At 37.5% G+C, this 142,546-nt stretch overlaps 13 protein-coding genes and 1 pseudogene across 14 annotated transcripts; 4 read left to right on the top strand and 10 right to left on the bottom strand.

Moving 5' to 3' along the window:
* Positions 1-14,513: 14,513 nt before the first annotated feature.
* On the bottom strand, positions 14,514-15,919 carry LOC145890245 (tyrosine-protein kinase SPK-1-like; annotated as a pseudogene).
* A 1,541-nt stretch (positions 15,920-17,460) lies between these two features.
* LOC145888522 (uncharacterized) lies at positions 17,461-26,326 on the bottom strand. The gene is made up of 20 exons (XM_082979286.1): positions 24,627-26,326; positions 24,336-24,489; positions 24,026-24,249; positions 23,835-23,966; positions 23,127-23,282; positions 23,015-23,074; positions 22,721-22,952; positions 22,473-22,657; positions 22,204-22,275; positions 21,946-22,143; positions 21,040-21,111; positions 20,758-20,946; positions 20,551-20,622; positions 20,045-20,230; positions 19,913-19,984; positions 19,604-19,780; positions 19,156-19,227; positions 18,909-19,100; positions 18,609-18,680; positions 17,461-18,098 (listed from the first exon to the last, which is right to left on the bottom strand). Exons 1-20 carry the CDS (start codon positions 25,161-25,163, stop codon positions 17,727-17,729), a joined length of 3,426 nt encoding a protein of 1,141 aa, XP_082835412.1. The 5' UTR covers positions 25,164-26,326; the 3' UTR covers positions 17,461-17,726.
* An 18,383-nt stretch (positions 26,327-44,709) lies between these two features.
* Positions 44,710-48,465, bottom strand: LOC145890244 (LIM/homeobox protein Lhx5-like). Its single transcript, XM_082981265.1, has 6 exons — positions 48,406-48,465; positions 48,085-48,200; positions 47,238-47,455; positions 46,517-46,782; positions 46,066-46,222; positions 44,710-44,984 (listed from the first exon to the last, which is right to left on the bottom strand). The coding sequence occupies exons 1-6, from the start codon at positions 48,463-48,465 to the stop codon at positions 44,710-44,712; spliced, it is 1,092 nt and encodes a 363-aa protein (XP_082837391.1).
* Positions 48,466-52,169: 3,704 nt separating this feature from the next.
* On the top strand, positions 52,170-62,730 carry LOC145889028 (uncharacterized). Its single transcript, XM_082979903.1, has 22 exons — positions 52,170-52,325; positions 52,560-52,648; positions 52,917-53,067; positions 53,390-53,569; positions 54,003-54,145; positions 54,625-54,769; positions 54,978-55,179; positions 55,697-55,821; positions 56,237-56,518; positions 56,736-56,842; positions 57,188-57,370; positions 57,603-57,791; positions 57,992-58,174; positions 58,397-58,483; positions 58,967-59,113; positions 59,400-59,509; positions 59,711-59,905; positions 60,119-60,264; positions 60,619-60,782; positions 61,095-61,262; positions 61,620-61,740; positions 62,178-62,730. Exons 1-22 carry the CDS (start codon positions 52,271-52,273, stop codon positions 62,288-62,290), a joined length of 3,285 nt encoding a protein of 1,094 aa, XP_082836029.1. The 5' UTR covers positions 52,170-52,270; the 3' UTR covers positions 62,291-62,730.
* LOC145889029 (polyamine-modulated factor 1-like) lies at positions 60,817-72,418 on the bottom strand. The gene is made up of 6 exons (XM_082979904.1): positions 72,066-72,418; positions 71,610-71,807; positions 71,444-71,534; positions 71,002-71,109; positions 70,405-70,481; positions 60,817-61,332 (listed from the first exon to the last, which is right to left on the bottom strand). The coding sequence occupies exons 1-5, from the start codon at positions 72,215-72,217 to the stop codon at positions 70,413-70,415; spliced, it is 618 nt and encodes a 205-aa protein (XP_082836030.1). The 5' UTR covers positions 72,218-72,418; the 3' UTR covers positions 60,817-61,332; positions 70,405-70,412.
* On the top strand, positions 63,207-70,094 carry LOC145889173 (latrophilin-like protein LAT-2). 2 transcript variants are annotated; one of them, XM_082980067.1, is made up of 5 exons: positions 63,207-63,936; positions 64,340-64,375; positions 65,099-65,173; positions 66,576-66,823; positions 68,485-70,094. In XM_082980067.1, exons 1-5 carry the CDS (start codon positions 63,825-63,827, stop codon positions 69,973-69,975), a joined length of 1,962 nt encoding a protein of 653 aa, XP_082836193.1. In that variant the 5' UTR covers positions 63,207-63,824; the 3' UTR covers positions 69,976-70,094. The 2 variants fall into 2 exon arrangements, with proteins under 2 accessions (XP_082836193.1, XP_082836191.1); XM_082980065.1 differs by having other exon boundaries at positions 68,479-70,094.
* A 1,752-nt stretch (positions 72,419-74,170) lies between the features above and the next one.
* Positions 74,171-76,103, bottom strand: LOC145889821 (uncharacterized). Its single transcript, XM_082980857.1, has 3 exons — positions 75,973-76,103; positions 75,407-75,511; positions 74,171-74,931 (listed from the first exon to the last, which is right to left on the bottom strand). Exons 1-3 carry the CDS (start codon positions 76,027-76,029, stop codon positions 74,725-74,727), a joined length of 369 nt encoding a protein of 122 aa, XP_082836983.1. The 5' UTR covers positions 76,030-76,103; the 3' UTR covers positions 74,171-74,724.
* A 7,152-nt stretch (positions 76,104-83,255) lies between these two features.
* Positions 83,256-84,412, bottom strand: LOC145890243 (uncharacterized). Its single transcript, XM_082981264.1, has 5 exons — positions 84,404-84,412; positions 84,290-84,341; positions 84,002-84,219; positions 83,761-83,946; positions 83,256-83,528 (listed from the first exon to the last, which is right to left on the bottom strand). The coding sequence occupies exons 1-5, from the start codon at positions 84,410-84,412 to the stop codon at positions 83,496-83,498; spliced, it is 498 nt and encodes a 165-aa protein (XP_082837390.1). The 3' UTR covers positions 83,256-83,495.
* A 2,591-nt stretch (positions 84,413-87,003) lies between these two features.
* On the bottom strand, positions 87,004-91,385 carry LOC145888864 (NACHT, LRR and PYD domains-containing protein 3-like). Its single transcript, XM_082979732.1, has 11 exons — positions 91,182-91,385; positions 90,904-91,122; positions 90,794-90,830; positions 90,669-90,715; positions 90,382-90,472; positions 88,553-90,312; positions 88,330-88,491; positions 88,115-88,276; positions 87,898-88,056; positions 87,478-87,639; positions 87,004-87,421 (listed from the first exon to the last, which is right to left on the bottom strand). The coding sequence occupies exons 1-11, from the start codon at positions 91,203-91,205 to the stop codon at positions 87,359-87,361; spliced, it is 2,886 nt and encodes a 961-aa protein (XP_082835858.1). The 5' UTR covers positions 91,206-91,385; the 3' UTR covers positions 87,004-87,358.
* Positions 91,386-96,930: 5,545 nt separating this feature from the next.
* Positions 96,931-102,972, top strand: LOC145890242 (cytochrome P450 2U1-like). Its single transcript, XM_082981263.1, has 11 exons — positions 96,931-97,116; positions 97,412-97,577; positions 98,015-98,124; positions 98,471-98,530; positions 99,624-99,764; positions 100,377-100,457; positions 100,823-100,955; positions 101,424-101,539; positions 101,753-101,935; positions 102,247-102,388; positions 102,788-102,972. The coding sequence occupies exons 1-11, from the start codon at positions 96,931-96,933 to the stop codon at positions 102,970-102,972; spliced, it is 1,503 nt and encodes a 500-aa protein (XP_082837389.1).
* An 89-nt stretch (positions 102,973-103,061) lies between these two features.
* Positions 103,062-107,396, bottom strand: LOC145888784 (neuferricin-like). Its single transcript, XM_082979629.1, has 5 exons — positions 107,121-107,396; positions 106,763-106,954; positions 105,705-105,845; positions 105,038-105,224; positions 103,062-104,869 (listed from the first exon to the last, which is right to left on the bottom strand). Exons 1-5 carry the CDS (start codon positions 107,287-107,289, stop codon positions 104,656-104,658), a joined length of 903 nt encoding a protein of 300 aa, XP_082835755.1. The 5' UTR covers positions 107,290-107,396; the 3' UTR covers positions 103,062-104,655.
* Positions 107,397-108,896: 1,500 nt separating this feature from the next.
* LOC145889368 (ciliogenesis and planar polarity effector 2-like) lies at positions 108,897-110,487 on the top strand. Its single transcript, XM_082980315.1, has one exon. The coding sequence runs from the start codon at positions 108,912-108,914 to the stop codon at positions 109,656-109,658; it is 747 nt and encodes a 248-aa protein (XP_082836441.1). The 5' UTR covers positions 108,897-108,911; the 3' UTR covers positions 109,659-110,487.
* An 8-nt stretch (positions 110,488-110,495) lies between these two features.
* Positions 110,496-111,475, bottom strand: LOC145889369 (melatonin receptor type 1B-like). The gene is made up of 4 exons (XM_082980316.1): positions 111,384-111,475; positions 111,172-111,270; positions 110,863-110,980; positions 110,496-110,684 (listed from the first exon to the last, which is right to left on the bottom strand). Exons 2-4 carry the CDS (start codon positions 111,176-111,178, stop codon positions 110,597-110,599), a joined length of 213 nt encoding a protein of 70 aa, XP_082836442.1. The 5' UTR covers positions 111,179-111,270; positions 111,384-111,475; the 3' UTR covers positions 110,496-110,596.
* Positions 111,476-115,405: 3,930 nt separating this feature from the next.
* Positions 115,406-133,470, bottom strand: LOC145890241 (uncharacterized). The gene is made up of 5 exons (XM_082981261.1): positions 133,307-133,470; positions 133,057-133,180; positions 123,964-124,798; positions 115,884-116,145; positions 115,406-115,799 (listed from the first exon to the last, which is right to left on the bottom strand). Exons 1-5 carry the CDS (start codon positions 133,468-133,470, stop codon positions 115,406-115,408), a joined length of 1,779 nt encoding a protein of 592 aa, XP_082837387.1.
* Between the last annotated feature and the right edge of the window lie 9,076 nt (positions 133,471-142,546).

Genomic DNA, 142,546 nt, shown 5'->3' with positions numbered 1-142,546 from the left:
AACAAATATCAAAACTATTTTCAAATCTTGACTTGCCAAGAGAAAATAACTTCAGTGCAGCAGTACCGCATTTGATAACGTTTCCATATCTAAATTAACGTTATTCATTTGTTGCTGATGCTGCCAGGCATATTACTCAATAATCAAAGCTTATCTGGCAAGAAAACTCGTTATGGTCGACGATTCGGTCGTTACACAACAGACCTTCATCAGGACATTCGAAGTAAAATAAAACGCTAAAATAAATAGTAACGCGTAAAAAAGGCGCAAAAAGCACAAAAAAGCTTGAAAAAAAACAGGGGTGGGAGGCACAAAGAATTAAAAATGCGCGCCAACAAGGAACGAGATACCGGGGTCTAAAGCACAGTGCCCCAAGGTACGCAGGACCATCAGGTTCAATCAGGGGCGTGTCGCGCAGACCGTTTATCAAATGACGATAAACGGGTGGATAAAAGGTTTACGTTTTGTCATTTAGCGCAGATTCATGTGCATTTGTATGCACAGACTCAATAAACATTCTCTTGAACCTGTCATTTTCCCTGTCCAGATTTATTGTATCTTCAATATTAACTATATGTCCTGTGTCGGCCACATGTTGCGACAGTGCCGTCCCTCTAATCTTCTTGGGCTTGACGACATTTCGTTGATGTTCCATTAATCTTGTCCGTAAGGCGCGACCCGTCTCGCCAATATATACCTTCTCACATTCTCCGCAGGGGATGCGGTATATCACACCTCTAGCATCTAGCGCACCTCCTGCGCGATCTTTGAGTTGTGAGACCAAGGAGAGTAATGTGACTGAAGGACGCTCGTACACCAGGATGGAAAAATCCTTTAGCACTCTTCAAGTTCCCTAAAAGACCTGAAAAATAAGGCTTAACAACCACACCCGCGGACTTTTGTCGCATTGAGGCAGGGATGCATGGTTTCGTCGCAGAAAGGAGCGAGGGTAACCATTCCTTAACAGCGCCTTATATCTATAAATATGAAACCTTTTGTATAAATATACGAACTATTTACTAGCTTTCTAAAATTCCTAAAGTTGATTTCGGTCTGACAATTAAAAATACAATTTTGCATTTTATTTTTACACCAAATATGCAAGGTGACATTGAAATGTTACAACACTGTGTAGTGCAAACTCACGTGCCTACGCAGTCCTTACTGACGCAATAAGGGCAATCAAAGCTCTATCTGCGCCGCATTGGCCTTTATGATTATACCACTTCACAATGCAGTACTCGTGTAGTTTACATAGGAAAACTCTATTATATGGTTTTTATTGGTTTTAGCTTTGATAATGGTTCGAAACTTGTCGTTAAAATATCTAAAAGCTCTCACCACGGATAATCCGTATGTAATGATTGTCTAGTTTCCTGAGACCTTTCACAAGAGCAAATGTAAGGACTGTCTCGTTATCATCTTGGAATTCATGCTCGAACATTTCATCTTTCTTTTGCTTGATATGTTCCTCTTTTAAAAGCGAGGGTTTGTCATAAGCTCCAGCGCACAATTGCAAGCAACAGAGCAAACATAGGCTAATGTTCATAACAATCCTTTCTTGTTTCAAACATATAATGTCCAGAACAATGTTTGGCCATTGAGTATGTTTGTCTTTTTGGCTACCGGATCATTCTGAACAAACAGTTCTTAAATTGACGGGGCTGTCAAAGGCACTACCACCTGACGCAAGTTTCTAAAATACTTGTTTGGCCCTTTTTTCTTTATGGTTAATTATTACTCAATTTCGTGGCCTAAAACTTGCCGGTAAGGTACGTTGCGTTACTGTTTTTACCCCATGCATTAACCAAAAAAATTAACCTATTTCATAATAGGCTACGCTTTAGTTGATTTGGCAAAGTTTATCAATAGTCGTCACCTACTTTTTTATCCCTGAGATATATTGCTGTCTTGTATCAGCTACAATTGGAAATACTTCTCCCAGAAAAGGTTCCTAAAGCATAAAACTTTTTTCCAGAAAATCAACCTATAATAAAATTCAATCAGTACCTTCATTTTCTTTTATAAAGTATATTTTCTTTCTCTATCAGTAAAACTGTAAACAAATTTGAATCAGTTACCATTCCTCCTCCCACGGAAGTACAGACCTCTTGTGCATCCTATGTACGACCTTACAAAGCAAAAAATGCAGTTTCTTCTGGTTCAATTTAAAGAAATGCTTGTTTCTCAGCCTATTTTGAGATTTCCTGATGAGGCGAAACAATTTGTGTTGAAGAGAAGCTTCAAACTTTGCGGTAGGCTGTGTGTTATCGCAGATTTCTGATGGGTGAGATCAGTCGATTGCTTACGGAGGACGATCAAGTCGTGCATACTTATAATGGCAGAGTTATAAAACCAAGCAAAACGTTTCAAATGATACGCCTGGCTACACCAACAAGACAAAGATAACTGTATTAACAACAAAAATCAATACGAAAATGGATTCGATAATACCATCTTCAAAATACATTCGGGTGAAGTGTTTACTTGTACGAAGAGAAGAAAGAAGCACTTTAGACACAAGTGAATTCAGCAGGAATCCAATATTTCTTATCGCGCAAACACACAAGTAGACTCGGGGCGTTTGTAGTATGTTAATCTTACGACGTTAAAATTACTTATTAAAACTTTAAAACATCCTGACAAAAATTATCGTCGATAGATGTCGCCCCAGTGTCGATAAACTGTCACATGGCGATTGTGTGTAATACAGAATCGTCAACATTAGCGTAACCGCGGACCAAAGTCAAACTTTGTCATGTATCAGTGGCCCCACAACCAATTCTATCGTTCCATTCGATATTTAAATTTTACTTCAACTCAACATTCCTCACCTGAAACAAGAAAAGTTAGATGAGGCATGCTATGTATAGAAACGAGCCGCCGAAAGTTCATTTCTAAGTACAAAATCTGTTTTTGACCACAGGGTTTAAACCTAGGCATTTCTGCGCAGAAGTCTCCTCTGCTTGTATTACTACGCTTGTCGCTTGCTGTGGTGTCGCATAGTAAAATCCGACACTAAATGGCGCAACAGCACTGGGCAGCAACTTGGCTGAAGTATCGTCGAAATAGGGCAGGTAATTGGATCATAGATCAGAATGCATACAAAAAAAAACAATCAGGATTTTTTTCCAGGATAACATGGGTTCAAGACTTAGTGCGGTAACGAATTTCCTCAATATTTTGCACTGAAAACATCATTTAACTTTGCTTTTTGTGATTTCTTTTTTGCAGCCAGAAAAATCATGCATTTATTACAAATTAATAAAAGCGAAACACAACATTTAATGCTTAAAGATAACACATAAACAAATGTCACGCAATAAATCACGGAAAACGAGCTACTATACAAAGGCAAACCTTATATAAAGCAAAGCATATTGTTTACTCACGATTAACGTGACAATAAGAGCATTCACAAAAATTACTGGAGTACAAACTACATTTCTAAATGAACTCTAAATGAAGTACGATTGTGCTTGTACACTAACTTCTTTACGCACCAGTTGAGTTACAAATAAACCAGTCAAACCAGCCGATACTTTTTCTCCCCTAAATACTTTAAGGAACCGTTTTAGTTTTTTGAATTCGATGTTTTCAGCTATGCCATAAAAATTTTCGGATATTTTCCGCAAACAAAATTGCTTGTTTCGAAAATTTTGTTCTTCAAGTCGCATGTAGTGAACATCAAGATGTTTCAGACATTTCTCACGAGCTGCTGATAAAATTCTCTCGTTGTTATCGGTAGCTTCCTCCTTAAACATGCCATTTGCTTCTTCCTTTTGTTTATTGTGTTCTTCGGATAAAAGCGAGGGCTTGACATACACTGCATCGCATAGCTGAAAACAATAGGACCAAAGGTTTTTTTCTTGTTATTGATCATGTTTTGTACTGCTTAATTTTTATACATTTGATGTATTTGTTAAACATTTACAGTCAAACCACGTAACGTGACTATAAATGTTTGCAGTGCGAAATAGATATTGTAATGTTAAGATGTCAAGCAATATTTTTCAACACATTTTGCTTCCAATTATAATAAAACATGATGTCTGGTAAGCTGTTGCACTTAAATCTTTTGTTACAGGTCAAACATATTTTACGATTTATGAGTAATTATTCCAATCTTTCGTGTCCAAATAAATAATGCAATTATGTATTAATACTTATCCTTTGTTAATTTACTAATTACCTTATGCATGAATTTCAGGTATTTGACTTGGACATAGTAGGAAAACCAGTTTGCCACATGGTTGAGTGTCTCCTGTAAGTCATATTTTTTTCTCAGATTATGAATCTGTCAACCAGTTATGTTAAGCTTTTTATCAAATTTACCTTGCGCTCTTCGTTCCTCTCGCAAGTCAACTTGTAATGTTTGCTTATTTTCTCTTCTAAGCGTTGCAAACTTTTTTGGAACTCGTTTTTTGGCTCTTTGCATTCGCATGCTTCAAAAACTATCCATTGCCTCGAGCTTTATACTGTTGTGTATTTTTTCCAAGTTTTTTGTTTCCACAAATGCCTCCGTCATCTGACGAATAACATTTAGGTTTGAAACTACATCAAGGCCTGTATATACATAGATTTGACAAACAAAAATTAAAATGCAAACCTACTTCATTGATTTTTGTTGAATACTCAGCAAACGAATCGTCGAGTTTTTGCCTCATAAGTAAGCCAAGCTGGATCAGCCCCTTTTCCCGACCGGGAGCTTGATTTTTCAGATCTCGCTCCGACTTGTCGGGAAAAGTGGCTGATCCAGCTTGGCTGCGAAGCCTGTGAACCTTATGATCGGAATATTAGAGCTGTGATCGACAAATATAAATGGCCTGCGCAGTGGGGCGATCCCGCCTTGCTATGCGTAAGCATGGCATTACTTCTGCGTTGTCTGATTACGGTGGTGGAGATCCTCTACGCATGTGAAGGTCGCCTGACAAGTTGTGCGCTTGCGCACCAGTGTACCTTGGCCACAATATACCCCGTGAAGCCACTGAGCTCCTGTAGCTCAGTTGGTAGAGCGTGGGGCCTGGTTAGCCCAGGGTCGTGAGTTCAAACCTCACCGGGACCTTGATTTTTCAGATCTCGCTCCGACTTGTCGGGAAAAGTGGCTGATCCAGCTTGGCTGCAATGCCTTGGCTGCGAAGCCTGTGAACCTTATGATTAAAGATATATTTGCATGACAACTATTATCAACCGCCTACATTGGATCTAACAAAGTATGTATTTGCATGTTTTATCATCAAACACAGGAGTCTGGTAGCATTGTCTTTAATAGCTGTGTCCTCGATCAAAATATCCTCGTTAAATTTCCGCAACGCCTCCTTTTCTGCTTCTTGATGGGCAAATGTAAACTCTTCATCATTTAAAACAGTCTCTCCGCATTTCTATCAGCAAAATATGTTTCAATATTCTTATTTCGTTTCTTATTACAACGCGGGTAAATATCTTTTAAGCTATAAATCGTGGAGTAAAAGTTACTTAATACATTGAAACAGTTGTTCATAGCCTTTTATCAAGTGCTTGTAAAACAGAACCATTTAGAACTCTTCTGATTGTTTTCCAATTCAATTGTCTGTTTTGCCAACATCAAGAACCACTTACTGCGTTCATTAGAGATGTGTAATATTCAACCGCATCCAGCGATTTTTGTCCAGCTTTGCCTTTCAGTTGGTTCTGGATAAATGTAGTTAGATCAAAATATGATATTCTGAAGAAATTTAACCAGTGCTTTTACAATTCACGTTGTTTCCACAAACCTGTTGCAGTACTGATTTAACGATCAAGATTCTGAGGTCTTTTGAAGGGGGTTTTGTTCTTATACACTACGTCCCGTGGCTGACAAAATAGCTTTGTGGCGTATTTGCTTTTGCACGAATTATGATGTCTAAATACCATATAACGACGAATACGTAGGTTATTTTGCCGATGAAAAAAAATTTTCCCTAAAACCCTTTCGATACGCAACAATGCTTGCAAAGCGCTACCATAGTAACGCACTCATCACGCAGTCACCGCGTCCAAATAATTTGGTCTGACCAAAGAACTTTGTTACAGACGTCTTTCAAAATCAATCTGCGATCCGTCATATTACGAAAAGCGCAGCAAAAAAGCTAATTAAATAGTGTACCTTACTTTCTGCGATGTGGCCGATAAACCTGAACCTACCCGTTTTTTGTTATTGCTCTTTTTCAGTAGTTTCAACCTAAGAGAAATCATCCCCTCCATTTCAGAGCGATATATTTCATTTGTTATTGGATCATCAATTAATTCATTGTATTGGGTCCTTGCTTTTTCACAGACAGAGTGTGCTTTGACCATTAGCTCGCGTTCAGTACCATAATATCCATTGGCGATCTACAAAATTACAACCAAAAGCAAAACTGTTATTTGCACCGACCATAAAAAAAACTTATGTGCCAACAATATAAGCAAATTAACTTACAGTCTGAAGGGAAGTTACGAAACGTTTTTCCACTTCTGTCAGATCCTGAGCAACCTTTTCTAGAGTTTTGATCTGTTAAGCACTTAATTGTATAAGTTGCATAGCATAACAAACTCAAAAATGCGTGTTGCATAATATTCTTCAAATTAAATAAAGGAACATAAAGTAAATAAAGGAATTTTTCAAAACGATAAAAGTTGAACCGCCAACAAAAAAAAATAATTTCGACAGAGGGAAATTCAGCATTCCGTAAGCGGAATTCCTTTTTAAAAGAATACGCAATCTTGTCTACTTTTCAACCGCAATGGAGCGTTTTTGACAAATTCTACTAACCAAGCGCGCAATTTATGTCCACACTTTCAATGAAATTTTTTGTATACCGAAGTTGTTTTGAAATCTCGAACCACAGTTTCAATCAAACAAGCATGTAATAAAGAATGCTAACTTTGTTTTACAGCGTCACACAATACCAATGGCCGCCCGCTTTGGGAGAATTCCTTTTTGACAGAAAAAAAATGTGACAAAGAACTAAACTACACAATAACACATCATCTTTCGTTGTGTGTTATCTCGCAATTTCCTTCTACTAACGGGGGTTCATGTTAAAACCTGCATGTTGAATTTTCATTTCTTACTTTATTTTTGTTGTTTTCCTCGACGAAGCGCATAAAGAAAAGCTCGATGACGTCACGCAGGTGAGTGGTATGCTGTTCAGCTAAATTCACGTTACCAAACTTTGGGTGCCTATCAAAGCATGATAAAGTCTCTTCTGTACATTCTTTGTGTAAAAGCTTTAGTTCCGCACTGCTGTAACATCTTGCGTTGCATCCCTGTAAAAAAACAGAACCACTACTTGACCAATTTTCAGTAACGTGTGAATTGTAAACCTACCATTATCATTTGTTTCTTGTATTTCTCCTTGCACTCATTAATAATGGTCAATAAGGAGGCCTTCGTGGTAGCCTAAGCAAGAATGCATAAATTTGTAGAAACTCATACGTCACAAAAAAAGCGCATTGTTGTCAGTTATGTTCATCACAAGTACCTATTGTTCTAACTATATTTATACATATTAAATATCGTGCATGAAAAGATAATTTAACGGAGGTTAAACAACAACTGTATGTTTACTTGCAAAAGTGGTTCAATTTTTGGCATACTGTCACTGCTAAAAACTTCAAAGTAAGCCAAAGTAAAGTTGATGAGATCTTTTCCTGTCACTGATTTGCAGTCGATTTTTTTCATTTTGATGTGATCAGGGACAAAAAGTTTCCGAGTTAAAATATCAACAGACTCCAGGAAAGTGTTCCTTACATCTGAAAAGCATTAGCATATCTGTTGTATATTTTGAAATAAGTAGGCATATTTCAATAATGCTTCAGCATTTTAATGGCATATCATAGGTGCCACCTGAGAGTTTTAAACTGCTTTTTCCGAGTTCATTCCATTCCACCACCTTCTCGCCAGGATTTGGTAACAAAAAACAAGAAATGTTTTCGAAGGATTCTCGTATACATTGGCGAACCGTATCTGTTTCTTCGTGCTGTTGGTCTGGGTGAAGGACCTCGTAAAGTATTTTTTCACCACCATCAAAATTTTTGGTGTTTGCAATATCCCTCCAGTCTCGAACAAGAAACAAGAGATCCTAAAGACATGCCAACATTAAAAAAATATATGTGATTTTTAATAAAACGTACAAAATCATCAGACCTGAAATGGCTTGTCTGTAGGCTTCTCCTTCTTTGCCAATTTTGCGTAGTCAACAAACAGCTGGAAAATTTCATCTTAAAACTTATGATGATAGTTGAGACAATAAACCAACCTGCAGGTTTTGCAAGTTATCCTCTTTTGATTGAGTCAATATGTTGCATATTTGAAATGAACTCATCAAAGTGCTCAGTCCAAAAATAAAGGCAGAGTTTTCAATACTCCCTCCAGGCTCGAAAGAGCCTTGGGTATCCATTACAAACAAAGCAACCTTTATAAAGCAAAAATCACTGAAACATTTGACTGAAAGTTTCGGATTCACATTGAAATTGCATTTTTTGTAGTATTTAGGACAACATGTATATTGTTTCAATTAGATTAAACATTAATTTTACCTTTCCTCTTTCCGTGTCAACAAAGAACGGTTTGTTCCAAATCCAAATACCATCCGTTTGTCTCTTACTTCCGCCTTTACAATCAAAACCTTTTTGCTTATCTAATTCGTCTCCTTTTGATTCAAGCCATTGGTCCAACTGCAACAAATATTTATGTATTTCTAAGCATTACTATGTTTATACAACAATGTACCATTTCCAACTGTTGAGCCTTCAAAAATCGCAAAAACAAGTTCAGTAAGAATGATTTTCCTGTTCGTAGATCACCCGCAATCGAATAGACAGCAACCGGTATTTCCGCAACGTCTGGGTGTGAAAATATTTTTTCCAGTTCATCTTTGTTGATAGAGTAACCCCCATCAACTTTGCAATCATGACGAAAGATTTGGACAGGTTTGGCATGTTGGTTAACTCCATGCAAATCTATGAAAACATGAAAAAAACTTTGTAATTATTGTACATTTTTTATCAATAATGGTGAAATGTCAACCTTCATTATAACTAAGTCAGTGAAGTCAATGAAACTACTGTAATTAGAATTTCTGGACCGATACGTCGCGACGCACAATTTGAAGACCACTGATGTATATAATGTAATAAGCAAACCTATGTTCAATAAATGTTGTTTCTCTTCCGTAACACTGTTTGATTTCTTTTTGTGTTGGATTTGACTTTGTTGTTCGTTCACAGACGGTATATATTCTTTGGTCTCAATCTGGAGTTCACCAATTATACTTGTGATGTCGGGAACATGCTGCATCAGCAAAGATAATTACATTTAAATACATTAGTTTGTCACCGTTTACTAAATTGGCAAAAGTGACCATATATTATTCAAGAAACATACACTTCTTACACATGTATCAAAAAATATTGTCCATCTTTATGGTTTTACAAATTGCTATTTAAACAAAAAACTGTGTCACCTGCAATCCAAACTCAATTGTTTCCTGCAAGTTTTTTTTGCCTTCATTTTTATTTTTTCTAAATCTTCTTTACTAATGTTTGATTCCAATGTTTCGAAAGTGATGGATTCGAACATACTGACATCATCGTTTACTTCTGCATTGTAGGACTTCACACTTTTGTTAACCTCTCGTAACAAGTCACCAGAATTGCATGCATTTTCCACTCGTTCGGCGTTTTCTGGAGTTTCAGCAAAGACTGTCAAAACTATGCTGCTTTGAGTGACGCCAAATAAGTATGCACAGTATCTTGAGACTAGCTTCTCCAACATATTTATAAATTTTTCTGGATTCCGAAATATTAAATACCCAGCAGAAGCTCCCAAAGCAACACTTGCCGCAAGAGCGGCTTTTCTATGAAGTTCAATCTTGAACCATTTTAAATCCAGGGAAAAACGTGCTGGCGGAGAATTTTCGGTCATTGCTTTTTCTGTTTACGTAAGCATTTACTAAACTTGCAAAAGTCTAACCCTGCAATGTATTGTCACCCATAACACATTTTGCTACAACTTATGTGATACTTGTTGCTTATCAGTGTCTGTTTTGTAGTCTTCACTTAAAATAAAAAAAATGCCAGACAAAACGTTTGATAATGCATTCATTAGGAATACCGTCATTCGAAAATTATAACTGGGAATGAACAAGCTAGTACGTACACACAATTTAAATCTTAAACGTTCACAATGGCATGTGGTGGCTTTTCGAAACGATGTGATAATAAGCATACTGCTTGTGGCATGAATTTGTGTTGAAAAAACTCAATTCAAAAACTAACAAATCGTTGCATGCGCTCTGAGGTAGGCGCCGAGTTTTATGACTCACCTCAACACAAAGGATCCAACAAAGGCTGAATCACACCGTTAAACCTGTCAAGCACAATAAAAATGCCGAAGTCTGGGAGGTAAATGTTGCCAGACATCAGTTTAAGTTTCAAAATAGCTTTTAAATGTTTGTCAACTAACATACTTTTATGTTTTAAATTAGAGGAAAACCAAAATGACTATCTGTCGATAACCTAAGCCACAAAACAGAACAAATGAAAACTGTAGATTGATTGGAAATAACTGCCCAAATTATGTGTGCACACGTAATCTAACTACTAGTGTAATCGAAATTAGTTCAGGGTGCGAGATGTTAACGGTCAAAACCAAAAGCTTACCCGAACTGCGATTTTTAGCAACCCCAATATAGTAAACGCCCAGGTTACCCTGCACTATAGCAGCCGAAAACCTGGAACCGCGCGGCCAACGTTAAACGCAATGAATTTTTTAACTTAAAGCCCTTGCAACTGTTCACGAAAACCAGAGTGTACGTTGAACGCAATGAATTTCTTAGCTTAAACCCTTTGCAACTCTACACAAAAACCAGAGTGGACGTTGAACGCAATGAATTTTTTAACTTAAAGCCCTTGCAACTGTTCACGAAAACCAGAGTGTACGTTAAACGCAAGGAATTTTTAAACTTAAAGCCCTTGCAACTGTTCACGAAAACCAGAATGGACGTTGAACGCAATGATTTTCTTAGCTTAAAGCCCTTTGCAACTCTACACAAAAACCAGAGTGGACGTTGAACGCAATGAATTTCTTAACCCTAAGCCCTTGCAACTCTACACAAAAACCAGAGTGTACGTTGAACGCAACGAATTCTTGACCCTAAGCCAGGGGTGCACAACCTTTTTACTATTGCCGGCCGCAACACACACACCACTGTGTGCTAACGGCCGCCACTGAATATACTGCTTTTCCAACGATATACTCCTGATAATTACGACAAGTTGACGTGAGCATTATTAGAAACGAATGGAAATGATTCCATACCTGAAAAATGTGCACTATTTATTATTTACATTTGCCAAATTACGTATATTACAATGTAATAAAATGTGAATTATGGGCCGAATTAAAAGCTTAACTCTTGCGACCGCTAGAAAAACAAGTTTCAGAAGCAACGGCCGCCAATGCATATATTTTGATATAAATGTGCACGGCCGCAAAAAATAGCGTCCGCGGCCGCATGCGGCCGTACGGCCGCAGGTTGTGCACCGCTGCCCTAAGCCCTTGCAACTCTACACAAAAACCAGAGTGTACGTTGAAAGCAACGAATTTCTTAACCCTATGCCCTTTGCAACTCTACACAAAAACCAGAGTGTACGTTGAACGCAACGAATTTCTTAGCTTCAAGCCCTTGCAACTGTACACAAAAACCAGAGTGGACGTTGAACGCAATGAATTTCTTAAGCTAAAGCGCTTGCAACTGCACACGAAAATCAGAGTGTACGTTGAATGCCATGAATTTCTTAAACTGACGTACAACAGGATTTACAATGTACGTACGAAGTTGTCTCCCGCTATTTTTCCTTAGATTCCCCAGTTCGCATCGAAACCAATACAAATGATACAGGGAAACTAAGGAGTGATAGTTACCTGAAAAATCCCAGTGTACGTTAGTATAATTTCCAGCGAAAAAACTGGGTAGCTGCATTTGATATTTTTGAGCGACGGTACTGTGTAGTAAACTGGACTTTTAGGGAGTTTTTTTGGTATAACCTACTTATACTGTTAGTTATTGCTTGTAAAGGGCTTGTAAGCTTTATAAAACAGCCCAGACTGATAGCAAATGATATTGACAGCACTTCTAAAAAAAGTTTTTTTTTTGTTTGTGTGTTTGTTCAACTGGTAGTGTATGTCAGCTATCTGATGAAAAAGAGGGCATAACACCAATAAATATATTGATGATTGAATAAACAAGCCCACTACTAGTGCATATAATCCTTATCCACTACATGATAGAGCTGGGAAAAAGGGCAAGGAAAAAGTGCAGCTGTATGAAATTAAAGCAACCCTATTTACTGGGTGACGCCCACAGCCACACCCACAAGTGTTTGATTCTTGAACAAATTGCATGAATATGCCTCCATATATGATGCTTTGATAGCAAATAATGCATCAGGGATGTTCCAGAGGTGACTGTGACATGACCTAATCATCATCATTAAACTTTTTGTGGATATGTTTTGGACATCGAGAACAATTGCCGATCGTTATGCAAAGAAAAGAATGTGAATTATTGAATAAACAAGCCAACTACCAGTGTATAAGCCTTAGCCACAACATGACAGAGACAATCTACAAAAAAGACAAGGAAAAAATCAGCTGTATGAAATTGAAGCGACCCTAGTTACTGAGTCACGCCTTCAATGACACCAACAACCCTGCGATTCTTGAGCAAATTGGATGAATATGCTTCCATATGTGATGCTTTGATAGCAAATTATGCACCAGGGATGTAACAGAGGTGACTGTGACATGACCAAACCATTGGTGATTGTTATGTAGAGGAAAGAATTACTCAATTGTCAGGAGATCAAAAACAGTGTTATGACCTGGAATAAAAACCTGTAACTAAAAGAAATAAAGGTATTTTTTTTGTAAATTGGTGTTTTTTTTGCTTCGGCGAAAAAAAAACATTTTTTTTTGTTTATTTATTATAATTTTTTTTTTTTATACTGCACCCTCATAATGTTTGTTTCATGTTATGTACATTTCTTCCTGCTATTTTGTTGTTTTGTACGCAAAAAAACTGCAGCAATCCTACCAGTCTAAATTTGCATGCGCACATCTCGCCATTATGATGTCATAGTGAGAAACGGAAACCGCCGATCGAAAGCTGAGACCCTCGCGCACAATTCGTCTGTAGAACGTTTCGCGCTACTCCCAACGGGTAGTTGGCTATTTGTTGTGACATACAATCAGACCACCTGCTATGCTGGTTTTTTTTTGATAAAATATCATCAAAAAGTGACTAATTAGACGGAAAATTTTAATGCGAGTGTATATATTTTTTTTTATAATAAACTTCAAGCTGACTGTTGCTGAAAACCTTAGATCGCTAGGCCAATTACAACGGGAGATATAATTTGAGGAAAATCCCCCTTTTTGGTTAAAGGGTTGCAGCAGGGATGTTGCCAATTCGAAACAATGTAGTTTATTTGCCATACAGGATTAAATGTCGCTTATATTTGAAAAAACATATTCCAAAAAAACATCTTGCGAAAACAATTTTACCTATATACCGGTAGCCTATAGTAAATATTCAGCTAGACGCATGGTAGCATCGACCATAACTCAGCAGGTATTTTGCCTGCACCCTTCCCTTTGGCGACAACAAAACGGGCTTATCTTTTTCACTAATTACTCGCTTAGTCCTAAATCACCTGAGTCGAAGCATCGGGGCTAATTGTAATTTAACCAAAGCTTTTATTAATTTGCTACAAATGCGTATTTCAGTAAATGTGGTTCATTTCACAGATAAAAACCAGCACAAAGTTAAGCGTATACTTTCGTTTTCCCCTACTTTTTATAACTTCATGGCGCAAATATTTTAGCGCAATATTTTAAATTGAAATTTGAGAAAGGAGGGTGACGTCACACACAGCCAGCTACGATACAAAGTTGGGGGTCTGGCTAAGGACGGAGGGAAAGACAAAAGGATGAAAAAAATTGTGGCGATGCGTTGACGGTTATACAAAGGAATTGTTGCACTTTTGTTGGGAAGCATCTTTGTTTGGCAGCTAAGTCTGTGACGATGGAAACTTAGCGGTGGACATGGAGACACCAGCACTGAATTGTATACATTCTAATATTTTACAATGCCATGAGTGCAGCACGCAAACCGAAAGACCCATAAAATCAGTGCGACCATGTAATTAAATGGTCAGGAATTGTATTAAATTCGCCATTACACCAATGGAAGAAAACACAAAAAAGATAAAATTTGCGCAGCGAAACAGCCAATACTATATATTACGATACATGTCCCATATTTTCTTCAGCTTATCACAGAGTTTATGATATATTTTGTGAATAAAACACAAAAGATTGTTTACTTGTAATACTTTGTTTACTTGTAATATGTCAACGTAATGATAAATTTCCGACAATCATTGATAAAATTCATTAAAAACTAAGAAAGACTACAAATGACCAGTTGTCGCCATTCATGGTACAGTTATTCGACTGGGATAAAGTTTGAGTGGTTCCGTCCTAGCAGTCCACCGAAACCGTGACGGTTGAGCCACAAATCAAACTCTCTTTTCAGAACAGCGGCTGTAGGACGGATATTCGGATCCTGATGCCAGCATTCAACCATGACTTGCCACAGAAACCGCTCGTGCTGGAATTCTTCCAGATTGGCGGATCTAAGTTTCTCATCCTCTGGTCGATTTCCATCCAAAACCCATGACATTATGTCATTGGCAGTCATTTCACCCCATGGTAATCGACGGTAAAGAAACATGTAAATGACCAATGCAAGACTCTATATATCTGAGCTACAGTGAGGCATTGGAACCTGACACTCGGACGAATTATCGCTGTCGTAAAGTGTAATAAAACTCTTCGTTTCGCATTAGGTTGAATGTAGGTTTATAGATTGGCTTTCAATACCTCAGGAGCCGCGTATGGAATGCAAAATAGATTCACTGGGCATCCATCTAAAAATCTCCCGCTATCGTCATACAACCTGCCACAGCCAAAGTCTGCAATTTTGCACCTCAGATTGGCGGTGATCAAAATATTATCAGGCTTGAGATCATTGTGAATGATGTAGCGACCGGAAGGAAGGTTGTGCAAGTGATTCAATCCCAAAACGACGTCATCGCACATTAGGGTTCGCCGAATAAAGCATAAAGGAGGAGTAACTGCTCTAGACTTGGCCCAGGAAGGTATTCCATGATCAATGTCCATTCTCCACCAACAGCATCACACCCGTAAACACTTACTGCACGTTCATGACTGGCTTCCTGTTGAACCGATGCCTCGTTTCTTAACCTATGTACAAGGAAAGATATTAAAACACAAATAGTGCTGCATTTAGCATAAATTTTCTAATTGAAACAGGAAAAACAGGTAGCAAAACAACCATAAGCTTTATTGCATCTGATTTATTAGCCGACAATTACCATTCTTCTTCCTGTTGTCGTCTCGCCGTTTTGAGTGCGACCCTTTCAATACTTTCCATCTTCGCCCATTTCACGTTTCCAAAGTATCCGGAACCTACTTTATTTTCAATCTTTTAAATATAAACCCTTGATATTTATCAATTTTTAATGACATCGTGACCATATTCAATCCACACATTTGTGTACTTTGTATTGCACAAAGTTCTTGTTAATAATTAGTGTGAACAATAGAGACCAACTTATGACACAAAGTTACCAGGACATTTTCACACAATTTTACAAACGCTATTAGCTGTAACCTGGAAGTAGTTTATGTATACTGGATGAAAAGAGGAATTACAGTCAGTGATGTGAAATATAAATAAGTATTTATAATACGCAAATATTTCAAAACCACGCACATGGATACCTTTACTTGACTCTCGTCCTTGTCTCTAGATGTTTGATTCCACATCTACCTTTTAGTGTCAGTAAAAATATACACTTAAACTGCACAAACTCTCTGTTGCCGTACACCTACAACACCATAATGCAATTTAGTTGCGACTTGCCACGTTCAGCATTGACACAACGTCGGCTAACTGTTGAAACAATCATGTCACCAAACCAGGTTGTATTCATGTATATCTAACTGTAGTAAATATTTCACAATCTTAATGCAGCTGTTGCGACAGGAATTGCAAAAACATTACTGGTTTGCGTGTCGGCGAAACAAGATTTCTAACCATAAACTGCCACCTTTTTCGCACCAGGCAAACGCAATGAAGAAACGAAGTTGTGCGCATTGTAAACAGACTATTTAATTACATGAGGAAACTGATGTTTCGTTCACACTTTGGCCAATTTCAGTTTACTCGGCGTGGTTGTATAAACAAGTGTGCAGACAGTTGCGACCTGCCACGTTCGGCATTGACATAACATACAATCGAACATGTTTTAGGGTCCTAACGATATTAACCATTTCAGTTAAATAATCCGAAAGTGTTTACAACTGTTATCAGATTTAACCATAGGCTGAAATTTAAGCAAAATTATTAAACAGTTAGGGAAAATCATAAGAAAAGAAAAACAAAGAATATCAACATAATCGACCCACATATGTAGAGCACATACGAAATATAACCGCTAACTCAATGTCAGTGAACTGCTCGCATTGTTCAGCCGTCCTCGTGGTTTGTTCAGTTACAGCTTGTACCTTGCGCAAGTCTGTATCAGGACGTTGACCCAGTGAGTCTGCCTCTTTCAGGAAGTGGTCGTTTGCGACTTTTACTAATGTGCAGTCCTTACATCTGAATGTCAGTGTGTGTGTTTTTTACTAACATTTTAAACAACTTCTGTTTTGAACTGCGCTGTTTTTTCAGTGATAATGATGGCTGCAAATAATATTCATATCCGTAAAAACAAAGATTTTGTTCATGACTTATGCTTTTCCAAGTCTTTGTTAGCTGTTTTCCGCTATTTTTGAAATTTCTTTCTGTGGTTTTGAGACCAACAGGTCTATTTGGGTTCCAATGTACCAGTGGTCTAAAAAAGAAAGAATTGTTTTTCCGTTTTCTGCTCGTAGAGCCTTCTTTTTCGTTTTACCTATAATCAAACTTGCGTCGTTCAGGCAATTACAAATAATAATATTTTGTTAAACTGGGTTGTTTCCCTAAAAACTGGTTTAAACTTTTTTTGCTGTTATTATGCAGTGATCTGCTGTATGTAACATCATCTAAAAAAGAGAAACACAATTATAGGCATGAAACACGTTTAGCAAAGTAACAACAACAATCCAGTGGGCAAACTCAGTTGGGTAACAAAAAGTCATTCGCAAATTGAGGAGTCGCTGCCTCTCTTTTGTGAGGTTATTATGTCATAAATTGTTACTGACGTTATTATGTCATCGTTAACGCATTTGTAACTTTTTGGTTTCTGTGCCCAGTTGCTACAAAACTTCATTTATGTCTGTATCGATTTCACGCTACTTTCGAACGTTTTCATTTTAGTCCAGAGTGACCATGCAAGCGATCCTTTATTTAGCACTAACCCCAGGAAGCTGCGAAGCAAAACGTTTAGTGCACAAAAGAAAGAAGACAATAAAAATTGTACATTCAAAATAAAGCGGTATATCGCTCACAATAACCGTTTGAATAGACACACAAACACAAAACTAAAAGTTTCTTTTCTTGCTGTTCTGCGTTTCTAAACAACCGTCACAATCTTCACACAATGCTAACAATAGTGAAAACTTACACTACGTTCATTCGCTGGGGCCGTAATTACGAGCAATGGATTTCACACACCAAGCGATGAAATAACAAACCATGAAACCTATCTGTTAATTTGTCAAGTTCTTGTTGTCTGCTTGACGCAAAAGTGTGAAGGAATTTCGCTAAATATGAATGCCAATCTAAATGATCTCCGTGTAGAAAGGTCTTTTGTCGAAGGAAAAATGTTTTGTTTTTGGAATTTTGTCGTTCAATCCGTTTGTAGTGATTGTCTAGCTTCCTGAGACATTTCTCAAGAGCAGATGCAAGAACTGTCTCGTTATCATCTGTAAATTCCTGCTTGAACATGTCTTCTGCATATTTCTTTTGTTTGTTATGTTCCTCTTCCAAAAGCGAGGGTTGGACATGCACTCCATCGCACAACTGTAAGCAACAGGATCAAATGTAGGTTATCTTTCGGTTAATAACAATCCTTTTTTGTTTTTAAACATACAATGGCCGGAAAATTGTGCCGCCCGACAATATGCAAAGCACAGAGAAAATGTCTTTAAAGCAACTCACGAATATATTTATACACTTAAACATTTTTTCATACAATAACCGGTAAAATTGTTATTTTGCTGGTTGTTGAGTCTGAAACCGACAAAGTAATTTTTAGGTATTATTTTTTCTTTTTTCTCCTGAAGATTTATTCTAGAAAAGTAATTGTCTTTTTAATCCATGCAATAAATGTTGGCCATTGGGTATGTTTGTCTTTTAGGCTACTGCATAATCCTCAATAGACAGGCTGTAATTTGACAAGGAGCCCCAAGGCACTGCCACCAACCGCAAGTTTCCGAATTACTTGTTTAGATTTTTTTCTATGTGGTTAAATGTTACCAAATTTCGTGGCCGAATAAGTTGCGGTACAGTACATTGCGTTACTGTTCTTACCTCATTCATGAACTCTAAGTATTTTAGTTGGACGTAGCGGGAAGACCATTGTGCCACGTGGTGAAGTATCATCTGTTGCAACAAAAAATTATTACATACTGTATTGGTATTTTAAATATAAACGTGTTAAAGTTCACAAAAAGTACATATTTCATTGAATAATTTGCTTTTGTCTTCAACGGACATTTCTACCATTTAATCGCACGTTAGTTAACACAAGCTGATACTGTTTTGACCGCGAGCATTTGTATTTCCAAATTTTGTGTTTATTGTATTTCGTTTTTTTTCTAATCAATTCACCTTGCGTTTTTCATTCCTTTCGGAAGTCAACTTGTATAGTTCGTCTATTTTGTCTTCTAATTGCTGTAAAGTTGATTGAAACTCTTTTTTTGGTTCTTTGCACACAAAAGCTTCAAACTGTTTCACCACCTTGGACTTAGCTTCGCTGTGTATTTTTTCCAGATGTTTCATTTCCACAAACAACCCTGTTTCCTAAAATAAAAAGAATAGGATATATTCTTGACAAACATAAAAACATCAAGCTCACTTTATTTGTTATTTTTGAATACTCATTAAGTGATTCATCGTGTTGTTGCTGAATTAAGAGACTTGCCATTTTCTGAAAAACAAAGAAATAACATACAAGGATTATTCAATTCAACAACTTTTCCAACGCTGCGTGCCAGTTTACAAGTGAGGTCAATGCGTTAATGGCTTCTAATGCCAACATACAGTATAATACCAAAATACCAAAATATGTTGAGCTTAACCACTACGTCGTCATTATATAAATTTTTAATTTACATCTTAAAACTCATATATTTTCCGAACATTTAGCACTTTTAACTTTCTTCCTGCCGCAAAAAAACGCTGTATTTGCAAAGTATTGGCGTGCTAAGAATATGACCACGCATGCCAAATTTAGCGTGTGTGGACGTTGCGCATAGAAGACCTTGCAATAAATAGAATTAGGTTAAAAATATTCAACAAAACACCTTTTTAAGTTCGTTTTCTCTTTTTATCTTTTCATATTCATGGTCGACAATTTTATAAAATTTCGATAAACTGTTTTCGTTTTTTCCTCCCAACGAAATACCAGCCTTAGTTTGTTCTTTTATTTTTAAATGAGCCTCATAAAGTATTGTTTCATCTGTATATCCACTGTTAAGATTCTGTGAAAAACATTAGAATTAAGACTCTGTTGTTATGCAATATGCTTAACACGTATAGAACAAGCAAAACAAAATTAAACCTATTTCATAATAATCCACGGTTTAGTGCATTTTGCAAGGTTTTTCACCTACCTCTTTCATCCCCGAGATATATTTCTGTCTTCCATCAGCTACACTTGGAGATACCTCTTCCAGAAAGATTTCCTAAAGCATAAAAAAAATTTCCAGAAAATCAACCCATAATAAAATTTAATCAGCACTAACATTTGCTTTTGAAAAGTTTTCTTTTTCTTCCTCTATCAGCAAAAGTGTTTGTCCGACAGCTTTGTCTTTCATCGCGTCTTGCGTACCAACACACTCTTTGTTAAATTGTTGTAAAGCTTTTTCTTGTGCTTCTCGATGATTTGTGACAAAATCTTCCTCTTTAAAGTCACTTCTTCCTTCGTGTATCTGAAAAGGACATCATGGTACTTTAAAACAAAGAATGACTTTTGATTCAACACATGTCATAAGCAATAAACCCAATAGAACAGCAATGGTTACACCGAAAACAAGCTACATAATCATTTTTAGGTAAAAAAAATCCTTAGCTAAGCCAGCCCTGAAAAAATAAACAACTTGAATATATTTAAAATTTCCAATATTTTCCATTTTAAGGTGTGGTATAAAAACATGTTGGCCTAACATCATGTTAATTTTAGAGTTGCAGTAGTTTAACAACATTATTGCCAACACAAATATTTTATTGCTAACGACTAGAAACAACCAACTGTGTTCATTAGGTGTTGGTAGGTTTTAACCGCATTCAGAGAGTGTTTTTCAATGTTTCGTTGCAGTTCAACCTGAAAAAAGGAGATTCGCTGTAATTTGATTGTACCAGTCTTGTGACATTAAACTGTAATTTAGAAAGGACTAATACAGAAAAGTGAAAAGTACAAAAATGACAAGGTTGTGTTTAAGAATATACTTGGACGTACTAGTTTCTGTTTATTATCGTCCATCAGTTGATTTAATCTGAGAGAAATCATTTCCTGTATTTCACAACGGTATATTTCTCTTTCGTTTTGATCCTTTATTAATTCATTGTACTTTCTCCATGCTTCATTACTGGCGCCTTGAACAATTTTCTCCAACTCATGCTCTTCAACGTAATCCCCACTGGCGATCTAAAATTTATTTATTTTAGTTGTATCAAAAATAAATACGTTATTGGCATGGCATAAATGGGCATTTGAAGAAAAGAAGGCAAGCAAACTTACAGTTTGGAGAGAAGTTACATAGCAGTTTTCCACCTCTGTCAACGAAATGGCAACTTTTTCTATAGTTTTAACCTGTACGTAGAATACTGGTTTGAAATGGTTTTCGTTGGTATACAAATTATGAACAAAAAATATAAGAGCAAAAAATTAGATACCAGCTCATGACAACGCCACAATAGAAACGGATTTCTAATTGAAAGGACAAGACAAGCGAAGACACATGTAGGGAAAAGATTCCAGCAGAATATAAATAGAAAATCATTGATGGTGGCAACGTGAATACGTACAAGTAGGCCTAATCTTGTGGATTTAGCCATCTCAAAGCAGGCCATATTGGGTTTATGAGCAATTTACATCCCCGTTGTTCGGCAGTCAAAACAATCTTGCTACGATATTGGAACGTTGTTGCTGATTCAATAATTTAAGGCTCTTCTGGCAAAAAACTTGTTTGGACGACGTTTCGGTCGTTATTCAACAACCTTCATCAGGACAAGCGAAGTAAAATAAAACGCCAACACGGCGATAAATAACAACGCGTGACAAAAAAGGCAAAAAAGAGCGAAACGTTGTTGCTGATTCCTAATTCGACAGCAAACAAAGTTGTGCCATAGCAAACTATCAGGAAAAAGAAATTTAACCACATTAAGAAATTAAACGTGATGTATGGCTAACGAAGGCAAGTTTAATCAAAGAGGAATTCGAATCCTCCTTTCCTACACTGGCAATGGCAATAGAAATGATCCAATGCACATTTGCCATTATAGCGTAATATCATACTCAAATCGTTTAAAATACAAATAACTGATTTTTAAAGTATGTAGATGTGAAATTTGTTTCCTAATCTTAATACGAAAATAATTTACATCCGATTTTAGTCGATGTTAGGTTTTCTTGTATTTCACTTACCCTGTTTTGTTTGTTTTTCTGAATGAAAAACAAGAAGGTAATGTCTATAGATCCACATAAATGGTCGCGATGCTGTTCAGTTAAATCATCCCCGTTGACAAATCTTGGTTTTTGATCAAAGTGTGTCAAGGACTCATTTTTATAGTGTGTATGTTCATGATTCAGCTCCTCTTTGCCAAAACATTTTTTTTTGCACGACTGTAAAAAATAGCAAGGCATGTTTGCATTAATCGACAAATTTCAAAATTGAAACGAGACCTTTGTCATTTGCTCTTGGTATTTCTGTTGGCATTCATGGATAATGATTAGTAAGGAGAACTTGTTGGTTGCCTGTGCAAAAAATGCAAATGTGAATCTAAAATGAGTACTGATGTTGGGGCTGTTGAAGCACGTTTTGTGCTCCCAAAAGCAAACAATGTAGTTTTTAATATAAGTACAATTACAGTTGATAATAAGGCAACTAAGTTTCTATGCTACTGTGCCTTTTAAAGATGGCCGCCATGAGTAAATAAAAACCGCACGTTAACCTGCAAAAGTGGTTGAATTTCAGGCATTTTATTGCTGCTAAATACTTCAAAGTATGCCAAGGTAATGTTTATAAAATGCTTTCCCGTCACTGGTTTACAGTGGACTTTTTTCATTTCAACGTGATCAGGTGCAAAAAGTTTGCGGGCCAAAACATCAACAGAATTCAGAAAGACGTTTCGTACATCTGAAAAACATATTTTCGTCATACTAAGCAAGCTTTTAAATAGCAGTATGCTACGAGAGTCACCTGCCAATTTCATATTGTTTTCCTGGTCATTCCATTCCGTCACTTCGCACCCAGGAGTCGGCATTAAAAAACAAGAAATCGTTTCAAAGGAATTTTCCAAATTGTTACGAACCAAGTTTGTTTCTTCGTGCTGATTGGCTGGATGAAGAAACTTTTTCAATACTTCCTCACCGCCATCAAAGTGTTTAGTATTTTTAATATCTCTCCAATCTCGAACAAGAAACAGAAGCTCCTGGTGGCGACACAGTATGAGAATAGGTAATTGCCTGTTAATGTAACCTATAAAAAGCACACCTGGAATGATTTGCAGGAAGGTGTTCCTTTATTGGCCGCTTTTGCGTAGTTAAAAAACAGCTGAAAAGTTCAGATTTATCAGATGTTATGTGAATCAGGACAAAAAACTAACCTGCAAGTTTTGCATGTTATCCTCTTTGAATTGGAGCATTATGTTGCATATTTGAAAAGAACTCATAAAAGTACTCATTCCCAAAATACAGGCAGAGTTCAGCAAACTCCTCCCTGGTTCGAAGGAGCCTTGAGTATCCATTAAAAACACTGCAACCTTATAAAAAGAAACACCAATGCGTTTGACCACAATGTTGTAGTGTGTTTGGTTTGTCTTGTTTTGTAATAAGTTTACCATATTGTTGTTCATGAATTAAAACTAAAGATCAATTATAGCACATATATTTGTCGTCGTATCTCGTTATCGCCTCTAGTGGACGGGAGATTTCTATGACAGCTTCTGTATGTGGTCATTTATTTAATATAATGTGACAAACTTTAAAAAAAACGCACACCTAAAACCATTCGCATTCGTCTGTTCTGCAAGTGGATTGAAAACGAAGCGAATCAAATACACATCCTTCGAACTGAATGAGCGCGAAAGCGATTGAGCGCTCTGTCGCTCCTCTTGCGCCAAAAAAACCGGCGAGGAGCGATTGAGCGCAGCGCATTTGAAGTTTTTTTTTGAGGCATATACCCTGCTGGTTTGAAGCAGGTCTTACTAGCCTTGAATAGTTGCGATTCAACACAAAAAGTCGATTAATTGGACCATTACCAACTAATCATGTTCGCGAATTTATTTAGGCAATATATGTTATTTAATTTTTACCTTTCCATTTGGCGTGTCAAGAAAGAACGGTGCGTTGCAAATCCATATACCTTCCGTGTGCCTTTCAGTTCCAGTTTTCCAAGCAAATCCTTTGCTTATTTTGTCTTCCTTTGATTTAAGCCATTTGTCCAACTATTATAGAGGAGTTCACGGTTATTATTAGGTATTTGTCTGTTTGTGTAAAACTGCACCGTTTCCGAATTTTGAGCCTCCAAAAATCGCAAAAACAAGTTAAGTAAAAACGATTTTCCTGTTCGTAGATCACCCGCAATTGAATAGACAGCAACCGGTATGTTTGCAACGTCTGGGTGCGAAAATATTTTTTCCAGTTCATCTTTGTCAACAGAGTAACCTCCTTTAGCACTTTGATCAGGTCGAAAAATTTGAACAGATTTGTAATCATGCTCTTGCAATTCTGTGAAATAAAGTAAAAAAGAATATACAGCATAAGTTTATAAAGGTTTAAAAAATGACAAAACATGCAGAAAATCGCACACAAACCTGAAGTTTCAAAGGTATGTTTCTCTCCAACATCCAGAGAATTGTTTGATTGTTTTTCACAATTGATTTTTGGAAATTCTCCAACGGGTGGTATGTCATAGTTAGTCTCAATCTGAAGGTCAGCCATAACACTCATAATGTCGGGAGCGTGCAACTATAGGTCAGCAAATACACATACAACCATACATAAAACTGCCTTTACATTTGTGGTCATTTACACAAAACTTACCACACCTTTTTGAGAAATTTACTCTTATTGCCTATGATAACTTAAAAATAAAAGTGTATTACCTGCAGTCCAAACTTTAGTGTTTGTTTCATGTTTTCTTGGCCCTTCAGTTTTATTTTTTTTAAATCGTTTTCATTGATGTTCAATTGTGATGTTTGTGAAAGGAGTGTGATGGATTCGAACATACTGACATCATCGTTTACTTCTGCATTGTACAACTCTACATTTTTGTTAATCTCTCGTAGCAAGTCACCAGACTTGCATGCATTTTCAACTCGCTTGGCAATTTCTGGACTTTCAGCAAAGACTGTCAGAACTATGCACTTCTGAGTGACTTTAAATAGATTTGCTTCGTAGATTAATATTGCTTTCTCAAAGATATCAATCAATCTTTCATGGTTTTTCCATAATAAAATCCCTGCACCAACACCGGTAGCTAGAGCTGCTGCCAGAGCTGCATTTCCGTATAGTTCGATATCCAGAAATACTAGTTTAACGACATAACGAGGTGGCGGTGGTTGGTCTGCCATATTTCTAAATATTTGCTTAAAACTTCTGCAAATGTACAAAAGCTTTAGTCTGTATAACATGTCGCACATAACAAATAACTTATATTAGTACATGTTAAAGAGGAATAAGGATCCAGTCAGATGAAAACCTGGATATTGCAGAAATTATATTTTACCGAAGAATTAAAATACTTGCTTTCAGCACCCTGGGCCGATACCCTATGACCACGTTTGCGTTGAGAGAAAAAAGTTAGGGTTGAGGTTAGAGCTGGGGCCTTTTACGCGCCATTGAACATTGCGTTTCGTCACGTATCACGATTCGAAAAAGAACAAATTACCAATGCTCAAGTTCCTGATACACCTAACGTGTAACAAAGAATATGAGCTGACAAACAATTCATTAGCATGATATAGCTAATCATGAATGTCTGATATGGTCACATAACAACACTGTTAGGAAATGTTAAAAAACAACCTTATTATATTGGTGTTGGTACTTCAGGAAAACAAACAAAAATGTTGTCATTTATTTGAAAACATGGCATATTTCATGAGCATTACAAAAGTAGAAACAGATCTTGTTCATCTTTTGTGAAGTTTGAATTACCGCTAATAAGACATGAACATAAGAAGAAACAACTGGTTTGTACCAACCGTTATGACAAAGCACAAGGCCTGTTTTAAACTTAACTGCGCCAACTTCATATATCACGGTTCGTTGAGCAACTCGTTTGGCGTCATACACTGTCTGATTTTTTAAACCATTTGGCGTAGCAAAATTATCTATATATAAAGTTATGAAGTAATATATGAAGCGTTTATGAAGTTGATAGTATTTGCTACTATTTTGTTTATAGCCTGTTTTATTGCTAAAATGATTTGATGCCATTGTGATTTGATGATATATTGTTTAAGATTCAAACTGTGTGGACATTATTGGGTGGTGTGTGTACCAGCAAATTCCTTCCCAGTTATAAGGTTCGAATGACTTGCGAAGTTAATCCAAGCGTATTCCTAATTATTGCATGTTTTTAATTTTTTGTAGGGTACAGCAAAAATTGTAATGTACATTTTAAACGTTCACAATGGCATGTGGTTGCTTTTGGAAAAGATGTGATAATCAGCACATTGCTTGTGCCAAGAATGGCATTGATTTGAGCCACGGTCGCCTTTATCCACGACAGAAGTTCGAGGAAACAAAACAATCGTGGCCTTTGTTGAGCTTCCAGGGTCTAACGCATCGTGAAAACATTTGAATAGGTATTGCGCCCGGCGAACACAGGCCAATGTGATGACAATTTCAATTAAATCGGGACTGGTGTAGAAGCGGGGTTCTACAGCTCGACCGTGAACGACAGTTTGAGCAACTGTAAGCCAAATCTCTCCAGGGTTTACACTGAACCTAGGCATACGACCTTAAAACCGCATATTTAAGAGTATCACATGTGTATATTGTACATATTTGTAAAATAGTGTGTCATATATTTTTGCTAATTTGAAGTTATGTTAAAACTCACTGTGACAAACTCAATTGTAAACTAACAAATCGTTGAAGCAGGCATGAGGTCTGAGGTAGACGCCGAGTTTTATGGCTCACCTCAACACAAACGATTCAACAAAGGCTGAATTACACCGCTAAACCAGTCAACCACAGCAAAAATGCAGGCGTCTGGATGGTAAATGTTGCCAGACAGCGGTTTGAGTTTCAAAATAGCTTTTAACTCTTTCCACCCCGAGAGTCTACATATAGACAATAATGCGCCTACAGTAGAATCCGAGCGTCTACACACATACCGCAAATGAAATCGTCATTGCGTTGCAATTTTGAGCCTTGGCCGCGCAAAAATACATTTAGTTCAATAAACTAGGATGGAAGAACTGTTCCTTACGTCAACAAAAGTCTACAATAATGTTTTGATGAATTTGATCAATTTTGTTGCGTTTTTCGCACTGTTTTCACATATTTCGGTTGCAATACGACCAGCAACGCGCCAGTATAATGAAAATAGAGTCGGTACTATAAGTACAGAGATCGCCTGAACCGTCGGCATAAAAATTAGGAGGGTATTGAAAGGCCTGCGAAGCAAACACAAGATTATGGTCGTTACAAAGGGGAAGCTAGTTGACAAAAATATCGCCAGTTAACAAAATTTGAACGCGGGTTACTCGGCCACCTTACGAGGTAGCGACATGATACTTGTATGTGTTACAGTCTATAGACTGACCTTTCGATACCAAAATTATAAAAAAAAAACATATTAATATTCGGTTATGAATATGATACGCATATTATGACATAAGTCGCGAAAACAAGATTCGCTGAACAAAATTTGAATGAAGAGCCTTCTATGCGCTTATTTTTTTTAACTATATCATAATAACGCATTAAGCCGCCGCTGTTCGATCCGAATACATTCAAACCCTATACCACCCATTATAAACACAGTTTAGGGGTGGTGCGGTGCATACTTATGGCAATAAATGTTGCTACAAGCCGAGTCGAGGCGCTTTTTTGCATAAACAATCCTATACAATCCTACTGTCGGATGAAATCAAACTTTAATCAATTCGGTCGAGGACGTTATGCTAAATTCAACAACAACTTACTCCAACCCGACCGTCGCCCGCCGCTTTTTTAGCCGTCAAGCCATATGCATACGCATCACACACTTCGTCAATAAATGTTGGTACAAGCCGAGTCGCAAGTCTTCTTTTGCTTCCTTTTCTAATTTATATATTTAAAAAATGGGAAATGTTGCAGAATTGTGATTTTACCGATTTAAAGACAGTTTTGCAAAAATGGTCCGAGTGGAAAGAGTAAAATGTTTGTCAACTAACATACTGTTATGTTTTAAGTTGGATGAAATACGAAAATGACGATCTGTCGATAACCTAAGCAACAACACAGAACAAATGAACACTTTAGATTCAGCCGTTGATTGGAAATAACTTCCCAAATTATGTGTACACACGTAATCTAACTACTAGTGTAACCGAAATTAGTTTTGAGTGAGAGACGTTAACGGTCAAAACCAAAAGCTTTACCCGAACTACGATTTTTAGCAGGTGGCCGAACCCAATATGGTAAACGCCCAGGTTACCCTGTACTATAGCAACCTAAAACCTGGAACCACGCTGCCAAGCCGGCTACGCTTATATTCAAAATGTGCAATAATACGTTTTAAGTTTAAATACAACAAAATCGAACGAATAAAACAACGTTCGATCTTATGATAGGCTAGCACAAAACAGCACAATGCTGATCGACACAATTTAGGTTGCACATCAAGATTCTCTCCAATTAAAAGAACCGCTTACAATCATTCAGCCCTTGACAATCCACTACCAGAGAACTGTCGGGTGTGCCTCACATAATTTCGACTGTCAGCATCCCGAGCAATCAACGTGTTACACATTTGCCACGCAAGCAAAACTACCCAGGCGTACAAAATAAAATTAGATGCGGTAAGGTGAAACAAATACAGCTACATACCATATGTTCGTGGGAAATAAACAAGAAAAAATATTTGAATTAAAGTGAATAAAGAGATGAGGTGAAAATAAAGATAGCAACAAAGTATGCAAAAAATAAAACGAGGAAGGTGGTTTTGCCTTTAGCACTATCGGTTACCAAGCAGATCCGTTTGGCCATAGTGCGCTTCACAGTGGTTCGTCTCTGTTGTTTGGTACTCAGTATAGGGTAACCAACAGATCGACGTTGACCGGTCAGGTACCACAAAGTGGAATCTAGTGTGCCTGCTAGTGTAAAAGCTAGCACAGTGCCACTGCAACAGCTGCACTGATGAGACCTCACAGGTCGAAGCAGTGCGTGTACACACCCTGTCTGCAGCTTACCAATATTCTCTTTTCCTGTTTAGGTAGGATTTTTCTTAGGATGTGGCCAGTTGGCCACTACCTAGCAACGCTGCTTTCACAAGGGATGATGCATTGTGCGTTCCGAAAAGGCTCTCTAGGTACTCGCTTAGATGTTGTGGTCGGCTCCCAAACGCAACTATTGTGACAACGTGGGCCTTGACATTTCACAGTCTCTGTCTTTCAAGTCGCAAATCCTGGTATTTGGTGATTTTCATCTGACCTTTAAAATCGATGTATCTGTCGTCAGAGACCGCGATGTCTATTATTGTGATGTCTAGGAATTATTTAATCGATTCGTATTTCCATGTCCTACAGGATCTTCATCATCTCATTCTCGATCACGGTCTCTGGTTTATGCATCCACGGCCTTTTTGCCACTGGGAGCTTGTAATGTGCGCATATGCTCCTGTGAACATACGCAGCCACGGTATTATGCTTTTCCAGGTATTCGGTATTGGCGATATTGTTGCATCCGATCAGGATATGACTGACCGTTTTTCATCATGCTCCTTTCACGGACTGCACTTAAGATCCTTGCTGATTTTAACGGTCCTTGTCTTGTGACATTTGGTGCTAAGTGCTTGGCCCTGTGTTGCGGTGTCGATAGCTTCCGACGAAGCCTTAAGACCTGCATCCTTCATCCATGTGTAGCTTTCCTCCGTCGATGATATATGTTCTGTTATCTGGCGGCGGAACTGTCTGCAAGCTCTTTGTAGTCCCGGTGTTGATGTTTTTCCATCTGATCTTTCTTCCAGGAATCGACACCTATGTCTTGCATTCGATATTCCTTTTCAAGGCGGATTGCCTGAATGCTCGGGTCGTAATCTTGCTTAGTCGATATGTAATTATCGTCGTTAGACGTCGCCCCAGTGTCGTAAAACTGTAACATGGTGATTGTGTGTAATACAGAATCGGACGGGTGATTGGCAACAATGGTCAAGCGCCAGACCAAGAAAAAAACTTGATTGGGATTCCTGGTCTGAATATTGTTGGTTGGAATCCCGGTGTGATCAAATAAAAAGGAAGTGTGTAATACAGAATTGACAACATTTTCGTAACTGCGGGCCAAAGCCGAACTCTGCCATGTACCAGTGGTCGTACAACCGTACAACCATTCTAACGTTCTTCAAATTTTTTAATTTTTACTCAACTGAACATTCCTCACTTGAAACAAGAAAAGTTAGGTGAGGCACGCGAGTTATTAAAACAAGCCATCGAGTGTTACAAAGCTGCCGTTGACGAAAGAGATGAAGACAAACAAAGGTGAGTCGAGGAAGTGGAATGTGACCCGTTTCCTTTAACCGTTTTATTCTGTTGTAGCCCATCGCATTTTTGATTTTGGACACTAAATTGCGCAATCTTGTATTTGAATAAGTACTTCGTCACTTTACCGCTGGTTTGAATGAAATCAAGTTGAAAATGACAGGTAAACCCCAAATATACATGTACTTCTTTATTTTATTTGTCTCACTATGCATCATCTTTTAGTCTTTTTGCAAATATATCAAACCAAGTAATGTGGCCCATGACATGGCGTGGATATTCTGAGAAAGTTTGCGTAAATCCTGTTGGAAAATTGCTTATTAGTCGAAATTATACAAAAAATAAATTTAAATGCATATTTCGCAGTGAATTACGTGGAAGGGCAAAGAGTTAGAAAAAAAATTATGGGAAAGGTTAATACTTAAACCTAGGCAAAAACTTTGGCAACATTTGTGGAGGAAAATTACATAAGTATATAAGCGATAATTTGGTGTTGGTTCGACAGCCCGCATTGTTCGAACGTCATCATCGTTGTCTGTTCAGTTACAGCTTGTACCAAGCACACGTATTGTATCAGGACGTTGACCCCGTGATTTTGCCTCATGCATGGAGTGTTTCTTTCGTTATCTCTGGCAACAAACGCAACAGGATGCTCGAAAAAATTGGTCATTACTTATTTTGCATAAATTTGCGCGCCACAGAAATTTCTGAATACTATCATTTGTCACCATCTCCTACGATAATGTTGCAAGACAGCGGATTTTACAGTTGTGTTAATTTTATTCTTGGTATGCATTTTTCTTCAAAAGTTCCCAGTTAGATGTGGGTTTAAGTTATGCATCTCAAGTTAAATATATATAATAATTGGGCAACAACCGTACATTTTCGACAAACACACTGGGGTATTTTTGTATCGTTAAACAAATGTTTGTTATGCGGATTAGGCTGACTTGCATTCACGTGAGAATTGCAATAAAAGTTTGTATTTCACAACCTACATACTAAATTTTCGGTTTTGCACTCTTTAAGAAGTCTGAATTTTGCATTCTAAAGTACATTAGCTTTGGACCTCTCACTTCATCAGGTGTAAATAAACACAATGCGACACAAATAAACAAGCGCAAGACGGGTAAAGAAAAAAGGCACGAAGCGATAAGCTGTCGTTGGTTGACATCGTTTTGTTGCGGCATCGTTAGTGTTTTTGTGTATCTCATTATGTTTATTTACACCTGATGAAGCGGAGCCACTCCGCATAACTACTGTTTTTAAATTTATTATAACGCTGTTGTGGGCCATAAACAAACTGCCAAGAAAAATACGAAATGTTTAAAGCAATAATAAAAATAGCAGTTACTTGATTTGTGACGCTTGGTCGCAACGAAACTGATTCGATTTGTTTAAGCATACCCGCACAGCGCGTGGATAAACGACCGATGTTCTTTTTATTTTTTACTCCCGCGTTTAGTGTTGAGTCGATTGCGACTAATGGTATTATTGGCCTTTCTTATTTTTGTGCTGAAATCTTTTGATCTGTTTGATTATGTTAATCATAAATACGATAAGAATAAAACAAGTTTATTGTACACAAGTATTTTGCGGCCACATTATTGAAATTGTTTAACGCATAATTTCACTTACCACTTTTGTATTGTTTTATGAGCAGCTTTATCATGCACCGTGTCACGGTTATGTTTTTACGGTGTCGCGTCACAGCGATGAAATACTTTTACTGCTGTGCGACTGAACATGGATTGTCTTCGAATAGTGTTTGTCTTCAAAGTGTGTAGGTTTGTAGCAATTATATTTCGAGATTTCATCAGACGAAACGTCGCAAAACTACAATCACATCACGTATATTTTATGCCAGAAGAGCAGTACATTTTAAATTGCAATATGCCTGGCAGCAACAGGAGTTTCAAAGATATTTCAGATCAAACCCTTAACATGGGTTATCATTTTGACGATGTTGCTGGTGTGTCCGCATTGTTTAATCGTCATCACTGTTGTTTGTTCAATTACAGCTTGTACCAAACATATTTTGTATCAGGATGGCATTTTCTTATCGTTAAATAAATGTTTGTTACATTTACGTAAGGCTGAATTGCATACACGAGACAATTTGTCTTACACTATCCATGGTGTTGCAATCTCATGGATGTAACGATACGTTTTTGTGTAGTTTTCTACATAATTTGCAAAATTTTTATTTTAAGGTAATTTCTGTTTTATATTGCGTGTCACAGAATGACGCAAGAAATTTTACGAATATTTGTGAAGCTTTTAAAGGCTCTCGACGTTGTACCGAACAAAAAACTTTTTAAATATTCATAATAATCGTTATGTCGGGCCACTCTTCTGTCGCATATACGAAATGTTTGTTCAGTGTTGCAACATACGCTGCAGAATACGCAAACATGCAACATTTGTTTGCTGTGCGCTTCGTTTGTTACCAGAATTAGTTCAGCGACCCTGCAATCTTCGTAATAGGCAGGAAGGCGTGATATCAGCGGGCTAAACAAACCGTTTGCGCAATCCGGAATTCGATTTGGAGTTTAACGATCGTAATTGGTGAAACATCCAGTTTACCCTGCACTAACTGGCTACCAGGACAGTGCTATTGGGTCAAGGTATCATCACAAGAGAACTGTCCGGTTTTGCCACTCATTATTTCGCCCGCCAGCGTCCGTTCAGATTAGTGGTCCATAACCCCCTGACACTCAAATACATATTATGGCTCTTCTTGCACATATATAAATTGGGTTAACCCGAGCCGGTAGCACTATCGGATACCAAGTAGTTGTTTGATCATAGTGCGCTCCACGGTGGTTCGTATCTGTTGTTTGGTACCCAGTTGGGTACCCAACGCACCGACGTTGACTGAAAGTTACCACAAAGCGGAAATCTGTGTGCCAGCTATAGTGTAAAAGCTAGCGCAGTGCAATTGTCAACAGCTGCACTGATGAGACCGAAACAGTGTGTACACTCTATCTGCTGATCACACGAAAGATTATGTGGTAAAAGGTTATCTGGCATTTTCATATCGTAAATAAATGTTTGTTGTGTGCATTTGGCAGTTCTGCATTCTCGCGTTGGACGCACGAAAATATTTGTTTTGCACAACTCATATGTTGAAATCTCACAGTATTTAAATGCATAGTCATCAATATATTGTTGAGTTAAACCGGCAAATATCTCAAAAATGAAACATACATAGATGCAGATGTATTTGGTTTGACTGAAGACCCTCTGCGCTTGAGGAATAAGGTTCTGTATGAATATTCGTAACACTTTTTCGCATTGCAGTTTTTTTTGTTTGTATGTTTCATATCGGTGTGGTTGTTGCAGGGATAGACAGAAAAAAAATTATATTGGTAACTTACAGCAAGTTTGAAATTGATGATTACTATGATGTGTTGAAGATGGCAAGAATGGAAAGAGTTCGGGTAATATTTACGCATGTGGTGCATACGTTTCATTTTACGAAGCTTATCAACTTCATGCAGTAATATTAACAATTTTTTTTCGTTTGTGGTAACAACAAGGAATGGATGGTAAAGTATATATAAAATTATACATTTCGAACTTTGTTGTAACTTATATCTTTGATTTCGTAAAACTAAATCGAAATAAAGACAATTTTATTGCATCCAGCTGCAGAAGTTTGATTCAAGAGAATTCGAATGTATTCCTGGGAAACTTGGACACCTCGGCTCAGGTGCATTTGGAGTTGTGAGACTTGCCGTTCATAAAGTCCTCGGTCCTGTTGCAATAAAGTGTTTTTCAACAACTGGAGGAACATCCATTGAGGAAATGTAAGACAAAGTAACGTTTTTTGACTTATTTGTTTTAACGGGTAGACAAAGTACACGAAAATATCTACAAAAAGTGGACATAAAGCAAATTAAAAGTTGCAAAGTTAGAGACAGAATTAAACCAATTGTAAATAAAAGAAATCGATTCTGCTTAGCTTCAAAATCTCTAATCAACGTTGAGTTCCAAACAGTCATTCAAAAATTTAGTAAAACTAAAACATTAAAAAATCAAAAAAATCATGACATTTTCTTGCATACGATTTCTGGAAAACGAAATTACTTTCAGGGTAAAGAATGAATTGTCACATCATGAAACATCAAACAACGAAAACGTTGTACGACTCTATGGGTGGACAAAGTGGAAAGGGGTGATAGCGATTGTGATGGAATACTGCAATTATGGAAGTCTTGAAGATATCCTCCTCAACAGTGGAGTGAGTTTATCGGTGTCAGTTATCTTACAAATGTGCACCGAAATCGCTGGTGGCATTGCAAATGTTCACAATGTGTCAAAGCTTAAACGAATGGTGCATTGTGACATCAAACCTGGAAATATTTTGGTTTCCAAATATTTTCACTGCAAGTTATCCGACTTCGGTGGAGCAAAGTTGTGCAACTACACGAATTGTGTGACGACTTCACTTAATCCGGCACGTGATCAACTCACACTGGCGTACACGGCTCCAGAAGTTCTTAATGATCCTAGCATGCCTTTAAGCAAAGAGCAAGACACCTACTCCTTTTCCATGGTGGTCTTTATGCTCTTAACCAGATGTCACCCATTTAATATGGCTGCCTTGTTTATTCTTTTGATCAAAACAGGGGGTCGCCCAAATATCAGCAAAATAGATGCAATGAAGAAAACCCTGAATGGCCTGGATCTGGAGAGCGTTCAACTCATGCAGGAGATAATGGAAAACTGTTGGAAGCAAAAACCCGAAGAAAGACCTAATATGCTGGATGTGAAGAAACGTTTGGAGAAACAACTTGCGAAGTATAAGCCTTCGGATGTTATCACCAGCGTATCCGAAGCAATGAAAAATCTTTCGTTCGTCGACCCTGATGCTTGCAACGAAGTAAAGATTCCTCTCAGAAAGTTTTTACTTGCTAAAAGTCACAAATCGTACACAAAAAATAGTTTCAGGATATTGGAAAATGATTTTTTTATTTTAACCCACGCATTTGTACATGTTTGGAATTCGTTAATTATATTTCAGAAAAACTATGTTGGGTAAATTAAATACATGTGGCAAGAAAAATTGTTACATTGAATCACACAGTGTAAACTTTAATAAAATGAGTATCTTTGATTTATCAATGTCATGAGTGCTTTGTGTACAGGTGTACCATCCAAACCTACCATTGCGCGAATGCCAGTAGACCCAAATTTAAAGGAAATCTTCCATGAACACGGTATGCAGAAGAGTAAATCGTTATAATCAGAGAAAATTTTTTTATCTAAAATACAAATGTGTTTGTTGGGTGTTGTGTTTGTTCTTTTTAAAACCAAATCAACTTTTTGCAGTGTCTCGGGCCAGTTCAAAAATCTATGAATATGAGGCTCACGTGTCAAAAAAGCAATTTGACAAAGTCGCCGATCTCCTACTGAATCGCCGATCTCCTACTGAAATTAATCATGGAAGACAAATTTGCTTCTGGAGACAGGGTAGAGTTCTGTGCCAGGAAGCTGCTCAAGGAGGAGAAATATACGTTGTCAACCTTATTTTTTATGTTGCTGGTTTGCTTTACCAGAACAAAATAGACAAAACAGATGCCTTGAGTGATATAAGTCGCGTCTGTGGTGGAATCGCTGCCTACAGCGATAAAATGGTCAAACTAGATCAGAAGAATAAAGATTTCTTGCTTCCACTTCACATAACAAACTCTGCAGCAGAAATGAAGCAACTTGCTACAAATGTATGGCAGTTGTGTATCACCTTGCCAACGATAGCAAGTCCAACGAAGATTCATACAGGAAGATAACTGAAATAATGGATGAAGCATTTGGTGCTGAAGCTCATACATATTCCGTGTATGCAAATGCCCTAACCCACCTAGGCATCATAAAACTGAAAGAAGAAAAGCACGAGGAGGCATGCGAATTATTAAAACGAGCCATCGAGTGTTACAAAGCGGCTGTTGACGAAAGCGATGAAGACAAACAAAGGCGAGTCGAGGAAGTGGAATCATATTTGCGAATAACACGAACCAAAATGCTCGGTGATTGACCCGATTCATTGCATCACATTTTTGATTTTGGACACTCAATTGCGCAATCTTGTGTTTGAATATCTACTGCATCACTTTTCCGCTAGATTGAAATGAAATCATATGTAAACTTACGCTTTTACTAAATGAATATGTATACTTATTTATTTGAATTGTCTTACACTTAATCATCTTGTAGTCTTGCTGTAAAAATGTCAAGCCAAGTAATGTGGCCCACGATATGGTGTGGATATTCTGAAAAAGTTTGCTTGACCTCTGTTGTAAACTTGCTTATGAATTGAAATTACTTAAAAATACAAATTTAAATGCATACTTACCATGAATTACAGAAAAGGGCAGAGAGTTAGAAACGAAATTGTGGAATCAGTTATTGCTTTAACTCCAGACTGAAAATTTTTAAAAAAATACTAGAAAAGTTATGGAAAATCATAAGAAAAGTAAAACAAAGAAAATCAACATAATGGACCCATATGTAGAACACGTACGAAATGTTGGTCGACTGCCCGCATTCCTCAGCCGTCGTCGCTGTTTGTTCAGTTACAGTTTGTGCCTAGCACAAGTCTGTATCAGGACGTTGACCCAATGATTTCGCCTCATTTAGAACCTTATTTGCATTGAGCTCCTTATTGACACATGTTCTTGCGTGAGAGCCAACATGCAGTAGAAGCGTTGGCACCAACAGTTAGACAACCTTAATTGAACACACTTGTGGTGGCACCCAACGACATCGGAATCGATGGTCACCGGGATCTCTGTATGGCCAGAGTAAAAAGGAGAATATAAATAAATATAAGAAAGTTTTTCCGCTCGAAGAGTTCTCTCCAAGAACGACTTCAATATTTACCTACACCTATTGAACTGTGTGACGTTAGAATGTTTTATGATGGAGTTTTAGCTTTTGTTTAAAAGGCCGGCTGATCCAGCTTGGCTGCAATGCGTTGATTGCGATGCCATTGAACCTTATTGAAAAGGGTGTGCCTTCCACACGAATCAAGTGCAAATAAGTCATAGGTGTTTTTTGAAAGCATTGTGGTATCTGCACTTCTGATTGTATGAATTAGCCATGAATTGATACACATAGCACACCCTATTACCTCTTATATAAAACCGAACCATTATATCAGTATTCGTTTGCACTGTAAGCGTGCATAAATTCCTTTATTGGCACGTTTAGAAATCAAGAAGTGTCAGATAGACCACGTACGTTATGAAATGACAGGAAGTTGCATTGTCATATTACAACGAAAGCAGCTACTTTTCCAGTTGCAAAACGTAAAAAGGGAACAGACAATGTTAGTTAACACATTTACGACATGTAGCCTACATTACTTTGTGTTACAACTAAGACTCAAGCACGAGTTGATCACGCGGCTGAGAGATGATCAAACAAATGGTAATGACGTCATCACCTAACGATGTTATCTGAACTTCCAAAGATGAAACGTTGCGATTTGATACAGGTCACACAATGCTGTGGCGATCATAGAAAACGTATGTAAAGTAGCGATTAAACAAATACACAATCAGTTGAAATGGTTGCATGCACCACCGGATTGTAAGATTGCGTAAGATTACAATAACAACACGGTTTGATTTAAAATCGCAGCTTCCACAAAGTTCATGTAAACAAATAGACCTGTTAGTAACATGATTGGAGGCCCCACTGGAGAGAATTAAAGACTAGGTTTTATAACAGTTTTTGTAGCTGAAGCTAGTTTCGCGTTGATGGTTCTAATTCGAATACAATATAGGATGTTGCACACTCGGTTGTAATGGACAGATAGCCGGTGTTTGATGTACAGATGGCGTATCTGACTTTGTGGTTTATGTAAAGCAGGGGTGCACAATACATACGGTTATGCGTGCCATATTTGTTGTATACTATCTATTACATGCCAAACATAGTGTGGACTTTTCCAAGGGTGATGCCGGTTTGCAAAGAAGCTTGATAACATTGTTATATGTAAAACAACACACAATAAACATGTAAAATCCTAAATTTTAAGGTCAAAATCAGCCCATGTGTCATTTTCAAACCAATGGCGTTTCGAATTTTGCATCAATGCTCTGTGTTGTGCACACCGGATGTGACGGTTTTGGTGAAGAAATAGGAAGCTATTCGAGTCAGAATGTAAAACAAAAAGTCTGAAATTGGAGCGCAAGTAAAATATACGATTTAAGAGTGCTAGAGCGTAAATTTGTTTGAGTTGTGCTACAAGATGTTTGTAAAATGATCGACGTGGCGGATATGATCATATTCCATTCTCAGTGGTGGTTTGCTCTCTTTCGGAGGTTTTTGGCAGCTTGTGTGCACACACGTTGGTGTAATGCAAGTGAAATGGTGCAATTATGACAAAATGCAAATTTTTACCTGGCCATGATCCCGCAAGCTATTACAATTTTGAAAGCCACGTTTTGTTATTACGTAGAAAACACTAGCTTTAAAGCAGTTTCGTCCGAGTAATGCGCAAATAAGACTCCACTACTTCGATTCGTTTTTGTTTGTCTTCGTCGCTTTCGTCACCTGCATTTTTGTAACTATCTATGGCTTGTTTAAAATAATCGCATGCCTCCTTGAAATTTTCTTTCTTTAATTTAGCGACGCCAAGTTGGGTCAAGCCACTTGCGTATACGGAATACTTGTGAGCTTCTGCACCAAAAGATTCATCCATTATCTCAGTTAACTTCATTAGCGAAGCTTCCATGGACTTCGCGTCATCTGCGAGAAGACACACATCCGCAGTATGTTTGTAACAAGTTGCTTCTTTTCTACTGCGGAGTTTGGAGTCCACGTTTGGAATTTCGTGAAGCGTCGTGATTAACTCTTTCATGTAAGGAATGTGAAGATGAAGCAATAAGTCTTTTCCATTAGGGTATTTTTTCTGTTGTTGGACCATATTTGCGCTGGTTGCTCTGATTCCACTACAGGCACGACTTATGTCACTCAGTGCCTCCTTTTTATCGTGTTTTTTCTTGTACAACAAACCAGCAAGGTAAAAGAATAGAGTCGACGAAGTGTATTTCTCCTGCTTCAGCAACTTCATGGCATAAGTCTCAGCCCTGTCCCCGGAAGCATATTTGTCTTCCAAAATCAAAGCTAGAAGAAGTTTGGCGATATCGGATCCTTTGTCATATTCCTTTGTGGTCGTCACATTTTCATACTCCTTGATTTTTGAACAGGCTTCACCTTCTGCAAATTTTGCTTTTGTTAAAGCATGTAAAATAATTCCATCAAAAACGCTTTAAAGATTAATCTTAGGTGCTTAGACAAAAAAAGCAATTGCGTATTTCCACCAAATTCGTATTTTCACCTACATACCGTGGTGTTGAAAAATTTCAATTAAATCTAGATTGCCTGATTTCGAAGTAGACAGGAGGTTGGAAGGTGTCACGAGTTTGGCCGGTTTGCCTGCGCACAATTGGTTTGACGGTAAAGCCAAGTGGAAACAATTAGTTATTCAACCTCTACAGTTCATTTTCAAACTGTAAAAATATCAAAAACATTGTACACTTGTTCGAGATGATCTAAGGACTACATCATGCTGTTGTTTTGCAGTTCTGTTGAACTGTTAGTTGGCATGAGCCAATTTTAAATTACATACCGCAATGTTTGAAAGTTTCCTTTGAAGGCGTTGAAGCAGGTGGTACCTTTGTAGCAGGCGCGGAGCTTGACGGCTCACCTGCGCACAAAGGTTTGAAAAATAATAAAGCCAATTAACGCTATTGACAATTACGGAGGAAATATTTTTTGGCACTATACCGACCAAGTACAACCACTATACGTAAGAGGGCAGGTAAATGTTGCCATAGAGTTTTTTTTTGTTAAGTAAGCAAGTATAACGGAAATTCCACACAAGAAATACACATGCGTTATTATTGCTAAACTGGATTAAAGATTGTTCGAACTACAGTTCATTTTAACGTTTTTGTTACAAAATGCATTCACAAACCGAGTTGATGAAAAGATTTGTTTAATTTGGGACCAGCAGACTTTAAAACAGGTAAGGAATTCTGATCCCGATGAGGAAGATTTGTAGACGATACCTGATATGACACTCCACCTTCACACAACGGTACAAATAATCATCAAAAAGTCAGATCTAAGTCCCATTAAAACTAAAATCTACCTGAAGCATTCGGAGTTAAAGTTTTTGTAGTGCGCTTTGGCTTGGGCAGAGTAGCTGGTTTTTTTGACCGACCTGTAGCAAAGGATTGGTTGGAAAGAGAAAAACTGGTGAGCGGGATCTTAACTTTCTCGTAAGTACCGGGATCAACAAACGTAAGATTTTTTATTGCTTCCGAGATGCTGCCGATAATATCCGAAGGCTTATACTTGGCAAGTTGTTTCTCCAAACGTTTCTTTACATCCAGCATGTTTGGTCTTTCTTCGGGTTTTTGCTTCCAGCAACTTTCCATTATCTCCTGCATAAGTTGAACGCTCTCCAGATCCAGGTCCTGAAGGGTTTTCTTCATTTCATCTATTATTTTGGTACTCGGTCGTTTTCCTTTTGTCACCAACACAACAATCAAATTGGGTAAGGTGAACGGTTGGCGCCTTGTTAAGAGCATGTGAACCACCATGGCAAATGAGTAGGTGTCTTGCTCTTTGCTTAAGGGCAGGCCCACATTAATCAAGACTTCAGGTGGCGTATATGCTAATGTTAGTTGATCGCGCGTAGGAAGCTGGGAAGTCGTCACACAATTCGTGTAGTTGCACAACTTTGCTCCACCGAAGTCGGATAACTTGCATTGAAATTTTTTAGAAGCCAAAATATTTCCAGGCTTGATGTCACAATGCACCATGCGTTTGAGCTTCGATACGTTGTGAACACTGGCAATGCCACCAGCGATCTCGCTGCACATTTGTAAGGTAACTGACACCGACAAACTCACGCTACTGTTGAGGAGGATATCTTCAAGACTTCCATAATTGCAGTATTCCATCACAATCGCCATCACCCCTTTCCACTTTGTCCACCCATAGAGTCGTACAACGTTTTCGTTGTTGGAGGTTTGATGATGTGACAATTCATTCCTAATCCTAGTGCAAGTAATATTTGCTGTTGGACTTAATTTTTTCCGACTTGTGATATACTGAACCACCTTTCTCAAAAGAGCCGCGTGTATTTTTGATTTGGTATATGGCGCAAGGGTTTATTTGACAAAGTCAATGAAAATATCGTTACCCTCATTTGTAATTGTCGTCCTAATTTTTGGTGTAGTTTATTATTTGCCAACATGTTGTGTGTGATTATACCTTTCCCGATGAAAACCCAATTTCTGTTGCACGGGGACTGCAGTTAGAAGGTTATGTAAAAATATGGCACGCATAAACGTAAGAGTTGGGCACCCCTGCTCGATAGGCATTACTGATAGAATAAAATCGGACTTTCTCTTACATTTCCTCAATAGAAGGTCCAGCGGTTGTTGAAAAGCACTTTAGTGCAACAGGGCCAAGGACTTTATGAATGGCAAGTCTCACAACTCCAAAAGCACCTGAGCCGAGGTGTCCAAGTTTACCAGGAATACATTCGAATTCGTCAGGATCAAATTCTTTTAACTTAAAACCCAACAAAAAAATCACAGTTATAAATGACAGACTTTTATAGAATTATATACTTCATTTAAAATGTTCTGTGCTCTCATAATTACTTTTATTGGCAAATGTTTTCTCTTAATTTTTTTCACGATTATATTAACTTTTAAGGCACATTATGTCCGAACCGCTTATAGAGTAAACACATTGCCATCATTCCCGTACAGTTATTTTTATTTGATATTCAGTCTTAAAGAATGCGCAAATATTTTTAGGTTTGTATTGACAACGAATTTAGAAAGTTAGGTGCAACTCCCGCAAGAGAACTTCTGGGGTACAGTAATTCTAATTAGGCTGTATAAGAAGAATAACATGTACGAACCATAAAACACAATAATATTACCTGAACGCTTTCCATCTTTGCCGAAGTCAACAATTATTCACCGTGAATAATTCCATATTTTCAAAATATTTATTTAAATTACTTGGTCAAGAAGTTTCAGCATAGAAGTCCCGTCTCTACAGCGCTATAGCAACTAACACAACAAATGGCGGGTTTACGTTTGCATTTGTTCCCCACTTAACTTTACCCACGTGTCGACCTTAAAAGCCAATACTCCGTACAACCCTTACAATAAATGGATACGGAAAGAAGGCAACAAAGAGACCGTCACGACGCTCTTTGTTCGAACGTGGCATTGAATTTCAGCAAACCGGAAATTCCTCCTGTATAGCTGTGCATGGCTGGAACGATAAAGTACGCTCAACACGTAAAACACCAGATAGGAAAATAAAAAATTGCTTTACTGCATTTAAACTGTCTTTCAGTCATTCAATCTGCCATCGATCTTTTGCAATATAGCTATAAGTAAAAACAACCCAAAAGTGTATGTGACAAGACATGTCATCATGTATCAGATATCATATGACAAAACACTGCCATTGCCCCTAATCCTCAGCTATCGTACTTAGAAATCAGGTTCACTGGCACCGCAGCCAAGACATTGCAGCCAAGCTGGATCAACTACTTTGTTTCGACAAGTCGAAGCGACATCTAACAACTCGCGGTTAGATTTAACAAAAATAGTCTGGCTACAATATCTTGGATGCGAGACAAAATCAGAACTTTAAACTTTGGCAGGAGGTTTGAATTTTTAAAATCGCATTTTTTTGCAAATTAGTTCCGTTTTAAACGTTGTAATAACTAGATACCCTAACCCAGTGTTTCCCAACCGGTGGTACGTGAGCACCTTGGCGTAATTTACAAATATAGTTCGAATTTAAAAAGTTGTGATTCCCTAGGTAACTTTGTAACATTCAACAAGGTGGTATGAGTCGAAATTGTTTTCCCTCCAAGTGGTACGCAACCACAAAAAGTTGGGAATCACTGTTCTATAACCGATGTGCTTATTGTGTGGGATGTCATGGAAAGAAGTTGTGATGGACAGGAAATAAAAACACGAATCATTGAAAACTCGCGGAAGCAAAGGGGCAAAAAAATATAAATGAATGGATGAATGGCGAGCAAAAAAGGCGCACAAAATGTTAATCCCAGATTAGCTAAAAGTGGTACAAACTGTCCCTTTACTGCCACCCCGCGGAAAAATTTGTGTCAGTGGCAATCGAGAAATAAAATAATGTAAGAAATGTCAATGAGTATAAATGTTAAAATAATGTACAAAACATAAAGATTTTCATAATTTAGAAACGTTGTTGAATGAGACAAAATAAATGGTTCCAGAGCAGCTCGATTTTAATTTATGTTAATGCAGAAAACGTGCTTAATAGGACCAGAGGTCACACGATAGGTATAAGAAACTGCAATCAAGCAATACAATTTTCTTCTATTTTCACTAATCGTGTAATTATAAATTAAAATGTTGTTGCACGCTTACCATGTACGAACACTTATAGCAGGGAGTAAGATGGAAAGCAATAAATATCGTCAGTGGTGAGGCAGCAGACGTCATAAAAAACCGTCGGCGCCAGTCAGAGGGGTGGTTTGGGAGTGAGCGGACAGAACAGCGCCACCAGGCAATATCGTGGTCGTATAAATGTCAAACTTTGAAGGAATTAGCGATGCAGAGGAGTTGTGACAAGAAGAAAAGTAGTAAAAATCCAACACAGAACCTGGGTTACTTCATTCGACTTTGACTGCCAGCGGGGTGGAAGTACTTTCTCATGTCGCAAACCTGCACTTGCGGACAGTAAAAATTAAACCTGGACCTGGTTTGTTAAGTTTACAAACCCGATATGACATCGAAATGGCCCAAGCATATTGGACTTCAATACATGCACGAATGTGTTGATTACGATTTTTTCCAGGAGGCATAATTAAACCGGTCGAAGCGGTCGCCAGTCAACGTCACCTTTATGATACCGTATATGGAATCTTAATAAATATTTTACAAATCGTTAAAAGCGTAACTATTTATAAAATTTGCCTTCCAACATGGAGCAAAAAACCTTTTCTAAGTAATCCTCAGGTTAAAAAGTTACACTCAAAAATCGCAGGTGCAGGGATTGCATGAAACCTGATGTATTTCTATTTGTCGAGTACCAGCAAGAAAACATAAAGTACGGTAAAGAACATTCGATAGTACTCTGCGAAATGCGGAATGTCGGGAAGTTTGGAAATAAATTTCCTTTAGAAAACAAAAGAGAATAAACATTTGCAAATAACTGTGCAAAAGTTTGTATCGTGCTTGTAACAGGACCACAAGAAGCTTCGAAGATTAAGGAGTGCACAAATTTCATGAGCGTCAAATCAACTGAAATTTAAACGATTTGAAAAGCTTCCTGTATGTCGGTGTCCATGTACGAAGCATTATTAAGTATGACAGTTTGACAAAAGTCCGCAATACTTTACAAGAGTGCGGTAATATTACTGTCGGTATTTGCTATTTGCAATCAACAACTTCTAGTCTTGGGCCCAAAACTGCATTCCTGTGACGTCATCACAGGCATGGTTGTGCCGTTTTTCATTCGGTGAATCTGTCATGACGTAATTATAGCCCCTCGGTGCTTGGTCCTTATCGAGAAAACTTTGTGGGGCAACAAAACAGTTTTCCAGAGTCACATCTTGCTCCCAATCGTGTTGTTGGCGATGGGAGGAGAAAGCAGGGTAGTTTTTTTCACCCTGGGGTGGTAATAGGGGTCCGCCAGTTCCAAAATTTCCAGGAAACATTCCGGTTTCTAAAAACAAAAAAGGATGTAATTTTTTTAATTTATCGAGGAATATCTGCTTTCACAAGGCGGAGTTACAGAAAACGTAAAATCCAAACTAGGATAAATTTAACATTTCTATTTACTTTTTACCAAAATACAGCGTACTTCCTGTAAATGAATCAATAAAAAAATAATATCAAGCTAGTAAAAATTCAAACTAAAATCAAAACTTTTTTGCAACTTCTGAAGAGAAAATACTGAACTTTAGCAACACACGCTGCGGTAGCACCGGATTGATGAGGCTTCCATCTGTTACTTAACATTAATCAAAGCTTGGCGTGTGACGTAATTGATCGCGTACGCAGCGTCTGGTGGCATTACGTCAATCAAAACGTCACACCGAATAGGTTTGTGACATCATAGTTGGTTTCATTGTTTTCACGTATGTCGGAATTTGTGATTCATAATAACAGAAGTATTGATCGAAGAGGTTGTGAATGTGATGTATATTGCGATGTGTTTGAAACAGTGTGTATTCTTTTTCATTTTATAAATGATTTTTATCATATATTTCAGTGAAATTAATCGTCATTACCAATTTTTACTACAATATATTTATATACGTAAATGTATAAATAAGTAAATGTATTTTTGCTTCGTGTGGTAAAGATTTAATAATTTTTTTTGAGACAGGATTACGGGAAAGTGTTTTTTTCTTTTTTATTAAATACATTTTACACCACCATAGAACGTTTTTTAGATAGAGGAACATACTTCAGCAAATTCAAAAGTTGATTGCTATTTGACAATTTTGCATTTGATCTTGAAGGTGATAATTAAACGTAGCAAAATACGACACGTTTATGGTGCAAGTCACGTGCCTACGCAGTCCCTAGTGACGTAATAAGGGCAATCAAAGCTCTATCTGCGCCGCATTGGCCTTCTTGATTATACCACTTCACAATGCACGCGCACTTAATTGCCATTTTCCGCTCCGTCTGTGACGTAACAAAGAGATTTCCCACAGGGACCCGTCCGAGGGGATTCACCGTCTGTAAAAACGCTTTGTCGCCATGCGGCGAATTATCGTTACGTCACAATATCCAACCTGGCTGAAAGAAGGTGTTCGTCACGTGATCTTGCTTTGCATTAGCGATTTCGCGCATGCGCAATGCCTCGCTTCGCTCAAAGAAATGGCGACGGTTGCCAAAAGCGTTTAATTGCTTCATTCGTCTTTCTTTGCTTCTGCGGTTTTGAAACCACACCTATGACCACACAAGAAATGTTCAATCACATCAGTGTGCAACAATTATCAAATTAAAAGACATTTTGAAGTAATAGCGTAAGGGTTTTCTCGAGTTAAAGTTTAACAACAACAAAATAGGTGGAAAAAATATGGTGAATATACTTGCAAACTTGTGGATGTTTTAAGAGTTTATCATCGTTTTGTATCGGCGCTGGTGTTTACTCCCAACAATAGACACCCTACCTCCCACCATAATGTTATTTTAGGCAAATATTTCTCGATCTATATCAAAATAATTAATCTGGTATCGCACCTGTATAACTCGCATACTGAGTCCTGTGTCTTGCGCTAGTTGTTCTCTGGTGTGACGTGTGGGTTTTGGTGTGGCGGAAAATGCAGCTTTCAGTGCTTCTAACTGTTTCGCTTTTATTGTTGTTCGCGGTCCGCGACGTTTGGTTGGAGGAACGCAGAGCGATAACGAGTCACATCCCGAGTTGCTGTCAACCGATTCCGATTTTGGGGTGATTATTTCGGGTTCATTCGATCCCCAATCGAGAGCTTCCCCATCAAGTGGGTCATCTTAAACAACAACAATTTCAGTATTATATTGACATTATTTTCATGTCGTGGTGCTTGCGAAATGGAAAATAATGTGTTTCGTTTGCAAAATAGAAAATATTTCGTGCTAGAAACAGTTTATTGAAATTTAAAATTTCATGTTTTAGTTTAAATTTGTCCTATTAGTAAATTGCCACATCACATAAAAATCAAACAGTTATCGTTTACATCATTTGGAAGAGTTTTATTCCGTGAAACACCTGAGTTTATCGTTAAAACATATTTTGAACTTTCAGATGGTAGTGATATAGCGGGAAAACTATTTGACAGAATCCTAATAATGTAATGTACTTTATGTATTCATGGCAGTGGAAGTAATTGACATGAAACGATGATTTATTAAAATATATTAGTACAATGTGGGGTATTTTGTTTATTTATTCAGATTTAAACAATAACAACGGCTTAACCCTTACCTTTGGGTTGTGGCGTCACGTGATCGTCGCAGCAAAACACTTTGCGTCCATCTCTGAAGAAAACCTGGGTACCGGGGAGGATTTTTCTTCCGCAAGCGAAACAGGAGAAGCATTCGATGTGGTAGACGACCATAGATTCACCTTCACACTGGAACTTTTGAACGAGGTCGGTTGCAAAGACGGGGAGAGCGCACCCGGCGCATTTGCTGCCGAAACGTCTGCACCACATGTACATTTGTTGTTCAAATAATATGTTTACTATCGTGCGTTGTTAAATTTAATTCCTGTGTTCTTTAAGTCTGAATCAAGTATAGCTTTTGTATATATATGTAAACATGAGAGTAGTATTTTTTCTTTACGAGATCCACCTATTGTAGCAACACTACTTTTGCGTAACACAAGTGGAAACTTTAATGTCAGTTTCAAAAAATTATATGATCGTGTGTCAAAACGCTTTACTGGCACCAGTAGCTTGCATGGTTTTACCATTTTACAATTTAGCTTAGTCTGTTCTGTTAATGTAGTTTAAAACTGAGGATGCTTATAAAGGCGAAACATGTTTTTAAAATATAAAGCGTTTTGACATAAGAGTCTATGATATTTTAAAACTTGTACAAATAAGAGCATGCATTACACACTCATAATACAAAGTATAGAATATATTTTTCCTTTTGGGTTCAAGAAACTAAATGTACGGATTTTGCGTGATCAAAGTTCACGCTGTAAAGTTACAAAATGATTAGAGTTGATGACGATTTATATTCAACCAACTCTGCATAAACACTGCAACTCTAGAAGTTTACGCTCAAACACTCACAAAACGTGGTAGCAAAACGTATTCACATACCTGGTGAAATCGTCGGAACAATACAATAATCCATTTCTAGCAAAGCAAGTTTCGCGTAGTTGACAATGACAATCGTTGCATTTCACACAATCCTCGTGACTCACCTTGTCGTCAACCTTTAAAACGTTTCATTTGTCAAAAATTTTTTATCATGTCATGTTTATAATAGCAGCCAGCTTTATATAATTTTAACGATATTTTTTAAGATTTGGTTTTAAATCGCTTGAAAGTGGTTTTGAACGTAACATGTTAACACTATTTTGTCAGTTAACATACCCTCGTGCACTGTAATCCAAAAAGTATTTGGTTTTCGTAATTTACCTGCAGAATGTGTTTGTCCAATATGGCGTTACCGCAGCAGAAACAGTTAGGAACCGCCATTTTGTAAAACCTTCGTGTTTGTGTTGACGAACAATTTTCAACAAATCTTTAAGTTTTTAAAGCCTGAGAAAGAAAAATTATCAACATTTTTCATCATAACCTTTTTCATATTCATATACACAATTCTCAAGTAATAAATTTCTCTTTTCCTTGGCTCAAGCTAAAGTGGACCTGGTTCATGTCAAATATACACCTCCAAGCACAAAGTGCAAAACATCAAGTCACATTTTCTTATTCGATTCATTTTTTCACTTAACTCTAACTAAACAAATTCGTCTTGTGACGCATTTGCAGCTCCTCGGAATTGCATCTCCATCTTACCACTGTCATTCTGTGAATATGCGCACATGTGCGCTATCACCACCGAGTGATGAATTGATTGTTTGTTTATTCAGCTAATGTATATTGCCGACAAGCGTTAAGCAGATTACGGTGGCGCGTGCTGTAGTTATGTAGATATGGAATAAGCGCGAACAGCCCGAGTTTACACAGCGGAATTAACCTACATCAAACGACAGCCATTGTCCGACCTTTCTTCGCTGCCAAATTTTCAACACTGAACTAGAATTAAACAAATAACCACTTTCGGCGGTTTTATTACATCTCTTTACCGCAATACTAGGAAACTCCATTTCAATATTATTGAAGTGGTTATATTGTCGCATTTTTATTATGATTACGAAAAATGAAATCACATTTTTCTATAAACCATGGGCACGCGCCCTTTGCAACACAGCGAGAAACGTCTATTAATGAATTGCGCCGACTGGGAGTCGGTTCGATCAACGAAGACATTTTAAATCGCGACGGGCCGTTATTCAACGTACCACTGCTTCGGCAGCACAAACTTAAATTATAAACTTTTTGCTACCACACAGGATGCTGTAAAAACTTTACAAAAAATAAATTGTTTGCTAACGTAAGTTCTGTACAAAATCTTTCTTGTTTTAACCTCACCATAAAAATTGTTGTAAATTTTAAGCAACGTGTCAATTTAATATTCTAAGATAGCAGTCATTCTGACATGAAAAATCTCGGTTAGCATTCGACTTGTAACATAAAGTGACTTCGAAATCGCTTCCTACATTCTACCGAAATTCCCATATCTGATATAATCCCACCGTGAGCTCGCAATAAAATAATCCCCCCCGTTCCCTCACCGCCTTCACATTCCATCGCTTCACATGAGAACTTTGACGTCTCACATCGAACGCTCTCTCTTAATATACACCCGTGTCCTTCAATGCACTCCCCTTCGTCCGACCATAAAATATCGATCCATGTAGTGTTGCTATCTAGCTGCGCGCAAAAGCGTCACCCAGTGTCCGTAAGTATTGTCCAACAATTCTCAAAAAAATATCTAACATGCGGTAAAACTTCGGCTCGCAACAACAGGGAATGATACGTTTCACAACCAACTACAGAATTTTCATGCTGTCATAGTAAAAATGTTGATGCGTAACAAAGGCTAAACATACAGAAGAATGAAGACATATTTATTTTCTCCCGAAAAAATAAATTCCATTGCATTTTTAAACGATGGACTTCCAACATAACGGTATGGTATATTGTCAGCATGTCAACGTTCAGGAACTACGAGAATTTAACCGCCTAATTTTTGTGCTTTTCTGTGGGGATGTTTACCCTGCAAGTTACAACAGCAATGTTCGTCAAATGACATTGCTTGTATCTGTTAATATCTTGTAGTTGGACTAAGGAACATGAAAAACGTAAAACAAAACGTGCGGGTAGGAGCAACGAAACTATTGCATCAATATTTCCCTGAAGTTGGTAAAATAATTCCTAAAATTTTGTTGGTAAATCTTTTAGTTCCAGATGTAGTGAGACACTATAAATATCAGACGTTTATCGTACAAACGGCGAAACCCTTGAAACACAAGTTTGAACACAGCAACCTGGCGTACAGTATTCCCCCATTGTGGGAAAATTTTATCTTGCAATATCGTCTTGGTACAAACCGCAAGGTGGAGCAAGTATGCCAAGTTATTACGTTTCTGGATTTTGCCATTGCTAAACGCGTAAAATGTGCTTGGAAATCCGTCATGAGTACCCAAGTCAAAAATTTACATTGATTTTCCCGAATTAAACAACGTGTCAGTCCACAAATCATTAACATAACCAAATCACGTTTAATTGCGACTATGCGCTAAATCGTTGATATTTTAGTTGGGCTGAAAACTTTAGGTTAAACAAAATTAAAAATATCAGATTGGCTAATGTTGCTGATATTGACATCTAAGGCAGGGCATTAAAACGAAGGCGTTGAACACCAAAACGGCGCTAAAAACGCACAAATATTCTTTCTAAAATGGGAAAGTAATACATGCTGTTTGAAACGTAATATATAACACGTTGGGTTTAAATCATTGAAACAGGCCGAATATGTTCGTCCATTGACGCAAAGTTATGCAGATTAAGCGTCCGTGATAGTAACGACCCGTCCTTATCGAATATGACGCTCAGACTCGACATTTCTTTCAGTAAATTTCAATACGCGGATGTTACGCTCTCCATTGAATGGGGGGATGTTATCAAAAACTGTCCCTGTCACAGATTTAGTTTAACACTGTTCTGGCGTCTGGCGTTGATCCTTTCGCATACGCAAGGTTACTTTGACTTAGATTTGACCTTTTCAATTGCCGAGCAGTCACGTATAAGTTGTATTTTCGCATATATAAGGCAGGTGTATATGGAATCGCTTTGTGTGTTTCAAAATTTGTAACTTGAAAGTAGAAATAAGTACGAAATAGTTTGGATTGTAATGTGTATCGAGTATGCATTTGTAATTGACGAAAACTACGCTCCACGCGGTTTAGCAAGCGTAAACATTCTAAAATATTATTTTGTATTTGTTGAAAAGAATTGCTAAGTAGAGTAGATGATTGTATCAGGTAAGACACATTGTATGCTGTGTTGTGCGAATGTGTGGCGTAGCATCTAAATATTAATAAAACCATAATACGGCAGACCCATGTATTTAGGGACATGGAACCTTGGGGCATTTCTGTATTTCACGCTTCTTGTTGTTTATGGATCGCATAGAAATTTATCTCTGATTAAAAGCCGCAGAAAAATTTTAAAAGGTCTGAGACTACATGAAAACTTCTTGTTACAAATAAAACATACGTGACGTAATGTAGTTTTTCCAATCGGGCCAACGAGGTGGGCAATTGCTTATCGCACGTGACTGATTGTTATGATACCGGCTAATAGCATTTTCTCAAGACAAGGGTCAAGTTGTCAATGCATTTCTGCTAATTGAAGTAAGATCCATAACGAAAATACATTACTTGAAACTTAATTTGTATTTGTACGATTGCAAGTGGAGAAGCAATTTCCCTCATCAAATATTTACGGGGTATTGTGGAAAAGCGTGATTCAAAACTACCTTCGCAATTAAGGAAACGATCGAACAAACTATTAGTACAATGCAAGCATTTCACTGAGACTTCAATGTGATTTGTTGAGACATGCATACGGCTTTGTAATATGTGCATGTGGATATTCAGCAACGGCAATTCACCTTACAGGCCATGGAAACTTTTTTTGGTTGCAAGATAACGCATTTTTACAATACAAGAGTGTGAAGTAACTGATAGGGACAAGCAACATTTTTAAACAATCGCAAAAATTAAATAAATCGTTTTGTGTTGATGACTTGCATTGTTTATTTCCAGGTTTCAGACTGTTAACTGTAGGTGGATGTAAATAAGTTTGGTAAAGTAAGACAAGCTCGTATTAATAGACAGTTTACTGGTTTTCTCAAGACTGAACTACCAAGAAAATGTTTGGCGCATGGCTTCTTCTTTCACTTCTGTGCGGACTGTTTCTGCGCTGTGGTAAGTCGTAAAAGTTCATTTTTCCATTCCCGTTTACATGAAAGGACGTCACTTATGACGTGCCACGAAAGAGTTGTTGACGTCAGTCTCTGCCAAATAGTTTTACATTAGTAAGTAGTCGGAAACAAGGCACATTGACGTCGCGTCTGAAGATATTTACTCGCTCCGTGAAGTGCACTTTGCTCTCTGTGATTTTGTTGCCTTTTTCTCATTGCACGGAATTTTAATGTGTAGATTGCCTTCTCTGCTACAACTGTGAATTGTCGGAAAAGAATAACACCCGATGCAATGAAAACCAGCCACAATTGTGCACCATGGAGCAGGTGAAATTGGCCTACTAACATGTTTTTATTTAGCACTTCTATAATAACTCGAATTCGCAAATTTAAGCATGAAATAGTGACGTCGGAAAAGCCTGAATATTGTGTGTTTGTGATAATAAGACTTAGAGTTAGCATATTTTCGTGTTTTTTTCGCTAATTGGAACTGTGTGCAAACTATGCATTATAGTTTCTACAACAGTTTTTCATCAATCGTTTATGTTTCCTAATATATTTTTACGTTATTTTCTTTTCTTGGTTTTTATCCTAGGGTTGCGAAACATTTCGTGATGGAAACCTTTTGAGAAAATCCTGTACACTTGGGTGTTCGAGAGGAGACGGTGCGTCGAATGAGAAGTGTGATATTTGTGATAGAGATCTCTGCAACTCATACGAATACGGACATGGAGTAATGCCACCCTGTCAGTATCATGGAATATGGGATATTATGCAAGCCAAGTTACTTTAGACTATAAATACTTTTTTCAGCGCAACTAGATCAGTGTAAAAACAAAATAATTTCTGTATTTCTATGTAAAATCAACACAGCGATCATGCAAACAGTATTCCGCAAACAGATTTAACAAAATAATTTGTTTTATTGCAAACAACACAGAATAGCTATTAATGACTAATCTCATAACCTAACGTAACTGGGTCAACTTTTGAAAGAATCTTGGAAAATCAAGACAATCAAAACAAACCCACATAAACTTTAACATTTATTTGATCACTCATACGCAGCACCTCCAAATGCAAACCAGAAGCAAAGCTTGGGAATGACAACCTTCTCTCTTTACACACAACCCACCACATTCTGGGAGGCGCAAGATTATTGCTTACGTAACGGCGAGACATTGGTCAATATTAATGACGTCAAAGTGCAAGAGTTCCTGGAAGCGACGCACGATGTTGCACTCATTGGTAAGACAAAGATGTTTCGAGATAGTCCCTGAACCCGATTAAATGAATGCAATAGCACTCGTGACGAAAATGGGACATAGAGAAAAAATAAGTCACGCTTCGCTGAACATCACGCCTCGAAATAACGCAAGCTGGCGGCTGTAAAGCAAATACAATTACCACATTGGCGCAGCGGAAAATAGGTCAACAACTTGAATTGTTTAAAATTTTGTTGTTGATAAACACTGCGGAGAAGCAGTAATTAATGTTTCGTGTACAGTAATATTAATTGTTTCATCATTTCTATACCGACGTTTTCTGTTTCTTATATTTTGTGGTCACTTTAGGTTGGTAATAAAGCCTTGTTGAGAAACCCTTAACTCTTGGGTCAACCATGCAACAGGTTCTATTTCTGCCATAAAATAACTTTCGGTTTGCAATTTTTGGTTGTAAGGTGAATCCACAATCAAAGGCTTTTGGATGGGAGCGATTGCCGCAGATGGAAATGATTGGATTTGGTCAGATACAGGGATGGCGATACAACCGCCACCGGTCGGTGGTTACGTCTGTTCTAATCAAGGAAACTTTTCGCATCAGGTAAATTCAACAAAATTTTCCATTGTGGCTTAAGCATGGGGACATTACAACTTGTAGTACTCACTTAAAATAATTTGATTTCTATTTTACATTTTTATTATTTCTGAAATGATATAATTTAGTGGAGTTACAAACTAGTGCTAACAATCAAAGGGTTTGTCGGGTTCTATAAGCAGTCGCCAAGGTCAGAGTTCCCCAAACTTTTTTTGCAGTGTAGGTTTTATTTTCACGAACCGGCCTTGTAATTGTGGTAGACAAACAAAAACATAAATAATTAAGGAATGCAAGGGGCAATGAAACAACCGATCAAGTGTGCAGCCTGTTTTGTTGCTGCGTGCATAAAGCGTGTAGCATTTTCAAATTAAGGCAATTATTTGTGGTTGTTTTGCACAGGCTGGTTACGTAAATTCCACAGGCCGGTAACGGTCCTTGGATTGGGGGATCCCTCTGTCCATTTATAATGTAACATATTTGTATAGAACTGGCTACCTAACCATCCGCTTAATGCGACCAAAGGACGCAATTTCTGTGGTGTTGTGATGTTGACCAAATCCTTTCAATGGATGAGCGTCAGTTGTGGAGAAAAAGTGGCATCGTTTTTGTGTCAACGCCGACAAAACGCAGGTGAACTTTTGAATCTTCTTTATAGAACGTAAACTTGTGAAAGAGTTGTTTGGCACAACGCAAAAAAATATGTGCACGTATTTATTTTCGTCGCTTTGCTTGTTTCATTGCAAAAAAAATTTTAAAGTTCAATAAACTTATTTGCCACATTTTAAATTCATTTTTAATGCATTTATGCACACCAAGTACGTAGGCTACTTTTTTGCAGTTGACAACAGCAAACCGACCTACATTCAATCAACTATCCACAAAGACCAAGTGTACACGTATTATTCCGAACACAACGACGCAACCACTGCTCATCAGGCTTGTTTGAATTCGGGAAGTCAGCTTGCAATGCTTCATTCACAAGCAGTGAAGAACTCAGTGTCACAAAAACTTGCCTTCGCTATAAGTGACGATTACTGGAGGTATAAAATTTCCTTTATAATGCCACTATTCAATAAGTTGTAAAACAGTGTTTTATTTTGACAAGAACAGAAACAATTTTCGTTTTTTTTTTCAAGTATAAACAGCCGCAAAGAAAAAATACACAGTAACAGAAAAGTCGAAAGTCTGTTTGTTGTCGTGGTATCTTGGCGACTGTAATCATTCAGGAAGTCCAGATTTGTATATTGAGGCTCGTTGACATCCTTGCATAATTCTGTCATTTCCTTGTCGAGTTTCATTATTTGTTACAACTTGCTGCAATTACTTAACCCTCAGATCCTCAAAGCTGTTGTTTTCTTCTTTCCGGTTTATATCATATAAGGCGATCTCCAAATTTTCTGTTGTTACCATATTAGATGAGCAGTCTTATACTACTGGTCTTTATAACAAACTGGTCTTTCTGATTTGTTAGTAACCTATGTATTGCAGAAATTTCAGCAAAAGAGTCAACAAAATGACATTTAGAAATACGTGCATTGTATATTTATTGATTTGCAGCGCACAACAATGCGCAAAAGAAGAAAACGGTGCAGAAATCAACACCTTGAGATCGTTCCCGATTTATCCATGTTCAACCAAACTTCCGTTCATGTGCCAGAAATTATTCAGGCCTGCGACACCAGGTAAGGATCAAAGATAATGCAACATAAAATGTAGCACGCACTGTGCTAATGGGTATTGGATTTTTGCTTGCAAAATTTGTTGCCTTAAATGACCAATTAAGTAGCGCGCTAATGAAATAATGCATTTAGGTAGTAAAACCTTTTGTTCGATATTATGGCCCAGACAATTTCCGATTTGCGGTAAAACTCTACAATTCAAAACATCAAAAAAATTATAACTTATCGCAGAAAATATGTTACTTCACGCTGAAAGGTTTGTTTTGATTAGTTTTTGTATCCAGTATGTTTGTATGAGTAGCCAATAATTGAATAATTTTCTTTAATGTTCGATTCAACAAAAAATATGTACGCCACAAATACACGTTGCGAGTGTTTTCAGTAAAATATAAAGCGTTCAATAACTTGTGCTGTACAGAAACTTGTTACACCACCCGAAAGCCCACAACTCAAGCCAGCACTACGATTGTGACGTCACAAACTACAACAATCCAATCGACCGAAGCGATTGTCTCGACGTCAACAGCAGAAAACATTCCTTTAGATGCAAAAATGTCCCCAACCACACATCCATACAACCCTGAACTAAGACTAGATCAGTTTGTTTGTGCTGGAACTACTATATATGGTAAAGTCCCTGTGACATTCAACGACACCAGAGCAAACACGTGGTCTTTTTCCAAGGAAAAGTGTCCTACAGGTAAAAGTTTGTAATGGTTGTATTATGTTTAAAATATGTAAATTATTTTTATAATATAACGATTACATTAGACGAAATCAATATTTCTGTTTTAAATGAAAGATTTATTCTATTGGAATCAAAGTAAAATTTTCTTTTAAGAGGAACCATTTTTCGTGATAGTAGTTCTAATGTGTGATTTCAATTTCCACGTCACATGACCTCCTTCTTTATTCAGGAGTTCCACTGGCGAGTGTTTATTGCGATGTGTGGTCCTTGCAGTTCAATATATCTAGTTTGACGTTCGAAGATTGCAGGCGAACGATCCACGACGTTAAGACGGAGGTTGGGTAGTTGATATAAATAAAAACAAACAAAATAAACTATCGTCTAACTAGTAAAAATTGGTGCCCATTTAGCTGGCTTTGTTGCATTTTTTTTTTCAATCATAACGCATTTTGTTGACGCGATTCCAACATTGACAACATTGCAGCTCCATTTGCGGAAACGTTAAATATATCCGCAGGCTAACATCAGTCAGCTTTCTTGTTCAAGAAAAATATGCTTCGCTGAAATTGGCTTTCATTACTTTTCGATTTTATGTTTCCGTTTCACAGTCTCGCAAGCTTAGCTGTTTGCTGCTTTCTGTAATGAAAAAATAAAAATTGTATCCCTTTTCACACGTTCTAGTTGGCGCTCGACGTTAAAAGTGAATCCGTGGATTTGGAGAAATACAGTTCAACAGCTTGTGTGATGACGTCAGGTAAGAACCTCGACGATCACCAAGTTCAAGATGCCATTGACGTGCTGGTGCTTCTCGACAAACAGTTAAAACCAAAGGACCATTTGGAAATGGAAAAGGAAGTTCCAAAGGTGGTTAGACGTGTTTGCTAACATTGGTTGCACTATTTCTAGGTCCCATAAAATGAGGCTTTATTGAAAAATGACTACGTCAGAAAAAAATAATCACACAAAAAACAAAGCAAATAAGTATATGTACCTTTGTCATAACATAAAAGACAAAAAAGGTTTAAAATAAATTTATACCATAATTTTGCTGCACTGCATCAATAAGCAAAAGAAAACATCGATTATCTTTCCACAGGTGACGACCAAGGTACTGAGTGACGTCATCACATCTGTGGACAACATCTACAATAATCTTAATGGAAACGACGTGAGCAACAATATAAAGGTTGATCTACAGATGGTGGTGGAAGATTTTGCATCAAATCTTGTGATCAATTCCACCCAACCGGTTTACAAGTTGCATACCAACAACATCGACGTACAGGTGCTCTTTCCTAATGAGACTGATATATCTTTAAGGAAAACTATACGAAGGCCAATTTTACCAACGCTATGTATTTTCTGTTAGCAAGTCATTGTTTACCTGGTCTAAATTAGTAATGTGTCAACTCAATCTTTCGTATTTAACTTTAACAACACATTCAACAACCTTTGGAAATCTCGACAATATATCCATATAATAAGGTGGTTGAATTGACTTCGAACAAGACAAGCAACGAAGCATTTCTTCACACTTTCGTCCCAATTACAAACAAGAACCAAACAAGCATTTCCATTGACAACCATAAGCCGGTAGGTGCGAAAAAGGCTTATTTCGTCTCGTACAAGAACTCAACGCTCTTCCCTTCAACGCAACAAGTCAAAGAGGTATAGGTTAAAGGGGCAAAAATTTACACAGTTCTTTGATGGTGAACCACGTGACGACGATTATGTTTATTTACGTATTTCGTATTCGGAATATATTTCCAATTTCCTGGTATAAATTCCTGAGTATTGGCTTAACTTGTACCATTAACATGCAAAATGAAATGTTTAAGCCATTTTATCCGGACATAGTAACATTAAAAGATTTCGAAAATCATTCTCTAGGTCATCACAGCAACAGTTCTTGATGAAAACAACAAGGAAGTTAATGTCGCAGTGACATTTTCATTTCAACGAAACAACAAATCTAACGTGAGTAAAACGAAAAGTATCTTCATTGTTCTACCTCTATATTTTTTGTACACTCATTTTCCTTACATATCTGTGCCTTATCGTAAAATTATGAATCTCAAAATACATTTGAGAGGTCAAGAATTAGAGACGGTTGAATAAAAAAATTCAAACTGCTGCCAATAATTCATTCAAAACATTATTATTTTTGTGTATAAGCTGCAGACAGATGGCCACTGTTTCGACCTAAAAGGTCTCATCAGTGCAGCTGGTGTGACTATCAGACGACTTTGCTGACCAAACGGCCAAGCAAAGACTCCACTTTGTGGTGACTATACAGTCACCGTCATCCGTTGGGCACCAAACTAGGTGCTGATAGTCACACCAGCTGCACTGATGAGACCTTTTAGGTCGAAACAGTGGCCATCTGTCTGCAGCTTATACACAAATTCATATTATTGGCTCCACATGCTTATCATTATTATTTTCTTTGAACTGTTACAGAATTGCCTCATAGAGACTTGCAGCTTTTATGACACCTTAAACCAAACCTGGTCTACACACGGCTGCAAACATCTCCATGGCATCACAAACGATGATGATGTCATCACGTGTGTGTGTAATCACACAACCAGTTTTGGGGTTGTAGTGGTACGTCATATCTTGCATCATAGGTTGTAACACATTAATCATTTACTTAAGTTTGGTTCAATTAATTTGATGCACAAATAACACAAGGCAATTGCTTTTCAATTCGACTGTTGCTGCATCCGCCCAGTTGGCTGTATAGTTTACGACTACTGCCCAATAGTATTGTGGTACATTGAAAGCGCTTCTTTATGGTAAATCATGACGACCAAACTATCCGTTATTTCAGATTGATTTGATAGAGCAAATTCTATCTGAATAACGGATAGATTGTTTGTTTCAATTTTAGAGTTTGCGAGATGATCACATTGATGTGGCTTTGGACATAGCGAGCGAAGTGGGTTTGGGAATCTGCGTATTTTTTCTACTGTTGACCATCATTCTCTTCCTAAAATTACCGTAAGTTGAAAAGAAATGTTTTGCAATAACAATTTTCCTTTTTTTGCCTGGATACAATTGGTTTAAATTGTCACGGACCCAGTTTAGTAGTAATGAAAATATGCACAATACTTGCCTATTCATTTACTCTGTCCTTCAAACCAAGCATTTCTACCGGTGTCTGTATTGTCCAATATTCCTCGTCATTTATTTGTATTTTAGGGAACTGCGAAGAGTTCGATCTGCAAAAATTCACGTCAACTTATGTTTGTGTCTTGCTTTGACCTATCTCACTTTTCTCGTCGGAGTGAATCAAACATCTCCCAGAGAACTTTGCGTTGCCATAGCAGCATTCATTCACTACTTCCTGCTGGCCGCATGGGGATGGATGGCGGTAGAGAGCATTACTATGTACAGGTGTGGACGCATGCTTTGTATAAAATCACATCATTTCGGCCGCTCTCAGTCTTTCTGAAGAGGCATATATTTATACAAAGACATTAAAAAGCGTTTCTACCTAATGATATAATGTAAAATTTACGGGCTTTGAAGGCGCAGACATGTCTGTGGACATAATGGCGTTTTCACAATAAAGTCCCTTAACTTCATTGATTTTTATTTTTATGAAAGAATGTTTGTGACTTCTATGGACCGACCAAAAATGACGGAGTTTTGGAAAATGGCCTTGTCTGTTTACTCGATCGCCGCCCTAGTGGTGGGTGCGACGTTGATCGGAGCTTGGGCGACAAACTCTAATACAGGATCCTACAACGAAGGTAAAGTATTCGCCATCAATGTGTTTCCATTGACATACCGAGGTTTATTGCGACTGTTACCAGGGGAACACATCTCGAACCGTTATTTTTTGTACAGACCTCGTATCTTTCACGTGTCAAACAACCATGTGGCCTATTTCGCGGGTGGTGCATTTTGACCGATAAGCTTGGTTTAACATTGTTGAGGTTGAAACAACATGCAATTTAGGAGAAACTTTTCTAAGTCGAAATCAGCTCGCGTTGGCACGATTGGCTGTGTTTTGTAAACCATTCTTGTTCGACACCAGCAAGCAACCAAATCACTTTCACACACACATCCACAACCTGCCTTTGACTATTTCTCTTGATTTGTAGACTGCGTGTACCAAGATATGTGGTCAAACTACGTGGGCGATAGATATTGTTGGCTGACAGGAGTCGCTCTGTACAGTTTTGTGGCCATAGTTGGGTTTCTTCTGCTCGTCAACGTGGTTCTCGCCTTCCTCGTCATCAAAGCCATCACGTGGGGACGAAGAAAGGTAAAGAAGTTTATTTCAATGTCAACAATAAAAAACGAAATACTGGCGATTCAAAATTGTGTTTGTCATTCAGAGTAAATGAACTGCCCTAAACATCATTTTCAAAAAATAGAGTAACGCCTGTTGCAGATTTAAATGCTAGAAAAACGACGGTGGCAAAACAGAATAACTTTAAACACATCCGTTGTGCGAAATAGAAACGAAACACGTTTCACCGGACAATATCAAATATTTCCTATACAACATTCCTAAAATCTACAAATATTAGAAAAATATAGGTTAAAAAGCCTCTAAAAATGTTAAATTTCCCAGGTACAATCATCCACTGAAGAAACACCGGCAATTCACGTCCTCCGTGCAGTGTTGGTCGCAGTACTCATGGGATTGTCGTGGATATTCGCTGTGCCCATTGTTGTGTCACAAGACCACGTCGTACAACTGGTGTTCGGTTGGTTTTTCGCCATTTCCACATCACTACAGGTGAGTTGTGATCCGAAGGTTAAGGGTTCGATTCCCGGCGACCGCTCAATGTCCCAAGTTTCCGTTGTTTCTGTGCAAATAATGTATAGATGTTTGAAAGCTCAATTTTTCTTCCACACGTGTCATACATTGCGCGCGGGCATGCTTCACAAGTTACAATATGTCTTGAGTAAAAAAAAAAAACAGTATTCATATCCAATCAGTCTTACTATCTTCACAATAGGCATCCCTAAAATGAAACATTTTTAAAGGTCTGAGGAATCTACGAGTTTTTGCAACTCGGAGCAAAGGAGTTTTTTTGACATCAGATTTTAAAAAAAGTTTGAGAAACACTGAACTCGACATTGCTTTGTGCAGGGTTTGTTCGTATTCTACTTCTTTTGTCTCCGCCGCGAGGATGTTCGAGCTGCCTGGGTTGACCCTCTGATACACGCATTGTGCGCAAACAGTCGAAAGCAACACCCGGAAGCGACAAAAGGTAACGGATGTGTTTGATTGTGACGTCACAATGACTGACTCGTACACAATTATTAATTATTTTGTGGATGTGTGGTTTAAAATTAACTGTTTTTATACGTGTATTAATTAATATTGCTTTAAATGATTAATTATTTTTTGATGTGATTTCATTTCGAAACCATAATATCAACCTAAGTTATGTAATATTTACTACAATAAAAAAATACACTTTTAGCCAGCACGGAACTTAGGTAAGTAAATTACTGTGAAACGCCTAATATTAAATAATACTGTAAAACAAATTCAAAAAACTTTTTCAAACTGCTTGTCAGTCTAAATAACCTGTGACAGCTAAGGAGCGTTTCTCCTAAACTACCACGTCAGAAACGCAACGATTGATGACGTCATATAACAGGAAAACGGAAGTTTCCGTCAACCCGTCTTTCTTCTGCACAGGTGCTCATCACGGAGCCGCCCATAACGATTCAAACGTCGGAATGACGTCATCGCGATCGTGGCGACGCTTCACTTCGTCACAACGTGTTACAAATACCACTACGACGGGGTGACGTCACTGCGCAACTGGCGGTGCTCTTAGCCCGATGTCACGTCACAGGGAAAGCTAATTTTGTTGATTCGTCAAAACACGTTGCATTGAAACAATGTGGAGAAAAGTTACTTTTTTTTATTTTTAACGAAGTCTCCAAATGTGTACGTGGACTTCAATTATGGCGCATATATTTCAAAAACGTGGAACAAAATTTTGCAAGTTCAATCGCAATCAAACCGCCGCAAAAGAATGTGGATTACCCCAAAGAATTTTCTCTTGTATGAATGTATTGGTTGGGGGGAGTATACAAAACATATTATATACCCTCCAAAAAAGGATTGCGATTTTAACTGACGCAAAACAGCTTCCATCGTAATCAATACACAGTAAACGTTATTCTTACATTGCATTAATTTAGCAACCATCGCATTGACCACAACGTTCCGATTTAATGCGTCTCGCGCCATTTGTTTTTGCAATCCTATGTTACGCTTACAATAAAATCAAGAAATACTTGTGCGAATCAAAGCATGCTGGGAATTTTTGAAACAAGTTTACAGTAAAAAAAAAATAAAGTTTTTTTGACGCCAGGCAATGGATATAACGCCACCGTCAAGACCCAGACAAAAATAAATTTTCCAAACATGATAAAGTGGGATTATTTGACGAGCAATTATCTTACGCGTGTTCAATATAATTTGTCGCCTGCAGCGTTATCCGAAAAACGTCAATGTAAATTGCGCTGCTTTTATCCAACATGGAAAACACACTTTTCTCGAGTGAAGAAACAACTTAGATATGTTATGATTTAAACTGCGACCATTGTGACGTAATAATGAAACAAAAGTTTGCCAGGGTTCGTTTGGAATATTTTCATCACAGCACTCTGCAGCCTTATTTTAGCAGCCATGCGTTGCAACACAATGACTTCAGTTCAAATGGACACTAGGTTTAAAGACAGTTGAATCTTAACAAAACGTGACAGTATTAATCACTGCGACATGTTAATATCTGAATCGCAGGAACAAAACTTACGGTTCGGTAAAAGTTTAAATGAAGCATTTAGGAGTGTTGATCTGAGAGATATCCTTCAAGGAGTTTGGTTTAAAAATAGGTCGACGTTTTGTATATTGTAAACTTGGCGCCACGCACGGCAACGAACAACGTATTTTCACACATGTATGACATCACGAAAAGTACCAACATCGCTTAAAATAACTGCAAATGACAACTACATGCAGAGTACACACGAATCCGTACTCCCAAGAGACAAGTGTAATAAACCCAAATTTTTGTGGTCACTGGTGAATACATTATTTCTGCATTTTTCCAATGTGTCAGAATTATATAGGGAGAAACAAGCGCGCGAGAGTGGCAGCAAAACAAAAGCAACAAGCGGAAACCGTTTGCTTCGAAGCACTTTCCCCGCCCTATTGCGACGTCACGTCACGTGACTTCCGTGCGCTCACGAGTTGCGTAGATCTATAAAGGGGAGAGTAATAGACCCGGGCTGTTTCGATGAAGAAGCATTTTACGGTCGCGCGTTGTGTAATATGTTCTGTTATGTTGTGTGCGGAACGATGGAACTCGCCTTGCTCGTCTTGCTGTTAATAACAAGTGGAGGTAACACGTCAGGGAATAGGAATGTGACTCAAAACACATCAGGTAGCTACATTTCATAGCGGTAACATTATGTGAGTTTGTGAATATTATATAGCGTCGTAATATAATAAGACTGATATTAATTCATTCGGTTTTACATGATTTGAAATGTGTCTTGTTATTGGATTTGAATATGCAAGTCTTTTGCATGTTATAGGTTGAATATTTTACGCAAAAATTACTGGTTGTTAGGGTGCGTCTGACAGCTTTCGCAAACTTACTTCAACAATAAAAAATAAATTACCACACGCGTTTTAACAAAAAACACAATCGTAAAGCCCGTTTCCAGGGCGAAGTTTTGGAGTAAAAGAAGTTGCGTGAACAAGCACAAGAGTTCCAATTACCGGGTCTTCATGCGTGTGAAGCTAGTATTCTTACTCATAGATTACGTTTTATATTTTGACAGGACTTCCACTAAATGATGGAAATACTACCAACGAAAGTACGTATTGTGCAATAATAATTTCTAGCAGAGGTTTTGAACAGTTTTTGAATTAAACTAAGCGGTTCGATGGCAACTTATAATGTGTTTGCGAATTTTGTTTAAGGGGACAAATTAAGGCCTACTGTAATGTCAATTTTACACCAGTCACATAAGTATTCAGGCAACTGCAGTAAGTGACAACCGCAATATTATTCTTATATATCACAAGCGTGAAAAAACCCGCGATACAGCGATATTAACGTCACAGCCGACTCCGGTCAGTAACGTTCGAAATATATATAGAACATAGCCTTTGGCCGTATTTGTTATCGCTTAATATCTCCTTCGCATGAGTAAGATCTCGGCATTGGTGGGAGTACGTAATACACAAAGTACTATCTCACAATTCGCTTTTGCCTTACAAGGAAAACGGTAACTGGTCTTCTAAGGAAAACGGTTGCTGAATTTGCGCTTTATGCTCTTGCCAAAACTACTTGTTTCTCTGGGGCCTTGAACAAATACATTATACATTATCACGTTTACAAATAACCACAGTTATAGTGTCATGTGAATGGGGGCTATGCTATTTTTGGCACTAGTGTCAACAAATTTGTTACAATAATAGGGAAAAAATCAAGCAAAGCTATTTTTATTTATATTGTTTTTACTGCAATCTATCAACGGATTCATACAGTATAAAGTTACCGCTTTACCAGAGGTGATTGTGCGTATTTTAAACAGGTACCCTAGAGGAAGTCTTGAACAGCATCAACTTCAACAAAGCTCAAGTGGAAGTGGAACTGAAAGATATATTGGGTGAGGAGTTCATGACTCACTTATATAAAGTTTGAAACACAGAAATATGTGAAGTTTAACTCTGGAACATTTTAAGGCTCAGTTCAATTCAGGCATACTAGGCACAGGCAGCGGGAAAAACCAAACGTAAATGAATGTAAATATTTTTCGCTTTATTCAAATTAAACCGCATTGTGTTAGTTCTCACCAAGCGTTCTCAAACGCGAGGCAAACCAAAAATAACAGCGAATGTATGGTGCATGTAAATTTAATACAAATCATCACATCAACGGAACCCATCATATTGGGCAACAGAAACTGTGGTATTTCACCAGTTGTGGCATCAATTCCATTTTGACGATAATTAATGAAAAGCTAATTTAAGACATAAAGGTCCCTTAGTTACATTGTACGTCATGGGAATATTTGCAGAACATCTTAATTTCTTGTTTCAGTCCAGAGTGAATGTTTTCGCTGATCAATTTGCGAAATTATATCACTGATGTCGCAATTACACAAGCGACATGATAATAATGATGACGCGTCTGTTACCCATTCTGATGCAAATAGAAGACGTTCTAATTTTAAATATATTGTAAAGTAATCAACGATAATAACATACAGTGCGGTGGAAACTTGGCGTTTAACAAACATTTGCGTTCAATTTCACCTCAGCTATGGTTCGAATCGCAGTATCATTTCCGGCCAACGTGAAAAGTCAAGTAATCCCGTTTCTGCGTAAAATGTCGAAATCGGGTGTATGACGTAACACCATTCGGCCGATGTATGGGACAAGCGGTGTAAAAAAGCGAAGTAGGAATGCTTACGCATAACATGTCGATCGGGGGTGTGATTATGAATAATTGTGCCGAAAATGCAACAAACCTATCAATGCAAGCGCCACAGCAATGCAAAAGATCCTTCACTGCCCGGTGATGACAGCATTTTTACGCAACCATCTTAAAAACGTGATGTAGTTTCAACCCACATAAGTACTACGTTATAAATAATATACCCAGCACAACATTACAACCGATAACAAATGGATAAATAGCTGAAACACTGACAAACGTCATTTGCAGTCAAACAACAAGGCACTGTGGGAAGTAACAATATACAACCAGGCACTACCCAAACATTTTAAGCAAAACCAATCGTCGGTTAAACGTAAAGCACACTTTATTCATTCAGTCCATTTATCTGCTTATTGAGCAGGGTATAAAAAATTTAATCTCTTTGAAAAGTTAAGCGAAATTGTTTCGTAATTTTAATTTGTTAAGACATCCAAAAACACATTTCTAACATTTAATAAACGTTTCTTATTTTCTAGGCTGTAGTTTTGCATTGCGTAACGTTTAGTGGTAAACTTCATATCTGGGAAATAGGTTTTTGAGAAACCATGACGCAGCTATATGCATTACAGCATCCAAGAACAACAACTCAACGAAGGTGGTGGAGGCGTTTGAATCTACCCTGTCAGCACAATTTGCCAGATTCGAACAAAACACGAAACTCACTGTGGGGGGTGTGGAACTGTACGTTGTAACTGTTGGCCCGGGAAACGCGAGAAGCAGCGGCGGAGGGGTGCAGAATATCACGTTCGACGGAAATACTGGCTCGGTATCTTTCCCGATGCAACAACCAGTCAACGCAAGACAACAAACGATTAAGGTTGGGAATTTTCCAAATTCATCCGTTATAGTCATGGCTTATTGAGGTTAAGGAGAATATAATAGCTTGCATAAAAAAAAACACAGCGGCGTTGGAACATGCCGTTAAGAAAAATACCTTTTTTCCACCCACGTCAATTCACATTAATTTGTGCCTTAGGACGAGGTCCGCAAATACTTTTTGGCGCAAACCACAAAAAATATACCAAACGTTCTGAAATCCTAAATTTCACTGCCAATTAGCTCTGAGGCAAGCTTAACGCGATGTGATGCAAGTCCTAGCGCGTATACAACTGTGACGCAATAAACCAATTGAGACGAATGTACATGTACCCATAACATAGAAACGACTGAATTTTAAAATTATTGCGACGCAAAGTAGATACTCTTCGTGTTGAAAACAAAACAGAAGCGTAAAATTTGTTGTGTATTTCTGGAAACAGAAAAATAGTACGAGCATTTGTTTGCTTCTTTTGGCATTATTAATCTCATTAAACCATAACAAATGCTAAACACCATGATATCCCCACTCTCCATGAAACAGAGATGGGTTATACGAAGTCATGTCCTAAGCAAAGTGGTGCCAATAGTATGAATTGTGTAAGCTGCAGATAGAGTCACCACAAAGTGAAGTCTTTGCTTGGCCGTTTGGTCAGCAAAGTCGTCTGATAGTCACACCAGCTGCACTGATGAGACCTTTTAGGTCGAAACAGTGGCCATCTGTCTGCAGCTTACACAATTCATTCTATGACCGTTTATGCCACAAAGATTTGCTTGGTCAAATAACTAAAAGGTAGAAAAAAAATACTGGGAACTACTGGTAGTTTACTGAACAAGGCATTCGGCACAACTGCTCGGGGAACGCAGCAAAAGGAGAACGAAAACTTCTACACATAAGACCAGGGGCTCAACACATGCACACTGGCTTTAAGGTTAATCGGGTAACAAACGTGTGGTGAATGGCACCTTCATTTCCTTAAACACACGCACGACGTCAAACTACACGCGATGACGCGACAAGATAAACGTCATAAAAATCGCTTAGCATGCGAATTTTCGTCGAATCAAGATTTGGAATAGAGGGTCAGCAGTTGATTCGAATGTCGTAGTCAGGCATTTTCGTCAAAAGGCACAGTTAGGGTGTAGCATATTTTCGTGTGTAACTTTATATTACAGTATCTGCACTATTCCGCTAACAATGGGCTCTGTTCACATTCAACGTGAATTACGAGCTTTTCCGGTAAAACCAATATGTTGTTCTTTTGTTACGAACAGCAAGCGACCACATCACACATGATGCACTCGACATTCAAAGTTTTATTAGATTTAGACCACACAAAACTTGGTAGGAAAAACAACGGTGTAGATCGCTATGTGGCAGAGTTACCAAAAATATTTCATTGAAATTCATTGTTGTGATTAGTTCAAAATCACCCAAATCACCTCCAGTTATTCAATTTCGGAAACTTTGACCAAAACCATTTACAAACTTCACAACAAACCTCTGGTTGTATTTTTCCGCGCGCAGTTAAAAGCGAACTCGAATGCCTTTACCAATGTAACCAATAACTCACTGTTGCATAACTGCCATAACAAATACACAGATCAATTGCGGCACCTAGCGGGCGAAAAAATAACCAATTAATTTTACAACAGATCAAGGCGGTGGTTGTGAAATGGAACAACTTTGTCCTGCACCAAGTCGCTACACACAACCAATCGCAGCACTGCACGAGCATCACGTGTCTGGGGAAACAACCAACCAACGCCAGTCTCATTACAGTATCCTATTATGACGTAACAGACCCAATAAAACCACAAAGGCTGCCTTTGCCAGTGAATTACAGCGTTGATACACGAGAAGACTTTACTGGTCTGTTGTTACCCTTCCATAGAATTACGTCAGTCGAACGATCATGCGTTTGGTGGAACACGGGAGCTTGGAGCAGTTATGGATGCCAGGCGTTGTACAGTGATGGGGGAGGAATGGATTGTACGTGCAACCATACAACAACATTTACCACCCTGCTCCTGCTTCACACCATTGACGTTCCACAATGGGTGATTGTGACGTCACAATGTTTGCAGAGTGCGAGTATTGTCTTCCTTGCGCTTGCTATTGTGTTGCTCATGCTTGCTCGGACATCGAAAGGCCTGGACGGAGTGGCGTATTATTGTGTTGGCATGAGAAACAACCGCTCGGTATCGCAGGTGAGCCTATGCGTTGCGCTCATCGGATTGCACGTGACGACACTGGTCGCCGACTTGGCGAGATATACAACAGCTGCGTGTTACACGGCGGCAGCATTACAACATATATTTCTACTGGCATCTGCGTTTTGGCTTCTGAACGAAGGTGTTGCAATTACGCTCAAAACGCACGTGGACTTGGCGTTCAACATCAACTACAAGGTCCTAACAGTGTGCCAAGTTGCTGCGTCGTGGCTTGTGCCCGTAGCCATAGTCGCAGTTAGCCTTGGTGTATTTCGACACAGTTACGTACAGATATCACCCGCCTATTTGGACTACCTTGCCAAAGACACCAAATCGTACAAAAACTATACAGGTCTCAATTCCTACCCAATGTACAATGAATGCTGGATCAATAGCCAAGACGCGACGGCAATTTACATGGCGATTGTGCCTGTTTGCATGATTGTCGCAGTGAACATTTGCCTCATTGCGCGGCTCATTTACATGGTGTACCGCATCAGCAAAGAGGACAACACGCGTCAGAGCAACGTGACGTCACAAAGCGTGCGACGCCACTCAGTGACGCAACAATTGGAGCGACGAGCTCACTGGAAATCAGTGGTGAAATCCTACTGTGTACTTTTCCCCATTTCCACGTTGCCATGGGTGTTTTCCTTGCTTGGCATGGCAACGGTGGAATTTATCGGCATTCACGCGGTTATAAACGGATTCCAGGGGGTGGGGGTGTTTTTGGTCTTTTGCGTTTTCGGTGAGGATGATCGCACAAGACTACTAAGGCTGTGGAAGCGTGGGCAGCAGCGATACGGTCGTGCATTGCACCCGAGGACTGGGGCAAGGGGAGGCGTTGCACGGACACTTAAAGTCCCACCAAGTAAAGGTAGAGGTGACGGTGGGAGAGGAAGTAATACAACTGTGATGACAAATGTTTCCACGTTGTGAGTAAATGAGTTGGAAATTTATGTGTTGCAAATTTACTGTGTTCATGAAACTATGCAAATATTTGGAAGTTATCCTTTTAATTTTCCAGCAATTCTATTCATGGAGTGAAATTTGATAATAAAGTTAATAAAGTTGCCCATTGCAAAACTTGCTGGCAACCATCATTCTTGTTGTTTATGATGCTACTGAAACAGATGTGACTTAAAATATACTAAGGTGTACATTTACAACAATTACGTGCAAGACACAACAAAAAATTAATTACAATAAATGTCACTTTTGTGAGAAAAAAACCTATATTAATGACTGAAGTAACAAATACATTATAACCCACTTCAGCAGTCACTTAATTTGGGATTTTCTTTTTGCATTACTGAGGACATCATCAGTACCACCAAAAATATCAATAAACTATACACATTAATTTACCTGCAAACTTATTCTTCATCCAAATTGTTGCTAATTCTTTGTAGGCAAGCTTCAACGCGTTCACATAGTGAGCTGGCCTACAACACAAAAATTGTATTATATATTTCAAGTAGAAAGTCAAATCAGATAAAAACCATGAACTTATATTCATAGAAAAATTTAATTTGCAGGAATGTCTATACAGATAGAATTGACAGACCTCTGACAGTGTTTTATGTCACTCAAAAAGGATTGTTTTTGTTGTATGCTGCATTATACTCTGACAAATGTTCCCCAACCTCTTTTGCACTACATACCAGTTTTATATATCATTCAAGGTGGGGTACACCACACAGACTGCTGAAAACATGACATATATATTCTAAAGACAAATGTTTTACTATATATACATTGTTAAGTGTAAAGGTAACAGTTAATGTGTGCAAACAAACTCGTTTTCAATGCTACATGTATACGGCAAGTCAGTGGCATCATTTTTCTTTTTAAACAGGCCTGTTACAAATGACTCACATACTGGTACAATTCCACAACCTAGTGGTTGGGGACGCTTTATTTATAATATGCAATACTAGAAAACAACAGATTTTGTTTGTTTACCTCTTCAATTTTCTCAAGTCTTTCTTCAACTTCAGTTAAAAGTGCTTTAATTCTCGCTTCCTTGATCTGCAGTTGATCTTGTAGTACGGTATTCTTACTTTGCTCTTTCTGTCAAGGTAAGCCTGAATGTTAAATCAACAATACACATAAACACAAATACACTCCATTTAAATTTTGCCATATTACTTTTTGACGAAAGCAACCTCACTATGTATAAACAAGTGTCACAATTTAAAAGTGGATGTCCCACATAAGGCACCAACGCACAGGCTACCAACATTTTCCAATGAATACAACACTACACAATAAGGTATGGTATGTATATATATATATAGGAAATTTAATTCAGGAATTTGTCCTAAGAAATATAATAAACTTGAACTCACCAAACCAAAGCACATGGAGTATAATAAATGGTAGTAATATAATTATGTATATATACCTGAAGCAAGTTAGTAAGTTCAAGGATGGATGCATGCTGTGACAAAGCCACATGAGCTTCAGAATCTTTTTCAGGATTTCCAGTTGGTCTCCTAAATGTTGAAGACATTTTTATGCATGTAGTTGCAAATCCCAAATTAACATCTGCTGAAAAAGAAACTTCTTACCATGCCGGCCCATCATCTGATGTTTCACATTGGCTCAGCTCATACAGCAGTATTTTCAGCTTCATGTTTTTAATCAGCTCCATAATATGCGCCCTCAAGTTTTCCTCAAATGTGTTCCATAAATGGTCGGAGGCGACTGACACAACTTCTGGATGAGACTTGTACAAAGTGGGAAAGGCTTTGCTCAATTTCTTGCAGCTAAAATGAAAGTTGTTATTAATGAATGCTTGTTGTGACACACTGTTTTTGTTTAGTAACTACCTGTAACACACAATGTAAAGTATATATATTTTCTTATCGTAAAATATATTGTAAATTGTGCAGTACATGGGTGAATAAAAACTGTGGAATACCTTGCATCTATACAGATTGGTAATAATGGTCATTTATTTAACTCTGTCTGAACCAAAAGGACAACTTTTGTGAAAAATTGGGTCTTGAAAGTTAACTCATTACCTTCCAGGTTTACCACGTATTTTTTGTATGAACTTTTCCACACAATTGATTAAACTCTCATATTTTGGGCAAGTTTGTTCTCCATTTTGACTCTCTTGGGGTGCTTCAACTGTCTTCGGCTTGTCAATTTCCATTTTGACACCTTCAGACATTGTTACTTCTCTTTCATCAATGCACACTTTTTCACAAATTAACTAATGTTGCAAAATATAGAAACATTCATGGTTCTGACTTTGTGTCAACGATGGGTCTGACGTCACAATCTTGCAGGTAAAGATTGACTGAAAATGCATTGGTTTAGATAGGAGTTCTTCACCAAAACCAATGTAGCGCAGTCCTAAATCCTTTTGTGAGAAAAATTTTACATTTAGGCAAAGCAGAAAATGTCAAAGAATATAAGCCAGATTGGAAAGTTTGTGTTCGTTTTGTCGAAGAACTCCGATCTAAACCAATGCGTTTTTGGCCAATCTTTACCTGCAGCATTGTGACCCATTATTGACACAAAGTCGGAAGAATGAATAGCTTTGAATAAACTGTGTGAGAAAGTTATTTATATTCAAAACGAAGAATAATGTTGAAGCTAATAGACAACATAGATAGTTTTGTTACCAAAAATTAAATACTGAACTTTGTTATACCTCAATGACGTAAAAACAAAAACCACAACTTTTTACCCAGTGTTACTTTGTCGTGAGATAGGACTATATTATGTAATGATGCACAGATGTAAAAATATCAATAATATGCATTGTAGTAACACTTGATTTGAAGTTTGTCGTTTTTATTTTTCGAAAAATCGCTTTTGGCTTAACTGGCAAAAAACAACAATGAAGAATTAACCGCGCAATTTTGTTGTTAATCCTCAACAGTAGAATCAAAAGGAAACATGAGTCAGCAGACTTTTTACCGCGAAAACTAATGGAAACTCATTGGTTTGGATTGTCTGCGAATTTGAGCACAGTGTTTGTCTCTTGTGAAGTATTCAATATTCATTAAGATATTTTGAAACAAATTGCACTAAACAGCGTTAGTTTTCCGAAGGGATATGCATGACAAGGCGGTAAAGGGGCGGAATCACTGATCTCTATTAAACATCTCTATTAAGTGCTTAATAGAGATCAGTGGGCGGAATGGAAGTTTTTGAGAGGCTCCCATTCAGGGTTGCCATTTGGCCGTCTTCACGGCCAAATTCCAGAAATTTGGCCGTTTGAAAATCGGCCTGGCCGCGAAAAAATCGTTTGGCCGTAAGGCAGATATTTGGCCGAATTTCACTTGGTACTAAGTAAATCCACAAAAGGCATGCTGGTTTCAGGTTATCAATAGATTTGTGGACGATTGTGTTGTCATAAATATGTCTCACAAAAATTGTTACGTCATAAACTAATCTTGACTGAGTTGGCAAAGAATTATGCTGCAATCGTAATGTTTTAGCAACATAACCGATTTTGAAACCACTGATAAGCATATAGATAACAGTGTTTTAAACATACAATTTACGAATTTATTTCCGGCTATATAGTCGTTTCTAAAGGAAATCATCAAACTTATAACGTGATTTGGCCGAATTTTGGCCGTAAGAGAAAAAAAAGATCAAAAACGTGATTTGGCCGAATTTTGGCCGTAAGAGAAAAAAAATTTGGCCGTCAAGTGTTTTGACCATCTGGCAGCCCTGCTCCCATTGACGAAGACCCGACATCAACACTGTCAAGAAAGACCCAGTGAGACACCATGATGCCTACAGTCCTGTCAGAACAAAACCGAGATCTATGCTGGTCTATGAGACCAAAATAAAGGCATGATCTGTTTATTTGTGGAAAGAGTCGAGACTTAGAAGAAGTAATGCAAGTTAAAAGACGTAACGCAAGCGAAATAACTAGCGATGGCGTCAGAAAGACGGGGTGTAAATGTAAAAGAATAGAAAGCAGTTTCAAAACACCAAGTTGAAACAAAACTTTAAAAGGTGTCGAATTATAACAAGCCGAATTTCTCACTTCAGTTTATGTGGTTGTATATGTGTCGAATATTTGGATTCGGTCAGACAGTACAGTCTAGATACATTTAAATATTCGGTCGATTTCGGATATGGACACCGAATCGGACTTGGAATTGTGCTTTGTCGTTTGGATTTATACACGAAAATGGGATTGAGCGAAACAAGCACTGGGTATTGAGTAACAGCATTAGACTAGGTAGCTGCAGCAAAAATCCAAACCGTCCGTATTTTTAGGAACAAGATGTAAGTGTAATTATGTCAGTGGCAATCATGAAATAAAGAAAAACAATTGTTTTCATTTTTTCAGAAGATTGTTTCAAAATAGTGTCTAATTGTCAACCCAAAAAAATACTGCAAACACACAATAAGGAATTATTCGTCTGGGGTCAGAGGATAAGACGAGAAACAGAAAAAGACGAGAAAATGAATATGAATTATACTTATACTCGCCATCTTTGCATTTAAAAACATAATTTGTTCAAACTTTTACTTGAACCAAAAAACGCATCTCCAAATTCGTACAGGGGCAAATGACGAGATACGGACACGTTTCTTTCAAATAATTAATCTAACATTAAAAACTATGCGTTTTGGTCGGGACAAATCATATTATGGGGACATGTCCAGAAAAGTAATATTTATGCTAACTTGCAGATTATAGCTGTTCTATGGCATCATTTTTCGAGAATCTGAATACAACTGATCATATAAGTTTGTTTGGTTTTTCTTTAAGTCTTCCAACTTTGTTTTTACGTGTTCCAAAACATCATCGAGCCCCTTCTCACCAGATGCATTTGTTCTCTCTAGAAACCCCTCCGCTAAAAAATCACCATTGGTCTTTTTTATCAGTTTCCCGTGTTCTTTGCTCCAGTTCTGCAACATTTATTTTGGTTAAACTCGAATGCAGGGCGCTATATGACTTCAGTTATCATTGTTTTATTTTACAAGTGAACAACTTATGTATAAGCTATGTCAGAAATTGTATGACGTTTTGTTTGAGACGATGTCTCCCAAGACTGATGGTGATGTTTCACACAAAGCACGTTGGCAAATAACGGGATAGCCCTGAGCGTCATTTTCAAATTTTGTACTTGTTCCTAATGTTGTGCAGCCCTGCTTAATTTTCCTTGTTGCATTCGTAGTGGAAAGTTGTTTAAAACAAGATTGAAGATTAATTAACCTTACATTTATATATTTTTTTTAAAGTTGTGTGATAGCTGGTCACTGTCGTTCATGAGCGACAGGAAACAATACATTAAACCAGACGAATTATCAACTTCATTTTCTCGCAGTATCAACACACTGTTATCAATCTAAACCCTAGTTTTCAAATAACAGCATACAATACCTGAACAACAAAGCAAAGTTTTCCATAGTGCCGTAGAAAGGTATTAAACTCTTCGGGGAACTGGCCTTCAATCAAGTGGGCATTTTTGAGGATGAGATTTTTGGCCTTTAATCAAAATACACTGCGTTACCACATCAACCACATCACTGTTGCAAACAACACAAATATTTCCAAACCCACATGTAAGATTTAAGAGAAAAATAAAAAAAGTATAAAAACTGCGTTCAAGCTGACAGGCCTTTTGCATAACCGCACAGCTTTGAAGGAGCGCCTCTCATTATTTTGTTCTACGATCCAAAAAGCTAAAAGTTATAACTTAGTTTGAGTAGCCATGGGGTTCAAAAAGCAAGAGGTTTCTTAAAATATGTATATAACGCTGTAGTGCTAAAAAGTAAGATTCTAATATTTTTATTATTATGGGGTATATACTTCCGCACGTAAACTTACTAATTGTTGAGGCTAGTGTCCTTTTAAGGATGATAACACTGTTTAATAAAGATCAAGTTCTGATAGAAAAAATGACATGGAGCACCTGGAGATTTTCATTGGTTTTACATTTAGCTTACCTTTGTATCAAGTGGATAAAGTGTTTCCCAAACAAACTGCCGCCACTTGTAAATCATTTCATTGTCGCTATTTTCCTTAGCATTTTTCAGGTAAGCTGTCAGGCTTTTTTGAAAACCCACAACACCATTAAAAACTAGTTTTTCCACAAGACGGTTTCCGTACAAAGGCCCGTACAAGTGTTGAATCTGAAAATAATGCGACTGTCTTGCCAAGATGTTCAAAAATATATTGAAATTCACCTGTTCATTGACCAATTCTATTTTTGTGCGAATATCGTTGGTTTTTGCTTCGCGTCTCTGTCTGAAGAAACTTTGTGCGAATTGAATAATGGGTTTGAAAAGGTTTCCTGTTGATATATTTCGATATGACTGAAGCTAAACAGACAAGGCAAAATTAAAGCAAAAACATCAAAAGAAAGGTACACAAATAGAATTTTTCATAAACTAACATTTGGGTTAAGTTTCCTAGATTGACCCAAAATGCTCGAGGGTCTATGGATAAGCGTGCTAAATGGAGGATCCAGGATTTGTTTTCGAACCGTTGAAATTACACGCACTGTCTGAAAAAATCGAACCAAAGCCATTTTGTACAAACTTTGTTTTACAAAAAGACTCTCGACAAAACCCAACCGCTGTACTGAAACAAAATAATCAAAACAACTTTCCATGTTAAATTCATCACTTAATTACTACTTCCAAACTTGCACCAGGGCACCCGCTGTGAGTAGTTCCCAAGCTTTTAAACACGGATGTCATGGATTTAAGTCATCAAATGAGTTTTAGGCTTTAAAGCTCTTAAAACTGCCAAAATTTTTTATTATTTTATCCAGACTCTTTTTTATTTTATTTTACGACCTGAATATTTTGCCTCAAACTTAATAAGCGTTGTCTTCTTGTCGCTTTTTGTTATGATGTATCCTCGACTAGGCCAAGTATATGGCCGTGTTGCTGTACGTGCGTAGCTAAATATGCAGTGGGCAAAAAACATAATAATCAACAGCCGCACTGATGAGAACTTACAGGTCGAAACAGTGTGTGCACCCCGTCTGTAGCTCTCATTGAACATACAATGGGCAATCTCAAGCAAGTGGTTCTTTTTTTACTCGTTTAATTATTTTTGACCACACCGGTATTTGACCATACATAGGCAGGGCAGCAGAAAAACAAACTGTTATAAATCGACTTGGACTTTTTCGACTTCGGTGAGAAGCTAATTTTGGCGGCTTCATTAACGTATTTTACTCATTAGGCTACTGCTTGACTGACGTCATATGGTGCAATAGCATATTTTTAATTGTCGACGTAATTAGGCTCAAATGTAATGAAGTGGGGGAGCAAAATATTTGGACATTATACGTTTATACACACATTTTTGTACCACCGAAGTATGAAAAGCTAGTTAAAGAAGCACTGGTACATTGAAGGCATGTCCTATTGTTGAGCCGTATTTCGACAGACTTGCGTAGCATATAACCTCTGCACAGTTCATGACCTCGTCGGTTTACCAAAAGACCTGTTTGATTAACTTTTTGTTTGGCTGCAGAGTTAATGTAAAAATAGGAATCATTAAAATTAAAATGTCATCAGGGAGGGGTTCAGTAGCTACGGTCGAAAATGATTATTTGCATTTATTATACCAAAGGTTCACAAATGGTATGCATCGCGAATCACTGGTGCATCGTTTTAATATTGTGTGCGCGTTTGCTGTACGATTTTATTTCCACATGAAACTGCTTGACCTTTAAAGTGCAGGTGACACGGAAAAATAAAACATGTTAATTATTACTAAGAGATGTTCATAACTTTGAAACATTTTTGGCGAAAAAGTAGGGTGATACAGCGACTTGTTTCTGAGATACAGCTGATCAAAGTCGCATTTTTACCGCTGCGTGCGAAAGTGAGATTATTGTTGCGTGACGTCATAAAAGGCGCTTTGGTCGTGCGAGTGCTGGTAGCCAGCCTTATGCGCAAGCATTGCAACAAACAACAAACATATTTTGATGTTAATTTGAGCTGAAGACAGATGGCCGCTGTTTCGACCTAATATGGCTTATTTAGTTGTGTAATAATAAAACAGTTACTGGGACAGGGTGTCGTTTTGTCCATTCACAGCAAAAGATAGAAGTAGGTTGATTAAATTTTAAAGCTGGCAAAGACCTCCAAAAAACCGACCAAATTAGCTGATTATGCAACGTAACACTGTTATTCTGTCATACTGCCACTTTTTGTCCGTCAGTAGCGTTGCCTACGAGTTCACATCATAAATGAATTGATTAATTTGCCACAATCAACCACTAATGTATTTTTCGCAATATAGTTCGTAACTAGAAATGTTGGAATCATCAAATTAAAGTCAACACAAAGGTGAAGTTAAAGTTATGACATCACACCTAAAATGACGTCATGCAATGTCACTGAGCATTGAAACGCACCATCCCCGTCTTATCGAAGTACAGAGTAATGACGTTGCAGCTATACCCTTTGGTCGTCCGTTAACCAGGGACAAATAAGCCTTTGGTTTGTGACGTCACAGTGACATATTTTTGTGTGATGTAACACCTTGTCCAGACCTTCGAGGTAACGTAATCTGTGGATTCTCCTATGTTTGAAACTATTCGATATAAGGCGGCTTCTTCTTTGTGTACAATGCATTTTTTCGATGCGAGCGCCCTGTGTGATGTCAATTTCGCCTCAGCGAAAAAGGTTTACGATGTTTGGTCGCAGCTACTTTTCTTGCCGTTTTCTACATATGTTTGTTGTAGATGTACCTTCAGTTTTACGCAAAGTTGCCATGACCGTGTCATATGCACTTTAAAAACGAATTCTTGTTATATATAAGCGTATACACTCTGTCTCTTTTGTCCCAAATTGTATATGTATAGTTGACTTACAATTGCCACAAGTAATTCTGCAAAAAAAAACAACCCAGGATGGTGACAGGTCAATTAATGCCACTTTTAGATCTGAATGGCTTTTACCAATTTTGGCTGAACTTTATTTGGGTTGGTGTAAAAAAACGCTCCCAAATCAGTAATAAACTTTGCAGCAATGCGACTTGTTCATATTTAAATCCGATATTCTTAACCAGTGGTTCTTTATTGTTCTGATATTCCTCTTTCAAACCGTATTTCCAACTAGTGCTAAAATTTTGATATGTAGATTTAAAGTATTGCATTTTTACCGCATCACGTGACCAATTGCCAATGAGTGTACGACACACCGTGAATACGGAAAATAACTTTTCTCTTTCAACTACTTTTGTATATTTCGTTGCCGACTAATTACTAACCTACAGCCCTTTAATTTTCCACCGGTTTAGAATCACTGTTCTAAAGTTTATGTGCCTTAATATTTTTAGTCTGTTTAGTAAGCAAAAAAGAAGATAGTGATCAGTTATTCTTGGAAACACAAGGAAGTTCCATGTTATATAAGTTGTTAATCAGGGTCGCGTCCGAGAAAACGATAACGTCTTTATCGAATCACAGCACACTGAAATAGTTAAAGAAGACAACCTAAACTTTTGACAAAATTGATAATGCCGGTCAAAAAACCAATAGTTCCTTCATCCTTTCTCGTTTACGCATTGTATTTTTTTTTTATTTAGACGGTTTTTTTTTAGTTGGCAAAGTTGTTTGTACACGCAAGAAATTTATAAACAAATCATTTCTGATGTATTTAATGCACCAGCTATTTCAAAAAATTCTAATTGTGGTTCGTGGTCCACTTTTCCGTGAAACAGATCCTTTGATAGAAAATTCAACTCCTGTAGCAGTTTTGGTTTTCAAATCAACCTTCGCGCACCCATGAAAGGAATACGAAAAACACATTGTTGTTCATTGCAAATGTCGGTAAGATTACCGTGATTTTAGCAAATTGGAAAAGGCTCTCTGTCATTATTTGAATAATTTAAACCGAATAAAGCGATAGTAAAGCAAAATGGTTGTCTTTACGTAAAGTACTGGAAAAAGTACAGGATTGTTCTTATTAATTGAACTAGCCTCGATGGCGCATTAGGCAGCGCGTAAATTCGATCATCACTCGGGGCAAGTTTTTTCTCACAGGAAACAATGCCAAATGCTGCATTCCTGAAATTGTGCATGCAATTACATTCCAAGAACTCCAAAAAGGAGGAAAAGACGACCAGCACCAGTGTAAGATCTTTGTTTACGTCAGATTCGTCGGTCATCGATTTGCACTGGCTGATTCCTGTAGTCGCATTTTGACGTTTCCTCTATTGTGCACGACAAATCATGGATTTCGGGATTTTCAATGACTATCGACGATACAATTGATTTCGGGATTTGTGTGTTTAATTATGTCAGATAATTCGCTTCTTGGTGTCTCGACAAGAATGCTGAAGAACTCCGTCATCACAACAATAAACAAAAGATAGGAGAAGTTTTTTGGAATGCTCTCTTTACACTTCATGACAAAGACGACCGAAAAGTATATAACAAAAGTCTTTTCTCCAATATCAAACCTTAACTTGTGTTTTTAGCTGAACAGTATTGCATGCAACGAAGCGACGTAGCTAATGAGAACGAATTGTATTGTTAATAATGAATTAAAAACAAAAACTTGATCACATTGAACTAACGCGTAATTTTGCCTTAAATCGGCTACAGTAGGGTCAGAGAGAATACGAATCACCCAAACAATTTGCTCAAGTAAAAAAACTTAAAAACTACCAAGGTTTATTTAGCTCGCATAACCTCATTATAACTTCATATAGTTCACGGGCTTCGCAGCCAAGGCATTGCAGCCAAGGTGGATCAGCCCGACATGTCGGAGCGAGATCTGAACAATCAAGCTCCCGGTGAAGTTTGAACTCATAACCCTAGGCTACCCTGTCCCAACGCTCTGCCAACTAAGCTACAGGAGCTCAGTGGTTTCACAGGGTATGTTGTGGCCAAGGTACACTGGTGCGCAAGCACACAACTTGTCAGCCGACCTTCACTTACGTAGAGGATCTCCACCACCGTAATCACACATCGTAGAAGTTATACTAAGCTTTTGCATAGCAAGACAAGATCGCAGGCCCTTTATATAGGGCCTCTTTATTACTTCTTACGTATCCGGGCAGTTTTCAGAAACGTTGTACAGCTTCAAGGCTACTTTAAATTTTGTATGACTTTTGCAATCTGCAGTGCATCAGATGAAGTGTGTAACAAATCAACGCAGCGCCTTTTGACTCTCCAGAAGGAATTTATTGGTCAATTACTAGGTATAATTTCTGAAAGTAAATTAATTGTCGAAAATTTCCACTATAAGTGCAAAAAAGCCATAATATTGCAAAGCTGCAGACAGGGTGTCTACACGCACTGTTTCGACCTGTAAGGTCTCATCAGTGCAGCTGTTGAGTGGCACTGTGCTAGCTTTCACACTAGCAGGCACACTAGTCTCCACTTTGTGGTACCTTTCGGTCAACGTCGATCTGCAGGGTACCCTGTACTAGGTACCGAACAACAGAGACGACGAACCACTGTGGAGCGCACTATGGCCAAACGGAACTGCTTGGTAACCGATAGTGCAAAAGGCAAAAAACACCAATGTAATATATGTGCAAAAAAGCGGTTACCAAGCATTTCCGTTTGGCCATAGTGCGCTCTACAGTGGTTCGTCGTCTCTGTTGTTCGGTACCTAGTATAGGGTACCCTGCAGATCGACGTTGACCGAAAGGTACCACAAAGTGGAGACTAGTGTGCCTGCTAGTGTGAAAGCTAGCACAGTGCCACTCAACAGCTGCACTGATGAGACCTTACAGGTCGAAACAGTGCGTGTACACACCCTGTCTGCAGCTTGCACTAGAAGATTATGAAAGAACATGCAAAACCATAAATCTGTATAGCAAAATGTTCCTACAGATTATTGTGAAGCGAGTAGGCTAATCAGCTCCTTTAACCACTTCTGGTATTTCTGCTCAGTTCGTTTGCGTTTGCAGCAAATTGTTCGTTCTCGCAAAGTTATTCTTTTTAAGCTTGATGAAGTTGTGTTTAATCGGGTAATAAAGTTGGGATAGCCTTTGCAGTGAGTCGAATTATCAAGGTGCGCATGCAGTGCACGACTATAGGCAGCGGAGTTGGGATACATCTAATTCTTCACCAGCACTCATCCACTGCATTATTTTATTAGTCATCTGGGTACCAAGTTTGTTCGGGTTACTATACATTGCGATATAAGGCAGATTTTGGAAACACACACAAAACCAAAGTTTAACCAACACCACCCAAACCAACAAAAAATTGCACTGATTTAACCAAAAGATAGACACACAATTAGGAATGTGCTTTTAACGGGCAAAATACGTTTCGTCATTTTGTAAGGTACCAGAATACAACTTATCATGCAAGTAGGATTGCCTATCTTTCAACACTTTCAGTTTTGTTTTCACATGTTCCAACACAGCATCGAGTCCCTGCTCACCAGAAGCATTTGCTCTTTCATTATAATCTTCTTCGTAAAATTCACCATTGGATTTTTTGACTTTTCCGTTTTCTTTGCTCCATCTCTATGTAACAACAGCTTTGTTAAAACGCAAAAAACACGCACTCTAGATTTGACTTTAACAACCCATAATTTAATAACATAAATCTTGAAATTGCAATAGCAGTAGAATGTTCGCAAAGAATATTGAACTTATAAAGCTCCCCAACTTGCCTGAAAGCGTGTTGCACCTAAAGACAAAAATAAGCTAACTAATGAAATTTAATCGCACCCCCGACAGTCTTTCGGCGGTTATAGTGTCTATAGACCGCATTTCGGCGTTTCTACTAAAACAGTTTTGCTTGGGGAATCGCCGTCTAGTCAGTTGGTGTTGGGTGTTGTCAAAAAGTTAGTTGCAAAAGGATCAAAATGTTCAAGGGATTGTACAAAAAATACCATCATTAGTCATTTCATGTTAGGTCCACCTTGTACTTACGCATTCAGGTCAAAATTTGTTGCAGAATGGTTGCTTACAGCGCCCCCAGGAGGAATTTCACCCTGTGGTCGGACATTATTTTGGCAAAAAAGACTGCAAAAGTTGATTAGTGAAAATATGAGTCACAAAAACCTCATCCAACTTACAATTTAATGCCCCTACCCGTTTCTATGCTATGGCGAGAAACGTTGCCACAAGAAAGTTGTTTTTGCAGCCCCCTGGGCTTGTTTCTGCTGTCTTATAGAACATCCTCAGATTTCTGCTACTTTTGTCCAATGCAGCTAAATAGTACTAGTGAACCTTCATGGGTCACGAGCCACAGGAATTGTTTTGGGCAAAAAAGCAAATCACGCCGTATGTGTATTAACGCCAATAACCTTTAAAATTTGAGAATGTCATGTTTGAAAAACGTTTCGACAAGAACTCATGCTGTCATCAGTTAATTTGATTTTGGGGATTTAATACTGATATGGGGTCTATATAACAAAGGCCTTTTTTGTAATTTTCAAAGCCTGGTTGTCATATTGTTTTTCTATGCCCTGCCTTAAAGAACAGCACAGGCTATACAACACCTGAACCACATAGCCAAGTATTCCATAGTGCCTCAAAAATGTGACGAACTCCTCCGGAAATTCACCTTCAATTAAATGAACGTTTTGGAGAATGAGTTCCTTTGCCTATTTTAAAATAAACAGCATCACCAAAACAAATTTTAATCAAACACACACTGACACAATGTTGCTTCATTGGAGCAACATTGCACAAATTTTCCTGGGGTACGCTTCCTTTCATAGAATTTCTTTTTATCACACATATATCTTTTTAAGCACCGAGGTATTTGCGTATAGTCGCTTTATGAATATATTTACCTTCTTATCAAGTGGATAAAGTGTTTCCCAAACAAACTGTCGCCACTTGTCAATCATATCTTTGTTTTTATCTTCTTTAGCCGTTTTCAGGTAAGCTGTCAGGCTTTTTTGATCGCCCACTACACCATCAAAAGTTAATTTTTCTTCTAGGCGGTTTCCATACAAAGGCCCGTACAAGTTTTGAATCTAAAAATAACGCGAATTTCAGCCCGATTTGTTGAAACCAAAATTGTTGATTTACCTGATCATTAACAAACTCAAGTTTTGCGTGAATGTCGTCGGTTTTTGCTTCATGTCGTTGCTGATCGACGTAAACATATAAATGAACTATTATCGACCCCAAACCGAACACGACGAAAAATAGCCCGGTATGCCTCCAATGACCATGGTAATCACCGGAATCAGGACTGCACCCATGGGTGTTGCGTTTTCCGTTGATAGTTTTCGAATCACCGGTATCTGAAAACACAATATAATTAAAATGGTGCTTATGCGGAAGCTTAAGATTGATCTCTTGGCAGAAACTTACAATTGGTTTGAGGTTCCTGGATTTCAACAAAATGGTAAGATTGGATGTAGATCTAGAGTGCTTAAGGGTGTTAAGCACAGTTGGTGTTAAACGAAGTGCTTGGAAACCTCGGACCAAAGCCATTGTGAACTCGTCCACTTTTTCGAAAGATCTCGACCAAATGAACTTAACCCAGTTATAGCCACTGAAACAGAATAGAAGAAACTTGTCTTTATTTCGATCACCTGTTAAAATTAAATCTTCCTTGAATGCTGTTACAGGCCATCAACTTCACGCATTGATCCTAAATTCTGCATGCGTTTAGGCCTGGTTGGTTTGTTCGTTTGAAACAAGAAACAACATGCAAGTAGGTAACAACGCTCGAGGCAATGCAATTGTATTTTTGTTTACGGTTAAATACTAATGCCTTTGCCTACGCTTGGTAATGTGCTGAATGATAAACACAACGTGGGAGTCGCTTAAAGCTCCAACCAATCATGACTTGCTTTGTATTTGTTTCGTGTCGATGTTTGCAAAACTTTTAACATTTACCACAAGGCTTCCCAACTTAACGTTTACGACCTCTTTTTGACAGGATTAATTTTTTTTGCGATCCCTTATAGGTTTTGCAGTAATAAAAATTCTGCAATTTGAAAACATACAACAAGCATTTAATGTGTGTTGCTATCTGCAAGCAACCAATAAAAATAACTGTTGTGCTTGCTCATGTGGCTTTTACTAACCACCGTAACAATAATGTCCAATCGTGGTACAATGTTTGTTATTAGCCAACAGTTCTCAATGCCCGTTTTACTTGCATGGTTAACCCTATAATTTCCACAGGCCTGTTGGGCCAGCAACTATATCTTGTTTACTGAGAGTGCTTGCAGAAGCTTATGTATCAAAATTTTGTCATCTAAACTGTATTGGTTCCAGAAAACACAAGTTTGCAATGTTTACGTCACAGTAGGTTAATACTTGCATCAGTTTGTAAGACTGATATGTTTTGTAAGATCAAATAAACCAGTGAGAGTTCATCATACCACTGTCGGCCTGTGTAGCTTGCGCTTCGTAGGATTAAAGAATGATAAACAAAGTGTGGGAGTCGCATGAAGCTACGGAAACTAATCACATCAAATCACATCAGTTTGTATATGTTTCTACGCGAGTCTGTTGTCACAACTTTCTTCCGAGTTTTATTCGCCGTCGAGTGCTTTAATCAAAAGAAGTCAGTGAAACATTCTTCAAAACAGATCAGAATGATATCAACAGGTCCCCTCCCAACTGTTTGCTTCAAAGTCTTGCGATATGGCGATAGAAATACATTCAACTGATCTTTACTTATCAGCAATCGGAAACCATGAAATTGATAAAATTCGGGTGTTCGGTCCTGTGTCGGCTTTTTAATCTCGTTATCACTTAATGCTCACTACCACAAAAAAGAGCAATAAAAGTTTTCGGTTTTTCCTAATACCGGACGAAAAACATACTGAAGTAACTGGCACAAAATCCTAACAGTTTGTTTTGATATATAAGTGCATCGAAAATATACCTGAGGTCTGTATTGAAAGAGAGTGCCAATTGAGCAATGCATATCTTTTTCAAACAATGGAGTTACAAGCAAAAATCGAACCCATGAAAATCCACTGTTCTAGGGTGTCAACGTTAAAGCTAATATGCTACATATGTGTGTAAGACCCAAACGTGTTGTGAAGTCAAAAATATCAGAAAGAGCTCATGTGGCTGTCTGTCTATTCGCCTACGCTTGTTAATAATACGAAGAACGAGTCGCTTGAAGCTCCCAAAAAGATGACGTCTTGCATTGTATTTGTTTTGCGTCAACTTTGTTTCTAAATGTCTTGATCGAATCAACTAGAGTGCATCATTTGAAATAAATAAAAGTTCGAAATAAATAAAAACCATCCTGAATCCGACCCTGGTATATAACGCATGTTTGTTAAATGGTTGAACAACAAAGTTTTCTATATAAGTTCCCACATGATAGAATTGTCAATGTGTATCAGCCGCTCCCCATAAAACAGATACAAATTATAAAAAGAAGAAAATCTACACTTCTTAGTTCTGAACTGAAACGCCCCACAGTCGTAGAAATAAGTTCTATGGGCCACACATCTTTAAATTTTTCAGTTGGTTGTAATAATTCAAGGTTTAATATAATTTTTTGTTTAATATGGCCGAATTATAAAATATATTTTGTATACGGTAAAATATATACGGTATACCGTGAGCTTAATTATTAAAATCACTTTTTAATTATGTATAGCCTACATTGCTAAATTTTTATTTGTTGTAAGTAGTAAAGCATTGGCCCAAAAAGAAGGTGTTACACTACACATGCCTGTTCGAGTCTATTGTTGCTGTTACGGTCAAGACAGGACAATTCCACCCGAAACCAACACGTTTATTACATGTGATTCGTACCCACCCCGACTAATTTTTTGTCCACCATGTGACTAATAACCGTCACTTCCCACTGGTCATTAATACCCCCATCTAGTGACCAACTCTGTAATTGTAATTTGAATAAATTGTATAAAGTAGTAATAAAATGGTTTTTGCACAAAGTCAATTTAGCGATGTTATTTTCAAGTGTTAAGTGACAATTTTATTTGCTTGGCTGTTATACCCCCATAGCACATTAAGTTTTACAAAACCTAACATCGTCTAAGGGTCGCTGCAATATTTTTTCCATGGAGCAAAAACAGTCCATTCAGTCATAAACTTGAGCAATTGTTTTGGGGAAACAAGCGAAACCGTCACCAGGCATATGGCAGACCACTTTTGAAACTCAATGGGGCTTTGATATCGACACGAAGTAGGAGATGAAAAGGGCAATGCTATGCAAATACATGTAAAAAAGAAAAACTTTTGTCTCTAACGAGAAAATTCACTAAAATGCGATGACAAATTTCAAAATACCACTCACAAAAATATGTAAACACACATGCGTATTAATATGGTAAGATTAAAGCAGGCTAACACAGTGTTTGAATATTCGCTACTACACGATACATTTCAGATGCAAGTCCACAGACATCATAAAGAAGATGATATATACAATCAACGACTTTAGAAAAGATCCACGTAAGGTTTATCCAGCCCAGGTATTTGACCCAAGTACACTTTGGGCTTCTGTTAAAAAGGATTAAATTATGAAAAAGGATTTCAAATATTTTACAATTTCTTGCCTTTCCCTGAAGTTCACTATGGCATTTCGTCATTTGTTCGACGCCCGTTTCAGTGATGCCACCATCTTTTATCCAAAGCTCTTTCACCTTGGTCAAATATTTGCTCAGGGCATAAACTCCCTGGTCTCCAATTGCATTGTTTCCCATGTTAATCAATTCCATCTAAAATCATGACGTTAGCAGTTCTGTGCAAAAACCATCTAACAGACAAGCGCAATAATAACTTCAAAAGCAAATAATTTTAAAGATATTCATTTATATAACAATGTAAAAGTGTCCCTCCAAACCAAGACTAAATTTACACTGCATGACCGCAACTTTCACAGTAAACTTGATATCAGCCTGAGGAAGCTTATTTGAAGTAACTATACAAACCAAACAACTTCTAAACACCCTTTAATATGTTGATTTTGCACTCACAGGTTCATCAAGAGTGTCCAAAGCTGTAGCAAACATGACAATCCCACTTCCTGATATTTTGCAGTTGTTGATATCAAGATAGTATATACAGGATATGCAATCTGCAAGTGCAACAACTCCACTGTCGCCAACATTATTGTTTCTAAGGTTCAGTTGAATCTGCAACAACTAATCATTTACAACGAAACACAAAAAACAAATAACAGACTGATATTACTTTGTGAGTGAGGTGTTTTATTGCACCACACAAAGATTCCACACCAATAGTGGTGACATTGCAACCATTCAAGTTCAGAACTTGCAAGTTCCACAGACAACAAGACAAGGCTGTAGCTCCTGCATCTCCAATTGGATTGTTATTGAGAAACAAGAACTTCATCTAAAATGTTATTGTTAATATTTCCTTTCAAGCCAAATAAAATCTAAACCTACTTGTCTTTCCAGCCCTTGAATTCCAGTTTGTAAAGCTTGCATACTTGTGGCAGTCATAGAACAGTTGACCATCCAAAGTTTATCAGTTCCATTGAGTGATTCAGATATTGTATTAACCACACTGTTTTCCAGTTCATTAAATCCAAGATAGAGCATAGGAGTCTGCAATGAAATGAATATTAGAGTCTTTTTTATGCATTCTATGTAGATTTAAACTCTTTACCTTACACTTGTTCCTTTTGATTGCATTGAACAAAATGCTGCAGCTGTCTGCAGCAAAGACTATATTGTTGATGTAAATTTTCCAATTTTTATCTGGAAAGTCAAGTAGATAAGATATGCACATAGCATCAGTGGGAAAAAATGTCCCACTGAGATGTAATTCTTCTGGGAGTTTCTGTATGGTAGCCTTAGAAATTTCTGGACAGTTGACTTCCCTTAGCCAAGCAGAAACCTGTAACAGCTTTGCACATTGCTCTGTAGTGTTTGAAGATTGAATATTTGATCCGTATTCAACAACGAATGCCTGCAAGGTATCTTTTTTGGAAGACAACTGGTTAAGAGTTACCAGCGACGATGGCATCAGGGGTGTGAGCTGTTGTCTTGTGCCTCTGTTACAAAGACCAAACACAAACTTGGACACTACTTCCCAGTGACTGACACCCATGCTGGTTAGATGTCTATGGAATTCATCAATTGGCACAGAAAATATGAAGTGCACTGCTGCAAGGATTTCTTGCCACATTAGATGCGAAAAAGAGCTGCATTTGTCGCCCTCCAAAAGTTTGAACTTTAGACAAACAGTGGGATCAACATAAGTAATAAGAAATGCCTGGAAAGCTTCTTCATCCAAATTTGCTTCAAGAAAATCTGCTTCAGTGAAAACGTAATTTTTGTTGATGAACCCATTCCATGCCAGTTTTGCTACTTTCAAAAGATCGCAGACTTTTCCTCTCATATGGTCCGATCTGGTATAACATGCTAGAGCATATACCAACACTTCTGTAATGCTTTGAAGTGATGACTCGGTGACTAGCTCATCCTGTAACCCAAGGTTTAGTGCTGCCATTGTTATGATACATATGGCTGGAACATAGCATGAAGAAAAAATGTCAGGATGACATAAGAGATGCTTCTTTATTCGGGGCCAGTTTTCTTGGCATATTTGATTTCCTAAATCTTCCTGTGCATCCCTAGCCAGTCCTAAAATCTGTAGAATGGTGTGAGGGCGGTGAGATTCATGCAATTCATAAGCTTGTCTCGGTCGACATGTCCAAAGTATTTTAGCATTGGGCAACAAATCGCCAGACATAAGGTTTCTTACAAGTATACTGGGCTTTGTAACATCATCATGTGAACAAGTAGGTGCAACTTCAGACAAATCATCTACTTTTGCCTCATCCACGCCATCAAAGATAACCAAAACTTTGGAGTTATCTTTAATTAAAGCCAGAATTTCCTCTGTTGTCAAGGCAGTACTGTCCAACAAACCTTTTGTGGTTATCAACTGAATTAAATTACCATTTGTTTCAAAATCTACTTTGCTCAAGCGAACATATAAGACAAGCTCCATTTCTGAAAAAATCTGTTTATCTACAGCCATCTGGGCAACAATTTTTGTAAGGGTTGTTTTGCCAATGCCTGCTTGCCCTATAACCAACACACTATTGCCATGCTTGGCAATAAAGCTTTTTTTTGCTTCAAGTGTGGTGCATCTCCTTTTACTTTCTTCTGTTGCATTCTCATACGCACACTGAAAAATCTGATCAATTTGTATGTTTCCGGCTGGACAACAAACCATCTTTTTCAGATCACTTTGCCTGATATAATGTCTGCCATCAGTTTGTACAGAAGAAGCTTTTCTTATATCCCGTGATATTTGTAAAGACACTGCTTTTACAGCTTTGTGCAATTCAATAGGCAACTGAATTTCTCCAGCAATCTCTTTAGCTAATGAAATTGATTTTTCCTTGAATTTGGAAACTAAAAGAGACATATAACCAATCAAAACATAAAGCAAAATTTTTGGAATTTTCTTTTGAAAAACATTACCTTCAGATGAGTGGTCTGCAACATGTTGTTGTTGGTTTGCATTATAAACATCACCTATTGTCACTTGCTGTGGTTGGTTAATGACATATTTCTGCAAAAAATTTGGTATTAAACAAAAGTAAAAACTTAACAGGTGTTATTTTAATAAGCAATAATTTGAATCGTGTTTACTTTATCAAAAATAAAACACCCATACAAATCTACTAGCTTTAAATTGTAAATTGATTTTTGGTTAAATACGATCTAACACGATCAAATTTTAAGGAACTATAATTGTATTTGTCTACCTCTGTATTGCTTGATTCAGGCTCAGCAATTCGAGGCAGTTTTGGAACTGAATTAAAAAATCATTTAAAGTAACTTTTACATCACTATAAAATAAGATGTGCAGCTTTTACACAATACTACACACCTGTTTCACTTTCATTGCTTGATTTTCTTTTGAGGGTCTAAAAAGATCATTCAATGCATGGGATAAGATAGCCTAAATTTTTTTGTCAAAAAAATAAATACACCTCATACCTTTAATTCCAGAAGCGCTGAGATATATTTCTCATGTAACTCTTGCCACAATGTATTGCTTTCTCTGACTTTTTGATCAAGCCTATTTGTTAAATCATTTACTTTTCCTTGTGATTGTGCAAGGTTTTCACTAACAGCATTTATCTTCCTTTTTGATGCAATGACTAAATCTCGCAGCTCATCGTTTGTACAGTCAGCAAGATTTTCCGGATAGTTAATCTACCACCAAAAGTTACTGCTGAAAATGAAATTCACAAAACAACATCATCACACTTTACCTCTTCCCAAACGTTAGATTCCATTGCTTCGTTTCAACGATTTTCATCAATGCTGAAATAGTCTGGGGCAAATACAACTTTCGACCACAGGAACAATTAGGTAAACATTTTCTTTGCTCGGCAAGACTACGTCGGATAATGATCGTTTTGCAATGCGGGGCATTTTCTGTTTTTTTGGTAGATCAAGCAAGCTCTTCAAGAGTCTTGTCTTCACCTATAACGCCGCTGGACCCAGAAACAATCACACAAATTTACCATATTTTGCAAGGTACAACAAACAATTACCAAAATTTACTTTTATGTTCAAGAATCTAGAATTATAGTTGTCAGCAAGCAATTTGTTTATCTCTTACAGACAAGCTTGTTTTTTATACCAAACTGGTTTCCTTAAACAGGGGATCAAAAGCAACCATTCGTAATTGCGAGTTAGAAAGCACTTGAACAAGATAAAAAATTACCCCAATGTTGTGACGTACACAAAACAAAAATTCGAAAATGTTTTTAACAGTACGGTATAAACAACTTTTTTGTTGGAGTTGGACATCCAGCGAGCCGAATCTGGTGCGGGGCTTATTGTTTGGTGACCCCTTTTTCTAGAATCTATATTCTAGCTAGAGCAATAAAAGCAATATTCGTTAACTGTTTGTTGTACCTTGTAAAAGGCAGAAAATTAAGATAGTGATCAAGTAAACATTTTCCCAAGTAAGCTGCAAGGAGGGTATTTGAAGTAGATTAGGAAACACAAAAACACACATTTTTTTTCCTATTCCCCTTTATTTTTTGGGCGTACGCCTGCCTATGGTCTTGCAACGCAACGGCTCCGAGGACAGGTATTGCTAAGGGGAATCCCCGTTGTGATAATCCTCATTGGAAACTGCCCCTTATTTGGTTTGAAACCCATCAGAGAAAAGAAAAAGGGGCGTGAAATGCACTTTCATAAGCATAGTTGCCTCCTCAATGCAATTAAGTTAAGTTATAACAGGATGTCTTTTAACACCCTAAAAATTGTATTTTCGCTCCGGCTACAAATAGAAGTTGACACCTAATCTTTGCTTTCTGTTTGTTTCAGGACAATTTTGGCAAAACCTAACAGTCAAATGTTTAATTTATCTAACGCATACGTTTATGCGGTAGGGCTGAATTGTTTATTGTGCCATATAACTTGTTAGATTTACTGCTATTTTTGTTGCCAGGCATACTAATTGATCGGAATTGCTCTTCTGGCACTTAGTTTCTAAAGTGTTTGTTGGAAACCAACGTTTCGTCTGCCATCCGGCGAGACTTCTTCTGGGTTATGTCAACAACAACACCCTGAAGAAGTCTCGCCGGATGGCAGACGAAACGTTGGTTTCCAATAAACACTTTAGAAACTAAGTGCCAGAAGAGCAATTCCGATTATCTTGTTAGATTATTGGAAAAGTCCGACTTTGTGACACTGCAGTCCCACAGTAGGTTGGTAATAAGGACCAGTGTGCTTCGATTTTTTTTGTATTTTGCTGATCTCTATTTCTACGCCTGTTTATGTAAAAACTGCAGGACCTTGCACCCTGACGCAAACCCAGTGTCACAACACAACTTATAGTAATCATCACGGTACCTTGCGGTCAAAACCAATTTCAGTCCTTGTGACATTACGCTACATCTTCTATTTTCCCACTGTCGACTGTGTTCATCATCAGAATAGAGTTGATCCGTTTCCTTTGCGCCGCTTGCTGTAATAAGCAGCCAAGAAATGGCTCTGGCACGAATGGATTATCAACGCGCAAAACGCGCAACACGCGAACTCGCTTTTTGTGAGGGGAAGTGGTTTGCCAACGCGAAGAAGTCAATCAGGCAATGAAAGACTAAGTATATCGAGTCGATCTTCGCGTACATAGCTCTGTTTCAAATACCTCCTCGACTACTCGTCAGAGATGGCCGCTTGTGTCGAACTTCAGTTGACCCGAATAGCAATGCAGTATAAGCTGATAAAAAACCAGAAAGCTCTAAGTAGAGAAAGAAGACAAATTAACAAGTTGAATTACCCCAGGCCGAAGTGTGAAAGAATTACTGGAGACAGCCCCGTTTTTTGTGGCCATGGCACGTCAGTGAATGCACACCCACCTATCCCTGTCGTGTCAGCCACCCCGAACAAACACAACGGTGTATTTCCGGCAATGACCATCCCAGTCGGTACGAAGTTGCATGTCCCGATCCATGTCCGTCGTACGTGCAGGCAAGGTCTCTTTCCTTTACGTCCATATGTTCCGAGTCATTCATACTACAACTGAACTACCGGTCATTTATTACGAATTTTGAGTTTTTTGTTGTTGTAGCCAGCATATATAGCCAATTAGAAGCCCCCGAAATAACTACTTCTTGCTTTATATTTGTTTTGTGTCAACTTAGTTTGCAAATGTTTAAGCTGAATCGAATCAACTAGAGTGCATACTTACTTTATTTGAAATCAATACAAGTTTCAACGCCCTGAATCCGACCCTGATATATAACATGTTTGTTAAATGGATGAACAACAAAGTTTCCTGTATAAGTTCCCACATGATAGAATTGTCAATTTGTATTAGCCGCTTCTCGTAAAGCAGATACAAATTATGAAAAGAAAAAAATATACACTTCTTAGTTCTGAACTGAAACGCCCCACAGTCGTAGAAAGTTTTACGGGCCACAGTTTTGAACACATCTTTAAATTTTTTTAGTTGGTTGTAATAATTCAAGTTTAATATAAACTTCTTTTTTTGATATGGACTATACTTTTTGATTAATTACAGTGGTACATTTAGCCGCTAGGTGGTGGTATTAGTAACCACTAGGTGGCGACAAAGTGCTAATGATAGCTCTGTTCAATCCGCGCTACGTGTTCATTATGCAATGTGTAGACTCACATGGCCGCCATGAATCCATAGGCGCTACAACTTTTTTGTACATATTCCCGCTGTCACATTCGCATTGCGTTTGATCACGGTGTTCGTGTCGCCCAATGAATGAAAAAGAAAAAAAAAACTTTTTTTGCACGCTGTAATATGCATAGACCCAGCACCTACAGCATATTAACATAACATAACATAGTTTATTCTTTCACCAAAGCAATCTTAAATAGCGACAAATAACAGATTACACTTTATGCTAATGGGTTTGATGAATGCTTATAAAATCAATTAAAAAAAAGTTTGGAAAATCCACAAGCGCAAGCAAGGATATTTACGAGCAGTGGCCGCTTATAGATAACGAGCCAAGATTAATTGGGCAGATAATTATACAATTATTCGCATGACGTTGTTGTGATGGCTCTGTTTTTTATTATTTGTGCTTTGTAATTGGTGTGCTTTTGTCTTGTCGTGTTAGTGTATTTGCTACTGTTATCGTTGACCTTTGTACCTTTGTTCAGGAGATCAGTTCGTGTGTGTTTTAGTGTGCATTTTTTATTCTATTGTACCGCATATGGTTAAAATTTTAAGGCAGAAATTCTTATCATTTTTATTTGCGGTGTATTTAGTAGGGGGGCGACTCGCATCCCACCTCGACGTTGCATATTGTATTTTATTAGGAGAAATATTTATAAACGTATAAATTAGATCTTTCACTAGAACTACAATTTGTCACGGGTTCGTTACGCAAAAAATTTCGTAAAAAAGTGATTCTAGGACCAAACCAGGTTATTGCAAAATAATCCGAGTTTTCCTGGTCCTGGAATCTCCTTATTTGGAGAAAGTTACGACTATACACGGATCGAAAATAGTCAATGTAAGTTTTTTTACAAACAAATCTAGCATTTTTACAAGTTGCATTGATGTACTTGCAAATACTACCCTAAAACCAGGACATCAACAGGTGCCTTGACTGAAACTAAAAAAAGTTTATACAATTCCAGTATTTTGATCAACAATGCAGTGTTTGTGTTAAATCTGTGCAAACACAAAAAAAAAACAATCAAAAAAATGTGTGTTTTTAAACCCACGTTTTAATTGATGCAGTTTCGTTGTGTTGTTAGTGGTTTGAATTGGACATCCACTTTTAGCAAATAATCGTTTATTGATTTTTTATAAAGGTGTTTCGACCCTTGACCGTTAGTTTCCTGGAATAAATATAAAGTCTACCGTCACACTTTTCATTCTTCCTGACGCATTTTATTTCAAGTTCGTGTAAAATTATTTGGTAATATCTTGTTTTCTTCGTATTTCTCATAGAGCAGTGGTTTCTAATAAGTATTTGCCAACTTTTAAACCGTGGTCGTCATTAGTTTTAACGTGGCTTGTATATGTGTCTCGTACCGTAAAATCGTGACTTGACGTTTTCGTTTTTCTGCTTGTCATCACTGTCTACACTGCAGACACCGCATATGTTTCCATGACTCAACGCGACGTAACAGATTTACCCAAACATATTTTAGGGTTGATTATGTATAATTAAATGTCTCTAAATGGCATATTTGCTTGGCGTTATATACCAAAAATAGGCCAGCTGCATATTTTTGACTGATTTGTAACATGGTTTACGGTAAAAATACAAGCATAATATTTATTCTGCGTTGTTGGAAATTACTTTAAAAGTCGACATATCAGAGACTGCCTCGTGCATTCTTCATTTACGCTGCAAATGTTTCACAGGGCATAGGAAGTTGTCGACAATTAAACGTCAGAAGCGCTTCGTGGTCCGGTCTAGCGGTCATTTGACACCTGGGCAAAACTTAAGACGACAACCTAGACAAGAAGAAGTTAACATCTTTTCTCAAATAACAACGTTGCTGGTCATAAATCTATCTTTAAAATGCATGTTTGAGAGGTGAAGATAGGTTGGGAAATTTGTACCGTGCCGAAACGTCATGCTGGTTGCACGCAATAACAACATAATGTTCAGCACTTAAAAGGAAATTTTGCGATAAATTTTGGCAAAGAGAATTGCACATTTTGGCCAAATGAACTGGAGATAGCTTATATCACGTGTCACGATTTGGCGCGACAACCATGCGTCACGAAATGTCTCACACTTGTTTCGCCGTTTCTCCTTTTTTGATTTTGGTCACGACTTGTTAGGACAATTGAAAATTAAATCGTCATTGTTTCCAAAGAAACGCATCTTTCACTGAACGTTTTGCTGTAGAAACAGAAACTTGCCTTGGGGAATTTTTTTAGCATGAAATAGCATTCGGATATTGCTGAATTGTAAAAAAGTTTTGCTTTCAATTAATACATAAGTGTCCGCAGATAACGAAATTGAAATTTCGAGTGCCCCGAGAACGAGTTATATACACATGCCCTAGGCAAGAACTGTGATCACAGTAACACAATCAAGGGGGTAATTTGTCGCTCCATTGATCGCACCTTTCAATGTGGTGACCAGCAACCAGAGGAAGGTAGTTGACAACGCAAGAGAAGTGACTTATGCATTGAGAGCCGGTAAGGTGCACCTCATCCTGCCTATACTGAATAACACAAAGCTGTTGACGTTGGTTGACGCGGAGGAGGTTGAAGTGGAGTTTAGGAAATGGTGATGCAATTGCAGATTTATAATCGTTAGTTTGACGCTAAATACAACCCCGGGGCGTTTGCAAATGTGTATCGTAGCATTTGAGAGAGGCTTCACACTAAATTAGACCTTGTTTGTCGAAAATGTTATTGTTTTGCGACAGGCGAAACGCCGCAGTAAAAGTTGACAAAAATTGTTGTATGGCCAAGATAAAATGATTTTAACTTTCAACTTTTGCATTTCAGATTTTGTTTCAACACAGTTTGTTAATTATTGCTGCACGAGAATGGATTTCGATAGTCTTCTTGCAATAGATGTAACTACCATGTTGTCCATGGTAATTGTGTTTTTGTCAGTGCTGTTGTATTCAGCCACGCCGAAGCGCACAAAGAATTTACCCCCAGGGCCAGACGGGTTGCCAATATTTGGTGTTACCCCGTTTCTAGGGAAAAGACCCGATATGAAAATGGCGGTAAGCAAACACAATAAGTATGATTTTTAAGGAAAACTTGAAAAGCTTTCAGGAAAAACAGGAAACTTAGTTTTGTTTTTCTTTATTGCGAACTCCTTTACAATAACTCGCAGTGTTTTCATAGGATATTTACATGCGAGCTTTATTGTGTGAATATATGCTTCGCTCATAACTATATAAATGGAAAGAAAATGTTTTGTGTGGTTAATTGTAAATCGCCGTTTGTTATAACATATAGTATCCGAAATTTCATTTCGTCGTAATTCGGAAATTACTTATTCATTTCCTTCCGCAGGAATACTCCCAAAAGTATGGTGACGTAATGTCAGTTCGCGTCGGGACGCAATACGTTCTTGTTCTGAGCGGTCTTGAAGTTATTAATGAAGCCCTGTCAAAGCAGGGTGACGTGTACTCGGCCAGACCCTGGTCTTACCTCCATGACGTCATTTGGTGCAAAGATGGTAAGATTTTTATGTCACTGGAAAATATAACGTAAGAATCGTATGGAAAACCTATGGGATTATATAAAACCTGTAGGATCTTATAAATTGTTCAACTAAGACATTGTATCAGGGTGTATTACGTTCCATAAAGACCAAGCAAGAAGTTTTCAGAATAAAATAAACCTAATACAGTTTTATACAGTTAACGTGCTATTGTAATATTTTGGCTTTCTTGCCCTATGTAATTGGAACATATCGGTTTTGAGCACCTTGACACACATACCTCATCCTGAACATAAAAAAGTACGACAGTAAATCAAAAATGACATAATTACACATATATTTTGTGGATATCCATTCATTTTAAAAACAATCCATTAGCATAAACCAATTATTACATCAGCAACATTGAATGTATCGAAATAGAGTTTTTGTGACATGGTATTTTCTATCAGGTATTTCCATGACAAATTACAGCGAAGCTTGGAAGGAACAAAGAAAGTTTGCTCTGAAATCGTTGCGGAAATTTGGGTTTGGGAAAGCTACTTTGGAAGGTCCAATTGCGGTAAATGAAAATAAATTGATCCCACTGTCGAAGGTTAATTCTGCTGACCCTATAGGACAAATTGTGACAAGTGGCCTATAAATATATACATACGCAACAAGAATAAGTGTAATATTCACAAAAAAAAAACAAATTTAGATTAAAGTCATGTTTTTGAAGAAATTGACTTTCAAAGTCGACGTTGTGACCTTTAGAATCCTGAAATTACGTCATAAAGTTATTTAGGTGGCCTGAATTGTTAGCGACATATATATTTTTGGCAGAAAGCGTATCAACTTATAGCTATATAATTGCTGTATATTAAACGAACATTATTCACATAATAAACCGCAAGATGCTTTTTTAGGAAGAAGCTCAGTATTTGATCGACGCTTTGCGAAAGTGTGGGGACTACAAGGATAGTAAGGTATTAAAAATATGCATCAAATTTCGTTTAATGTTTATTTGTTTGCATATAACTGTGTCAAATGTTATGTTGCTGCCATGCATGGTGTAATTTAATATTCTGGCACAATTGTTACCCCAGGGAAGCCCAGATAAAATAGCAGGCGAAACGTAGGTAATAAAGTTACGTTTAATTGTGTCAGAAAAACATATTAAGTAAATTATATGTTCGTCGTTCGGTAAAGCAAAGAAAAATACTCGTTGCGTTAAAAGTTTATTTAACGTCATAATTATTTTGCACAGGAAGCTGTTTGAAGTAAATTTCCGAATAAATATTATGAGCAAGACGACTAAAATAGTTTAATTGGTTTTTCCGCTGTATAAATGCAAATTTTGACAAAAATAGATTTTCCTACTTCCGCAACCGTAATCATTGAAAAGATAAGAAAGGTTTTTTCCCCAGTAACGTTATTAAGATTTGCTTGCGCCGCATATGTTTCCAGTGCAAAACCGCACACTAAGAAAAGGCTCGGCGTGAATGAAAAGCTAATAACGCGAAGGAACAGGATGCACGCAATTCTGACGTGTTCGGGTATTCCCCGGCTTTTTGCTAAACGTCTTAATTGGCGCCGGAGGAAGTGGAATCGGTGGTCCCAGAACCGAAGCGCGTTTTCCGATTTCGTGTTTTGACCAAGTGACAACTCATCCCTTACAACAGATCAAAAAATTTTAAATCGTACCTGTTTTGCGATATATTTATAAAATCGTAACGTAAATTGTCTATGAAAATTAAAACACGCCAATTATCGATAAATTGATTTGTTGGGACGTTCACACGCAAAAAACACTTTGGGACCAGACAGCACGTCTACAAGATACAATATACTCACAACTCGGATAATATTTGTTTTTTTTTTTGATTAAAAAACTTTCCGTATGGTCTTAGTTGAACAAGTGAAATACTCAGTTTTTCATCCAGGCTGTAACTTTTTTAAAGTACAGCGCATACTTCTTAAACGCATTTCTCGGTCTTGTAAACAAGATATTGCAATCCAATATTTATTGGCGACGAATTCCAAATCGAAACCAAGTTTAATGTTTTGTATTCCGAACAGAGTAAGATGATGGACGCCCTTGCTAACGTTATATGCAAGTTGTGTCTCGGTACACGGTTTGATTACAACACAGATGCCAGTTTCATGCAGTTCGCTCACAACGTGACAAGACGTTTCCAAGAAGCGAGCTGGGCTATACAAGTAAGTGATATGCCAAGTTACTCGTTTGGGGTCACAACATTATGTCCTTTTGTGTATCGTTGCGGTAACGGTCAAAGCAGGACACTGCCACCCGACACCAACACGTTGTTAATACGACACGCCATGAGGGATATTGTGCTTTGAGTTTAAACTCGAATAACCGGAAAATTTACTGATTATGGGGAAGGAGAATAAGTTCGATGGAGTTCGTATCTTCGCGGAATATTGTTCTGATTAACCTTAGCAGTTATGTGGGGAGTTGATACTAACCATCAACCACATAGAGTAGATGCTGGATACTTTTATCTGGTTACATTTGAAATTTTCCCGTTTTGACGTAACAAATAATGGACAAAATGATAATCTGTTCCGCAAAGTGATGCTAAGGCATATATTCCACGAATGTCGGCACCAAAAACAAGGAAACTGGGATAGACAAACATGAAAACACGATGTATTGCATTGCAAAGTAATTTTTCATGAAAATAAGCAACAAATTATAAAAAAAACTTACTGAAAATCTTTACCAGGTGTACGTCACTGGCCGCCAACATGCAACAGGTTAAATATTAGGCCTATACATGGTAAATACTCTTTGTGAACGCTTTTCAGGCAACCAACTTAATGACTTGGAGTCATCGCGTCCCGCCCTTCAGAAGTCCACTTCGGGCCATGAAAAAGCTCTTCAGCAAGGTTAGAAAGAAGCGTTTGTTTCAACAGTTTTACAAAAAAATATGGTGTAGTGGAAACCTTAAAATAGTGCTCTCAAAAATCTGGTGCAGTGCTGGCCTCTGTTGGGTGTGCGAAATATAAAAACAGTGTACACGAGATGGGGTTTCATACTCATTATAATATAACTTAATTTCGTTTTAGTAATTCTGTTTATTCTTATTTATTACCATTTTCTTGTAGGGATTTCTTTAGAAGGCTGGATATTAACAAGTTTAATACTTAAGAACCGTATTGAGTTCACCTAATAAATTTATAAACTTTGCATCTCATTGATACGAGAATTAATGCTTGTAGCGAGTGCTAATCTGTTGTGCATTTTTTCTTAGATGCATGATACGATGCAGGAATACATTGAAGCTCATAAAAAGACTTTGAACGTGGAACAATCAAGGGATTTCGTGGATGATTATCTAATCAAAATGAAAAGTCTCGAAGGAAAAGCCATGGGGTTGTTCAGCGGTACTTTTGCATGAATATACGATAATCAAACTGCAATTTTAAACAAAAACACTCCATTGCAAAATAATATTAAGGATAGTTTGAAGGTTTAGTTTTGGAAACATTTCTTGTCATTCAGTGTTAAATAACCCGCTTTTGTTTCTTTTCGACCGCTTCGTATATTGGAGTAACCATTCTAAAACCAAAGAACTGAACTGCAATACATTACAAAAAGTTTCTTTGAAACATTGTCGTTATAATTTGCGCCGAAACCATCCGATCGCCGAAAAATCTTGCGTATATGGCTCTCTAACCTTTGTAGATATGGGCCTACGGTGCCCCTACTATTTCTTGTAGGTTTATACAGTTATTGTTCATCTGCAAAGCAGGTTGTTTTAGAAAAAGTAGTATGATTTGTATCCGGACGAAACGGATGTGTTATATTATTTTGCCTTTCTGTCTAAAGTACAATGTGCCCAAATTTTACAGAGAAAATGTTGAAGTTTATTTTGCGTGATCTCTTCCTTGGTGGACTTGAAACTATCTTCAGCACCATGACTTGGTCCCTTTTAATTTTAGCAAACCGACCCGAGCTTCAGAAAAAGGTTTGTCCTAAAAAAAATTCAGTTATCTTTTTTGTCGATGATTATCATGTTGACAGAAATATGTTAATTTTGCCAAAAATTATATTCTCAATGAAACAAAGTTATTTCGTCGTTTTGAAAGAACAATAATTAACCACTTTAGTAGAATATTTTCTCAATCTGTTGTAAACGTCAATATAGGCATGTAAGTATTTTTACATTAAATTGTTTCAGATTCATGATGAGATTGACCGAGTTATAGGAAGGGATAGTCAACCGACGTTCCGCCATAAAGAAGAAATGCATCTAACTCTGGCTTTCATGACTGAACTGATGAGGTACCGAACACTGTTACCGTTTGGTGTCGCTCGGATGACTACCCAGGACACAACATTGAAGGGATTTGACATTCCAAGGGTAGGCGTGCAAATATTGTGTATAAAATAGTGTAAATAGGTGCAAATGCTAGAACATTTCGATAAGAAGGATTACATTTCAATGAAAAGATCGAGTCTCTAAAAATTTGGCAAAAATGGAGTTATAAGATTGTTTCTGAACAACACAAAAGTCAGCATCAGGAACATGGTTTATAGGTTGTAGAAACGTGCCACACTTTCGAAAGCAGTACAAGTTTTAGGCGATTTAGGTTTGGGAGTCACAACTGGAGGTTTCATAGCATATGAGTCCAATGAAAATTCTCCCCAAATCAACTTCGCGGGTATTTTCAGGGCACCACAGTTTTGATTAACATTTACGGAGTCCACAACGATCCGGAGATTTGGGAAGATCCATTAAAGTTCAAAGTTGAACGCCACTTGGACGAAGATGGAAAGTTCGAGAAACATCCCAATGTTATTCAGTTCGGTGCCGGTAAGTAGGGTTTGACATTTTCTGTGTTATTTAACGATCAGAGATAATAGTATAGAAACTAAACCAAATCAAATGAACTATGCAAATTTCGTGATTTGCTGTTCTTATTTTAATAAACAAGTGCAGAATTTCGTACGGGGTAAACTTTTGTATACTCGCATATTCTGATTCAGACCTTATAAATAATATTGGAAATCTATACTCGGTCAGTAAAAGCACTTGCCTTAGTTTACAGTCTTTACCGGGGAAAATGAACAACAAAACTTCATCCAACCTTTCGTTTTAAAAGAAATAACGGAGGTGGCATAGTTTTATTCCATCTTGGACTGTTGCGTCCATTGTGACGTAACAAGGAAAAGGGGCGTTTCAATGTTCTATTTGTTTATAAAAACTTTGCAGGGTACAGGTACTGCTTGGGAAAACAACTCGCCGAGATGGAATATTTCCTCTTCCTTACAACCGTACTGCAAAACTTTAACGTACACTCGGGGACAGGAGGGTTTCAACATGAAGATTTGTTGGAATGCGGATTCGTCTCAACTCCTCCGCCAACAACAGACCTTATTTTGGAAGAAAGGCCTTAATATATTTAAATTAACATTGTCAATATGTTTGTTGCAAGTGTGACTTAATGACGAAATTAGAACAGATTTAAAGCTTTGTCATTATGCTATATTGGAATGTTGCTTTTTTCATTGTTGTTCGCACTTTTTAGTGTTTTTGTACTTAGCATTGCGTATTTTTGTCCATTTATCTTTTTTTGTGTTGTGTTTTTTTTACGAGGCATTTTGTTACGTTCAACCAGCGCACCATAAAAATTAACAGCGGAATTACGACGAGTAGGCCTAGAGTAGATTCTAGTTACCTTAACAACGCCTGTACTTTTGTAAATAATTGTTTTCCATCATTAAAACTTATCAGATGCTTTTCCCTTTACATTTTGTCACAGTTTTATTGGTTTGTTTCGTGTAACGGGTTATACAAGTTTCTTCATAACGTAGTTTATACAAGTTTCACAACGCCACTGTATTAATTTGTGAAAAACATCATACATTCGGGTAATTTAACTATTTATTGCAAGGTTGAACTTCGCGCTGTAATTTTGTAAATGTACGAATGCAAAAATTTGCCGATTAACGTTTTGACGCCGCCACAATTTATTAAGGCAGTTTAACGAGTAGAACGAAACATCATATTGCATCAAGGAGACGAAGCAAACGACTTTTTGCTCGACGTCTTAAATTCGTTAAATTTTAGGAGATTTACTACAGAATGTGTGCTTTTTGCGAAACTACAAATGACATACTTTGGAAAGTAAAATCACGTGGTTTATTTGACCATACCAAAGCTATTCCATACACCACATAAATTTCAACTCACTTACCAATGGCGTTACTGCTTAACAGTTAGACAAATATTTTGATGTGATGCTTTGTTTCGATAAAGAAAGTGAATTTTGGAAAGGGAATAAATTTCCAAGGATTGTTTCAAACAACCTGAGTGATATCATTAACAAAACAACAACTTAGCATAAATGTAAATATATACATATGGAAGTAATGAAAATGGATATGGCTTCATTTACAATGAAATTATTTACATACTAGATACAAAATATCAAATATTTGGAAGACAAAGCGATTTTGTTGCAGTTTACAAATACATAAATATATTTATATGTGTGTCTTTACACTACTGTATATATATACAAGTTAAATGAGGAATGAATGCAATTTGTTCAGCAAAGCACACAAGCAAATCTACAAGCACAAATCACAGATATTTTTTTGTAATCTTGGCAAAATTTGAATTTTGTTCCTTAGGCCAGAAAGAAGATACTGAAGCAATTTGAGTACATGGTTTGCTCAACATTAAACACACAAAGATCACAACTGAAAAGCTGTTATTGCAACATATGAACAATGCAACAAGACATTACTTACACACAATTGTGGCAGAATGGTAAATTGCAAAAGATAGTACACACGAAAGAAGTAAATTGTTTTTGAATTTATGTTTAATAGACAATCAGTATATGCTCAACAGATTAAATATACAAGCATGCCGTTTGCGCAAAGAAGTGCCCATGTACACATGTGCATGCATATAAACACATTGAGACATGTCAGAAATAAATAGGTTTGAAGGCAAAAAAGCCAGTCAGCAAAATTTATATAAATGTACCTATAACTTACATGCCAGGTAAAACCAGGTTACAAAGAACATATAGCGGAACCATTTACACACGCAAACTACTCATTACCCAGTTACTTTGGAGGAGATGTCACACACGACTGTGCAGTAGACGGGCAGTTTTCGTATTCTCTCAAATGAGGATTATCCAAATCTCCCCGGTTTGTCCCAGTGTCACCTCCAACACTTGGAGATCCTACTGTTCTTACACATGCACACCTGGCTTCATGTGCTCCGGTCGGGTGATACATTCGCGGCACGCCGACCCAGTCGCGCTCTATACCTCCACTGCAGAAAATTTTTATTTTCGATAAAAAAGTAGGTTTTTGTATTCTGAGGTCACACAACACAACTGCAATATTCCATACTATATGTAATCAGAATCTATGGTAAATGAAGGTGTTATTTGTAAGGTAGTGTAAAGGGAAAGAATGTTAAGGAAGTGGTGACACGTACCTACGGTTGGAACACCACACCCTTGATCCTTTAGCTGCGGAAAATTCAGAGTTACAAGGTGGAAACATTTTCTGATCATCCTCTTGTTTTAGCTTTCCTTCCTTTGCTTGTTTTATTGACTTTTGTACTTTGTAAAATGCCTTGGTTGGGTTGCCATGTTCATCGTAGAAGTATCCTGCCACTTTGCCTAAAACACAGATATATACAAACCTTAAATACTACAACACCAATTTTTATGTCAAGGCTGAAAATCTGCTGACTTGGTCTATACAAGTATTTTTTAACCTTTTTGAGCCACAGAACACTTTTTTTATTAACATAATCTTGCAGTACACCAAGTGTTGCAGCATTATATTTAACCAGCAACAGGCTCGCGCAATTACATTCTTATTAAATTACAAAACGAGTCTCATTGTTACACAACACTAAATGAAGCAATTCATGATGGAACATTCAACTTGATGACTACTTTAATAAAGCTACTTACGCCCTTTGTGATAAACAAGTGATATCCTACCTGTGTTCCATGGAACATCAAACTAATAAATTTCTTGCGGAACACCTGGCGATCTTTCACAGAACCATGGTGTTCCGCAGAACACCGGTTGAAAATCACTGGTCTATACAACTGACAGGCAAATGCACCACGTAAAAAAATAGCATTTACCAACATATTTGTAAGTGGTTGCATAAAACTCAGTCCATTCATCGAAACCAAGGAACAAGTTTGGGTCAAGGTCATCAAGGTTGTCAGTTAAACCTTTGTCATCAAACTGGCCAGTAACAAATCCTCTAGTTCCATCACGACCTACATGTTATAATAGTAATGGTTTAATACTTGTAGGTTTGTAAGCCTTAAAAAATAATCCTATTTTTGTTGGAAAGCATCGTTATATACATTGTAGGTTCTCGAAGTGTGTGGTACTACGACCTGGTGCATCGTCAAGTTTTTAAGAAAATAGTGAAAAAATCTAAACTTTGTCAGGAAATTGTCTTGATTAATAATCAATTTAAGTGCAGTAAATTTTTTTTTTCTGCATAAATAAAAAAGTTTCATAACCACTGATATATACGTATTATACAAATTATATGTCCCATGAATTGCACACTGCTTTGAAACATTACTTTTATACTACATCAGTGGTTCCCAAAGTGGGCGCCAGCACCCCCCTAGGGGCATTTGCAATCGTACGGGGGTCCCTGGAGACTGAATGGGCGATTGGGGGGCACTTGTTGACTGGGCCAATTTTCTCTTGTAGCGTAAGTCAGTGTTTCCCAACCAGTGGTACGTTTACCACTAGTGGTATGCGACCGCATTCCAGGTGGTACGCGAGCACCTTTCCGTAATTATCTCAGCTCTTACTTGGTGGAACGTGCGTTCTGGGCATTCACCACTCTTTTAGATGGAAAAAGAAATCGTCTTGATACTGACAATTGAGGACTTACAATTTTAGAAATTGGTGTCATTTCACCAACCTCACCAACCTCACCCATCACATTAACTGACAAGCAACAAATAAATTCGTTGTGTTTTTTTTCTGTTCTGTTGGGGGTTGATAAATGACTAAGGTGTTTGGGGGGCCGTGCAGAAAAAAAGTTTGAGAAACACTGTACTACATTATTTATGCATAGTATATGCAATAAACAAACAATTGAAACACAAGTGGTTTTAAAGGAGCCAAAATAGTTTGTTAAATTACAAGACTGTTCACTTCCATTACGCACCAGCAAAAAAGTCGTAGCCTCCACCAGGAGCATAGTGGTCCTTGCCATTACTAACATCATAAACTTTTCCCATAAAAGCAAGATAGACCCCTTTGCTTCCTTCAGTTCCTCTGTAATCCTTCCACAATTCCTCTTTGGTAAACACCTTTCCACTTGACTTGGTATGCTTTTCGGAATCTGGGATTTTCTTTTCTGTGTTAAACAAATTTAATTCAGAATTATCATACCTATTACATTGACACAATTAAACCAAAGAGATATTCCACAAACAACCATTCTTGATGCATCAAATTACTCCAATTCAATTGGAGTGAAATGTTTGTACATTTATTATGCGTATTAGCGTATTTTTACTCACCTTGTGTAGTTGAAATACTGTGCATCCATTGCATTGCTGATTTAGGAATAACTTTCTCCACTTCCTGCAACCATTTCGCCGGAATTACATGATGGATTTGTGAGCCGTAAAAGTAACCCACTCCAACTGCAAGAAGAACGACGAACATCGAAAATTTAAGACACGACATATCCCAACACTACAAATCACGTCTTGCGAAAACAACCAATTGTCTTCAAACCTGCAGTAACCAAGCGCAAAGTCTTATCACAGTGACAACCGCGGCAATAACGTCAGTCTATGCAATGACGCAAAGGGCCAAGGGACACGCATGAGAAGCTACATTAGTTTCGGGCTGATCCTTTCGGGCTGACGTTTTGTCTAATTTTGTAAAAAAAAACGTACCAAGTTATGTAAGAGCAAACCTAAGTCCTTTGTCTTTTTGTTGTTTTTGATACATATATTTCGCCTAAGGCTAAAATGCGCGAAGGACTGAGGTCTGCTCTTAAACAACTTGTTAAAAAAAAACAGATACCAAGTCTTTGTTGCCATAAAACTATCGGGAGATTCCCATATATGTTTTAAGAGTGCCAAAATTTAGACTAATTTCTTTCAATGACATAAATATTTGACGGGACCATAGCATTGTAACAGTATTCTATGATGTAACGCACAGACAAGTGTTTAGCATTTTCTTTTTGTTTGTCTTGAAAATACGTTTCCACAGAAAGACTAGGTAGTGCGTCACAGCTACAACTTATTAATCAAATAAAGTTGTACACTCTACTGGTGCAGTTTCACTTAATATAAACGTTTGCTTGTCTTGTTTGCACCCCACTGTAGCGGATTACAGACAAAAATAAGCGACAGGTACAATTAACAACAGCAAAGGAAACGAAGTAACCAAAGAGACGCTTACGCTAAAGTCAACAATAAATGTGTTTTGGGGCGACTAATTTTTGGTTCACATTGGATGTGCTTTATTTCTATAAAATGCAATACTTTGTGCATGCATGCAATGCGAAGTGGAGTGAATTTGTGAATACCAGTAAACATGGTTTATAGGTTATAGAAACGTGCCACACTTTCGAAAGCAGTATAAGTTTTAGGCGATTTAGGTTGGGGAGTCACTACTGGAGGTTTCATAGCATATAAGTCTAACAGAAGTTCACCCCAAATCAACTTCGCGGTTATTTGTAGGGCACCACAGTTTTGATTAACATTTACGGAGTCCATAGCATTGTAACAGTATTCTATGATGTAACGCACAGACAAGTGTTTAGCATTTTCTTTTTGTTTGTCTTGAAAATACGTTTCCACAGAAAGACTAGGTAGTGCGTCACAGCTACAACTTATTAATCAAATAAAGTTGTACACTCTACTGGTGCAGTTTCACTTAATATAAACGTTTGCTTGTCTTGTTTGCACCCCACTGTAGCGGATTACAGACAAAAATAAACGACAGGTACAATTAACAACAGCAAAGGAAACGAAGTAACCAAAGAGACGCTTACGCTAAAGTCAACAATAAATGTGTTTTGGGGCGACTAATTTTTGGTTCACATTGGATGTGCTTTATTTCTATAAAATGCAATACTTTGTGCATGCATGCAATGCGAAGTGGAGTGAATTTGTGAATACAGACTAGTCACTATAGTGTTGCCAATGCCAACTATGCACGTAAACGTAACAATTGTTGGCGTCTGTGTCTTGTTGTTCTTTAAACGTTATCTGCAAGTTTTGTACACATAAATTGGTGCTTCAATTTACTAGTATCACATTCTTATTGGTAGAGTTACAAGGGAAGTTACAATGAATGCAGTAATCGATTATGAGTGGCTAAAAACTGGAGCTGCTCAAGACTACCTAAACTCTATCCTTCACCGAAACAAGCGCAAACAATTTGGTTTATTGGAACGTCCCTCTTTGCCTCCTCAAAAAGCCATTGATGTTGTGAAATATAAAGTATTTGTTTGTGGCAAAGCAGCTGTTGGAAAAAGTGCCACAATAGCAAAGCTTGCTGGAACAAAAGTCTCCAAACAGATTAATGAGACCGCTGGAATAGAGGCAACTGCTGTATATTGGCCAGTGAGATTAACTGCAACTGGACAAGTGGTGTTTTTCTACCTTCAGCTTTGGGATGTGGGGGACAATGCCATCAACAAGTTTGACCACATTATGCCAGCTTGCAGGGAAGAAGCAGACTGTATTCTTTACACTTTTTCACTTACTGACCGGTCAAGTTTTATTGAAGTGCCTCATTATATGAACAAAATGTCTGATACCTCACAAAAGCCACCTGCGCGGATTGTGGTTGCCACCAAAGCAGACCAGTACATTCACAGTGATATTAGTGACAAGGAGTTGGATGATTTAAGTGAAACACACAATGTACCATTACTCCGAATCAATAATTTCTCACAGGCGCTTGGTGATGGATATGAAAGTTTAAAAGATGTTTCATTAATTTTAAACAAAATCTGTGAGCAGTTATGGCTTCGGGACCAACAACTATCCTCAGACTATGGTGCCATGTATCACCAACAATCAATGGTTTAAAGTAGTTCTTAACCGTTTGGGTTCCATTTTAATTCTCTGTACTTGTTTGTAGCATGCCAAATGTGAAAGTTCATTTAATTTTTCCATTAAGCTATATCTAAACAACACTATAAAGTATATCTATACAGTCCTTCTTGGGTCAGTTTAATGGTTCTATTTACATAAAAAAGTAAAATTGTTTAACTTTTTGGGTAAAAGTCTGATAAGTGCACCAACTTCATGCTTACAGTTCAAACACTGTTTACACAACAATTGCCAAACTTTTGTCAAAATTTAATTTATTGAAACACTCCTAAGCTTGTTTATTGCCATGCCCTGAGAAACCCTGGCTTTGAGAAAGAAGTCTCTTTACCCGCTTGTATGTGTTGGTACATCCTTGTTGTTGTTCAGGTGCCATTGGCATTTCCACCCTTTGTGTTTTATAGTTCGCAATACACATACAATATTTTCTTTGTGTATTATGATAGCAATGCATATATCTCAAGATGTACATCAAGTTGCATTTCATAGAAGTAATATGCTATTATTTGTACGTTTCCCAACATATTGTGTCTGTTTAAAAAGAATGTGTCAGTAAACCATTGTTTCTGAACACTGTGGCGAAAATTTTTGTGGATGGTTTATAAACAAGGCAGGGTCAATGGAAGTTAATTTTTGTCACAGACCCGTGCTGTATCTAGGGTAATACGGACTGATTCATGTTACATCATAAATACTTTAATTAATTTAAAAAAATAAGTACACAGTTTTGGCCGCCGACATTTATGTCTTGATATTCCCAACATTTTGTGCGAGGAAATCCTGTGTGTCAAGCGTGATGGTCACACAATAACATAGAGTTGTACATTTTTCACATTATAGCCTAAACCAGTATTTTCTAATGAGTAGATTTCAAGGGCAATCTTCGAGGTATGTTTGGTCGGTGTGTGACGTCACGATTACTGATCCTGATTCATCGTGCATCGTGATGAGGATATTTTTTTCCAAATATCAACGAGAATACGTTTGGACTCGTTGCGCAGTTTCCTAAATTTGACTTTTGATGGTTAGGCTATCTTACATAGTCACATGCAGGACACGGAAAATTTATTAGTGTTAACTATCTGACATTGCAAAAAAAGTCTCCAGTCTTGCTTTTCAGGGCAAAAAGATGTGAAAATGTTTGTTTTTCTTTTTATTAAATGATTCACGAATGTAAACTTACCTCGATGCAATGTTGTAGAAAATCGGGTTGAGACATGCGCTAACATGCATGCATAGGTATGATGTTACCCAAAGACCATCGCTACCCTCAACTAATCCATACCAGGCGATTATTTGTACTGGAAAAAAGATACGAAAAAAGTACTGGTAATTATGTTTTAATAATACGAAATTTTTTATAGTAACGGTCCAGTTGGAAAATAAGTTATCATTTTGCACACGTTCATATAGTACTACGAAAGTATTTCACCATAAGCAAAATATTTCAATAAAAACCCGAATTTTTTTATAATGATTTTATGGTATTTACCACACATGGGAATATGTCCAAAATAGAATGAGAAAACAATCAAAGTGAGTTGAACAAGAATACGTTTGTTTTGTGATTCTCGACGGATTCGAACTTCATCTGCAAAGAATGGTTTCTATGCGCATGACAACTTTCAAATTTGTTTTGGGACAGGTAAAATTGTGATTCAATCATTTTCACACACAATTGTTAGTAGCTTCCATTTACAATACCTGACAAGTTCTTTGAAATGTTTTCATTGTTGCGAAATATGGTTGTTACAAGAGCACAAGTAGCTGTTGTAATAATAACTGCAAGCACACATATCCAGAAAATATATACCAGTGAGATGATTCTCCTGTAAAACTTTAGTGTTAGAAAACTACTTAGGCTACATTCCATTCCACCAAAGTAAATATGTGACATTATAAAGTAGAAAATGGGTGATTTTTTTTACTGAAATTGCAAAGAACTTACAAGCCATCAATAGATTCTTGTGGTGCAAAAACTGCAAAACACTCAGATATGAAAACCAAAATAACCATTGTTGCCCATACAAAGACGCATAGACACTGAAGCATAAAAGTAACCAAACGTCAGCATTCGAAATTTTTGTGTAGATATGAAAATGTTAACGTCCAAATGATAAAAATACTTCAAGAATACTTGCCTTGGCATGATTTGTAGAGATTTTTTTGAGCGGCCACTTGCAAGCCACATAACGAAGTACGGCGAAAATGCACACTAGTGTACTGGTGACGAAGTATGGACACCCCACAAATATACTGAAATTCTTAATTCGGTGGATATTAAAATTAAATCCGCTTAACAACTGGTTACGAAAATGCCGACAATAGAGGAAGTAACAGTTTTACACATTCATCGTGAGTGAACTCGTATTTTGTGTTAGCATTCTCTTCACAAGGAAATTGTGAGGGATGCGAAGTTTTGAGATATATTACGTTTCAACAGAAAGTGAAACATTTGAACTTACCAAAATATTACGAGATATTCTTTGTAAAATATACATCATAGTGACACTGCCGACAAACAGACTGAGTAATCCAACCAAGATGTCAGACACACACAAGTTCATCAGCAAAATGTTGAAAGCACACCTGCACAAGGTTATGTTTGAAAAGGTTCCGTATCACCACATTTTACACGTTATCGGCTTTGTATTTGGCATTTTACATTTTGTTGCTTACCGTTGCCCTTTGGATCGAGCGATGGCAACCAGAGTAAGAATGTTGAGTACAATTAAAAAGACACCCAGAACCTTCAATGTAACAGAAAATGCAACAACCAAATGAATATTTTTTGTTGCATTGCCGCTTTGTAAGCTAGAATTTGTATCGTTAGTGATATTCATCATTAAGCAGAGCAACTTTCTACAAACAAGATGTGATAATAAGTCAGAAGATGATTATTCCCGTAGTTAGACTTTGTAATCACTGGCACACTGTTGGTATGCTATGTTGTATACTATATAAGCACGAGCCCACGAAGATATACTACGATAGGACACGCTCCAGCAAAAAGTAACCCGATTGCAATCCACAACTACCTACAAACTTTCTTGATGTTTAGCAGATAGTAGTTTTATCTCCTGTTGTTTGTTACTCCCTTTCGCATAGGTTACGTTCAAATTAACATGACTTATCATAGGAATATAGAATAGTGGATGGAAAATCAAGCACTAATGCATTTGATCACGAACTACTATATGTCTGCGGGAAAAGAACCTATTGAACAAACTAAATCTTCTGATATTACTGAAAAAAACAAAACATTGCATTTCATGTTTACTGCGAAGAGACAATAGCTCCAAAAAAGCAATAACGACCAAGCGTATGGTGATGGCGCAGTCCTTAGCTCTTCGAGACGTGCTTTTAGTCAATACTTATTCATTGCGGTCCAAAACCTGGAAGGCTTCCCCTTGTTCGTTGAATCATGGAAATGTCAATGAGGGAAACAAACACCGCAAACCATGCAGCCTATCACCTCGCGATTTCCGGGTTGAGGTAAATACATTTTTATGACCACGTTGCTGTACACGGCTGGTCTATAACTGCACTTACAAAAGCATTGACACTGGCCAGAATCATCCATCTCTAATCTACGAAGTTTGTGGTTGCAAAAATCAAATATTTTAGATTTGACGTATTATTGTGGAGACAACCAATTATAAGTTTATGTGAACGGTGTTTATTTTCCATCGACATGCTCGGCTTGTGCTTGGACAAACCTCTGCATCTGTTTGTGAGCTAGGTCTAAGAATAAATTGAATTGGAAAATAGTTTTTTTGTTTAACATGGTGTTGTGGTGATAAGACAATGCATGGAAAATTGCCTGTTTTATTTTTATAGGCTGCATTATTTCATTTGTTGGAATGGAATCGTATTCTTGAAATAGAAAAGTCAAAGCTAATATGCTATTATTCATGTTACCTATAGAGTAGACGTTTCGAACACTAACTGCGTTTATCATCAGTACTATAATTACTGAGCTACATGCAGCAGAGCGCCGAGGTAAGCATGGGACTAAACGGGCAGAAAAAATACAACAACGCCAAGCGCATCACGTGACAGCAGCATCAACAAACACAGCAGCGACGTCATCGCGTATCCTATTCACTAAATCTTGTTGTATGACCAACGCCGCACGACGTTAGATTTCAAACACAAAAAATGCAAACACAACATTTCCTATATGTCTTGGTTAATCCTAAATATCCTCACGTATTGGGATACCAAAAGGGAGTCATATTATGTATTGTTTCTCATGTTTGTTCCAATAGTAGCGTCTGTTAGCTGGAAAAAAGCAGTAACCTCCAATGCGTATAGCTGATGGCTCAGTCATTTTGATACTGCAGTCGAGCTTTTGGATAATGCTACTTAATTGTTCAGTTCAACTGTTGAAAATGAAGATGCCACTGTACAATTACTCACTGATTCGGTGAGCGGCTTCGAACAGAATTCCAAGTACACAGACTTAGGAAACGATGGATATATCTGAAGCCTTGCATCAGAAAATCAAAGAAACAGTAGCAAACACTTGCAAATATAAACATATTCATCAGCATCTTTCCCCCATTTCCTAACTTTTAATCAATTAATACCCAACATGGAATGGAATCACTACTACAAAATGACTTCAATTTAAAGTCCGTAAAAAACGCTTTTGTTTCCGAAGTTCTTTGGATCGGGCGATGGTGGATGTAAGTCACGATAGAACATACCGCTGGCCAAAAGTAAAACAATTGCAAGATACAACTTTATACGACCTTTCTTAAATGTTTCGCACATAGTATTTTTGTCTCATGTTGTTTGTTATTCCCTTTCACATAGGTAAAATGTACATCAAATTCGTACAGGAATATGTACATTTTGACCTTCCAAACATGATAGGTTTTAAACTAGATCCAGACATTCATCACTAATTATAACAAAAATTATGTTGAGAAAATTGTAACGCTGTTGCCTCGGAATTGTGTTGTAATGGAAACAAATACTTTCAGATATTTTCCCCTCAATACGACATGTGGCATGGCTTTGAATATCGGCTAGCTTGGTGACGTGGTACACTGAACACTGTGATATATAATGGCTAATGGGCTGGTAATCATTTGACAGTATCAATGCTATTTCTAACGATTAGAAATTCATTCTTCATCAAAACTTGCTATGAGACAAAGGAGGACTTGGTCTATCGTTGTATGTACAATATAACTCTTCCAAAATAAAGAAAACTATACTTTTTTGAATTACAAACATTTAGGATACCCATGAAACATCTAAAACATTTCTAATCCTTGTGTTCCAGTATGATTTGCGTAGGAGACTAAACTGCAGAAAGCTTTATCACATTCGTTATAATTTAAGGTTTTTTCTACAAATTAAAATATTTTTCACAAATTTTGCACTTAAATGGTTTCTCCAGTGTGAGTTCGAACGTGTGTCATTAGATGGCCTAATTGATTAAAAGCTTTATCACAAATCCTACATTTGAATGGTTTCTGTCCAGTGTGAATTCGTTGATGGATTTTCAATAGTTGTCGAGTTTTGAAACATTTTTCGCAAACATCGCATCTGAAAGGTTTCTCTCCAGTATGAGTTCGAAAGTGCTCCGTTCGAGAGCTTGATGTACGGAAAGCTTTGTCACAAATGTTGCATTTGTAAGGTTTCTCTCCAGTATGAATTCGTTCGTGTGTCTTGTTCCTTTATTGGTATTAATAAAAGGCTTATCGTAGATGTTAGTCTTGTAAGGTTTCTCTAGTATGAATTCGTTCGTGTGACATTCGATGACATGATCTACTGAAAGCCTTGTCACATATCCTGCATTTGAATGGTTTCTGTCCAGTGTGAATTCTTTGATGGATTTTCAATTTGTGACGGGTTATAAAACATTTTTCGCAAACATCGCATCTGAAAGGATTCTCTCCAGTATGAATTCGTTCGTGTGATATTCGATGACAAGATCTGCTAAAAGCCTTGTCACAAATCCTACACTTAAAAGGTTTTTCTCCAGTGTGAGTTCGAACGTGTGTCATTAGATGGCCTAATTGATTGAAAGCTTTATCGCAAATCCTACATTTGAATGGTTTCTCTCCAGTGTGACTTCGTTGATGGATTTTCAATAGTTGTCGAGTTTTAAAACATTTTTCGCAAACATCGCATCTGAAAGGTTTCTCTCCAGTATGAGTTCGAAAGTGCTCCGTTCGAGAGCTTGATGTGCGGAAAGCTTTATCACAAATGTTGCATTTGTAAGGTTTCTCTCCAGTATGAATTCGTTCGTGTGAGATTCGATTACTTGTTGTAGTGAAAGCCTTGTCACAAATCCTACACTTGAATGGTTTCTCTCCAGTGTGAATTCGTTGATGGATTTTCAATTCGTGACGGGTTTTAAAACATTTTTCGCAAATATCGCATCTGAAAGGTTTCTCTCCAGTATGAATTCGCAGATGTGTTTTTAGATTGGTTTTCTTAGTGAACTCTTTGGAACATAACGTGCATTTGTAGGGCTTCATTCTGTAAGCTTCAGAGTAATATTTCAGATCACTTGTATCCCAAATGTAAGTATGGTTCGCTACATAAGGTAAAACAGCCTTATTGTATTGCTTGAATTCCTTCTTTATTTCTTGTTATACCTCAGATGTTGTTTGATTCGTATACAGTTCTTCTACTGTGAGACAACAGAATTGCCACCAACCACAATTGAAGGTATTGACACCATAAACTTTGCTTCTACTTATTATAGCAATAAATATACATGTGCGCTGGACAATAATCTTGTAGTTAAATGTACATTAATTAATTGACACCAACTCGCTGCTTTATGGTTGAAAATCGTTAGTTATCATATTTCACATTTCTAAATACTAGGCATCGAATTATCGAAGCCTTTTTTTGAATTAACATACGACGCGTATTTAAACATGTCTGTTTTCTGAATATATCCTGTTATAATTTCACATATCTCCCAATGCTTGTCACCCTCTCTTACTGGTCGTTCGTTCGCACAGTTCTCTGCGCGATTTTCACATAGTTTCGTATCTTGTCGGTCACGAATGCTGCAGCTTTGCTGGAAAGGAAGTAATTATTACTTTACACTTATTTAGCACCGCGGCTTGCATAGAGTTGCCTTTGTGTTCTGTGGTAATAGATGAGCCACATGTGTTGCAAGGACAGCAATGTTGGACCGCTATAATTTGTACACATTTTATGTCAATTGTTTTACACACGTGGCAAATTTCTCATAATTCAACTGTTGTGTATTCGTGTCCATTCATGCATATCATTGGGTTTTCGTCGCGTGTGTTTACAGAAAAATGTTTATAATTTTTCTCAATTATTTAATACACGATTTTGAAAGGCACAAGAAAATAGTAAGTTGTATGGTACAATGGAAAACACTTGTAAGCCTGACATATCACAGGAGCATCATAGGCCAATTATGATTAAATGCAGCAATCACTCAGAATCATGTTTCAGAATGTATAATTGTTACAAAAATCGTCTCCACATCAATGTAGAAACAACTCCATGTAACTTGGTTAAAAATCATTCATGCGTGGAAAATAAATGAATGTGTTTCTATGGAAAGCTTTCTATTAAACTTTGTTCACGGCTTAATTGAGGTCCTATACACACTGGAGAAACAACTTTACTCTGCAGTTCTCTCAGCTAAGTTTTAGTCTTGATAGGAAATTCAAATACATGATCACGGATATCCGGCCTATAATGCAATGCACGTTGCAGTCGTTCTGGTGATCGAACAAGGCACATTCTGACTCATACCGGAGAGAAACCATTCCAGTGCGCAATTTGTTGCCATGCATGAATGATTTTCAACTAAGTTGCATGGAATTATTTCTACATTGATGAATTTGATAATTACAATTCTTCATTCTGAACAGAATTTTAATTGTTAACATAACTATTTTAGTTAAACATGATTCTGAGTGATTACTGCATTAAATCGCAAATGGTCTACATTGCGCCTGTGATATGTTATGCTTACAACTGTTTCTCATTATACCATACAATTTACCATTTCAATAAGCCTCCCAAAAACGCGTTTCTAAAGATTGAAAAAGATTACAAACATATATTGCACATGTATTAAATTGGCTTTAAGCCTTTAGCATTATCGGTTACCAAGCAGTTTCGTTTTGTCATAGTGCGCACCACGGTGGTTCGTCTCTGTTGTTTGGTACTCAGTATACGGTAACCAACGGATCGATGTTGACCGAAAAGTACCACAAAGTGGAAATCAGTTGGCCCGCTAGTGTAAAATCTAGCACAGTGCCACAGTCAACAGCTGCACTGATGAGACCTTACAGTCGAAACAAATACTGTCATTTCGGCGAAATAATTTTTTGACGAAATATGTTTCACGCAAGACTGAACACAACTTTAAGGGATGTATAAAAAAGCACACAAGTAGCTGAGTAAAACTTTTAAATCAATCTTTCAGACAGCTCTTTTAAAGATGTTTTTATTTTTGTCAGAAAAATATATTTCGCCCTGAAAAGGGCATCATCAGTTTCTGCAAAGTGTACAAAACAGCGTAAAATATCGGCTCGGCTTTCACCCAAATCATATTATATGCGCAAAATAGCTATTGGGTCCCAAACAGTTGTTTTGGCCATAGTGCGCTCCACGTGGTTCGTCTGTGTTGATTGGTACCTAGTTTGGTGCCCAACATATCGACGATTGACCGAAAGGTACCACAAAGTGGAAATCTGTGTGCTTGCTAGTCTACCAGCTAGCACAGTGCCACATCAACAGCTGCACTGATGAGACCTTACAGGTCGAAACAGTGCGTGTATACACCCTGTCTGCAGCTCTCATTGATTATTATGGCTCTTTTGCGCATACAGAAGTAATATGCTATCATTTGTATTTTTCCCAACATATTGTGTCTGTTTAAAAAAATGTGTCAATAAACCATTGTTTCCGAATGCTGTGACGAAAATGTTTGTGGATGGTTTATAAACAAAGCAGGGTCATTGGAAGTTAATTTTTGTCACAGATCCGTGCTGTATCTAGGGTAATACGAACTGATTCATGTTACATCATAAATGCTTCAATTAATTTAAAAACCTAAATACACAGTTTTGGCCGCCGACATTTACGTCTTGATATTCCCAACATTTTGTGCGAGGAAATCCTGTGGGTCAATCGTGGTCACACAACAACATGTTGTACATTTTTCACATTATAGCCTAAACCAGTTTTTTCTAATGAGTAGATCTCAAGGGCAATCTTCGAGGTGTGTTTGGTCGGTGTGTGACGTCACGATTACTGATCCTGATTCATCGTGCATCGTGATGAGGATATAATCTTTTCCAAATATCAACGAGAATACGTTTGGACTCGTTGCGCAGTTTCCTAAATTTGACTTTTGATGTTTAGGTTATCTTACATAGGTACAAGGAGAACACGGAAAATTTATTAGTGTTAACTATTTTACATTGCAAAAACAAGTTTCCAGTCTTGCTTTTCAGAGCAAAAATATGTGAAAATGTTTGTTTTTCTATTTATTAAATGATTCACGAATGTAAACTTACCTCGATGCAATGTTGTAGAAAATCGGGTTGAGACATGCGCTAACATCCATGCATAGGTATGATGTTACCCAAAGACCATCGCTACCCTCAACTAATCCTTACCAGGCGATTATTTGTACTGGAAAAAAGATACTAAAAAAGTACTGGTAATTATGTTTTAATAATACGAAATTTTTTATAGTAACGGTCCAGTTGGAAAATAAGTTATCATTTTGCACACGTTCATATAGGACTACGAAAGTATTTCACCATAAGCAAAATATTTCAATAAAAACCCGAATTTTTTTGTAATGATTTTATGGTATTTACCACACATGGGAATATGTCCAAAATAGAATGAGAAAACAATCAAAGTCAGTTGAACAAGAATACGTTTGTTTTGTGATTCTCGACGGATTCGAACTTCATCTGCAAAGAATGGTTTCTATGCGCATGACAACTTTAAAATTTGTTTTGGGACAGGGAAAATTGATTCATAATCTATACAAACTTTTTTACACACAATTGTTAGTAGCAAAACATTTCCGTTTACATTACCTGACAAGTTCTGTGAAATGTTTTCATTGTTGCGAAATATGGTTGTTACAAGAGCACAAGTAGCTGTTGTAATAATAACTGCAAGCGCACATATCCAGAAAATATATACCAGTGAGATGATTCTCCTGTAACACTTTAGTGTTAGAACACTACTTGGGCCAAATTCTATTCCACCAAACTAAATATGTGACATTATAAAGTAGAAAATGGGTGAATTTTTTTACTGAAATTTGCATAGAACTTAAGGGCCATCAATAGATTCTTGTGGTGCAAAAACTGCAAAACACTCAGATATGAAAACCAAAATAACCATTGTTGCCCATACAAAGACGCATAGACACTGAAACATAAAAGTAACCAAACGTCAGCATTCGAAATTTTTGTGTAGATCTAAAAATGTTAACTTCCAAATGATAAAAATACTTTAAGGATACTCACCTTGGCATGATTTGTAGAGATTTTTTTGAGCGGCCACTTGCAAGCCACATAACGAAGTACGGCGAAAATGCACACTAGTGTACTGGTGACGAAGTATGGACACCCCACAAATATACTGAAATTCTTAATTCGGTGGATATTAAAATTAAATCCGCTGAACAACTGGTTACTAAAACGCGAAAAACTGAGGAAGTAACAGTTTTACGTATTCATCGTGTGTGTCAACAAATTTCTAAGTGAACTCGTACTTTGTGTTACCATTCTCTTTACAAGGAAACCGTGAGGGATGCGAAGTTTTGAGATATACATTACGTTTCAACAGAAAGTGAAACATTTGAACTTACCAAAATATTACGAGATATTCTTTGTAAAATATACATCATAGTGACACTGCCGACAAACAGACTGAGTAATCCAACCAAGATGTCAGACACACACAAGTTCATCAGCAAAATGTTGAAAGCACACCTGCACAAGGTTATGTTTGAAAAGGTTCCGTATCACCACATTTTACACGTTATCGGCTTTGTATTTGGCATTTTACGTTTTGTTGCTTACCGTTGCCCTTTGGATCGAGCGATGGCAACCAGAGTAAGAATGTTGAGTACAATTAAAAAGACACCCAGAACCTTCAATGTAACAGAAAATGCAACAACCAAATGAATATTTTTTGTTGCATTGCCGCTTTGTAAGCTAGAATTTAAATCGTTAGTGATATTCATCATTAAGCAGAGCAACTTTCTACAAACAAGATGTGATAATAAGTCAGAAGATGATTATTCCCGTAGTTAGACTTTGTAATCACTGGCACACTGTTGGTATGCTATGTTGTATACTATATAAGCACGAGCCCACGAAGATATACTACGATAGGACACACTCCAGCAAAAAGTAACCCAATTGCAATCCACAACTACCTACAAACTTTCTTGATGTTTAGCAGATAGTAGTTTTATCTCCTGTTGTTTGTTACTCCCTTTCGCATAGGTTACGCTCAAATTAACATGAATTATCATAGGAATATAGAATAGTGGATGGAAAAATAAGCACTAATGCATTTGATCACGAACTACTATATGTCTGCGGGAAAAGAACCTATTGAACAAACTAAATCTTCTGATACTACTGAAAAAAACAAAACATTGCATTTCATGTTTACTGCGAAGAGACAATAGCTCCAAAAAAGCGGTAACGACCAAGCGTATGGTGATGGCGTAGTCCTTAGCTATTCGAGACGTGCTTTTAGTCAATACTTATTCATTGCGGTCCAAAACCTGGAAGGCTTCCCCTTGTTCGTTGAATCATGGAAATGTCAATGAGGGAAACAAACACCGCAAACCATGTAGCCTATCACCTCGCGATTTCCGGGTTCAGGTAAATACATTTTTATGACCACGTTGCTGTATACGGCTGTTGTATAACTGCACTTACAAAAGCATTGACACTGGCCACAATCATCCATCTCTAATCTACGAAGTTTGTGGTTGTCAAAATCAAATATTTTAGATTTGACGTATTATTGTGGAGACAACCAATTATAAGTTTATGTGAACGGTGTTTATTTTCCATCGACATGCTCGGCTTGTGCTTGGACAAACCTCTGCATCTGTTTGTGAGCTAGGTCTAAGAATAAATTGAATTGTAAAATAGTTTTTTTGTTTAACATGGTGTTGTGGTGATAAGACAATGCATGAAAAATTGCTTGTTTTATTTTTATAGGCTGCATTATTTCATTTGTTGGAATGGAATCGTATTCTTGAAATATAAAAGTCAAAGCTAATATGCTATTATTCATGTTACCTATAGAGTAGACGTTTCGAACACTAACTGCGTTTATCATCAGTACTATAATTACTGAGCTACATGCAGCAGAGCGCCGAGGTAGGCATGGACTAAACGGGCAGAAAAAATACAACAACGCCAAGCGCATCACGTGACAGCAGCATCAACAAACACAGCAGCGACGTCATCGAGTATCCTATTCACTAAATCTTGTTGTATGACCAACGCCGCACGACGTTAGATTTCAAACACAAAAAATGCAAACACAACATTTCCTATATGTCTTGGTTAATCCTAAATATCCTCACGTATTGGGATACCAAAAGGGAGTCATATTATGTATTGTTTCTCATGTTTGTACGAATAGTAGCTTCCGTTAGCTCGAAAAAAGCAGTAACCTCCAATGCGTATAGCTGATGGCTCAGTCATTTTGATACTGCAGTCGACCTTTGGCTAATGCTACTTAATTGTTCAGTTCGACTGTTGAAAATGAAGATGCCACTGTACAATTACTCACTGATTCGGTGAGCGGCTTCGAACAAAATTCCAAGTACACAGACTTAGGAAACGATGGATATATCTGAAGCCTTGCATCAGAAAATCAAAGAAACAGTAGCAAACACTTGCAAATATAAACATATTCATCAGCATCATTCCCCCATTTCCTAATTTTTAATCAATTAATACCCAACATGGAACGACCTGGCATGGTCTGTGGAATCACTACTACAAAATGACTTCAATTTAAATTCCGTAAAAAACGCTTTTGTTTCCGAAGTTCTTTGGATCGGGCGATGGTGGATGTAAGTCACGATAGAACATACCGCTGGCCAAAAGTAAAACAATTGCAAGATACAACTTTATACGACCTTTCTTAAATGTTTCGCAGATAGTATTTTTGTCTCATGTTGTTTGTTATTCCCTTTCACATAGGTAAAATGTACATCAAATTCGTACAGGAATATGTACATTTTGACCTTCCAAACATGATAGGTTTTAAACTAGATCCAGACATCTATCGCTAATTATAACAAAAATTATCTTGAGAAAATTGTAACGCTGTTGCCTCGGAATTGTGTTGTAATGCAAACAAATACTTTCAGATATTTTCCCCTCAATACGACATGTGGCATGGCTTTGAATATCGGCTAGCTCGGTGAGGTGGTACACTGAACACTGTGATATATAATGGCTAATGGGCTGGTAATCATTTGACAGTATCAATGCTATTTCTAATGATTAGAAATTCATTCTTCATCAAAACTTGCTATGAGACAAAGGAGGACTTGGTCTATCGTTGTATGTACAATATAACTCTTCCAAAATAAAGAAAACTATACTTTTTTGAATTACAAACATTTAGGATACCCATGAAACATCTAAAACATTTCCAATCCTTGTGTTCCAGTATGATTTGCGTAGGAGACTAAACTGCAAAGCTTTATCACATTCGTTATAATTTAAGGTTTTTTCTACAAATTAAAATATTTTTCACAAATTTTGCAATTAAATGGTTTCTCCAGTGTGAGTTCGAACGTGTATCATTAGATGGCCTAATTGATTGAAAGCTTTATCACAAATCCTACATTTGAATGGTTTCTGTCCAGTGTGAATTCTTTGATGGATTTTCAATAGTTGTCGAGCTTCAAAACATTTTTCGCAAACATCGCATCCGAAAGGATTCTCTCCAGTATGAATTCGTTCGTGTGATATTCGATGACAAGATGTGCTAAAAGCCTTGTCACAAATCCTACACTTAAAAGGTTTTTCTCCAGTGTGAGTTCGAACGTGTGTCATTAGATGGCCTAATTGATTGAAAGCTTTATCGCAAATCCTACATTTGAATGGTTTCTCTCCAGTGTGACTTCGTTGATGAATTTTCAATAGTTGTCGAGTTTTAAAACATTTTTCGCAAACAACGCATCTGAAAGGTTTCTATCCAGTGTGAGTTCGAAAGTGCTCCGTTCGAGAGCTTGATGTACGGAAAGCTTTATCACAAATGTTGCATTTGTAAGGTTTCTCTCCAGTATGAATTCGTTCGTGTGAGATTCGATTACTTGTTGTAGTGAAAGCCTTGTCACAAGTCCTACACGTGAATGGTTTCTCTCCAGTGTGAATTCGTTGATGGATTTTCAATTCTGAGCGAGTTTTAAAACATTTTTCGCAAATATCGCATCTGAATGGTTTCTCTCCAGTGTGAATTCGTTGATGGATTTTCAAATCTGCGCGAGTGTTAAAACATTTTTCGCATATATCGCATCTGAAAGGTTTTTCTCCAGTATGAGTTCGAACGTGTGTCGTTATATGGCTTAATTGATTGAAAGCTTTATCGCAAATCCTACATTTGAATGGTTTCTCTCCAGTGTGAATTCGTTGATGGATTTTCAATGGTTGTCGATTTTTAAAACATTTTTCGCAAACATTGCATCTGAAAGGTTTTTCTCCAGTATGAGTTCGAAAGTGCTCCGTTCGAGAGGTTGGTGTACGGAAAGCTTTATCACAAATGTTGCATTTGTAAGGTTTCTCTCCAGTATGAATTCGTTCGTGTAACATTCGATGACTTGTTGTCCTGAAACCCTTGTCACAAATCTTACACTTGAATGGTTTCTCTCCAGTGTGAATTCGTTGATGGATTTTCAATTCGTGACGGGTTTTGAAACATTTTTCGCAAATATCGCATTTGAAATGTTTCTCTCCAGTATGAATTCGCATATGTGTTTTTAGATTGGTTTTCTTAGTGAACGCTTCAGAACATAACGTGCATTTGTAGGGCTTCATTCTGTAAGCTTCAGAGTAATATTTCAGATCACTTATATCCTAAATGTAAGTATGGTTCGTTACATAAGGTAGAACAGCCTTATTGTATCGCTTGCATTCTTTCATTATTTCTTGTTATACCTTAGATGTTGTTTGATTCGTAAAATTCCTTCTATAGTGTGAGACAACAGAATTGCCACGAACCACAATTGGAGGTATTGACACCATAAACTTTGCTTCTATAGTTATTATAGCACAAAATATACATGAGCGCAGGACAAAAGTCTTGTAGTTAAATATGCGTTAATCAATTGACACCAACTCGCTGCTTTATGGTTGAAAATCGCCAGTTATCATATTTCACATTTATAAATGCTAGGTATCGAATTATCGAAGCCTTTTTCGAATTACCAAACGACGCGTATTTAAACATGTCTGTTTTCTGAATATCTCCTGTCATAATTTCGTATACTTGTCACCCACTCTATTGCTCTTACTAGTCGTTCGTTCACACAGCTCCCTGCGCGATTTTCACATATTTTCGTGTCTTGTCGGTCACAAACGCTGCAGCTTTGCTGGAAAGGAAGTAATTATTACTTTACACTTATTTAGCACCACGGCTTGCATAGAGTTGCCTTTGTGTTCTGTGGTAATAGATGAGCCACATGTGTTGCACGGACAGCAATGTTGCCCGCTATAATTTGTACACATTTTATGTCAATTGTTTTACACACGTGGCAAATTTTTCATAATTCAACTGTTGTATATTTGTGTCCATTCATGCATATCATTGAGTATTCGTCGCGTGTGTTTACAGAAAATGGTTTAGAATATTTTTCAATCATTTCATACACGATTTTGAAAGGCACAAGAAAATAGTAAGTTGTATTGTATAATGGAAAACACTTGTAAGCCTGACATATCACAGGAGCATCATAGGCCAATTATGATTTAATGAAGCAATCACTCAGAATCATGTTTCAGAATGTATAATTGTTACAAAAATCGTCTCCACATCGATGTTGAAACATTTCCATGTAACTTAGTTAAAAAATCAATCTGTATCTACGGAAAGCTTTCTATAAAATTTTGTTCACAGCTTAATTGAGGTGCTATACACACTGGAGAAACAACTTTACTCTGCAGTTCTTTCAGCTAAGTTGTAGTCATGATAGGTAATTCAAATACATAATCACGGATATCCGGCCTATAATGCAAAGCACGTTGCAGTCGTTCTGGTGACCGAACAAGGCACATTCTGACTGATACCGGAGAGAAACCATTCAAGTGCGCAATTTGTTGCCATGCATAAATGATTTTCAACTAAGTTGCATGGAATTATTTCTACATTGATGAATTTGATAATTACAATTCCTCATTCTGAACAGAATTTTAATTGTTAACATAACTTTTGTTAACATAATTTTAGTTAAACATGATTCTGAGTGATTACTGCATTAAATCGCAAATGGTCTACATTGCGCCTGTGATATGTTATGCTTACAACTGTTTCTCATTATACCATACAATTTACCATTTTAATAAGCCTTCCAAAAACGCGTTTCTAAACATTGAAAAAGATTACAAATATATATTGCACATATATTAAATTGGGTTTCAGCCTTTAGCATTATCGGTTACCAAGCAGTTTCGTTTGGCCATAGTGCGTTCCACGGTGGTTCGTCTCTGTTGTTTGGTACTCAGTATACGGTAACCAACGGATCGATGTTGACCGAAAAGTACCACAAAGTGGAAATCAGTTGGCCCGCTAGTGTAAAATCTAGCACAGTGCCACTGTTAACAGCTGCACTGATGAGATCTTACAGGTCGAAACACTGCTGTCATTTCTGCGAAATAACTTTTTTGACGAAATATATTTCACACACGACTGAACACAACTTTAAGGGATTCATGAAAAGCACACAAGTATATACACAAATTAGAACACAATGACTATCCAAAAACATCAAATGTAACTTTAGCATCCCTATGCTATCAATCCTGACTATTTTCGTTCATACGAGGTATATATTAAGGCAAAAAACTTGTTAATTAGCAATACATATATCACTTTGTATTTTTCCCAACATATTGTGTCTGTTTAAAAAAAGGTTAATAAACCATTGTTTCCGAATGCTGTGACGAAAATGTTTGTGGATGGTTTATAAACAAAGCAGGGTCAATGGAAGGTAATTTTTGTCACAGATCCGTGCTGCATCTAAGGTAATACGGACTGATTCATGCTACATCATAAATGCTTCAATTAATTTAAAAAAATAAGTACACAGTTTTGGCCGGCGACATTTATGTCTTGATATTCCCAACATTTTGTGCGAGGAAATCCTGTGGGTCAATCGTGGTCACACAACAACATGTTGTACATTTTTCACATTATAGCCTAAACCAGTTTTTTCTAATGAGTAGATCTCAAGGGCAATCTTCGAGGTGTGTTTGGTGTGTGACGTCACGATTACTGATCCTGATTCATCGTGCATCGTGATGAGGATATTTTTTTCCAAATATCAACGAGAATACGTTTGGACTCGTTGCGCAGTTTCCTAAATTTGGCTTTTGATGTTTAGGTTATCTTACATAGGCACATGGAGAACACGGAAAATTTATTAGTGTTAACTATTTTACATTGCAAAAACAAGTTTCCAGTCTTGCTTTTCTGAGCAAAAAGATGTGAAAATGTTTGTTTCTCTCTTTGTTAAATGATTCACGAATGTAAACTTACCTCGATGCAATGTTGTAGAAAATCGGGTTGAGACATGCGCTAACATGCATGCAAAGGTATGATGTTACCCAAAGACCATCGCTACCCTCAACTAATCCATACCAGGCGATTATTTGTACTGGAAAAAAGATACGACAGAAAGTATTTCACCATAAGCAAAATATTTCAATATAAACCCGAATTATTTTGTAATGATTATATGGTATGGTTACTAAAATGCCGACAATAGAGGAAGTAACAGTTTTACGCATTCATCGTGTGTGTCAACAAATTTCTAAGTGAACTCGTATTTTGTGTTACCATTCTCTTTACAAGGAAACTGTGAGGGATGCGAAGTTTTGAGATACACATTACGTTTCAACAGAAAGTGAAACATTTGAACTTACCAAAATATTACGAGATATTCTTTGTAAAATATACATCATAGTGACACTGCCGACAAACAGACTGAGTAATCCAACCAAGATGTCAGACACACACAAGTTCATCAGCAAAATGTTGAAAGCACACCTGCACAAGGTTATGTTTGAAAAGGTTCCGTATCACCACATTTTACACGTTATCGGCTTTGTATTTGGCATTTTACATTTTGTTGCTTACCGTTGCCCTTTGGATCGAGCGATGGCAACCAGAGTAAGAATGTTGAGTACAATTAAAAAGACACCCAGAACCTTCAATGTAACAGAAAATGCAACAACCAAATGAATATTTTTTGTTGCATTGCCGCTTTGTAAGCTAGAATTTAAATCGTTAGTGATATTCATCATTAAGCAGAGCAACTTTCTATAAACAAGATGTGATAATAAGTCAGAAGATGATTATTCCCGTAGTTAGACTTTGTAATCACTGGCACATTGTTGGTATGCTATGTTGTATACTATATAAGCACGAGCCCACGAAGATATACGATAGGACACACTGCAGCAAAAAGTGACCCAATTGCAATCCACAACTACCTACAAACTTTCTTGATGTTTAGCAGATAGTAGTTTTATCTCCTGTTGTTTGTTACTCCCTTTCGCATAGGTTACGCTCAAATTAACATGAAGTATCTTAGAAATATAGAATAGTAGATGGAAAATCAAGCACTAATGCATTTGATCACGAAATACTCTACGTCTGCGTGAAAAGAACCTATTGAACAAACTTAATCTTCTGATATTACTGAACAAAACAAAACATTGCATTTCATGTTTACTGCGAAGCTCCAAAAAAACAGTAACGACCAATCGTATGGTGATGGCACAGTCATTAGCTATTCGAGACGTGTTTTTAGTCAATACTTATTCATTGCGGTCCAACACCTGAAGGGCTTCCCCTTGTTCGTTGAATCATGGAAATGTCAATGAGGGAAACAAACACCGCAAACCATGCAGCCTGTCACCTCGCGATTCCCGGGTTCAGGGAAATACGTTTCATGACCACGTTGCTGTATATGGCTGGTCTATGATTGCACTTACAAAAGCATTGGCACTGGCCACAATCATCCATCTCTAATATACGAAGTTTGTGGTTGCCAAAATCAAATATTTTAGATTTGACGTATTATTGCGGAGACAACCAATGTCAAGTTTATATGAACGGTGTTTATTTTCCATTGACATGCTCGGCTTGTGTTCGGACAAACCTCTGCATCTGTTTTGTGAGCTAGGTCTAAGGATAAATTGAATTGGAAAATAGTTTTTTTGTTTAACATGGTGTTGTGGTGATAAGAAAATGCATGGAAAATTGCTTGTTTTATTTTTATAGGCTGCATTATTTCATTTGTTGGAAAGGATTCGTATTCTTGAAATAGAAAAGCCAAAGCTAATATGCTATTAATCATGTTACCTATAGAGTAGACGTTTCGAACACTAACTGCGTTTATCACCAGTACTATAATTACTGAGCTACATGCAGCAGAGCGCCGAGGTAGACATGGGAATAAACGGGCAGAAAAAGCACAACAACGCTGAGCGCATCACGTGACAGCAGCATCAACAAACACAGCAGCGACGTCATCGAGTGTTCAATTTACTAAATCTTGTTGTATGACCAACGCCGCACGACGTTAGATTTCAAACACAAAAAATGCAAACACACCATTTCCTATGTGTCTTGGTTAATCCTAAATATCCTCACGTATTGGGATACCAAAAGGGAGTCATATTATGTATTGTTTCTCATGTTTGTACAAATAGTAGCTCCTGTTAGCTCGAAAGAAGCAGTAACCTCCCATGCGTATAGCAGATGACTCAGTCATTTTGCTACTGCAGACGAGCTTTTGGATAATGCTACTTAATTGTTCAGTTCGACTGTTGAAAATGATGATGCCACTGTACAATTACTCACTGATTCGGCGAACGGCTTCAAACAAAATTCCAACAGTTTAGACGAGTAAAATGGCTTAAAGGAAAAGTGGGGAAAATGTTTGGATATTGACTTTATACACAGCCTTGGGGAACGAATGATATAAGCCTTGCACCAGATTATCAAAGAAACAAAGCAAGCACTTGCAAATCTAAACATATTTTTCTGCGTCTTTCTCTAATTTCACAATGATTAATCAATTAATTTCCAGATTTTAGCATGGAACGACCTGGCATGGTCTGTGAAACTACTACTACAAATAGACTTCAATTTAAATTCCGTAAAAACGGTTTTGTTTACGAAAAGGAAAAAAAATGGTGTCATGACTTTTTCTGCTTCTTGCTAACCTACACTTTTTCAGCAAACTCTACTTTTTTGCATTTAAAATGAGCTATTTTATAGTGTTGTGGGTACATGTATTTTCTGACCAATGCTGTGTAATATTTTAGAGGTACTAACGATATTTGAAACAAGATCACTATTTCAAGAGAAAACCTATATATTAAAAGCCAGCACAGAGTTGGTTCAAGATTGTGCAACCAATGATCAAGCAAAGGAAATCCTTGCCATAAATTGGCATAATGCATTTATATTGTTTATTGTATATATTTGGGCAAACCCAAGCTCAAACAGCAGCATATACACGAAAGCCTTGCATGTAAATAAAATGAGATTTTCATAATTCTGTAACGTACAAAATGCATATTTCAGCTGTAGTTATTTTAAATATTTACAAATAAGTCTTAAGTTTAAAATTGTGTATTGCGTTCCACAACCCTCTTATGACTCCCAAGTGGGTAGAGTTTCTAGCAAAAAAACGGCACACCAAATGCAGTCAAGTTCCAACGTTATAGAATTTTGCAATTTTTCCGAAGGAATTTTGAGATGCTTTGGATCAGGTTTGTTTTAAGTTTTCGAGGTCTTATCTTATCCAACACATAAACATCGAATGACACAGAAAAATGACACATCAGTTTTAAAATTGGCAAAAAATAACAGGGCCATGTGGGTTTCTGAGATTCAGTTCATCAAAGCAATGTTTGAATTGTTGTGAACGCAAACCAAAACGCCCAAAAAATGTGTGACGTAGTTAACGGCGCAGCGATATAAGCGCAGTAACTGGCAAATTGCTAGCAAGCGGTTTGCGAAATTCCAAATCATCAAAAATGTGATTGGTGTGTCTGATTGCCAACGGATGCCAGAAGAGCACAAAAAGTTGTGTATGATTTTGAATAAAAATATGGGGTTAGTTAATTATGGTTAAACATCTTGTTCTGATATGCAACATGGATGGTTCTTTTTCCAAAGTTTATCGAGAAGAATTTTGGTCTCCTTGCGTAATTTCCTGCAAAAAAGTTTAAACAAGGCAAGGCCTATTTACATCACATTTTGGCCTTAGAGAAGACTTGAAGCTGAATTAACCAAAGTTTAAGGCTTTTATTTATACGACGAAATTGAAACATTGGCGACTACTACTATGTACCCGGAAGGTGTTTTGTTTTAAGTTTTTTTTAACTAATTGTGGATTTGTAATTAATCGTTTCTATATGAATGAAGCTAATAAAGCATAAACCTACCCCGATGCGATATTGTAGAATATCGGGTTGAGACATTCGCTTACGCGCAGACAAAAATATGATGCAGCCATCAGTTTTTCACTGTTCCTAACTAATCCATGCCATGCCGTAAGATGCACTGAAATAATAAATATTCGAAATTCTATTCCAAAAAGCCAGGTTTGTATTTTATTAATCTGATGGTTCAATAATATAAACAAAATCTTTATCTGTTTTAAAGCAGCAAGCTTCCAATTATGTTAACATACATTAATTCAAAAGATTGATTTCGCTGATGTGCTACAAGCATCATCAGTTTCTTTGAATACAAAATTTATGATTAAAGAGGTACCCATTTGAGGAATATATCCTAGGTAGAATGATAAGACAATCAACACGAGTTGAACAATAATACGTTTGTTTCGCGCTTCACGACGGATCCGAACCTCATCTGCAAACAACAAAACATCTCACTGAGAGCAACGACGGAGAAACGTCAACAAAAGTAAATTTACTGTTTTGTTGTTACTCCTGACACTACATATTAATTTGAAGTAATATTTTGCCATGTTAGGTCCCAATTACTCCGTAGGTAGTTGTTGCTATGCTGTTTTTACAAATTGGTTGTAACCACACCTACTCACTTGAAACGTGATGCAAAACTTTACTCTGGTTGTAGAAAATTGAAACCACAAGAGCAAAGGTAACGATTGTAATAATAACGGCAAGGGTGCAAAGCCCAAATATGAATATCTGACTGACGATTCCACTGTTAAAACAAATTAGTGTCGTTATAATCAGATATGAGAATATGACCAAAATCCATAATAGTTTTACGTTTTTGCTTCAGTTTCTAATTTTGAATGCTCAGATAAATGTTTTAAAAAAAACTTTTCCTGGTCAAAAAATAAGAATAAATTTAGGGTTGAATAAAAGTTCTGTCTGAAACTTACAGAAGAACGCTGACAGGTCTCCGCGGAACATAAGTACGAAGTTCTATACATAGAGGAATAAATACCATGGTCATCATCGTTGTCCATACAAAGCCGCATATCCACTGCAGAAAACAACATAATTTAATTGATATTTCCTCAAACTTCTTGTCCACCGAAATATTGGTTGTTTTTACAGCTGTTGCTTTGAACTTTTCATAGTAATCCATTTATTTGTTGTTTTTGTTATTTTCATTGTGATTATTTTGATAAAGATGATGCAATCATAAATAACGTTCGGGAAAATTAACACTTAAAAATTCAAAAATTTGCGTTTGGTCTGGGTACAATGAATTTACCCTAGGTGTATGTAACTTTAGCGTTGATGTAACGACTGAAGTCAACAAGTTTGATTATGTTACTTGCCTTGGCATGTTTCGTTGTGATTTTCCTGAACGGGCACTGACAAGCCAAAAAACGAAATATGGCGAAAAGGCACACAAGTGTGCATGTGACCAACATTGGACCAAAGTAAAACAGATTCAAATCCTAAAAAGAAAATCTTTTCTAAACAAGTTCTTTTCAAAAAACTTGGAACTAAATCCTTAATAAGTTATGAGGAATATCTAGCTAGTGTATAATTGAATGACGATTTCTTCTGATGGGAACCGTATAATGTCTTTGGGTTACTTCCCAATTAAAAGCACAAGAATTTTCACAAGAAGGTATGGAAGATGAACATACGTAATATCTTCTAGATATCTTTTCTGACACAACCAGCATGGCAACAAGAGCAATATACAGACTTATTATTCCAGATAAGATGTCCGACACACACAAGTTCATCAGCAACACATTAAAGGGACCTCTGTAAACAGCAAGGCACTAAAACATGTTACATATGTTACACATCTTCCTATAGTTATCCAAACAATAAACGTATTTTACATGATAAAAAATATGTTTATGTTGTATAGTTTTGTTTTTGTCTTACCTGAGGTTCTTGGACCGAGTGAGGATCGCCAGAGTAAGTGTGTTGAGTAAAATTCCCAACATGCCAAGCACCGTTAAACCAGTTGAAAATAGAACAGCCAAATAAAAATCTTCGCTTTGTGTGTGATTTTGAAAGATGTAATGTAGTCCCCTAGTGATATTCATGATAAACTGACAACTTTTCGACGTTTCAAACTTACAAAATTTCAAAAATCTAACTTCAAGATCTAAAGAAAATTATGAAGGTTTACTGCTTTTTTTTCATTATTTCAAACTTTGAAGACTGTCTAAGTCCACAGCATGAATGGATCTCGCGTTACCGGCCCCAGATGTAAGATAAACAACGCAGAATACCTACATGTACTCTTTAACTGCAACAGTTTCAAAACTGACTCCACGTCAAACACCAATGTGCTGACAACAAACAACTTAGGTAGAAGGTTTATCTTTATCTCGGATTTCGATGCCTTTTTGCAAAATAAGGCAATATAATTACTACTTAAGAGAGAAGTGCTTTCTTTACAATGTCGTCACCCAAGCGTCTCGTTTATCTCAAGCTGAAAGATAATTATAATATAACGGAGCCTGTTGTAGGATGCCCACAAACGAGCTTTCTATCCGTCGTAAAAACGCGTTTCCTGTTACCTTTCAGTTGCTGTGGTAACGGTTCAATAACTACCAAAAGCATGATATGATGTAACTAACACCGAGTTGCAAAAGCCTGTGCGGTTTGTATTGCACATGTCGGCACGTTTCTACCTATGTTGCATTCGAATTCGATAGTTGATGAAGTTTAATACGTCTATGTTGTCGGACTTATTTCTAAACGGTGCTTATTATTACAAGTCAAACCATGTGACGTTTGGTCAAATTATTTGTAAATATAATCTTTTTACTTAATTTTTGTAAAAGAAATGGTCACGAACGTCAAATTGCATCGAGCTAGAATCATCTTGACTTGTGTCAAGAAATCGTCTATCTACTATGGCGCCACAAACAAAGGGTAATTTCAGATATTTCGAGGATTAGTTCGCGCGAATTTACAATTCATGGCCCAGTGCATCACCTAATTACCGTATACAAAGCACGCAATTCACATAGCAAAGGTACATTAGTGGTATTTTGGTCAAACAATAAAATATTGAGAAAATTACTTTGGAAAACAACGAAATGGTTTTGGCTCACGCAACCTCCAGGAAATACACACACTGCTCCTTGTCAGCACATCCTTTGTTCATGTGGATGAGGAGCGTTTTCAGAAATAAACGTTTTTGTTGTTATGCTCCCTCTTTCTTTCTCTACAGGACCATGAATTTAACGGATGTGTCAACGATGAATGTCACAAAAACAGTGTGTGTATTTTCCGACGCTTTACGACAACTTGCTGTAATGTTTTTACCACTCTGGGATTTGAACCCAGGATATCCTGGCCACGCATCCCTATCATATTTTCTCTTCGGTATTGGTCGGGCGTGTGACCAATGCTGAAATCTTGCGGTCCATTGCACCCTCTGTCACCTGATGATACAAGCGGCGTCAGCGTAATCATTTTCTTGTGTTTGCCTTGCGTTATTAGTGCATGTATGTGCATGGTGAAGTATTGCACCATAACCCTGAAGTCGATTACAATAAAATCTACGTTAATACGAAAACGGCAGTTCTACTGAAATAACATTGGTTGTTCATCCAACACGTATAAAACTACATGACATTGCGGTACTGCGTCTGCAATGGACATTTATTTTCAACGTACAGATTGCACCTTGTACTCGAGTTGCAAACTTCCTACAACATAGGCTTAGCAGTAACACGACAAACATCTAATTCTTCAGGTTGAAAGAAACCGAAAGGCTTTCATTGTTCACAAGTTTCATCGGAGAGCAATTCTCGCTTTAACTGAAAGTTTTGCTTCTGCTTGGTAAGGAAAAAAATTACCACAGTGAGTTTCTTGACATTAAAATCGTTCATTATGCGAACTAAGACTTTCTTAAGTGAGCCACAGGTCGAAAGAAAAATAGTGGAAAAATAACCGACCTGCAATCTACTTCTACCTCTAGTGCAACAATATAAGTCTTCAAACAGACAAAGGAATTTGGCTTTGCCACATTTTACACTGTTCAAAACTTTAGGCAAGCAGTACACATTTCTGACACGATCACCTTGAACTGTTCCAGTCTGATGGTTGATTCAAGGGATGCGGAAAAAGGCAAACAAAGTCCATACATTCGATCGGCAAGCTTCATGTCAATTTCATGCTTGACTTGACAACAGCATGTAATATTGTTGATTATCAACACACTAAAATATTCATAGGATATGAGTTAATGCAAGTTTTTGGAAACAGTTGTTTTCGTTAAATCGTATTGATGTGCGTAGTTTAACTTTCAAGGGTGTCCGATTTTCCATAAAATATCTCATATACAATTTCCTCCACCACCCCTTTGCAGCGCAAACATCATTGTGTCAATACCAATATACAAGTTGATTAACCCAAACGAAATGTGCGACACAGACAAGTCCATCAGCAGAATTTCAAAGGGTCCCCTGCAAACAGCAAAAATACGGAAATTTAGTTGCCTGTGACCCTAACAAACCGTTGCAATGTTGATTTTATAAATGAACCTTACATATAATATTTTCTTACGTTTGTGTTGAGGTCACGCCTCATTACGTACGGCGGCAACAATGCGCTTGCATGCCACAGTCGCGTAATGCGTTATTGGCGACGAGGACGGGATCAACCAACTGAACGGGGTACACGCAGTTTGGTATTGAATATTTTAGTTCGCCCGAAGGTGGAAAAAGTTGCGAAGCTCATTCAAGAACAGTTACAACAGCAGCAAAAACGTCACGATGAACAGCAAGAGGAGCAGCATATGCGTCACGATGAACAGCGAGAAGAACAACGTAAGAGTCACGAAGAACAAATGAAGTTGATTCTTGCCCTAATTGAAAAGGCTGGTTCAAGTGGAAGCGCTGCACCTTCCGTTGCTACGCCAAGCTTTTCGGCATTTGACGCAACATCGGTGTTGTGGGACGACTACCGGTCGAGGTTTACTACGTTTATACGGGCACATGCTGTACCAGAAACGAGGGAGGCTCAGGTTTTTTTGACCAACCAAACTACCACAACGTACACGCTTTTATCCAATCTGGCTGGACAAAGCTCTCCTGCAAAGACCGTCTATGATCTTTCTATTAAAGACATCGAAGCCTTTATGAAGGAACAGTTCGATCCAAAGCGATTTGAGATTCGGGAACGTTTCAAGTTTTGGAGCAACATGCAACGCAAGCCAGGGGAAACGGTGCAAGAATTGGCTGCACGCAGGCACGTGGCATCGCAAGAGGTATTTGAACTCCTGTGAAATTTAACAAGTGGAGTGGAACAGTGCGTTTACTTCCCGGTGCTCTATAACAACTTACTGGAACTGTAGTTTTCCCGCCTATTTTTTACATCACATGATTTTACAAGCGGTGTTAGCGTCTTTGCCAGAAGAACAGATTATTAAGTTACAAGTGGTTCCAATAGGACAGTCACCGCTTCCAGGACAAACCAATACCAAGACACGAGTTTGCGAAGATAACTCTGTAACCGTTAACCCGCAGTGATCTACACACCGTCACCCACTTCCACTTCCTAAAGACTTAATGCGCAAGTTGGATACAGCTTTATAAAAAGTGATTTGGCTGACGCCTATAACCAAATCCGATTGGGGCCAGAGAGTCGCAAGAAACTGGCAATCAGTACGCACAGAGGTGTTCTATTGCAAAACGTTTTGCCATTTGGTATAACCTCCGCTCCAGGCTACTTTCAATCGATAATTGACGACCTTACAAAAGATTTGCAAGGTGTAACTGTCTATCTGGATGATCGCTTGGTCTGCGGATCAACGGCCGAAGAACATATTCACAATCTTCGGCAACTTCTTCATAGGCTCGACGATAAGGGTTTACGCTGTCGTATAGAGAAATGCAAATTTGCAATACCACAAGTGGAATGCTTGGGGCACATTCTGTCCAAAGAAGGCGTTTCCAAAGGTTCAAAATTGGATGCGGTTGTCAACATGTTACCACCGGCAGATGTGCCAAGTCTACGTTCATTTCTTGGTTCAATGCAGTTCTACAGCAAGTTCCTGCCATTGCAATTCGCAAATGTTGCGGAACCTTTGTATCGTCTTACCAGGTCAAATGTTGCGTGGAAATGGGGCAGGAACGAGAATGCTGCAATTTGCAAATTGAAGGAATGGTTGTCAGCGGACACAGTTCTGACTCATTTCGAGCCTTCATTGCCTATTGGAATTTCGTGCGATGCAGCAAACGTTGGAATTGGAGCAGTTCTGTTTCACCGCTATCCAGATGGAAGCGAGAGGCCAATTGCAAACATGTCAAAATCATTAACCAAAAGCCAGTGCAACTACAGCCAAATTCAGAAAGAGGCTCTTACAATTATCTTCGCGTTGAAGAAGTTTTACCAGTATCTTTTTGGCAGGAAATTTGTTTTGGTGACCGGCCATAAGCCTTTGGTTTGGTCCCACTAAAGCGACACCTGCTTTAGCAGCTAACCGCCTAGCAAGGTGGGCACTTTTTGTGAGTCAAGTTCAAAACGAGATTGAATACAGGAAGACATCGGAACATCAGAATGCCGATGTACTTAGTCGTTTAGCGGTTGGGGAAGATGCAGACTTTGACAGAGAGGAAAGTGCACAAGACACCGACATAGTTTGTGCAATCACCAGTCTGAGTTTACAAGTGCAACCCACCGATTCGGCATCACTCCGAAAGAAAAGTGGAAAAGATGAAGTCTTATCCAAAGTCATGCGCTTTACAAGAGAGGGTTGGTCATCTTCTTTGGCAAACAGTGACCAAGAAAATCCGAAGATACAATTTCTTTTAAAGCTGGAGATCCATGCTATGCTTTATAAATGGGCCCGAGACACAGCAAGGATGGTCGCTGGGTTCCTGCCACTGTTATTAAATGTTTTGGCAGTCGAATGTTTCATGTGAAAGTGTTTTCCCGAGGACCAATCTGCCGACGTCACCTTGATCAGTTACGCGTTCGATACGTTACCAAGATTTGGAACCGGTGGAAGAAGGAAGATTTCTGCAGCCTCCGTCTTCAGAAATAGACGTTCCAACCAATCCAAGAAATCCTGCTTTCGGTTCCAGCAATCCACAAAGAGTAAGCGATCGCGCAAACCTCCAGAGCGGTTTCACTATTAACCTGATGGAGGGTTTTTCTATCTTCGGTGGGGAGGTGTTGAGGTCACGCCTCCTTACGTACGGCGGCGCATGAATGACACAGTCGCGTGATTCGTGGAATGTGCCGCAATCCTTCCCACGTGATTATTATATGTGAGTGTTACTTAAAATGCAATTTACTTCCCTATAAATTCGTGTGTGCTTGCCTTGTTTTTTTGTTTCTTAACATTGTTTTTGACAGAGCGATGACAACCAGAGTAAGAGTAATGAGCACACCCAGAACCATCAGGGAGCTTAATAGCAAAATGAAAAACATTGTTATTTGACTGATAATTCTGAGAACTTGTGTTGTTCGAAAAGTCATAATTTCTCGCATTCAATTCAATTCATTTTATCTTCGTCTACGTCAGCGAAAAATCCGTACGATTTGCGGTGGACAAAGTACCAATCTGTAATAATTCCTCCAAATATGCCAAGCACCACGATTTCACCACTCATGCATTTTAGCAGACCAGGATCAAACATGTTTTTTGCACATCAGAAAAAAACAAATTATTTTTGAACACTAATGAATTGTTTGCAAAAGTTGACCACATGGCGATGATAAAAGTTAGTTGAATGAGCTATGATAATAATTCATAAAAAAACAAAGGCCTTTGCCACATTCCCATAGCTTCCAATGTGGATTTATTCTAGTATCTATAAGGAGTCGATACTCCTAACAAAATTCGGATGCTTCCATGGCTAAAACCCCAAATACTATCACAAAAGCCATTTTTAGATTTAAAAAAAGCAATCCATTTTTAGATAATGAAGTGATTTGCTCAGTGCTTGTGTCAAATGCTATGTCAAGCAAGGGGGACCTTGAAAAGAAAAAGGGGCCCACGAACACCATACTTTTCATCAAAACCAAAACATTTCTGTATGGGTCGCGCCTATAAGTTTATGTGATCTCCAAGAAAACGTCCGTCAACGGGCACAACTTTTTTTCTCTCAAGGGCTCTGTAACACACGGATAAGTATTTAAATGACGTGATCTGTTAAAGTTAGGCTTCCGACCGTGCAATCGACTCTTTACGGTTTCAAAAAGAACTGGAGCCAGAAGTACAGGCAATGTCGGTGCTAAGGAAAACCTATATATTAAAAGAGTCGCTCGCCAGGACAAAATTGGTTTAAGATGTGCAATTAATGATCAAGCACAGGAAATCCTTGCTATAAATTGGCTTAATGCAGTTATATTGTTTATTGTATATATTTGGCGAAAACCAAGCTCAAACAGCAGCATATACTGGAAACCCTTGCACGTAATACGATGAGAGTGTGATAATGCTAATACATACAAAATACATATTTCAGCTGTAGTTATTTTGAATATTTACAAATAAGTCTTAAGTTTAAAATTGTGCATTGCGTTCCACAACCCTCTTATGACTCCCAAGTGGGTACAGTTTCTAGCAAAAAAACGGCACACCAAATGCAGTCAAGTTCCAACGTTAAACAATTTTGCATTTTTTCCGAGGTATTTTTTGAGATGTTTTGTCAGTTAACTTTCACTGAGACTACCAACACTGTTGCGAAAAAGTTTACCCTTCAAAACCCATTTTCGTGCAATTGAGTTCAGTTTCATGCTTTGGATGAGGTTTTGTTTTAAGTTTTCGAGTTCTTTTCTCGTCCAACATATGAACTAACACCGAGACTATGTTCATCGCATGACACAGAAAATTTAAAATAAAATAGATACAGTAAACTACCAGTTTAAAAATTGGCGAAAAAATAACAGGGCCAAGGGTTTCTAAGAATTGTTGTGAACGCAATCAAGCGCAGTAACTGGCAAATTGCCAGCAAGCAGTTTGCGCAAACTTAAAACATCAAAAATGTGATTGTTGTAGTTGAACTTCTAATTTTATGCAAAGTTGTTAATAGCCTTGTCATATGCGCTTAAATGCAATTACTTTCCATTGACAGATGCACGGAAGAGCACAAAATGCTTCTTGATGTTTTCGCGCATAGTCGTATATGTTTTGTTATTTGAAGTAATCCGGTGTGTATGATTTTGAACCAAAATACGGGGTTAGTGATTTATGGTTGTACATCTTGTTCTGATGTGCAACATGGATGGTTCTTTTCCCAAAGTTTATTGAGAAGAATTTTGGTCTCCTTGCGTAATTTCCTGCAAAACAATTTAACAAGGCAAGGCCTATACTTACATCACGTTTCAGCATTAGAGAAGACTTGAAGTTAAATTGACCAAATATTCTAACCACGTTTAGGTCTTTAATTTCATGCCACGAAATTGAAACATTGGCGACTACTACTATGTGCCCGGATGCTTTTTTTTGTTTTGAAATTTTTAACTAATTGTGGATTGGTAATTATCATAATTTTTCTATATAAATAAAGGTAATAAAGCATAAACCTACCCCGATGCGATATTGTAGAATATGGGGTTGAGACATTCGCTTACGCGCAGACAAAAGTATGATGCAGCCATCAGTTTTTCACTGTTTCTAACTAATCCATGCCATGCCGTAAGATGCACTGAAATAATAAATATTCGAAATTCTTTTTCTGAAAGCCAGATTTGTATTTTATTAACCTGATGGTTCAATAATATAAATAAAATCTTTATGTGTTTTAAAGCAACAAGCTTCCAATTTATGTTAACATACATTAATTCAAAGGATTGATTTGACTGATGTGCTACAAGCATCATCAGTTACTGTGAACATAAAATTTATATATAAAAGAGATACCCATTTGAGGAATATATCCCAGGTAAAATGAGAAGACAATCAATACGAGTTGCACAATAATACGTTTGTTTCGCGCTTCACGACGGATCCGAACTTCATCTGCAAACAACAAAACATCTCACTCTCCGTCTTTTAAGTAAATATGTAGTATTGAGTGCAACGACAGAGAAACGTTCTTTGAAGTAATATTTTGCATAAATGTAAATTATTTTTTTTTGTTACTCTTGACACTGCATGTTTCTTTGAAGTAATATTTTGCCATGTTAGGTCCCAATTACTCCGTCGGTAGTTGTTGCTATGCTGTTTTTACAAATTGGTTGTAACCACACCTACTCACTTGAAAAGTGATGCAAAACTTTACTCTGGTTGTAGAAAATTGAAACCACAAGAGCAAAGGTAACGATTGTAATAATAACGGCAAGGATGCAAAGTCCGTAAATGCACATCTGACTGGCGATTCCACTTTTAAAACAAATTAATGTCGTTAAAATCATATATGAAAATATGACCAAAATCCATTATACTTGGATTATCCTTAGATAAATGTTTCAGAAAAAGTATTTCCCAGTCAAAAGATAAGAATAAATTTTGGGTTGAATAAAAGTTCTGTCTGAAACTTACAGAAGAACGCTGACAGGTCTCCGTGGAACATAAGTACGAAGTTCTATACATAGAGGAATAAAAACCATGGCCATCATCGTTGTCCATACAAAGCCGCATATCCACTGCAGAAAACAACATAATTTAATTGATATTTCCTCAAACTTCTTGTCCACTGAAATATTGGTTGTTTTTTTATTGCTTTATTGCAAGGAACTTTACTTTTTACATTATTTTGAATTTGACAAAACCCAAAAACTAAAATTTAAAACAAAATTCTAAAATTTGTGTTTGGTCTGTGGAGAATGACCTTAGATGTGTGTAACTTTAGCGTTGATGTAACGACTGACGTACTTTTATCAACAAGTTCGATTAAGTTACTTGCCTTGGCATGTTTCGTGGTAATTTTTCTGAACGGCCACTGACAAGCCACAAAACGTAATATGGCGAAAATGCACACAAGTGTACACGTGACCAACATTGGACCGAAGTAAAACAGAATCAAATCCTAAAAAGAAACCTTTGCTAAACGTCAAAATAAGTTCTTTTCAAAAATTTTAAACTAATTTTTCTATAAGTTATGAGGAATATATAGCTATTGTATAGTCAAATAGAGATTTTGTACAGAGGAACCGAAAAATATCAATGGGTTGGTTGTTAGTTCTCGTTGATAGGTAATGAAGTAAAAC

The sequence above is a fragment of the Ascidia mentula genome, chromosome 2, assembly GCF_947561715.1.
Source record: "Ascidia mentula chromosome 2, kaAscMent1.1, whole genome shotgun sequence".
Taxonomy (NCBI): Eukaryota; Metazoa; Chordata; class Ascidiacea; order Phlebobranchia; family Ascidiidae; genus Ascidia; species Ascidia mentula.
This window is presented reverse-complemented; position numbering and strand designations above follow the sequence as displayed.

What these genes read in the sequence shown, in the direction of transcription:
- LOC145890241 (XM_082981261.1), bottom strand. Translation starts at nt 133,470, where the DNA reads ATGAATATCACTAGGGGACTACATTACATCTTTCAAAATCACACACAA. An exon ending in AGATATCTAGAAGATATTAC is followed by an intron (nt 124,799 to 133,056) that starts GTATGTTCATCT and finishes ACTTACATTTAG; the next exon opens with GATATAAGTGATCTGAAATA. An exon ending in CATTTGTGATAAAGCTTTCC is followed by an intron (nt 116,146 to 123,963) that starts GTACATCAAGCT and finishes TATGTTCCAAAG; the next exon opens with AGTTCACTAAGAAAACCAAT.
- LOC145889368 (XM_082980315.1), top strand. Translation starts at nt 108,912, where the DNA reads ATGAATGCAGTAATCGATTATGAGTGGCTAAAAACTGGAGCTGCTCAA.
- LOC145889369 (XM_082980316.1), bottom strand. An exon ending in TTCTACAACATTGCATCGAG is followed by an intron (nt 110,685 to 110,862) that starts GTAAGTTTACAT and finishes AGTCAAATTTAG; the next exon opens with GAAACTGCGCAACGAGTCCA.
- LOC145889029 (XM_082979904.1), bottom strand. Translation starts at nt 72,217, where the DNA reads ATGTCTGAAGGTGTCAAAATGGAAATTGACAAGCCGAAGACAGTTGAA. An exon ending in AACTTACTAACTTGCTTCAG is followed by an intron (nt 71,110 to 71,443) that starts GTATATATACAT and finishes TTACCTTGACAG; the next exon opens with AAAGAGCAAAGTAAGAATAC. An exon ending in GACTTGAGAAAATTGAAGAG is followed by an intron (nt 70,482 to 71,001) that starts GTAAACAAACAA and finishes TTTGTGTTGTAG; the next exon opens with GCCAGCTCACTATGTGAACG.
- LOC145889028 (XM_082979903.1), top strand. Translation starts at nt 52,271, where the DNA reads ATGTTTGGCGCATGGCTTCTTCTTTCACTTCTGTGCGGACTGTTTCTG. An exon ending in ACATGGAGTAATGCCACCCT is followed by an intron (nt 53,068 to 53,389) that starts GTCAGTATCATG and finishes ACTCATACGCAG; the next exon opens with CACCTCCAAATGCAAACCAG. An exon ending in CAAGGAAAAGTGTCCTACAG is followed by an intron (nt 56,519 to 56,735) that starts GTAAAAGTTTGT and finishes TTCTTTATTCAG; the next exon opens with GAGTTCCACTGGCGAGTGTT.
- LOC145890244 (XM_082981265.1), bottom strand. Translation starts at nt 48,465, where the DNA reads ATGGCGGTTCCTAACTGTTTCTGCTGCGGTAACGCCATATTGGACAAA. An exon ending in TGGACAAACACATTCTGCAG is followed by an intron (nt 48,201 to 48,405) that starts GTAAATTACGAA and finishes AACGTTTTAAAG; the next exon opens with GTTGACGACAAGGTGAGTCA. An exon ending in TGTTCCGACGATTTCACCAG is followed by an intron (nt 47,456 to 48,084) that starts GTATGTGAATAC and finishes CATGTGGTGCAG; the next exon opens with ACGTTTCGGCAGCAAATGCG.
- LOC145890242 (XM_082981263.1), top strand. Translation starts at nt 96,931, where the DNA reads ATGGATTTCGATAGTCTTCTTGCAATAGATGTAACTACCATGTTGTCC. An exon ending in CTTTGGAAGGTCCAATTGCG is followed by an intron (nt 98,125 to 98,470) that starts GTAAATGAAAAT and finishes ATGCTTTTTTAG; the next exon opens with GAAGAAGCTCAGTATTTGAT. An exon ending in TGAAAAAGCTCTTCAGCAAG is followed by an intron (nt 100,458 to 100,822) that starts GTTAGAAAGAAG and finishes ATTTTTTCTTAG; the next exon opens with ATGCATGATACGATGCAGGA.
- LOC145889173 (XM_082980065.1), top strand. Translation starts at nt 63,825, where the DNA reads ATGTTCTGTTATGTTGTGTGCGGAACGATGGAACTCGCCTTGCTCGTC. An exon ending in TGTGACTCAAAACACATCAG is followed by an intron (nt 63,937 to 64,339) that starts GTAGCTACATTT and finishes ATATTTTGACAG; the next exon opens with GACTTCCACTAAATGATGGA. An exon ending in CAAGACAACAAACGATTAAG is followed by an intron (nt 66,824 to 68,478) that starts GTTGGGAATTTT and finishes ATTTTACAACAG; the next exon opens with ATCAAGGCGGTGGTTGTGAA.
- LOC145888522 (XM_082979286.1), bottom strand. Translation starts at nt 25,163, where the DNA reads ATGTGCGACATGTTATACAGACTAAAGCTTTTGTACATTTGCAGAAGT. An exon ending in AGAAAAACAAACAAAACAGG is followed by an intron (nt 21,112 to 21,945) that starts GTAAGTGAAATA and finishes TTCTACGTACAG; the next exon opens with GTTAAAACTATAGAAAAAGT. An exon ending in ATTCAAAAATAACAAATAAA is followed by an intron (nt 19,101 to 19,155) that starts GTGAGCTTGATG and finishes TTTTTATTTTAG; the next exon opens with GAAACAGGGTTGTTTGTGGA.
- LOC145888784 (XM_082979629.1), bottom strand. Translation starts at nt 107,289, where the DNA reads ATGTCGTGTCTTAAATTTTCGATGTTCGTCGTTCTTCTTGCAGTTGGA. An exon ending in CAGTATTTCAACTACACAAG is followed by an intron (nt 106,955 to 107,120) that starts GTGAGTAAAAAT and finishes TGTTTAACACAG; the next exon opens with AAAAGAAAATCCCAGATTCC. An exon ending in AGGCTACGACTTTTTTGCTG is followed by an intron (nt 105,846 to 106,762) that starts GTGCGTAATGGA and finishes TATAACATGTAG; the next exon opens with GTCGTGATGGAACTAGAGGA.
- LOC145888864 (XM_082979732.1), bottom strand. Translation starts at nt 91,205, where the DNA reads ATGGAATCTAACGTTTGGGAAGAG. An exon ending in CAGCGCTTCTGGAATTAAAG is followed by an intron (nt 90,831 to 90,903) that starts GTATGAGGTGTA and finishes TGATCTTTTTAG; the next exon opens with ACCCTCAAAAGAAAATCAAG. An exon ending in TGGACACTCTTGATGAACCT is followed by an intron (nt 87,640 to 87,897) that starts GTGAGTGCAAAA and finishes TCATGATTTTAG; the next exon opens with ATGGAATTGATTAACATGGG.
- LOC145890243 (XM_082981264.1), bottom strand. An exon ending in TTGAGTTTGTTAATGATCAG is followed by an intron (nt 83,947 to 84,001) that starts GTAAATCAACAA and finishes CGTTATTTTTAG; the next exon opens with ATTCAAAACTTGTACGGGCC. An exon ending in TTTATCCACTTGATAAGAAG is followed by an intron (nt 83,529 to 83,760) that starts GTAAATATATTC and finishes ATTTAATTGAAG; the next exon opens with GTGAATTTCCGGAGGAGTTC.
- LOC145889821 (XM_082980857.1), bottom strand. Translation starts at nt 76,029, where the DNA reads ATGATTTACAAGTGGCGGCAGTTTGTTTGGGAAACACTTTATCCACTT. An exon ending in TTTATCCACTTGATACAAAG is followed by an intron (nt 75,512 to 75,972) that starts GTAAGCTAAATG and finishes TTTTGATTAAAG; the next exon opens with GCCAAAAATCTCATCCTCAA. An exon ending in AACTTTGCTTTGTTGTTCAG is followed by an intron (nt 74,932 to 75,406) that starts GTATTGTATGCT and finishes TAAATGTTGCAG; the next exon opens with AACTGGAGCAAAGAACACGG.